This window comes from Schistocerca cancellata, chromosome 5, assembly GCF_023864275.1.
Source record: "Schistocerca cancellata isolate TAMUIC-IGC-003103 chromosome 5, iqSchCanc2.1, whole genome shotgun sequence".
Classification (NCBI taxonomy): domain Eukaryota; kingdom Metazoa; phylum Arthropoda; class Insecta; order Orthoptera; family Acrididae; genus Schistocerca; species Schistocerca cancellata.
The window spans coordinates 546,318,851-546,463,029 of record NC_064630.1 but is presented as its reverse complement, the minus strand read 5'-3'; the positions used below and the strand labels follow the sequence as shown (position 1 = coordinate 546,463,029).

At 38.7% G+C, this 144,179-nt stretch overlaps 1 protein-coding gene and 1 non-coding gene across 2 annotated transcripts; both read right to left on the bottom strand.

Annotated features, from left to right (window-relative positions):
* Positions 1-40,780: 40,780 nt before the first annotated feature.
* On the bottom strand, positions 40,781-140,009 carry LOC126188124 (splicing factor 45). The gene is made up of 10 exons (XM_049929598.1): positions 139,918-140,009; positions 139,596-139,730; positions 129,262-129,381; positions 129,083-129,179; positions 123,167-123,260; positions 111,247-111,517; positions 96,692-96,922; positions 81,662-81,836; positions 62,824-62,933; positions 40,781-41,067 (listed from the first exon to the last, which is right to left on the bottom strand). The coding sequence occupies exons 2-9, from the start codon at positions 139,713-139,715 to the stop codon at positions 62,836-62,838; spliced, it is 1,206 nt and encodes a 401-aa protein (XP_049785555.1). The 5' UTR covers positions 139,716-139,730; positions 139,918-140,009; the 3' UTR covers positions 40,781-41,067; positions 62,824-62,835.
* Trnas-uga (transfer RNA serine (anticodon UGA)) lies at positions 45,441-45,515 on the bottom strand. Its single transcript has one exon. It is a non-coding gene; the product is annotated as a tRNA-Ser (tRNA).
* Positions 140,010-144,179: the final 4,170 nt, after the last annotated feature.

Below are 144,179 nucleotides of genomic sequence, written 5' to 3'. Positions count from 1 at the left end.
CATTTTTTGAGCTGGATGATGTCGTACTTACAGCAGGTCATTTCCAACAAGATGGAGTAATGTGTCACATCTAATGCTTCCATACAACTTGTATCCAGCTTCTTTGGTGACTGAATAATCTCAAAAGATTTGTGTCCTCCCCTGATCACCTGACCTAACACCCCATATTGTTTGTTGTGGGCATACCTTAAAAGCCAAATGTGCAAGAATGGACCATAGACAACTGCAGAACTCCATGAGATCATTACACACAAAATAAGCAATGTTGGCAAGGATGAACTTCAGAGAATGTCATGGAATATGATGAAACTAATAGATTTGTGCATCAACGCTGGTGGAGGATATTTTCAACTTCTGCTGTGAGGACTTTGTACATATGTATGTATGTATGTGTATAATCTCCCAACTGAGTCATCTCACCTCTCAAAACTGCAAATGTTACCATTAATGGTTCAAATGTTATGACTCATTAATGTAATTCAGGTTCATAGGGACCACACTCCACTTCACAGAAAGGCATTTAGGAAGTCATTCTTTGTGGGCTCCATATGCGAATGGAATGAGAAGCAACCCTAATATGTGGTGCAATGGGAAGTACCCTCGGCTGTGCACTTGACAGTGGTTTGTTGAGTACAGGTTTAATGTAGAAAAGGTGAGGCCCTATTACATGGGATCAAATTGTGTAATGAAGCTTCCCAAATATAAGGTGCATTTAAAAAGAAACAAGGTGGAGACTGTAATATGAAAATTGCTGAAGGGAATGTAATGACATTGCCTACAGAAGAAGGTGTGGTCCCTGTAAGAACAATGAGGCCCCAGACTCACCACTAGAGGGACACAGGTGCACTCCCACATGGTGACAGAGCAAGCAAGTGCACCCTTCCGCCATCCACTGCACTCAGCCATGCTGAAAACAGTGGAATGTATGCTTCATATGAAGAACAAAGGTTGTACTGGATTTTATGACAGAGGAAGGAGTGAGAGGAATGAAAATTCATCAAAGAGTGACTCAAGTGCATGAAGAGCACTGCGTGTCCATTGCAAGGGTCAAGGAGTTGCACAGGTGATTCAAGAAGAGATGGATGGCACTGGCCGATGGCACACAATCTTGAATGCCACAACTGATTGCCAATACTATTGTCCAGCAGGTGAATGCAATCATTACTGAAGACCAGTAAGCTGTATTGGCAGCCATAACTCCAAAAGTTGGAGGTTAGCATTAAATTGCAACAGACAGACATGCCTTGTTCTCTGAATATTTGTGCCACTCTTTGATGAATTTCCATTCCCCACACACCTTTCACTGTAAGGAAAAGCACTACACTCATTTTATTTTCTTCTGAAGCCTCCATTACTGTTTTCAGTGCTATTGAATGCAGTGGATGGATGACGCTTCCATATGCTCACTCTGTCGTAATGTGGGTGTGCACCCACACCCCTCTACAGCTAAGTTTGGAGCCTCACCACTCTTATGGTAACCACAACTTTTTCTATAGGCAATAGCATTATTACCCTTCAGTGGTTTTCACTTTACAGTGTCCAGCTCATTTCTTTTTGAATCCATCTTATACTTTTCAAAAAGAAGCTGTTTTGAACTGGCATTGGAAGAGTTTTCTACTGTGCTAGGGAGGAGCAAAAGTGGCAGCTGAGATGTTAGGTCAGCTCTCCCACCATTCTTCTTCCTTCCATTTCTAAGAGACAATGAGAAGCCTTTGCCTAGTCTGGCATGGTCCATGACTCAAGCTCTCACAGTTGCCACAGTGTCATTTCTGCTACAGGTGCCATCTAGGTAGCATCGTAACAAGCAATGACTACAAAACAAATACCTATCGTCAACAGTGTATATCTAGTAATACTGCACTTCATTCATGCTGCTGCTGGCGAGGCTTAGCAACTTCATTGCTAGCCACTATCCAAGCCTTATGTCTTCACTAAATGGAAGTGTACATTACCAAAGAGAGCAGTGTTTTTTATCAGACAGTATTGCTATTTCTGTTTGTGATTTACGATGGCTGAGTTTCTAGACAACACAGCCACACAAAGGGAGTCATACATAAAGTATATGAATTTCTTTGTTACTTTAAAGACAATGTCAGATGAGACAAAATCTTATCAGCACTACAGACTGAACAGCATATGCATGTGGTGCTTCATTACACACCATACACAGAATATTTAAAGAAGCACATTCATGGAAACCTATGGTCACAAAATGAAGTTTCAATCTCCAAGGAAAGAAATTTGTGGAAAAAGAACTGTCACTGATTTCGATGATTTCCAGAAGGACATTGTTCATCAAAATGGACTGGAATTTTATAACTGTGGCAAGTATTCTACAAGGTAAAGGTAGCAGATGTTTTACGGGACAAGAATGCTTTTGCAGGGGCCTCTATCTGAGTGGAAGAATTCTAAAATCTTCAGGGTTCAGGTACAGAAAATGCAGCGATGGAAGATGCATTCTGATGGAAAAATCCGATATTTTAGCAGATTTTTTTTTCTTTTTTTGGGAAAAATTCATAATACCACAAAAAGATAGTCATCATTGCCCTTTTATTTATCTCGATGAGACTTGGTTAAATCAAAATTATGCCAGGAAGCAAATTTGGCAGGTTTCAATAGGTAGTGATGGGTTGAAAGTATCAGCTGACAAAGGAGACAGACTTATTGTGTGTTGTGGAGGATATGGCTTTATCAAATGTGCAAAATTAATATTTAAATCCTGCAAATCCAGTGATTTTCTTGAAGAAATGAATAAAAACGTATTTAAGTTCTACTTTTTAGATTAGAGGAGGGTTATATGACTGAATAATAGCACTTATCATCAAAAAAGTGGAGAAAACTCCTAATTTAAATCCAAAGAATGAAGAAAATGCAAAATGGCTAGAAGAGAAAACTATTTCAATTTCAGGCTTCCAAATGAAAGCAGAGATGTTGGAGGAAGTCAGGTGTCAGAAGTACCTTCACAGTCAATTTGAACCACACAGCTTAGCTGCAGAAATGGACCATGAGGTTGTGAGGCTGCATTCTTATTGCTGCCAATATAACCTCATTAAAAACATACGGGCCCTGGTGAAAAGAAAGGTCACATCGGAAGTTACACATTCAGAATGAAGAGGTGCACAGTTGACTTCCAGAAGCAATTGATGATGTCACAATGCAATACTGGATTAACTGAATATGCCATGCTGAAAATCTGCAATAATTTGACTTTCTGAAGGAAGGCACCTAAGAAAAGTACGTTGAAAGCATTGTCATTGCTTCAAATGACTCCTCAGATAGAAAGTTTTCAGAACAGGACAGATGTAATCTATTTGAAATCTTCCTGCATCTCCAGGTCTCTTTCACATATACAACCATCTTTTATGATCTTGGAACCAAATTTTGGTGAAGATTAAGTTGTAAAATGAGCGAAATTCTACTGGACACCTGCCTCTTTTATTCCTTTCTGGCTGTCCATGTCCCCCAAACATTTTTAATTCTCATCCTTTTGCGACTACCAGATTCCAGACCCCCCATCACAATTAAATTTTTGCCTTCATTAACTATTGTAGTAACTAAGTAATATGCGAAACAAGACAACAGAAACATACAGAACAATTGATGTGAGCGGTACAAACTAAAAGAACATAGCAAGAGTGAGTCAGCACTGTTCCACACATATAGGAGTCCTTAGTACATGGCACAGTGGAGACTGAGCTGTGTGCACACTTCCTACAGGTGGCCTCTAATGGCCAGTTCGCACTGGTAGGGTAGGCGATTGATTTAAGTACACAAGCACAGTGACACTATAATAGGCACACTCACACTCACAACTGCTTAAAGACAGTGAAACTAAAACCACTGTTCAAAAAGGGTAAGAAAGAAGACATAGCCAATTATAGACCTATTGCCTTGCTATCTACATTTTCTAAAATACTAGAAAAAATTTTTCATAAGAGGTTGCTAGATTTTCTAGAAAAGTGCAAAATATTATCCACAACCCAACATGGCTTCCGGAAAGGCCGATCAACAGAAACAGCAATATATGAATTTCTGGGTGAAGTACTTGAAAAAATTGATAGTGGACAAAAAGTAACTGGCATATGCCTCGATCTGTCTAAGGCTTTTGACATCATAGACCACACTCTATTGCTGCAGAAGCTTGAAAGAATTGGTATCAGAGGTATGCCTAACAGCTGGCTTAGATCATATCTTACTGACCGCAAGCAAGTAGTAGAAATACATTTTCACAAAGAAAATAAATCAACAAGACATTATTCTGATTATAAAGCAGTAAAATATGGAGTACCGCAGGGCTCGGTACTTGGCCCCATCCTATTTTTGATATATATAAATGACCTAACATCAGCCAACCAGTACCATAGCACTATCCAGTTTGCAGATGACACAAGCATATTAGTCAGCGGGAAGACTGCAGAGATACTACAGACAAGACTGTCTGAGGCATTAACAAATGTTGTAAACTGGTTCAACCAAAACAAACTAATAATAAATAAAAGCAAAACAGTAGCATTAAATTTTCATAATATCAAGAGAAACATTGAAGAGGATATAAGAATTCAGATGTCAGACACGGATATTGCAAGTGTGCCTAATACAAAATTTCTGGGGATCTGGCTACAGGATAATCTTAGATGGGAAACTCACATTGACAACATATTAAAGAAGCTAAGTACCATGTGTTATTTAATGAGAGTGCTAGAAAACTGCTGTCATAAGGACTGTCTAATGACAGTTTACTATTCTAATATACATTCTGTCCTAAAATATGGGATCACTTTTTGGGGTAACTCGCCATCCTGCCTAAAACTATTCAGGATGCAAAAAAGAATAGTGAGAATCATGGCTGGAATAAAAAGGAACAAACCACGTAGACCATTATTTAAAAGGATGGGGATTCTTCCCCTTCCATGTATTTTCCTATTTGAAAGTGCAATGTTTATAAAGAAATATACAATAACAAATCCTAGTATCCTCCCCAAAAATGAAAATGTCCATCATCATAATACAAGACAGAAAACTGACTTTCATGTACTCCATACAAAAACCAGTTTGTGCCAAAAAGGAACATTACACCATGGAAAAATTATCTACAATAAATTGCCAAGAGAAATTAAAGTAATGACAGATGTAAAAAATTTTAAAGCAGCATTAAAAGAATATCTGTTGACACATTGCTTTTATAGTGTGGAAGAGTTCCTCCAAAATCCTCGAGAGTCTAAGTGATGATTATGCAAATACTGTAACCATTAATATTGGCCTATAAATACATTCAGATGTAATTCTCAAGTTTATAATGGGGTTCAAGTATAAATTGTATAGCGACTTGCCCAGTACATGAAGTAAAATTCTGTGAATGTAATTCTCTAGTGTACATGTCAGTTCATAGTGTAGAAGAGTTCCTCAAAAATCCTTAGAGCTTAAGAAAGGATCATGCAAATACTTTAATAGTTAATATTGGCTTATACATGTATTCAGTTGTAAACTTCAAGTTTCTAATGTGGTTTAATTATAACTTACACATTGACTTGCCCAGTATATGAAGTGCTGTAAAATTTTGTGAACATAATTTTCTAGTTTCTAAAGTGTTTTAATTGTAAGATATACTTTGACCTGTCCAATATCTGATGTGCTGTACTGTACATGTAAGATTTACTGGACCAATAAATACAATACAATACAATACAATACAATACAAACACTAGTAGCTGGATACACCAACCATCTGAATTTCTGTTATCTCAGGATCTAACATTCACCAATGAAACCTGTAGAATGTCAGTTTTGTTTTTCCTGATGATATCCTCCTGAGTAGTCTCTGTCCCACCTGGAGATCCTGTTGGGGACTATTTTAACTCTGGAATATTTTACAAATGACAATGCTATCACTGTTTAGCATACAGTTGAGCTGAAGGTTCTCTAGAAAAATAATGGCTGTAATTTCCCCTTGCTTTCAGCCATTCCCAGTACCACCACAGCAAAGATCTTTCAGACAATAGTCCCTGCAAGTACTGAAAAGTTGCTGCCCTTCTTCAGGAATCACAGGATAGTCAGATGCTCTACAGATATCCCTCCATTGTGGTTGCACCTACTGTAAGTAAGCCATCCCACCTCAGCAAAGCCCAAGAATCATGGGGGAAAACTTATACAAAAACACTGCAAAAAATCATACATCTGTTAAATTCCTGACTTTGTGTCATGTTGACTCTTATACTGATGATTTTATGATGGATAATACAAATGTCATTCTAAAAACATTCAAACTAATTGGAGTTTTGTTTTAAAAACCTTCCAAGGTTCATGAAAATGAAGGTGACGTAGAATTCTTATGTCCACATGGTCCACCTGAATGTAAAGGCATGTTAGTTCATGCTTGTGCAATAAATACTGTTCCACGAGATCTTGTTTTACAATATGTGTTCTGCATGATAATGGACAACTGGAATGGTCTTGTGATTGGTGAAAAGGTACAGTTATTGAAACTGTGTTTTATTCCTAAATTTAATAGTAACACAAGTATATGAAGTGTCCCTCAGTGGACTGATTTATTATAATTAACATTAATGATACATTTGTTCATTATGTCTGTAAATACAACATACTTCAAATGTTCACAGTGTGCAAAGAAGCTAGAAATAGACTGGCACAGTGTACTGGGATGCGTGAATAGCAACAAATCTACAATGTATTTGCTTCACTATAAAGAGCTAACAATGAGCCTAAACCCTCCCCTGACTCAAGTACCTAGAGTGGTTATAAACGGGGTAAGTTGATCAAGTGATAAATATTTGACAGTAATGAAACTGTGTGACATGCACTTATTTCCTTCCTCTCAGTTTATAAATTCTTCTTGTTTTATTTGATACAAGAATAAATATGAGAAGAACAATCTGATTTGATGTTTAATGCTCCCAGAGTCCTGATTTTTCCACAAGAGCTTATGGTTTCTTTTAGTGTTTTTACTTATTTGAGATAAATTACATGTTCTCCAACTGCTAAAATAAACATAACAACTGTCACAGGGGGGGGGGGGGGGGGGTGGAAGGGAATGGGTACAAATGCTACCTGCATAATGAAAATCAAACAACGGAAAATCCAGGATGGAATGTAACAATAATGAAACCTATTCGTGGGCCCTCTGGAGGAATCCTTCCTATACACCCAGAATCCGAAACCCCTCACCTGGCCTGGTTTAGATTCACTGATGACACCTTTGCAATCTGGATTAAGGGTGAGGATATGCTATCCACATTCTTCCAGAACCTCAACAAATTCTCCCCCATTTGCTTCACCTGGTCCTACTCAAACCAACAAGCCACCTTCCTAGATGTTGACCTCCACCTCAAACATGGCTACATCAGTACCTCTGTCCACATTAAACCTACTAACCACCAGCAATACCTCTACTTGGATAGCTGCCACCTGTTCCATACCACGAAGTCCCTTTCATACAGCCAAGCGACCCATGGTCATCACATCTGCAGTGACTAGTGGTCCCTCTCAAAATATACTGAGGGTCTCACTGAAGCCTTCACAGACTGTAATTATCCTCTCAACCTTGTACAAAAACAAATCTCCCATGCCTTATCTTTCCAGTCACCCACCACCTCACAAAGTCCCACAGTCCGCCCACAGAGGAGCATTCCCCTCATAACTCATTACCACCCAGGACTGGGGCAACTGAATTACATTCTCTGCCAGGGTTTCGACCACCTTGGCCAATCTACATTCCCACCTGCCATCACCTGACCACAGTCCCTGTCCCTAACCCTGTCCATACCCACTACTTACATATTCCTGGTGGATCCATTGCCCACTGAGGTATATCAATTATATGAGTCGTGGTGTCTACACCACGAGGAATACACAGCTGTGAAACATATTATGTAAATTGAAGAAGGAGGGTGGAGGGGGGGGGGGGGAGAAATGAAGGAAAGAGAAACAATTATTGACCTCAGCTGCATCAGGATTTTCTGCAGCATCACCAGTGATGAGTGAAAATGTGTGCCGGACCAGGATTGGAACCTGGGATCTCATGCTGAATAAGCAGTTGCGTTAACCACTGCATCACCCAGACACAGTGTTTATGGAACTGCATAGACCATCTTGGCAAGCCTCTCGGCTGACCACGTTCCCACTTAGCACCACCTATCCGCAGTCTCTGTCCATGTCCATGTCCTCCACATTCGCCACTTAGACACCATGCAATCATATAAATGATTCACCATGATAGGTAATGGACCCACCACATTCAGTGCAGATGCACAATTATGTCCAACCTCCTGTGGGAATCTCTAAGCTCTAAGCAGCAAGCATGGAGGATATGTACACGGACTGCGGATAGGTGGGACTAGGTGGGAATGTGGATTGGCTAAGATAGTCGATGCAGTTGCAATAAACACTGTGTCAAGGTAGTGCAGTGGTTGGCAACTGCCTAGTAAGCAGATACCGGGTTCAAATCCTGGTTTAGCAACAGATTTTCACTCCTTGCTGCTGATGCCACACAAAGTCCTGATGCAGCTGATGTCAATAATCCCTTTTCTCTCCTTTCTCCCCCTTCCTCCTTCAATTTACACACGTTTCACAGCTGCAGATTCCTCTTGACATCTGTTCTTTTGGACATGTCCAAAAAAACAGTTACCACACATTCATATCACTGAATATTGACTGATGTCTACCTCTGGTTTGTTCTCCGCAATAATATTCCCAACAACAATAAAAGAATGTAGTTCAACAGTTACTGTTAATTTATTTCTAAATCCTACTGTCTTTCATTAAATAAATGTTAGCCCCACAATACATAGTTTATCTGATCATGGTGGTCAAATGATAGCAACAAAGTATCATCGTCAGTCATGTTTGGTAAGAAAAGAAAAGAACAGTTTCACAAAATTATACTGACTCAGTCATGTTATTCAGAGGTAGTTTAATGTATGAACAGTGAGAAAAAGTTACCAAGGGAACACAGTACATGAGAAATTAAATTCTTTATTAAAAATAATAATGTATGAACAGTGAGAAAAAGTTACCAAGGGAACACAGTACATGAGAAATTAAATTCTTTATTAAAAATAATCTTGCAACAATATGAACCATTCCTTTACAGTGTTGAAGCTGAGAGACTGGGTGGCTAACATATGAAGTCAAATTGGCTTCTGCCAGGAAGAAAGAGGATTATTTGCTGCAGAGGACTTGCTCTAATTAAGAGTCAAAGCTGCAGTACAATCAATATAGCAAAATCTTTCACTGTGTACTCACAAAGGCAAAAAACAATGGGCTTTCTGCAAAATACTTAAAATTCCAAGAAAAAAGCAAAGACAATATGGACTACTATTAGGCAGGAAACAAATGAACTTGGTAATGCAGATGATATGCAACTCCCTGATGACCATCGCAATGAGACATATTATGTATGTTTCAAATCCTTAGCCAACAAAATCAATCAATTATTCTTAACAGCAGCTGAAGAAACATGGCCAATAAAGGGACCATCAAAAACCAGATACATTAGATCTACTTAGATAAGCATTGCATATTCCACCAGAAAAATCAGTTTTACCCAGTCAACGTTCAGAGAGCTCACAAAAATCATTAGGTCACTGAGAATGATATTTCAACAAAAGTATTAAAATCTTGTGTTGACATTGCCCTCTTTGAATTACTTTTGTAATCAGTCAGTGACCAAAGTGTATTTTCAAAAGACTGAAATATGCAGCAACAACGCCCATTTATAACACCAGCTATTCACAGACCCATCTCCTTCTTCCTTGTCCTTCGAAAAAGATTTAATACAGTAGCTTACAACTGCAGTGTTTCCCTTTTTAGATATATGTGTGTGTTCAGAATCAGAGTTGTTGTAACTATGCAATTCGAAATGTAGCACCTGTAAAACAACTTTCTTTGCAGACCATGTCAGTGCAGCTCTACTGACTTCGTCCACCCCTGCAGCTGTTCTTGTGCTGAAATCTTAGAATTTTCAAGCACTTTCGAATTTCTAAGAAGGAACACAACATACTTCTTCTTTTAACAAATGCTTATAATTACATCTCAAGGAACACTCAGCTATCGTATTTCAATATGTATCAATAGGGAAACAACATTCATATAAGGGGTGTTCAAAAAGAAATGAGCTGGAGGCATAATTACAGAAACCAGTACCTGTATGTTAGAAGTATTTACCCTGGCTGTTGAGACAGTTGTCCCACTGTGACACAAGGTGGTGAATGGCTGTCTCATAAAATTCCCGGGGCTGCAATGTTAACCAGTTCTGCATGTACAGATGGACATCGTCGTCTGAGGTGAATCGTTTGCCCCTCAGAGCCTTTTTAAGGGGACCAAAAATAGCATAATCACAGAGAGAGAGGTCCGGACTGTATGGAGGGTGGCCAAGAACCCCCCATTTGAATTTCTGAAGGAGTGTCGTGACTGTGTTGGCCATATGAGGCTTTCAAATTGTCATGGAGCAGAATGACCCCACAGGTGAGATTGCCTGGTCGTTTTGATCTGATCGCTTGGCGAAGGGTGGCCAAGGCTTGGGGGTAACACAAGGCATTCCTGTGCTGCAGGAAATGAATCAGAAGGGGGGCATCTTGGTCAAAGAAGAACATCAGTATAACCTTTCCTGCACTCATGTGGATGGCCTTGGCTTTTTTGGTGGTGGTGACCCTGGGTGCTTCCACTGGAGATTTTGTCATTTTGATTCTAGTTCAAAGTGATGACACCACGACTCATCTCCAGCTACCACTCGTGCCAGGGATGCATTCCCTTCCCAAGCGTAGCACTGCAGATGAGCAAGACAGTGGGCCATTCGACATTCTTCCTGGTGGGGTAGAAGACTGTGGCGCACCCATTGGGCACACAGTTTGCACATGTGCAGTCATTCCTTCATAATGGTGTGCACATTTCCAATCCTCAATCCAACCACGGCTGCTATAGCTTTCCCTGTCACTCAGCAATCCTGGGTAATGAGTGCATCCACCAGCTGGACAATGTCATCGATAATGGAGCGTGATGCTCCAGACCATGCATCATCGGCTATTGACATCCTTCCTTCCCTGAAGCACTTGTGCCATGCCTTGACCCTTGCAAGGGACATGCAATGTTCGCCATACACTTCTGACATTCATCGATGAATTTCTGTTCCTCCTACTCTTTCCGCTGTCAGAAAACGAACATCACCTCTTTGCTCTTCTGTTGATGCCTCCATGTTACTGTTTGCGATGTGACTGGCAGCATTGGGTGATTGATGCATGCTGCTGCTAGTTCTGTATAGTCACATAACATGCATGCTTGCCCTCTAGCGACAGGCTGTGAATTTCCATGGTCTAGTCGGAACCACACCTTGTTACACGTGCCATGATATTACCCTCGAGTCACCGGTTTGTGCATTCCAGACTCCAGCTCATTTCTTTTTTAATGGCCCCTTATACACGCAGTTTAAGCTTGGCTAAATAATGATTTTTTTCCTCCATATCTCTAGACATCTTCATCAGCAGCATCATGGCGTTTTCTTGGCAGTGCACTGTTCTACTCCAAACTTGGATACCAACTCACAGAGGTTCAAAAAACTCCTCACAGGTACCACAAACATTGTGCAGATGATTCATGTCCAAACAACAGAAAACAGACTGCCACTTTAACAAGTAATCTAACAGAAAAAAAACTGAATTTTGAGAGTGGAAATTGCAAATATGGTCTCCCACAAGGTTAAGTGTACGGTCTGCTCCTGTTCTTGATGTACACAAATTATTTTCCACAGTCATTTAGAATTCTTTAAAGACTATGTAGTTTCCTGATGAGACAAATATATTGGCACAGGAACCAAGTGCACCCATCTTGGACACAGTTTGTAGAATAATGGAATGTGTTTACAGAAAATAACTGAGTAGTGTTTTTTCATAAGTCGATAAATGCTCAGTTGATCAATTAGCAAAAACAATCAAGATCATGGAATACCTCATTTATTAAAATTACTAGGTTTGGCATGTTTAATCAGCCATCTTCAGATTATGAGCACTGTAAACATATGCTTGTTAATTTGGAAGTCAGCCTTTACATAATATATTACAAAAAGATGAGAAATACTACAGTGTAATGTTTACCCATTTTTCATGGAGCTGGTGGTGTGGTGAACAGCTAGCTGCATGTGGTCATATCAATAACTAATGCTAGTGGCTTTCTGCCAGGGGTTAAATAGTGTGCAAGTCGTGTGCATTTGCATAATTGTTTCAGCTGCAGCCACTGGGAACTCAACTTACGTGTAAAGCATTATAACTTGTGAATAAAATGTAAATATAATATGACAATATTATGTGTAGTATTATAGAAATATAACTGTTCAAACAAATAATATGAGTCTTTAATAATCTTAGTATAAATTTATGAAAGACTTTAAAATAGAAATGTCAACAGAAACAGTTGGATTGTTGAACGCCAGATGGTGATGCTTCTTGCTACTTCTAGTAATACCGTTTCAATAGGAAACATCGACAGGATGGCTATTGGTAGTCAGAGAGAATTCTGTAAGATGTCATTTCCACAGACATGCTGTATAACGGCAGCAGTCGACCAAAGATGTATGTAGAGGATGCTGTTACTATGGAGACATTTTGGGTGACTGTTAATGGTTAAAGGTGTATTTATTGGATGCTGTTCCCATGGAGATGATGTGGTTATAATAGCTACTGGCCACTGTAGACATTATGTATAGGCTGACTTCCCTAATTAACAAGCACTTTTATATCTTTATAGTCCTCACAATCTGAAGACGGGAGACTAAATGTACCAAAACAGGTCATTTTAATAAATGAGGTATTCTGAAATCCTAACTGTTTTTACTAACTAATCACTATGTACAGATTGCAGTACCTCCTTACCGTGTTGGTTAAAATTATAAATACTCAGTTGTTCAAAATTTAGATTTTTGTAGTTACAAATCATGCTAGTTGCTGAAATAGTTTTGTTGAAAGCCAATGTTTGCTGTTGTTATAGGGTGCTGAAAACTATCAGTTTTTGCAAAACTTGATATTTGCTGTCATGTAGTTAAAGTAAAAGTTGATAAATGCAAACTGTGTGCACATAAACTGAAGGCAAGCACTTGTCATCAGAACCAACAATAAATTAATGATTTATATGGCAGCATTAATTCTAGAGTATTGCCCATTTTGAGCTAGCTTTGTCAGGGAGAAGGAACATCAAGGAAGAAGCAAAAAGGAGGAATACTGTTTCAAAAAAGTACAGAATAAGGAAAAAAGATGGCCAGACAGTACTTGTATGTGCCCAACATTTCATGCAACATTAAGGATGTCCAAAAACAGACTCTCAAAAGGAACAAGATCTGAGGAAGAAATAGTTAATACCAAATCAAAGGTTGCACAAACTTTGTACTAAAAAGTTCTACACAATAATGAAGGAGAAAAATCCAGATATGGTGAAAGTAAGTGTTGATATAAAACAGAATCAGCCAATATCAGAGCTCTCCCCGGGTGAAGAATTCTATTCAAGGCAGGTTTCACTATGCAATTTGTGCATTATGATTTATTCCAGAGCAAAGAAAATGGAAGGGAATGATTTTTATATTTAGCTTGAAACAAAAGGACCAACAGGATGCAACTGAATAGCCTCAGCTCTGTTGGATTTTTTCAGAAACCTTGAGGGGTCCCAGCCAAAAAATGAAATTCATTTATTTTCTGACTCCTGTACCAGCCTGCCTTTGGGGAAGAAAGCAGAAAATTTAAGTAGCTTGTACATTATTTACCTATTCTTGATTGTAGCTTGAATCCTGAAAGAGTGTTTGGTAGAGTGAATAAAGGAAGATATTCTTTCATCAACGGAATACTTTAAAGTGCTGGAACAACATGGCATCATCAAGATTCTAAATAAAGATTTTTATGTCTTTCAAAGAAAATTGTCCAGCGCGTGATGGCTTGTGAAAAGTCTAAGAAGTAGGTATTACTGTCAATGTGGGACACACAATGCAAGTCCTGAAAGGTTGAGATGCAGAAATCCAGCAACAGCAAGAAGAACATGGTCAGCAAGTAAAACAAAAAGTGTGTCTTAAAACTTATGAGACATTTTAACATACCAGAAGTATTGTTGTAGCCAATATTTTGTGTTGTATATTAGAAGCATCTGCTGTCTTGCACTTCTGCTTATCACACATTCATGGAAAAATATGATACTAAAAGCATTTTATTGTAGTATATTATTGTATTTCTAAGCAAAAGAACAATAAAGTAGCTTTGTTTGTAATTAATATTAAAGATAAAAAATAATCAGAAAAAAATTATATTAACAAACTTTGAAACTTCCATCTTTACATTTATCGAATTTTGAAAAAAACTTTGTCCCTCTATTCTGAAACAAAGAATGAAAATTTTAGAAAAGCCAAATCTACAATCAAAATCATGCCTACAGAAGCTGTGTAAATATTAAATTATCTTGTTTATGTAATTAGTATTTCAGTATAATATTTAAAATATTCATTTTCTGAAAAATTTACTTTATTTTGCATTTATTGAGTTTTGAGAAAACATTCATCAATTTTACCCTTAAATTTACATGTATAGCACAATAACAAACAAATAAAAATGATTTGTAGGAACTGGAAGTAAAAATCAACAGGCACACAATGGATGTGACCCCATGTGTGAGGCACCTGGGTATCCACATGAATGACAAACTGAAATGGCATCTGCCTGCTTTGCATATAAACATTTTTGCCTCATTTTTATACTAACATGCCAACGCATTTACTCTCTAATAATGTTTGTAGTTAATGATAGGAGTGAATTTAGAATAAACTGTGAATTTCACAGTCACAATAGTAGAAGTAAAAATTATTTCAATATAGATTTGTATCTCTAGTTACAATTCAGAGTGCTGTTTTATATCTGTGGAAAAAGTCTGTAACAGGTTGCTAGTAGGCTTCAGGTAAGAAATTGAAAATCCCCATACATTGAAAAATTAAATAAAAGAGCACTTATCAGACACCTCTTTTACAATTTATGAGAATATTTGGACCTCGATGTTCATATTAGATGTTCATATTAGATCTTTCACTTTTGTAGTACTCAGACATCTGATACTGGTCTCTGAATCTATAAAGTTACATAAAAGCTTAGTATATGTAGTAGGTAAACTCAACGGGTGAATGGTGTATATGGGGTAGGACCAGCTTTGTTTCGATGTACCTGTTTTTCTTCCAATATACAAATAAATGTATGTCATAATTCCAAACTATCAGTGTGAGCAGATTAACAGTTGCCGTAACTTCTTGTTAGTTTACAAAAGTAGCAAGTAATTTGTAGCTTTGCCAGTACTCTGTGTATCACATTCTTCGTAGTGTGCACTTCACAGCCAAGTTGGCAGATGATTATTGATGAATCACTCTACAATTCTAATGTTTATACAAATCTTTATTAAGAACTTTGGCCATCTTTCTGTGGCTTGAATGACACAATTACTTGCAAGTTTTTATCCATAGTAGTAAATTTCATCCAATTATGAAGACACCAGTTGCAAAAATTTTCTCCATACATTCATTTGGCTTTATGGGCATTACATCTTGTTACAACATACATTAAATATCTGTAAGTTCTCATAACATATAATTCTCTACCACTGACAACAAGTCTTAAACTGTAGACAACTGTAAACTCCAATTTGGATACATCAGATGACTGCGTATCATTTTTCAATGAGAGCTTCTAACATTGCCACCAACATTCATGTAATAGGCAGCTGTTCATTATGACACTTTTATTTAGCTTATAAATACATGCCTCATACATATTGGCAAGATTATGAAAAGGATTGATTGCCACTCATCATGTGGGGGAGATGTTGAATCACAGACAGGAACAACAAAAACACTGCTGAACTTGTGAGCTTTCGGTCACACAACTGATACACACATGACCTCTGTCTCTGGCTTACAAGGCCGGACCAAGTGAAAGTGGTCATGTGCACATGAGTTGTGCTTGCATGAATACATGTATGTTGTCTACTTTAGAGGAAGGTCTTTCAGCCGAAAGCTCATGTAGTCTTTTTGTTGTGCCTGTCTTTGATTCAATATCTTCACTATAAGGTGAGTTGCAATCTATCATTTTTATAATATTGTCATTATTCCATCCTGGATTTTCTATTGTTTGATTTTGCTCATTCGGGACTTCTTAGTGCTTGAAAGACTTCTTAGTAACTGTACTATTAATTTCTGACCATTGTTTCCTGATTTCTGAATATGGTGCTCGGATCAGAGGCCTCTACTACCAGTTTAATTTTGAGCCTGAAGATTTACTATAAGCAGTATTATGTTAAATTGTGTTATACTTGTGGTACCATTTTATTAATATGAAGGTACAAAAAATTATAATGAACAAGACTGTAAAGTTATACGGTATAAAGACAACAATGGATGGTCATGATCTATTATTATTATTTCTTTCTTTCCTTTCTCAGACATTATGTCTGGTTAAAAATGGAAAGTGATGTGGACCTTGATCAAGCGTGACTTCCTTTTAACTGTACGGTATATGTTAAATTGCATTTAGGAACTTTTGGATAATTGAACATGTATCAATAATTACAGATTTCTGTAGTTGTATACATACATTTGGATGTAGCTGTATTGCGTTGATGTACTGGTGGATATTGTGTGGTATGACTCCTGTAGTTGATAGTATAATTGGTATAATGTCAACTTTATACTGATGCCACATGTCCTTGACTTCCTCCGCCAGTTGGATGTATTTTTCAATTTTTTCTCCTGTTTTCCTCTGTATATTTGTTGTATTGGGTATGGATATTTCGATTAGTTGTGTTAATTTCTTCTTTTTATTGGTGAGTATGTTGTCAGGTTTGTTATGTGGTGTTGTTTCATCTGTTATAATGGTTCTGTTCCAGTATAATTTGTATTCATCATTCTCCAGTACATTTTGTGGTGCATACTTGTATGTGGGAATGTGTTGCTTTATTAGTTTATGTTGTATGGCAAGTTGTTGATGAATTATTTTTGCTACATTGTCATGTCTTCTGGTGTATTCTGTATTTGCTAGTATTGTACATCTGCTTGTGAAGTGATCTACTGTTTCTATTTATTGTTTGCAAAGTCTGCATTTATCTGTTGTGGTATTGGGATCTTTAATAATATGCTTGCTGTAATATCTGGTGTTTATTGTTTGATCCTGTATTGCAATCCTGTATTCCATCTCACTGTATATATCGCCTTTCCTTAGCCATGTGTTGGATGCGTCTTGATCGATGTGTGGCTGTGTTATATGATACGGGTGCTTGCCATGTAGTGTTTTCTTTTACCAATTTACTTTCTTCATATCTGTTGATGTTATGTGATCTAAAGGATTATAGAAGTGGTTATGAAATTGCAATGGTGTAGCCAATGTATTTATATGAGTGATTGCTTTGTGTATTTTGCTAGTTTCTGCTCGTTCTATAAAGAATTTTCTTAAATTGTCAACCTGTCCATAATGTAAGTTTTTTATGTCAATAAATCCCTTTCCTCCTTCCTTTCTGCTTAATGTGAATCTTTCTGTTGCTGAATGTATGTGATGTATTCTATATGTGTGGCAGTGTGATCATGTAAGTGTATTGAGTGCTTCTAGGTCTGTGTTACTCCACTTCACTACTCCAAATGAGTAGGTCAATATTGGTATAGCAAGTATTTATAGCTTTTGTCTTGTTTCTTGCTGTCAATTCTGTTTTCAGTATTTGTCTGTATTTACCTTTTAGTTTTTCTTTAATATTTTTATTATCTATTCCTATTTTTTGTCTCTATCCTAGATATTTATAGGCATCTGTTTTTTCCATCGCTTCTATGCAGTCGCAGTGGTTATCCAATATGTAATCTTCTTGTTTAGTGTGTTTTCCCTTGACAATGTTATTTTTCTTACATTTGTCTGTTCCGAAAGCTATATTTATATCATTGCTGAATACTTCTGTTATCTTTAGTAATTGGTTGAGTTGTTGTTTTAGATCATCCATGTATAGCAAATGTGTGATTTTGTGTTGGTATGTTCCAGTAACATTATACCCATAATTTGTATTATTTAGCATGTTGGATAGTGGGTTCAGAGCAAGGCAGAACAAGAAAGGACTTAATGAGTCTCCTTGGTATATTCCACGCTTAATCTGTATTGGCTGTGATGTGATATTATTTGAATTTGTTTGGATATTAAGTGTGGTTTTCCATTTTTTCTTTACCATGTTTAGGAACTGTATCAATTTAGGATCTACTTTGTATATTTCCAATATTTGTAGTAACCATGAGTGGGGTACACTATCAAAAGCTTTTTGGTAATCAATTTATGTGTAGTGTAGCGACCTTTGTTTACTTTTAGCTTGATATGTCACCTCTGCATCTATTATCAGTTGCTCTTTACATCCTCATTCTCCTTTGCAGCAGCCTTTTTGTTCTTCATTTATAATTTTGTTCTGTGTTGTATGTGTCATTAATTTCTGTGTAATGACTGAAGTTAATATTTTGTATATTGTTGGTAGGCATGTTGAGGGGCGATATTTTGCTGGGTTTGCTGTGTCTGCTTGATCTTTAGGTTTCAGATAAGTTATGCCTTGTGTAAGTGTGTCAGGGAATGTGTATGGGTCTGCAATGTAGCTGTTAAATAATTTAGTTAGATGTGAATGTGTTGAGGTGAACTTCTTTAGCCAGAAATTTGCTATTTTATCTTTTCCAGGGGCTTTCCAATTGTGCGTAGAATTAATTGCTTGGGTGACTTCATGTTGCAAAATTATCACTTCAGGCATTTGTGGTATCATCTTGTATTTGTCTGTTTCTGCTTGTATCCACCGTGCATGTCTGTTATGTTGTACCGAGTTTGACCATATGTTGCTCAAGAAGTGTTCCGTATCTATTATGTTTGGTGGAGTGTCTATTTTAATGTGTGTGTTATCTACTGTATGGTAAAATTTCTTTTGGTTTGTGTTGAATGTTTGGTTTTGTTTTCTTATATTTTCAGTTTTTTTGTATCTTCTAAGTCGTTTGGCCAATGCTTGTAATTTCTGTTTCTTTTCATTTAATTGCTCTATCGCTTCTTGTTGTGAGGTTTTACCTAACCTTTTTCATTTTTTGTCTGATATTTCATTTCTTATTAATTGTGTTAGCTGTCCGATGTCTTTTCTCAGTTTTTCTATTCTGATCTGTAGCCTGTGTTGCCATGCTGGTTTTGTGGGTTTCTTCTGTGTGTTAGTTGGTTCTGATCTCTCCCTAGTGTGTATATTTAGTGTAGCGAGTGCTCCTATATAAACCAGTAGTTGTAACTCTTCCATAGTAGTATTTTCATGTATTTTGTTGTGTATGATTGTGTTGATAATTGTTATTGTTGTTTCAACTTGTGGGTTATTTGGTGGTCTATGCAAGAATGGTCTAATGTTTGTATTTGTGTCTTTGTATTCTATATCTGTCAGCTGAAATTTTTCTTCTATATCTAATATGTGTGTCACTTCGTGTTCTATTTGTGCTTGTTCTGGGGCTGTCTTAAGATTTCGTTTTCCGTTGATTGTTTAATTGATGTGTGTTCTTTGTTTGTTTGCTCTGGGTTCTAATTCTGACTGGGGTATCCTGTTATTTTTGATTATTACACGGATCTGATCAGCTAGTCCTTGTTCTGCTAAAAAATTTAATTCTGGGTATCTGGTAATAAGTGTTGTGTATACTTGTGATCTGTATCCAGTTGTGTTGGTTCCTAAGTTTGTTGCTTGGTAATAACAGAACATGAGGTGTCAATTAACTTCATCTGACCATCTCATCCTCTGTCTTTGTTTTCCTTCTAGGGTGGTTGCAGGAAGCATATCCTGCAAAACACCTCCATTTGGGTTTAAATCATTTTCTGTGTGGCTAGCAGTGTTGTTACCATTGTGGACGGGCTTAGGGTTCAAGCGTCGTCCCCGACCATGACAGCGCTTATCCGAGGCTTCATTAGTTCTGTCCTGAACCAACTAATCACACTAAAAGGGGGGTTAGCCCTATTAGTGGTTTGTTCTTTTCGTCGCCTTTTACGACTAGCAGAACATACCGGAGGCCTATTCTTTTCCCAGGCCTCCACGGGTTATTATTATTATTATTATTATTATTACTGAACAAAGATTTAAGAACTATGTACTGAAATTTAATTCTTTGACATCTTAAATTTAGCAGAAATCAATTTATTTGGACAAATAACTTCATAAATCCTGCTGAAGATGCTCTGAGTGGTGTCAAGAGGATAGAGACACATATACACAGTTTTTCAATATCATATATGTGAGCATGGTGTTAAAAATAAATTAAGGAAAGCATACGACTGCCAGAGAAAAAAATTGATGATGACTGTTTTTTGATCTGGATTACATTTCTGATTCATATAAGGTGATCCTTTCATGCAATATCCATACAGCTCTGACTAAATAGAGGGAATATGGAAGAGTTAAAGGAATGTACCACAAAAGGAAATTTGCAAGGAAACAGTAGATGCTGGTTGTACTGAAACATAATGACATAGATGCTCTACACAATTTTTGCCATTTTCACTGCTGATCACCTCTGGATTCTATAAACTTTGTGATAAGTTTTTTCTAAGGATGATAATGACTAAACATCTGAGGCAATAATTATGAACCATAAACATGCATCTGAAAAACTTTACTGGTTTGAAATCCTTTTGCAAAAAATTACTTAATTTTTGAGGGGTAATCTAGAGAGAGAGAGAAAGAGAGAAACAAATTAATGAATTTGTAGTTGAAGTTTCTATAACCATTATATCACTTTGGAGGCAAATTTAGTTACCTCTGAGCATGTGTATGTACACTTTAGTATTCCATTTGCTCTTTCATTCTTAGATGACATCTGTTTCTATTAGGAATCATTCAATGTCATACAGGTCAAGCTTCTCTTTCACAGGTCAAGCATCTCATTCTCCAGTTCACCTCTTAATAACATTAACATAACATAAAATAACATCTATGCTGCTAAGATTTAGTTTTCTCCCATTTTCTATTATAGCAAACAGTGATTTAGCAATGAATGCTACAAAAGTCAAAACGTCGGTCTATAATTTTTGCGAGTATAAATTTCAGGACTGAAACACTGGCACTGCATATGGCACAAGTGGGATACATGATGGCCTATTAAGAAAGAAGATCACACAAATTTCCATGTTAGTCATGTACTGCTAGTGGAATGAAAGTTAGGTTAACCAAACATAAACATTCCTCTAGAAGCAACAGTGTATTAATTGCCAGACATCAAACTATAATATAAAGCTGTTCATCAAAAAAGAAATAAGAAATGGTAATTCAGATTTTATAGGTACAAGCTGTGCACAATCTGCTTAGAACAATAAATCAGAATACATTTATGAAAAATTCTCAGCATTTAAGGTCACAAGTTTAATCCCAAATTTTGATCACATCTGTTCTCATAACTAAAGTCAGTTAACATTGACTGCTGGTACTCCAGTTAATTTCTTCTTATGCATTGAACTGGCTAATGATATCAGTATGATATAGTGGAGAAGACGGAATTTAGAACTACAAACCCATGATCAAACAGCATATAAACCTTGTCTACTTTCCCAAGATCAGAATAGAAGAGGAGTGTTTACAAAAGGTAAATATCACATCAGAAGTACTATTGTGCTATCTGCACAATTTTTCTTTGCCACTGCATTCTCTAGTACTCAACTGACAGAAGTTGGAAGACTTCAACACACTTACCCCCTAAGACATCTGAAGCATTGACCAGTGCTTGATCTTTCCTGCTCCCTGCACCTACACTATCAGTGCCTTTCAACACTACAAAGAAAAAGTTTACTGATTCCACATTATCAGCTTCGAAGCTGAGGGAAAACTACAAGAAGCTATATTGTTATTTATATTTTCTCTTTACTCATTAACAGTAATGTTTGACTCAAAATTTCAAACTAATTTTGATGTACATATTTATGTATATACAGATAACTCAAGATGACATAGTACACCTTGTTTCATAGGTAGATTATCCAGTTGGCTCCACATCTACAAATTTATTTGAAGATCTTTGTAAGATACTGGAGGTATGTACTACTTTATCTTTGTCTAATTTTCCTTGTGGTACTAATATAACGTTCAAGGATATATTTTGAGGCTGAATGTAATATTTTAATGTGACTATGTTTACACACATCAAAATCTGGTCTGTGTTTATCATCATTTGAATTATGAGGGTGTGCTGAATAGTAATGCCTTCAAATTTTTTGTGTAGAATGTCTTTTTTTAAAAAATAAAACAAACATTATCTATATATTTGCAGCCCTCTGCCACTGGAGGGCTCCAAATTGTAGTGTGTAACATGTAAATATGACGATGCTGGAGAAACAGAGTGCTATAATCGAGTTTTGAATTCAAAGAGTTCGTCCATGGCGCACCCCCTCCTTCAGCATGACAATGCCAGACCACAAATGAGCACTGCGACATCTGCAACTATCTGATCCCTGGGGGTTCACTATCATTAAACATCCTCTACACAGGCCAGACCCGATCCCATTCTGTTGTCATCTCTTTCCAAAATTTAAAAACATCTCCGAGGACTCCACTTTGAAAGTGATGAAGTGGTGCAAGCAGAGATGAGATTGTGGCTTCGTCAATGCTGTTAAACAAACCACAGTGATAGTATCAATGAACTGGTCTCTCGTTGGGGGAAATGCATTCATCGCCAGTATGACTGTTGAGAAATAAACACGTAAACATGAAGAACAAAGAGTTAATGTTTGTTTTATTTAAAAAGCTTTAAGAGTTTTCACATAAAAGATTCGACAGCATTTTACAGTACACTCTCATACTTAATAATTAAATTCCTACATGTGTCCTATTGTCACAGGCATTCCTTTATTTATTTACATGATAAATTAACCAATGGAAAATCTGGGATGGAATAGTATAAAGAATTAGTTAAAATTCATGGTGAACATCAGCTGTCCTTTATTTTTCACAATTTTCTAGACAGGTAAATATAAGATTAAATAGGGTATCACTTACTGGCATGAACAGCTGGAAAGTTATACCATAGTAATAGTAATTTGCTCTTTTGAGCCCACCATAGTAGAATTTTTATTTTTTTATTTTTTTTTATAGTAATAGCTGTGTACAATAGTTTTCATGAATTTTATTTTATTTATACAGATCAAGTTCCATAGGACCAAATTAAGAAGAAAATCTCCAAGGTCATGGAACGTGGCAGTACATGAAATTACAACATAAAAGTAATAATAGATAAAAATAAAATGTTTATGAACCCGAAAAAGTCAATCCATAAGTTTAAGTAAAACAGTCAACAATACAACAAGAATCAGCTTAATTTTTTGAGGAACTCCTCAACAGCATAGAAGAAGTGACCCATAAGGAAACTCTTCAGTTTCAATTTGAAAGTGCATGGATTACTATTGAGATTTTTTAATTCGAGTGGTAGCTTGTTGAAAATGGATGCAGCAGTATACTGCACACCTTTCTGCACAGGAGTTAAGGAAATGTGATCCAAATGCAGGTTTGATTTCTGCCAAGTATTAACTGAGTGAAAGCTGCTTATTCTTGGGAATAAGCTAATATTGTTGACAAGAAATGACACTAAGGAATACATATATTGAGAGGCCAATGTCAAAATATCCAGACTCGTGAACAGGGGTCAACAAGAGGTTCGTGAATTTACACCACTTATTGTCCAAACCACCCATCTTCCTCTTAGAATGGGAAGAGTTACCCCAAAATATAATACCACGAGACATAAGCGAATGAATACAAGAAAAGTAGACTAATTTTCGTGTCGAACGATCACTCACTTCAGATACCATTTGAACAGTAAAAATGGCAGCATTAAGTCTTTGAACAAGATCCTGAACGTGGGCCTTCCACAACAGTTTACTATCTATCTTAACACCTAGAAATTTGAACTGTTCAGTTTCACTAATCATATGCCCATTCTATGAAATTAAAATGTCAGGTTTTGTTGAATTGTGTGTTACCAACTATAAAAACTGAGTCTTACTGTGAATTACCATTAGTTTATTTTCTACAAGCCATGAACTTAGGTCATGAACTGCACTATTTGAAATCGAGCCAATGTTGCACACAACATCCTTTACTACCAAGCCAGTGTCATCAACAGAGATATTTTAGAGTTACCCGTAATACTAGAGGGCATATAATTTATATAAATAAGGAACAGGAGTCGCCCCAACACTGATCCCTGGGGCACCGTACCCCACTCAGACCCCACATCACAGCCATTCTCAACATTGTGAATACTGAGCTTTTGCTGTCTGTTGCTAAAGTAAGAGTTGAACCAATTGTGAGCTACTCCCCGTATTCCGTAATGTTCCAACTTCTGGAGCAATATTTTGTGATCAACACAATTAAATGTCTTAGTTAAATAAAAAATTATGCCTTGCTTTCGAAACTCTTTGTTTAACCCATCCAGTACCTAACAGAGAAAAGAGAATATAGCATTTTCGGTTGTAAAACCACTTCTAAAGCCAAACTGTACATTTGATAGCAAATCGTGTGATATAAAAGGATCAATTATCTTTACATACACAGCCTTTTCAATAACTTTAACAAACATTGATGGCTTAGAAATAGGTCTAAAATTATCTACATTATCCCTTTCTCCCTTTTTATAAAGCTTTACTACTGAATACTTTAATCATTCAGGAAACTGACCATTCCTAAAGGAAAAATTACAAATATGGCTAAATACAGGGCAGCACAGTACTTTAAAATTCTGCTAGGCACTCCATCATATTCATGAGAGGCCTTAGTTTTCAGTGATTTAATTATTGACTCAATCTCCCCCTTATCTGTATCACAGAGGAGTATTTCAGACATCAATCTCAGAAAGGCATTTGCCAAGAAAGTTATATGATTCCTGGTAGAAACTAAATTTTTATTTAATTCACCAGTAATGTTCAGAAAATGACTGTTAAATACAGTACATATATCTGATTTATCAGTAACAGAAATATTTTTACTATGAACTGACTTTATATCGTTGACCTTGTGCTGCTGTTCAGACACTGACCATATGGTTTTAATTTTATCCTGTGAATTTGCTATTCTATTTGCATACCACATACTCTTTGCCTTCCTAATAACATTTTTAAGCACCTTACAGTACTGTTTATAATGGGCTACTGTAGCTTGATTGTGACTACTTCTAACATTTTGATATAATTCTCACTTTGTTCTACATGATATCCTTATCCCACTAGTCAGCCACCCGGGCTGCCCATTACTGCTAGTATCCCATTTAAAACGTTCTAATGGAAAACAACTCTCAAAGAGCATGAGAAATGTCTTAAGGAAAGCATTATATTTATCGTCATTATTTTTACTAGCACTATAAACATCCTGCCACTCTTGTTCCTTGACAAGGTTTAAAAAACTCTCTATGCTGTCGGATTAACTTTCCTACATAGTTTGTAATTATATGTGACATTTGTTTGAGTACAAAAGCCTTTTAGTGTTAAAATCCGTGCATCATGGACTGAAAGGCTACTCACCCTTTTACTAACAGAATGCCCACCTAGTAGTGAAGAATGAATAAAAATATTGTCTATGGCTGTGCTACTGTTCCTCTGCACCCTAGTTGGAAAAAACACAATCTCCATCAGATCATACGAATTTAGGAGATCTACCAACATCCTTTTTCTTGCACCACCATATATAAAATTTATATTGAAGTCACCACATATAATAAATTTCTGGTACTTCCTACAAAGTGAATCAAGAAGCCTCTCTAGCTTGAGCAGTAATGCTCTGAAGTCAGAGTTAGGGGACTTGTAAACAACAACAACTAGGAGTTTAGTTTCACTAAATTCAGCTGCCCCTGCACAACATTCAAATATCTGTTCAGCGCAGTGCTGTGATACGTCCATGGACTCAAATGGAATACTGTTTTTTATGTACATAGCCACTCCTCCACCCCACAAGGAACTCCTTGAAAAAAAAAAAACAGCCAGCTGATCTGTATCTCAGTAAAGGAAGCCTCTGAATTGTCAAATTATTTAAGTGGTGCTCCAACATACCAATAATTTCAGAGTCAACATCTATAAGCAGTTCACTAACTTTATATTTAATACCTCTTATATTATGATGAAATATGCTAATTCCTTCTCTACTTGGAAACATGACGTCCTTTAAAGGTTAGAGAGACTTCCTTTAAGCAGGTATACCTATCAGCTGACTTTAATCTAAAAAAGTTGCAGCTCTAACACCAACTACTACAGGAATCTTTCCATGAGTGATCCCACCACCACCCTCTATACCATCACCTATAAGCTTTGCCAGCCTCCCCTTCCCATATCTACTGAGGTGTAGGCCATGCCTAGTGAAACCCGATCTACTGATAGACCCAACTGACTACTGATAGACCCAACTGGCACTACTGAAATGTAACCCATGCCCTCTGCCATCAGCGCCAGCCCCATGTTAACGCCCCTAACAGCCGCATTAAGATGAGGCTGATCAAGACTCTGAAACAGCTGCACGAAATGCACATTAGTGCCACCAGTTTGAGTAGCTATCTTTACCAGGTCACCACCTACATCATATTCCCCATTCCTATCAAGACTGTTTGCTGCTCCACCCACTATCACTACCTGATCCTCCTTCGTAAAATTCCTACATAACTCCCCTATGCTGTCAGTCACCTGAGCCAATCCTACACCAGGCTTCACAATGCTGGTGACCTCCTACTCACTCCCCAACACTTCCTGCGACTGTTGGCCCACACCTCTACCGTGCGAACTACCTATCAGCAGAACCTCCTTCTTTCTGTTAGACTTTGCAACTGACATAGGCCTCCTAACTGCTGAGGACTGCCACATGTTCCCTACATCTACAGCTACAAGAGGCTCCTCTCCACTCAACTCTGACAGTTGGTCCAATCTATTGCATATTCACAAAGTATAACTGTCTGAATACCTCCTCCTCCTAGCTGCCTTCTTGCCAGCTGGCAGTTCCCATTCCCCACCACCCTTCACCATTCTCAACCTATCTAGTTCCTCCTTTGCATGTTGTGAAGAAGCAAAGTTCACAACGACAGTTAGTCACACACTGACACACTTTGGTTCCATATAAACAGTGTACTTCAGTGAGATAGATCGTAAAACTACAAATGTAATACATCAAGAAATGCCACACTTGCAACTTTCGTAAAAAAATGTAAAATACGTCATAACTGCTGAAAAGAAATAAGTCTAAACCATAGAAAGCCATTTATTGACATCAGATGAAGCCACACTGGCGAATTTTGTTTATTACAAAACATCGTAATTGTCGAAAAATAAGTCCACTAGGACATATTACTGGGCTAGGATGTTGCTAAGTTAATGGATAAAAACCAAAATAACATATAACAGCAAGTATATCAGCTCACAAAATGATGCATCGTAAAATTACACTTACAGTGTGAATAACAACGAAGCTAAGCTCACACAGTATCTTGTACCAAAATCGCATTATGGCAGTACCTGCATTCCTCTTTAATGTATTGATAAAAACTTAATCACACATTTAATTCCACATACCCATGTGGGAGGAGGAGGGGGGAGCTTTTGTGATAGTAGATTATTACTATATATAAATAATTTTATTTCCTTCCTTTATTTTTATCAAAGTCCAAAATAAAATATTACATGACACTGGGTACCAAGGGGGGAGGAGGGGAGGGGGGCTGGGAATGGATCTGAGGGCTCATGCCTATCCATCACAAGAACTGAATGTGAAGTAGAAAAAATAAAAAATTACCAGAGGGCTTACACTAATCAGTCATATGTGGGCTATAGATGTGTATTACATATACAATCCTAAAAATACCTAACATTACACATTTTTTGAAGCAGCATACCATAACCAGTATCTGTTACGTTTAAGAAATAAATCCTAAAATATTATTGACAGGAATTCATCATAATGTAGCATTTAACATTAAATATTTGTTACCGGGAAATATTCTGTTTTCAAAAGAGAAGTTAAACAACCTATATTAGAAAACACATATCACAGTAAAAATAAAAAAAATAAAAATAATAAAAAAAAATATAAAAACACACAGTTTGCTCAAAGACTGCAAAGCAAGGCTAGATGAGGACCATGTAAATGCTTAAAACTTATGCTCAATAGTGGGGCCTAATAAGCCAAGCCCCGATCACCAAACATCTCCACAATCGTAATAAAAACTTTCACTCAGTCTGTTATTACAAAACCTTCACCCAGCACACCCCCCTGGAATACTAAGTCATTTAAGATTTTATTTTGGATGGCAGTTGTATATACAAATCTACTGTTTACAAAAGCTTATCCCCCCACCGCACCCCACTTCTTCCATTGGGCATGTAGAATCAAAAGTGTGATAAAGTTTTTGTGTGTATGTTCAAGAGGAACACAGGTATTGTCATAATGTATTTCGGTATAGGATACTATGTGAGAGTAGCTTCGTTGTTATTCACACTGTACATGTAATTTTATGATGCATCATTTTGTGAGCTGATGTTTACATGCTATTATATGTTATTTTGGTTTTTATCTGTTAACTTAGCAACATCCTAGCCCAGTAATATGTTCTAGTGGACTTATTTTTCGGCAATTACGATGTTTTGTAATAAACAAAATTCTTCAATTTGGCTTCATCTGATGTCAATAAATGGCTTTCTATGGTTTACGCAGATTTATTTTTGGAAGTTATGATGTATTTCAGATTACAAAAGTCATCAGTGCAACATTTCTTGATATATTACATTTGTGCATTTGTAGTTCCACGATCTACCTCACTGATATACAGTGTCTACAAGGAACCAAAGTTTCTAATGTACCTCTTGTTAAGTTGATACTTCCATTGCTAGCATGTACTATAGTTTTCGTCTTTGACATGGCATTGTTTTTGACTGTATCATTCAATGCTTAGCCTGATTACACCTGTCAGTGTGAACTTTGCTTCTTCATGCAAACTATTGTACACAGCTACTACTATAAAAATAATTTTCTACTACAGTGGGCTCAAAAGAGAAAATTACTCCTATTATGGTATAACTCTCCAGCCTTTCATGCCAGTAACTGACACACTATTTAGCCTTATATTTACCTGTAAACTGTGTACACTCTATTGATCCGATTTACTTGTTTTAGGCTAATGCTTGATAATGGTTATTTGATCGAAACTAGTAGTGAAGCGAACTGTGCAACATAAAGGACAGCTGAAGGGTCACCATGCATTTTAACAATTAGTTGGCAGTTGAATATCCCCACCTATGAACAAACATAAACAATGAATTAGGACAGGCTGTTACTCACCAGATAGAGGAGATGTTGAGAAGCACATGGGTACAATTGAAAGTAGAATGTTTGATATTATTCAACTATTAGACAAAGTCCTTCACCAGGTGAAATACATTTACATTACCCATTGCTGTACAAGATATAAAGCTTAAAATTTCCATATCAGGACCATGACCATCAGTAATTGGGAAAGTGTCTCAGAAAGACTATTCAAAAATCACAAAGGACATACCTTTTACATGTCCCATTGTAAAAAGAGCTATAATCAATTTATTATAACATGAATTAACACGGAATGCTACTTGCCACATTGAGAAGGCACTGAACAGCAGGTAGGCACATTTAAAACTAGACTGTTGGGGATATTATTTACATATCAGACGAAGTTCTTCATCTGATGTCATTAACATAAATGTTCAAATAGCAATGGATTGGCTGAGACACATCCCCACAAATTTTTTTTATTATTATTACATTTTTTACATGGTTCACCTTGACTTTCACTCCTGTGTCAATATGATAACTTTTTCTTCTCAGAGCAGCACTTACACCCAATGCCCTCAATTATATGTTGGATATATTCCACCTCTGTCTTCCTCTACAGTTTTAGCCTCTACATCTCCCCCTTGTAACATGGAAGTTATTTCCTGATGTCTTAACACATGTCCTATAATTCTGTACCTACTTCTTGCCTATTCCTTTCCACACACGTTCTGCAGAGGACCACCACATTTCTTATTTTACTATCCCATTTTATTTCCATTGTTATTCTATACTATCAAATTTCAGATGCTTTGATTCTGCTCTTTTCTGGTTTCCCTACTGTCCAATTCTGTGCTATACATAGATGCATAAGTGTACTCTCTTTTGTGTGGAAATTCTCAAATTTTTTTACTTAAAATAAGTGCCTTCAATGTGCTCTTTAACCTATTTGCTCCCTCCTCTGAGTTTAACAGTGGAATTTCTTTTGCACTCTTAATGTTGAGCCCTTTGATCTCAATTTCACCAAATACTGTTTCGACATTTTTATATGCTGAATCTAACCTCGTGACGATTTCTTTTTTTTTTTTATTTCTTCACTTTTTCTTGTATCCATTTTGCTTTATATTTCCTGCACTTCCTATTCATTTCATTCTTGAGTCATTTATATTGCTGTATTCCTGTCTTTTCCTACCGTGTGAGGTAGCACAGTGGTTAGCACACTGGATTTGCATTGTGCTCTGTCTCTAATGACATTGGTGTCAATGGGATTGTAAACCCTAATCTTGCTTCATTCTGAACATGTTTGTACCTACTCTTTACATCCATCAATTGAAGAACTACTTCTGTTACCCAAGGCTCCACTGGAGTTCTCTTCTTTGTACCTATGTTTACTGACCAACTTTTTAGACATGTCCATTCAGCTGAACTACCTACTGTGGTATTTATTATTACAGTACATTCAGCCTCAGAGAGCTTTAATGAACATCGTTCCTAAATACTTCAGTATCCCACTTCTTTACACATTTAGCTCAATCTTCTCAATTACTGGATTGTAATGCGAGTCTATATCTGCTCCTGGATATGCCTTACAATCCAATATCTGATTTTGGAATCTCTGTCCCTCCATGACGTAATCCAAATGGTGTCTTCCCATATTTCTAGCCCTTTCTGAACAAGAAATATTTCTTCTCTCTCACTTCTGTTATCAAGACCATATTATGCTGTAACTTTGTTTTCTAGTCCTCCCTCTACTGTAGTGTTCCAATCCCCTATGATTATTAGCTTTTATATCTCCTCTTACATACTGAATTATCTGTTCAATGTTCTCATATACTTTCTCTATCTCTTCATTTCTGCTTGCAACACTGCGCTGTTGATGATGGTGCTGATTTACTGTTGATTCTGATGAGAAGAAACCTATCGTTTAACTGTTCACAATAACTCTCTCTCTCTGCCCTACGTTCCTATTCATAATGAATCCTACTCCCATTACACCATTTTCTGCTGCTGTTGATATTAATTTTAACTTATCTGACCAGAAGTTCTTCTTTCTATTACACTACACACACACACACCCCTCCCCCACTACAAGTAATCTGAATCTTTGAATTTCCCTTTTCGGATTTCTAGGATTTTCTCTACCACATTCATACTACAGAAATTCCCTGCCTCAACTTGTAGAATGTTCCCTTTTGTTGTTATTTCAATGCCTTTCTCATGGTTACTTCTCTTTTGGCATTCCCCTCCCAGGGATCTGAATTGGGAAGTAATCTGTAATCTTTTGACAATGAAGAGATAATCAAGACACTTTCTTTCAATTACAGGTCACATGTCCTTCAAACACACACAAATTTGCACAAGCAAGCACACCTCATACACGCAACCACTATCTCTGGCCAAAGATAGCAGTTGTGTGTGTGTGTGTGAGAGGCGTGCTTGCTTGTGTGGATGTGTGTTTTTTTTTTTTTTTTTTTTTTTTTAAAGAAGGCTTTTGCTGAAAGGTCAATATGTAAGCAGTCTTTCCGTTGTGCTTATCTGCAACTCAATGTGTCTAATTAGTGTTCTCTTTACCTGAATCTTAGTAACTTACACCATTGTTCAAACACTGAAACCTTTTTATGAGATTTTACAGCATTTTCAACCTATTACTTTGCCTATGTGGTTCATATACTTGTCACTGCCTCTGACACAAAAATGCAGTTTCTTGTAACTGTTTATTCTAGCTTTACTGGTAAGACTTACTTCAGCAAAGAGATGGTCATCTTCGACTGAGCCATGTCCAGCACTACCAGATGAGCAATTACTATTAAGCTTTCTATGTTAATTTAATGGTTGGTACCAGGTGTGAATGGACACAAACAGTAAGTTTTAGCATGTTAATACACAAGCTCCAGTTGAAGAGTGTGCAGTGCAACAGAAAATCTTTGACCAAGTGGATTATTTCTTTCACTGAACAACATGTGTACCGTACCTCAGAATTTTACAAGTCATAACTTATTCCCCCAAAATATTTTTGGTTCCACCTGGCCAAATTCTTGTGTCATAAACAATTCTATTTCTTTATAGGCTGCAGTTATATGACAGGACCCTGATTTCAGTGTATTACGATCTTTACTTATGTTATGCAGCTGAAACAGGCCAATGAGTCAGCAAGCAGCTGGCATACATAATTTAGCACTGACTGAATTACAGTCCCTGGTAATATCTACAACATATATCCATACTCCACAAATCACTGTGAAGTGTATGGCACGGGTTATTTCCCACTGTACCATGTATTACATTTATTTCTTATTCCAATCACATATGGGGTACAAGAAGAATGACTGCGTAAATGTCTTTGGGCATGTGATACTTAATCTCATGTTGTCTCTGCAGGTACTAAGAACGAGAGCCATAGGATTCAGTAGTATATTCCTAGAGTCCTAACTTAAACTGGTTCTCATTTCAATTAAGAATTCATTTCACCACTTTAGACAGCTAGAGTATTCTACACTTTCATCTTGAAGATGAAGAGAAAGTTAGAAACAGAAATCTAAAAACAGAAACAATACTGAAGGAATCTGGAGATGGGAAAAAGAAATTTAATAACCTCTGTTTTATCATTTCTTTCCATCTCAGTTATAACTGCTCATAAAGTAATTGCATTTGTTCAAATTAACTAGAGCAGTTGTTACTTAAATGTTTTCCAAAACAATTTTTTAATCGTTTGAGTTACAGCTCTGAAGTGATTCAGTGTAGTTGATGTAACAAAGTATTACATTCCAACAGAATATACACTTCGCAACATTTTGTTTCTTTATGCATTCAGGTAACATCAGTGCAACTTTCGTCTAGTACTGGGTGATTCAAAATGAATATCAAGGTTTTAAGGTACTGTAGCACTTATTACATTCAACTCACAATTATAAATAACACATCAAATGAAAGAGCAGCTCAAACAGTTTTTCTTACAACTGTTCATCAAATGCCACACATTGAGTCAATAGGCGCTAGTACTCCCTAAATCTTGACCAGTGTGTCTGGAGTAATTGTTGCAACAACTGCTTCAATCCTATTTCCTAAGTCAGGCAGCTCGGCTGGTAGTAGAGGCACATACATATGATCCTTCATGAACCCCCAAAGGTAAAAATCAGATGGCATCAGATTGGATGGACATGGAGCCCATGGGAAAAAAACTCTTATCACCCAGCCTCCTGTGGCTAATCTAACAGTTGTGTACAACATTGTTTACACCAATCACTTACTGAGTTATACCAGAGAGGTGGCGCACAATCTCTCTGGCAAATGAAGTTCTATGGTTCAGATCCTTCCAGTTAAGAAAAGAGTCATAGATCTACAGGGTGTATACGCAGACAAGGAAAAAATTCCTGAATTTTTCTTGGATGGCTGGTTAAAAAATACACTTTTTCCGTATTAAGTGACAGTAGATTTTCCCTTGGAACTGTAAAACTTATCAATCCTTTGAATGGTTAACGTTTTGAAAATGGACGTAGAACTTCCTGGCATTTAAGGGGAGGGGGGTGTTCGAAAGACCTTTGATGTGCAGCAACATGTACGCTTTATATTTTGTATTAGGAATATATAAATTCGATTTCCAAAAAACACAGCACGTTAGTTCCCAGAGCATTGAAATCAAGATTGCAATGCCCTTCTGTAAGCCAATCATAGCTTGGGTCACATGATCTCGCCAGCCGATGACAGCAGATATTCAGAGCATAAGACACATGATGTAGTCAGCCGATAGCAACATCACTGTTAAGTAGCGCAAACATACAAAGAGGAAAAGTTAATGGTTTACATTAATGTACATAGTGTAGCTACAAGAAAAGCTATGCTTTCACGCATAATATTGGTCTCGCAGATTAAAATGCTACAAGAGAAGCCAAGCTTTCAGATGTAATATTGGTCTTTTTATTGCCTGTGTTGCACTTTTAAAATACATCACACAAATGTGCCAATAAAATTTAAAATAATGACGTAAATGTCTTGTCTTCTGGGCTCAAAACTCTTAAGTGGCTGGTCCTCAAAGTGTTAAGTTTTAAATGAGAGTCAAACGCTCTATGATTTAGGAAATTCGTCCTACATTCTCAAACATAACATAATTCAGCTTGTGCAAAAGGAAATTTACTTCGAAAGTCACACTTTTCAAACCACCACTCCCAGTATTTTCCCAAGACTGTTAGAAATAGATTGGTTTTAGCAGTTGCCAGAGAGTGCCAGAAAACCGGCATTTTTGGGCGTGCACAGCTGCGATGATGTAGTAAGCCCGTATGTTCGTATATATTAAGCATAAAGAGGTCTTACATTATGTCATAAAAGAGTATACTACAAGAGCATCGGCATTTCGTAAACTATACTAAATGTATAATTCGGCTTGAAGTGCACACTGGTATGTCCAGATTCACAATGAAGTAGGCCCCACCTGATATTAAGATTTTCAGTGTGGTTTTTGGGATGTAAATTTTCTTGGAGTACCATTACTGTACTATCTCACGTTTGGTTCTTTATTATGGCATAATTCCATAACCGCCAGAAGATGAAAACATGCACTTGAAATTCAGTGAACAATTCCAACTAGCCAATACTGTGGGATGAAACAAGTAGTTTCAAATAAATTGACTGACTAGGCGGTAAAGATTAATAAAAGCCAAATGTCTTTAGCAAACTGACAAAAATAACTTAATTGTTCTGCAAAGCAATTAGCTCTTGACTGCCAAAAACGTGGAAATAAAATGAAATCAGAAAATTGAAACTAGTAATATATTTTTGCATTCTGTAGTTATGTGAATGTATTTTAGTTCACATGATAGCTCCTGACTACAGAAATCCATTTTGTTCTCATTTGACGTGGGAGCCGTAAACAAAGAGGAAACAGCAAAATCACTAAAAGTACACGGATCACGTGGAGACTAGGAGACTAACCCCCCCCCCCCTCCTAACCCCCCCCCCCTCCTACAACTCGGACAACTCTACACATGTGCAAATCTGGCAGCTAGGGTGCGCCAGAAAATTTTTTCTTGTTATCATCTGGCTGCTTGCTGCTATTGCCAATACAGGTAACAGCCACGCTTAAAGTATCTGGAAGCGGGAAAAGGCACTACTCATATGGGACTGAACTGTGCATGCGCATGAGCCCTCTGGGAACTTCTCACATGAACCTAATGTAAACAGTTCTGACATCACACTCATAAAAAAAGCAGTTTATTGTTACAAAATACGAGGCGTGTTTTTTAAGTAAGTACCATTTTGAAATTAAAAAAAGACATGCTAAGATATCTCAATAATTTTATTTATACATGAAAGCCTATACCTTATTCTACTTTTCTACGTAATTTCCGTCAATATTGAGGCACTTGTCATAATGTTGTACCAGTTTTTGAATACCCTCCTCATAGAAGTCTGCCGCCTGACTTGTTAACCACTGCATCGCCACTGTTTTGACTTCGTCATCGTCTTGAATATACTGACCGCCCAGGTGTTTCTTCAAGTGCAGGAAGAGACTGTAGTCACTGGGTGCAAGATTGGGGCTGTACGGGGGATGATCTAGAGTTTCCCATCGAAAATATGTGATGAGATCTTTGGTCTCATTCGCCACATGCAGACGGGCATTGTCTTGCAGCAAAACGATGCCCTTGCTCAACTTCCGTGGACTGTTGCTTTGATTCTGGGGTGATGTAGGCCAACCATGTTTCATCGCCCGTAACAATCTGGCTTAAGAAATCATCACAGTCATTGTAGTACCGCTCAAGGAAAGTCAATGCACTATCTAAATGTTTGATTTTGTGCACAACCGTCAACATTTTCAGTACCCAACGTATGCACAATTTTTGGTAATTCAAGCGCTCGGTCACAATGCCATACAAAACACTACGAGAAACATTAGGAAAGTCATCCCGCGAGGAGGAAATTGTAAAGCGTTTGTTTTCTCTCACCTTATTGTCCACTTCCTGCACCAAACTTTCATTAACGACCGAAGGATGCCCACTCCGTTGTTCATCATGCACATTTGTAGGGCGGCCGTCTTTAAATGCTCTCACCCACTTCCTTACCATTCCATCACTCATAATGTTTTCTCCATAAACTGCACAGATCTCACGATGAATATCGATCGCTTTTAGGCCTTTAGCACTAAGAAATCTTATAACAGCCCATACTTCACAGTCGGTGGGACTCACAATTATCGGAGGCATCTTAAACACTCAGTTCACAATGTCAACATGGAAGAATCAAACTGTAATGGCGCCAGTGCACAGATTAAGGTACAGGCTTTCATGTAAAAATAAAATTATTGAGATACCTTAACACGTCTTTTTTAAATTTAAAATCAATACTTACTTAAAAAACACACCTCGTATTGCATAATCTTCCTCTTTTGACACATTTTGCTGTTGCTTGTGTGCGCATGGTGTTTTGTCGTCATAAATGGCACATTTACTTGGCAACTAAAGTTTATTTTGTTTTTTTTTCCATTTGTTTATGTTTTATTGTTGCAGTATTATTTTGCAGTAGTGGGACACAGTAATATTCTTTGTTAGAGTATCAGTTCTTACCCGTCAAAATGACAAAAATTTAACTGAAAACTAAAACAATGAAAAATTCCCGGAATTCCGAAAAATTCCCAGGTTTTTCCCAGTTGTTCTAATGCAACGAGGTAAGAAACACCACTTACAGTTGCTTCACCAAAAACGAAAGGCCCATTAACTTTCTGCCAGGACATGGCACAAAAACCACTCAATTTATGGGTGTTTCATTTGGACTGTACCATCTTGTGGGAATTTTCTGACCCCCTGATGCACATATTAGTGTATTTGCATTCCCACTTATGTGAAATGTCAACCATCCCCAAAGTTGATTTGATCAAGAAAATCTGCATCTTCATGCAGCAACATTTTCTTCGCAAAGTTGGCATGTAAACTGTAGCATGTAGGCTTTACAGCTTATAACAACTGCAAACTATAAGGCATACAAACACAAACGTTTTAGTTGCTCTTTCATTTGCTGTATTATTTATAACCGTAAGTTGAATGTACACACATCACAAAACGTTTTGCATCACCTCGGTTCCAAGAGTTCCAGAACCTATACAGAAAATTGGAATAGACATCATTTCTGCCCTTTTTATTGCTCACGAAAAGCACACACTGCATGTTGTACCACTATACAGGGAGACCTTCAGAGGTGGTCGTCCAGATTGCTGTGTACACTGGTACCTCTAATACCCAGCAGCACATCCTTTTGCATTGATGCATGCCTGTATTCGTCATGGCATACTAGCCACAAGCTCATCAAGGCACCGTTGGTCTAGATTATCCCACTCCTCAACGGCGATTTGGCGTAGATCCCTCAGAGTGGTTGGTGGGTCACGTTATCCATAAACAGGCCTTTTCAGTCTATCCCAGACATGTTCAAAAGAGTTCTTGTCTGGAGAACATGCTGGCCACTCTAGTCGAACGTTGTTGTTATCCTGAAGGAAGTCATTAACAAGATGTGCATGATGGGGACATGAATTGGCGTCCACGAAGACGAATGCCTCGCCAATATGCTGCCGATATGCTTGCACTATCGGTCGGAGGATCGCATTCACGTATCGTACAGCTATTACGGCGCATTCCATGACCACCAACAGCGTACGTCGGCCCCCCATAATGCCACCCCAAAACAACAGGGAACCTCCACTTTGCTGCACTCACTGGACAGTGTGCCTAAGGCATTCACCCTGACCGCGTTGCCTCCAAATATGTCTCCGACTACTGTCTGGTTGAAGGCATATGTGATACTCATCGGTGAAGAGAACGAACATGATGCCAATCCTGAGTGAGTGCTCCATTTGGCATGTTGTTGGGTCCATCTGTACTGCACTGATGGTGCCATGGTTGCAAAGATTGGCCTCACCATGGACGTTGGGAGCAAAGTTGCGCATCATGCAGCCTATTGCAGACAGTTTGAGTCGTAACATGACGTCCTGTGGCTACACGAAAAGCATTATTCAACATGGTGGCGGTGCTGTCGGGGTTGCTCTGAGCCATAATCTGTAGCTAGTGGTCATCCACTACAGTAGTAGCCCTAGGGCGGCCTGAATGAGGCATGTCATCAGCGGTTCCTGTCTCTATTTCTCCTCCATGTCCAAACAACATTGGTTTGGTTCACTCTGACACTTCCCTTGTTGAGAGCCCTTCCTGGCACAAAGTAACAATATGAATGTGACCAAACCACAGTATTGACCATCTAGGCATGGTTTGAGCTACAGACAACACAAGCCGTGTACCTCCTTCCTGGTGGAATGACTGGAACTAACCGGATGTTAGACCACCTCTGTCTGTAGGTACTGCTCATGCATGGTTGTTTACATCTTTGGGAGGGTTTAATGATATCTCTGAACATCAAAGGGACTGTGTCTGTGAAACAGTATCAACAGACAATGTCCAATGTCATTAATTTTGGAACGCACAGTATTTCTTGACATAATTGATAAAAACTGGGAAGTGAAAGAGCAGGGAGATTAAGTAACTTCCATGAACACCAATGAATAATATCAAATTCTTAGCAGACGATCAACATTTAACTACAGTTAAAATTTATAATTTTCATTTCTTGAGATTCTGAATAGGGCTTTTTTTACTTATATGTGATGTAACAGTTTGTTGTCTAAGTTCAAAAATACATTCTGTTCCTGACAGCATTAACTGTGTTTTTCAGAAATATGAACCAATAGAGTGTCAGTGGCTGGAAGAAAATGAAGAATTGTAACTTATGGACGTGATCTTGCTGAACTAAATAAAGGCACAAAATATACAAATAATTACATCACTTTTCTTCACACTTTACATTTAGTCTACTTATGTTTACCCTAAAAGTACTGTTGTGGATAATATTATTATTCGAAATTTTGCTTCTTCCCTGAATAGGCAAAGACTTATGTGCATGTAAAGTTTGTATCTGACATTGCCCATTTAAGGGTTTTGCATGTTAAAGGCACAATGTAGGAAACTTGAAAACTGAGGCATTAAAGGTGACATACTTCTCTCATAAAGAGCAAATTACTCCATGCCTGTGCAGTAATGGTCTTAACAGAAGCCATGTGTGGCTACAGTCTGTGTACTAACATTAACAAACAAAATTTCAACATCTAGCTGTATCCCTCATATTGAAAAGACAAATTCATCCGCTGCAAGAAAAACACAAAAATTGAAAACCCAGAAGACCTCATCACGTCAACTTGTGTACACAAAGATAGTGCCTTTTGAAATTCACAGATCAAGTTTGGTTCTTCTGGGGCATAGGAGAAGAAGGTAGAAAGGAGCAGTGAGTAATGTTACCTTTCTCTATTACACTCCTATTTCCCTCACTCTTTTGTTTTTGACAAAATTATGAAAAGGATAGTGGCCACTCACAATATAGCAGAGATGCTGAGTCACAGAAAGGAACAACAAAAGGAAAGCCAAACAGATTAGCTTTTGGCCAAAAAGGGCTTCATTGGAATTAGACAACATAAACATACACACAAATGAACCTCACACATAAAGGGCCGCAATCTTTGGGGGCTGAGGCCAGTCTGGTCTGGTCTGGTCTGGTCTGGTCTGGTCTGGCTTTGGCAGCCAGAGAAATTAATCTGTTAGATGATCAGTTTGGCTTCAGGGAAAGTAAAGGCACCAGAGAGGCCATTCTGACTTCGTACCTGATAATGAAACCCTGGGGGAAGAAAAATCAAGATAAGCTCATGGACACTGTTGATCTACAGAAAGGGTTCAACAATGTGAAACGATGCAAGATGTTTGAAATTCTAAGAAAAGTAGCACTACACTGCAGGGAAAGATATACACAAGAGCCAAAAGGGAATAATAAGACTGGAAGACCAAGAATAGGGTTCAAGACAGAGGTTCAATCTTTCACCCCTACTGTTCAATGTGTCCATCAAAGCAGCAATGATGGAAATAAAAGAAATGTTCAATAGTGGGATAAAAAATTAAAGGTAACAGGATATCAATGGTACGATTTGCTGATGACATTGCTATCCTCAGTGAAAGTGAAGAAGAATCACAGGACCTGCTGAATGGAATGAACAGTCTGATGAGTACAGACTACGGACTGGGAGTACATTGAAGAACAATAGAAGTAGTGAGGAATAGCAAGAATGAGAACAGCGAGAAGCTTAATATCAAAACTGGGGACAGTTTATCCTTCTCTACTATCCCTGAATGTTTGTAACATCATCACAAAACTGCAATGTATAACACATAGTTGACAGTCCCTGCAAAATATATATGAGGGGGCTATTACATTCAGAGTATTAGTTTACAAATGGAAAAGATCTGTAGTAAATGTGGCCTAGATCAAAATCTTGTGCAATGAGTGAACAGTATTTATAAAAGTGAAATCAGTAGTAATATGTACTCTTCAGTACAAATTTACAGTGAAACCAACACCTTGTAAGAAGATGCTACTGGATTTTTATTTTTTTTATTAAAAAAGCCATAGGGTAACATTAGATTAAAAAAGCCCATTAACTATGAGCACGGTTTATTTTAACATCACAGTATCTCAGGCTATTCAGTGTCACCTGAATAAATTTACACAGTCAACATCCTGTCTTTCACAGAATTGACTAAACAGTCCATTTCTAGCACAAAAGTCATCCACAGTATATACAAGTTTTGTCTATCTGCAATGTTGTCTATCTGCAATGTGCATGGAGTCTGACTGCTACTGGTGATCCAACAGTTGCAGCCATCAGTCTGTATGTCAGATAAAATGCCACTTCTGCTGCAGTCACTGAAAATTAAGATTAGACAAATTAAACAAAAATTGAGACTAAATCTGTAAGGAATGGTACATACAAATTTTTGTAAATAAATATGGTAATGGAAAGTTGTTGCTGGAATATAAATGATTTAAGGAGTAAATGTTAACAAATACAATGATATCCATATGTAATGACAGACGAACTGCCTGATGGCATTTGAGGTATGAAGAAAGGAAAGGCACCTGGAGATGACAGAGTTTCTATAGAAATGGTTTAAACTGTAGGAAAAATGATATACAATAAAACTGCTTTTTAATGAGTTTCTAGGGACTCAGATACTTTCTTGTTAAAGAGGGTTCACCATACTTACACAGAATGGTTGGCTACAATATAAATTTGAACATTTTAGATAATGTAAGAATCGATTAATCACAAACTGTAATGTCTTGAAAACTGTAGTTTAGCATGAACTCAACAGGTTTTTACTTGTAAGTTACACATAAAATCACCAATTTGGATTGCGAGTTAAAGAAAGCAACCAAACTGAATATGATATTGTTTTCTTTGACTAATAATAGAGGGGGGACACAATAAGTGAAGTTAAAGAAAACTGCTTAAATAATGTCATTTGTTCTAAAAAAAAAAAAAATTCTGTTAGTTTAGTTTTATTCTTTCTTCCATTATAATTTACTGGCAAGTGTTGTAACCCATCTGCTGATGCTGTAAGAACTGGCTCAGCTAATGACAAATACAGTAGTTCCTAACAGCATAAATTCTTTGCACAACTACAGCAAATCATCTTCCAGGTCATTTATCCTTTCCATCATCACCCCTCTACTGTCACAACCTCCACCATAATTTATTTTAGTTTGTTCCTAAACGAGAGAATCACACATTTCACTTACATCCATCCTGGATATAAAAGTCATGGCAGTTATGAGAAATCGTCATGAAATGTAAAGTACACCCATGGCAAGATACAATCAATACGTTCACTGTGCAATAACAATAGTGACATTACTGATAACAGCGCCACTAAAGTGGAGTTACTAAACATGGTTTTCCAAAAGTCATTCATGAGATGAAGTAAGTACTCCAGAATTCAAATCAAGAACAACTGCCAACATAAGTAACTTACAAGTAGATATCCTCCATGTAGTGAAAGCAGTTTAAAATACTTAAGTAAGTCAAGGTCTCCAGTTCAGATTGTCCACCGTCAGGTTCCTTTCAGAGTATGCTGACATAATACCTCCATATTCAACAAGCACATACAATCCCTCGCTCATAGAAAGATGCATACTCACAGACTTGAAAGCTTCACAAATCACATCAGTAGCCAAAAAAGAAAATAGGAGTAATATGCTGAATTACAGACTCATACCACTAATATTGATTTTCAGTAGGATTTTGGAACATATACTGTGCTCAAACATGAATCACCTCGAAGAAAAAGATTTATTGACAAATAGCCAATTCTGATTCAGCAAGTATCACTCTTGTGAATAACAACTAGCTCTTTATTTTCACGAAGTAATGAGTTCTATTGACAGGGGATGTCAAATAATTCCATATTCTTTGATTTCCAGGAGGATTTTGACACCGTTCCTCATAAGTGACTTCTAATTAAATTGCATGCCTATGGGGTATGGTCTCAGTTGTGTAAGTAGATTCGTGATTTCCTGTCAGAAAGGTCACAGTCGGTAATAACTGACGCACAGTCATCGAGTAAAAGAGAAGTAATATCTGGCATTCCCCAAGGAAGCATTACAGGCCCTCTGATGATGCACAGCTCATAAGACATCATAAGGCTTTCCAAAACCTGACCCAAAGGGCAAGTAGAGGTCGAGTCCTACAAAACAAGACTGGCACTGAAGTCTCCTAATAGGAAAAATTGATTGTGGGAGTTGTTCTACAGGATCCTCAAAGTCTATTGCCTATTGCGGAGGCAAATGCAGTGAGCAAACAGTGACCCTCCGACACCCATGAATTTCAACTGCAACTGCTTGCAGGTCAGCATCCAGGGGACAGCAGAGGAGTGATGCACATTACTGACAAACATGGTCAACCCTTCCCTTGGCTCTGTCCCTAGTCACGTAATCCTTTCAGTGAAGGGCATGGCCCCATAGTACAGGGATGTCAGTGGCTTTAAAACGTATTTCTTGTAAATATATGCACAGGGGGAATTCCTGCTCTAGCAGTTTCAGTTCTTCTACACGTCTCCTGAACCCATTAATGTTCCACTATAATATGCGAGCTCTCTATGGCAGGGGTTGTACTTTCAATCTGTTTTTCCCTGGGAGGGGAGCCCAAATTGGGTGAGGGCTCAATCTTGGAGCGAGATGATCATCCCTGTCCAACGTCAAGGTCCATTAGCTCTATGGAAGAGTCAAGAGAGACATCAGACAGGACGACGTCGACATTGTCAGACAGTTTCCTTCCCAGCTCCATCAGTGGTGGATGCTTGGCCTTTGATTTTTTGCCATGGGTATGCTTCAGAGCCACAATTGTGGCAGTGGTAGTGGCAGCACTAGACGGCGGACCACGTGAGCCTATGGGGGAGAAGGAACCTCCACAACATTAGTGACCACAGACTTTTATGATGTTTTGGTAGGAAATTTAGGTTGTGAAGTAACTGCAGCAGCACAATTACTCTGACAAACGCTGGTACTAATGCTAGCACTAGTAACCTCCATTTGTGCAGCAGCATCAGTTTTCTGCACTGGCTGTTTAACAACTGAAGCAAAGGAGGTAGTGAAAGTCGAGGGCTGCATTGCCTTAAAATCTTCTTGGCCTCACCATAGGGGATCTGTCTTGTGGTTTTAATCTCCTGTACACCTGTTCTTCAAGGAAGACACGACAATCCCTAGTCCAGACACGGTGAGCCCCAGAGCAATTCACACACATTGGAGGAGATGAGAATCTGACTCCTTCTTGGGCAGCCTTACACATTTTCCACAAGTGGATTTGTTAAACAGCCAGTGCAGAAAACTGGTGCTGCTACACAAACAGAGGTACCTAGTGCTAGCGCTAGTACCAGCATTTGTCAGTGTAATCAAGGCAGGCGTTCAATGTGCTAAATCTTCATTCCTGATTTATAGTGTTATATGTCTCATTTGACTTCTGCCTACACACACACACACACACACACTGACAAACAGAGAGAGAGAGAGAGAGAGAGAGAGAGAGAGAGAGAGAGAGAATGAATTGTATAACAAATTATAATTTCACGAAAAGTGTATGACAAACCTTCTGATGTCAAAAATGAAACCATCGTTTCTAGACATAATAATCATTTTGCTGCGGAAATAATGAAGACAATGTGTGTGTGTTCACGCAATTAAATTTCAAGATAGTGTTTGTAACGACACATAATGTTCAAATGGCTCTGAGCACTATGGGACTTAACCTCTATGGTCATCAGTCCCCTAGAACTTAGAACTACTTAAACCTAACTAACCTAAGGACATCACACAAATCCATGCCTGAGGCAGGATTTGAACCTGCGACCGTAGCAGTCACGCGGTTCCAGACTGTAGCACCTAGAACCGCTCGGCTACTCCGGCTGGCTACCTATGGAATGTGGAATATTTTCATATTTGGGAGGCAATTTCCACTTACATTCTTGCAATCTCAACATGGAGGGAGAAAAAATCATTTATTCCCATTTTTACTCAGCCCTGTCTTTCCCTACTTAAAACTTGGTGTCAACAGAACTTCGGAACTTTTTCTGTCATGTCATCTACATTCCACAAGTAATGCCGTAATTTGATGACACGAATGAGCTACAATATAAACATTTCACATCTTGATGATTATGGTTCTGTTTTACTGAATTCTATGACATCAGAAAGACCATTGATACATCTACAGCCGAACTCACTAGAATGGGGTATGGACATATTGATCACAAAATTATGTAGTCAAAAGGACTGACTGCAAATGACTGCCAATCATTCTATTTCAAGTGTGACACATGGAAAAAATTTCAAATGTATGTTAGGAATTTCATAGAAAATGTGCTTCAATTTACAAACTGCTTCATATTTATTCTTTATAAGCAAACTTTTCATTTAAGAGGGGATTGTCAAATACAAACTGCTTATGTATCTTGGAGACCACATCATTTACAAAGAAAACTGCAAAGAACAGGCACCAACTTGTCCATACAAGCCAGATTCTTCACACATACAATACCACTCAAAAGCTGCAACTGCAAATAAATCATCCTGTAATACAGCACATAGATCCCTTCCAGCTGTTACGTCTTTCTTTCCCTCAAAATTATTATTATTACTATTATTATTATTTTAAATTTCATGGTATCTTCAACACTCCAGAATGAGATTTTCACTCTGCAGCGGATTGTGCGCTGATATGAAACTTCTTGCCAGATTAAAACTGTGTGCCGGACCGAGACTCGAACTCGGGACCTTTGCCTTTCACGGGCAAGTGCTCTACCAACTGAGCTACCCAAGCACGACTCACGCCACGTCCTCACAGCTTTACTTCTGCCAGTACCTCGTCTCCTACCTTCCAAACTTTACAGAAGCTCTCCTAAGAACCTTGCAGAACTAGAGTTTGGAAGGTAGGAGACAAGGTAGTGGCAGAAGTAAAGCTGTGAGGATGGGGCATGAGTCGTGCTTGGGTAGCTCAGTTGGTAGAGCACTTGCCCGCGAAAGGCAAAGATCCCGAGTTCGAGTCTTGGTCGGGCACACAGTTTTAATCTGCCAAGAAGTTTCATATCAGCGCACACTCTGCTGCAGAGTGAAAATCTCATTCTGGAAACATCCCCCAAGCTGTGACTAAGCCATGTCTCCGCAATATCCTTTCTTTCAGGAGTGCTAGTTCTGCAAGGTTTGCAGGAGAGCTTCTGTAAAGTTTGGAAGGTAGGAGACGAGGTACTGGCAGAGGTAAAGCTGTGAGGACGGCGCGTGTGTTGTGTTTGGGTAGCTCAGCTGGTAGAGCACTTGCCCGCGAAAGGCAAAGGTCCCGAGTTTGAGTCTCGGTCCGGCACACAGTTTTAATCTGCCAGGAAGTTTCATCTTCAACACTGTCATTTAGAGGCCATTTTCCTTCTTTTGATTATTTAGAATCCATTAGTATGCTTAACTTGCCTAAAAAACATGGTAATTACAAAACATCATCAGTGATTTCATATTTTTTTGTCATGGTTCATTTGTAAACACAAACCTGACTGCTGACTTCCTAACAGAGTAGACGAAAAAGATATGTTCCCATAGCACTCATCCAGCCAATTCATCCAGCCAATGTTGAAAATATGTTAGCCACATTTGTGTTCATTCAGTTCCAGAGTAATGCGGTTCCTTAATTAAAATATTGTAATCTTGCTGGAGAACACGTCACTGACAATAGCTTATTTTCAACATCCACTTTTCAACCAGATTCAACAGATGCACAGTGCTACTGAGGGCACATTTGTACAGATAACGGCTATGCTACAATCCATGTAGAAAATGAACCAATTGCAAGCACTATTAAAGCTTTACGACAAATTATCTGATCATATTAAAGTAATACAAAATAGTCAAAGCTTCAAAACAGTTCTTAAAAAGTACCACTAAGTGCAATTACAATGCCAATGAATTTTTAATGTCACAGACTAGTTATTGCTAAACTGTTGAACGCAAGCTACTAGTAGCTCGCTGGGACATTTTCAACAGCTCACAGTAATGTCCAGTTGGCTAACCTGGATTGCTCCACTGAGCTCATAGTGTGCTCATGAGATCTGCCTGTTTCTCCAATGCAACTGCAATTGTCAGTCAAGAATACTACATTGTCCGCCTCAGTTGATTGTGGTGAGAATGTTCATGTCATGTTTTGTGTGTGTATCACATGTTTGCTAACATGGGTAGTTTAACTTACACATTAATATTGAGTTAGGTTTGTTTTAATGATGGCATGTTCAAGGAGAAAACCAAACAACTTATCACAGTCATCTGAAATGAGAAACCAATTACTTCTTCACCAAGGTAAAGGACAAATGTGCATGTTTACTGTGCTATGAAAAAGTATCAGCTAGAAGAAAACTTCATCGAAAGGCATTTCAAAACTGTTCACTCAGGGTTTAAAATGAGTTTTCCACTGGATAAAGAAAGGAAAAAGGCTGCTAAAATCCAAACTTAATGCTCTACAATCAACATTTTTAAAACCATCAGACAAGAATAAAGCTTATTTGCTAGTTTCAAAAACAAAACTGAGATAATGTCTGTTATTAAATCTGTACAGCTTTTTGCAAACATAGTAATGAGAGGCACTGATGTTCTAAGTTCTGACATTACTTCACAACTTGAAACTGACCCTGGTCGCTGCAGCTATTTTCTGCTACAATTTGACACTCAAATGGTTTGTTTGATACAGCTCAACTGGCCGTTTTTACAAGAATGGGCTTTGATAATTTCAAAATAAGAGAGCAGCTGGTAAAGATTATACAACTAACAGGACATTTTACAGGACAGGACATATTAAAGATCTTCCTGACTCTGAAAATATTCCTGTAAAGAAATTGGCGGGCTTAGCAACTGATCGAGCTCCTGCAATGGTAGGTGGAGAGAAAGGATTCATAGCTTTGTGTCATAAAGACAACAGCTATCTAAAATTTCTGACTTACGATTATCTAATACACCAGCAGTCATTGGGTGGAAAGTTTTTAAGTCTGACCAATGTAATGAGAACAGTCACAAAAGTATGAACAAAGTTAGAGCATATGCAATTCAGAGATGTTTGTCCAGACCATTGACTAATGAACTAGACTGCCGGAATGGTGGCCTACTGCTTCATATGGAAGTCTGTTTGCTTAATGGATGCAGAGTGTTATAATGTTTCAAAGAACTGACTCCTGCCTTACTAGAATTTTTGAAAGAATTAGGTGAATCCTTCTGTGAACTAGAAGTTGCAGCTTGACTGCAGGGTTCTGCTTTGCTCACAGTCATCACTGTAAAGTTGAATATCTTTATTTGTAGCTTTAAACTAAAGATTAAGATACTGGCAGATCAATTTTTGATGTTGCTTTATTCTCAAAGAATCTGGAACTGAGGAGAAAAATCTCATCCAAGGAGAATATGATGCCTGTTTGAAACAAACTCTTAACAAGCTCTTCAGTGTCTCCAAACAGCAGCAAGTAATATGTTGAAATTCCTTCAGGTTTAAGAATCCAGTTCAACAAATGCTTCCAAGATTTTAAAAGCACTTCAACTGTTACACAGTTTGTCTGATTGCCTTTTATAGAGACTGATACTGAAGAGTTCACTATTTGTGTCATGGAACATTTTGATTTTCAAGAAGACAATGCTGCAATGGAATTGGAACCCTCTGATTTTCAAACTGATTTATCTTTAAAATTGTTTTGTTCATGCTTTGAAAATATTTGGCCTCCCATTCCTAATTAAAAATACCCAATTGTGGTTCTGGTTGGTCTCAAAGTGCAGCCAATGTTCATGTACATTTAATTAAAATTCATTTCACGTTTACTAGAAATTTAAGTTTACAGCCAATAAACTGACATAAGTTTTTTAAAACAAAATGTTCTTATTTTTGTCCTAATAACTTCTGGTAGTTCACAGTATGATTTAAAACTGGTACAGTAGCTCAGAAGCTTCTTACGTTCGGCGAACACTAACACAAAGCACTGTGTGTCCATAACCTTCCAGCTGCTACAGATGCATTTATTGTTTTACTGTTTGCAAGAATATATTTTCCTGTGCTGGGTGCAAAGTGGTAACATCAAAGTTTCTACTCCATTAACAAAATATACTATTAGTACTGAAACTGTTAATGTAATAATGTCTGATATTTGTAGAATTGTTTGATTCTCACTATTCACTAGTGTAAAAATGTATTCAGAAAGTCATCAGGAAACTTACACACATTACATCTTATCACTTGCCTTGACCTATACCTCGCTGTAACTATGCACGTAAAACAATGAAACAGAACCAATAAAATACCATACTATTCAATATTAATTTCAGGACTACTGTTCTTATCGCAGCTGCATTGAGACTGATTGATTGCAGCATGTCTGCAGAAGAAGACAAGTGTCTGAAACTGGAAAATCCTGTAATTAGAATTATATTAATACCTTCAGCTGCTAACGGGCATTCATGTATATCACCGCGGACAGGTGAAAATGTGTGCCCCGACAGGACTCGAACACAGGATCTCCTGCTTACATGGCAGACGCTCTATCCATCTGAGCCGACTGCAGGGACTACCTCGCACATGCCTCCTGCGAGACCCACTTTCTCACCTTGTGTGTCCACACATTACATTCATAGGGTCCCACCTCAACACACTCATTACTCGAGGAAGACATTCTTACCAAGTCACGTAAGAGTTTGGGGAATATGTGTGTATCTGCACAGAAGAAGAAGGTCATGGCCGGTGTTACCAGAACTATACACTTATATGTATATGGTGCCTGTTCTTTCAGACATGTACGCACATGGCTTGCGCGAGGTAGTCCCTGCAGTTGTGCTATCCTCTGTGTCCTCGGTGGCTCAGATGGATAGATCGTCTGCCATGTAAGCAGGAGATCCTGGGCTCAAGTCCCGGTCGGGGCACGCATTTTCACCTGTATCCGTTGATATATACCAATGCCCGTTAGCAGCTGAAGGTATTAATATAACTCTAATTTCGTTCTAGATGGCTGCAAGTCATCAATGGTGTCTGTTCTTTCGGACATGTCCAAAAGAACAGACACCATATCCATGTAAGTATATAATCCTGTAATTATTCTACAGCTATTGACATTAACATCCTTTAACAAAGCAGGTTACTAGCATAAACTAAAGGCTGCAGTACTATTTGTTGAGCTTAAAGACGCATTTGATATGCATGGCGCCATGACTTGCTACTTAAAATTTTCAGAAATCATACTATGCAAAATATTTGTTAATTTAATGGATTGCATGCTTAGCAACACACAATTTCAAGTATTCTTCGGAGAGAAATGTAGTAGATGCAAAGGCTGAATGATGGGCTACCTCTGGATTCTGTGCTACCATCAACCCTTTTTTTTATCTTTATACCAGTGATAAGCCCAACAATAATGCTAAAAAGGAGATCCAATCAAGCAGGAAACCTAGAAGAGTACAAAAGAGCTTTGACTACAAATTGAGACATAAAGGTTTGAATACTTTAAGAACTGTAGATTGAAGCCAAACCCATCTAAAACAGAGATAAATGCTTATAATTTCAATATCCGTGAGGTAAATCGCAAATTAAATGTGACATTTGAGAACATTTCTCTGGAACATAAACTGTACCCAAAATACTTGAAGATCATTTTGAACCAGGTCCTTGCTTTTAAGAACCACTTAGAAAATACAGTGAAAAAAGAGAACACAAGAACTGACATCATTAGCCAACTAGTTTGGGTCAGGGAGGGGTGCAAACGCAGATACTCTTCATGCTGCTACAATGATAGGTTTACTCTATGAGATATTGGAATAAAGTGCAGGTGACTCCTCTATACATGAAGGGAAAAAAGAATGGACCCACAAAATTACAGACCAATATCCTTAACATCAGTTTGTTGCAGAATTCTAGAGCATATTCTCTGAGTTCAAATATAATAAATTTCCTAGAGACCAAAAAACTCATGTCCATTTCAGCACGGCTTTAGAAGGTATCGCTCATGTGAAACTCAGCTTGCACTTTTCTCACGATATACTGCAAACTATGGATGAAGGGCAACAAGCAGATTCCTTACTTCTAGATTTCCAAAAAGCATTTGGCACATTACCCAACTGCAGACTGTTAACAAAGATATGAGCATACAGAATAGGCTCCCAGATATGTGACGACTCTTAAGAGTTCTTAAGTAGTAGAACCAATTACGTTGTCCTTACAGGCGAGCGTTTGTCGGAGACAGGAGTAACATCAGGAGAGCCCCAGGGTAGTGTGTTAGAATCATTGCTTTTTTCTATATACATAAATGATCTGGAGGATAGGTTGGGCAGCAAGCTGCAGTTGTTTGCTGATGATGCTGTGGTGTATGGGAAGGTGTTGACCATCAGTGACTGCCAGATGATACAAGATGACCAAGATAAAATTTCTAGCCAATGTGATGAATGGCAGCTGGCTCTAAATGTAGAAAAATTTAAGTTAATGTGGAAGAGTAGGAAAAACAAACCCATAATGTTTGGATACAAAATTAGTGGTGTCCTACTTGATGGAGTCATGTTGTTTAAATATCCGTGCGTAATGATGCGAAGCAATATGAAATGGAATGAGCATATGATGATTGTGGTACGGAAGGCGTATGGTTGACTTCAGTTTATTGGAGGAGTTTTTGGAAAGTGTTGTTCATCCATAAAGAAGACCACATGTAGAACGCTAGTGCGACCTATTCTTGAGTACTGCTTGAGTGTGTGGGATCTGCACAAGGTCGCATTGAAAGATGACATCAAAGCAGTTCAGAGCCGAGCTGCTTGATTTCTTACTGAGGCATATAGACAGTCATTTTCCCATCACTCTATCTGTGAGTGGAACAGGAAAGGAAATGGCAAATAGTGTTACAGCATACCCCCCACCACACACTTTGCAGTGGCTTGTGGAGTATGTATGTTGATGTAGATGTAGACTAGAGTACTGTGCTCCAGCAGGGTGTATACGTGGACAAGGAAAAATATTCCCGTATTTTTCCCAGATTCCTGGTTAAAAATACACTTTCTCCTGGGTGAAAATACACTTTTTCGTGTTAAGTGGCAGTATACTCTTCCTCGGGACTGCAAAAGTCATCAATCCTTTGAATGTTTATGGTTTTATATACCGACGTAGAATTTCCCGGCACTTTAGAAAACGAAACTCATGGGGAAAAACACGTTTTGAAAGATCTATGATGTGCAGCAACATGTACGCTGCATATTTTCGTATTACGAAGGTATGAATTTGAATTCCACCCAACAAAGCATGTCACTTTCCGAAGCATTGAAATCGAGATTGCAATGCGCTTTTGTAAATGTCATAGCTCTTCGCATGATCTCGCCAGCTGATGACAGCAATAGGACACGTGATGTAGTCAGCCAATAGCAAGATCATTCTTAAGTAGCGTGAATACACAAATAAGAAAAATTAATGGCTTAAATTAATACACATAGCATTCACATATAATATTGGTCTCGAAGATTAATAAGTTGGAAGAGAACCTAAGCTTCCACATATAATGTTGATCTTTTTTGAGCGTGTTACACTTTAAGATACATCACACAAATGCGCCAGTAAAATTTTTAATAACGACACAAATGTCTCATCTTCTGGGCTCGAAATTCTTCTAAATGGTCGTCCTCAAAGAGTTGATTTTAAAATGAAAGTCAAATGCTTTGTGATTTAAGAAATTCATCGTACATTGTCACACATATTTCATGTTGTGTAAAAGGAAATCTGCTTTGAATGTAACGCTTTTCAAACCACCATTCACAATATTTTCCCGCGACCTGTTAGAAATAGGTTCACTTCCGCAGTTGCAAGAAAGTGCCAGATAACTGGCGTCACCACGCTTGTGCAGCTACGATGACGCAGGAAGCCCATATGTTCATACGTGTAAAACATTATGTCATAAACGAAACAAGACATCGAAGGATACTTCAAGAGCGTTGGGATTTCGCGAACCATACTAAAATGCACAATTTGGCTTAAAATGCACATCCGTGTGCAAATTTCTTGGAGTACCAGTACTCATGTTTGGTTCTTTATTATAGCATAATGCCATACATGCACTTGAAATGCAGCGAACAGTTGAAACTAGCCAATAGTGTGAAATTAAACACTTTGCTTCAAATAACTGATTGCCTCAGTAGAAAGGATTAATAAAAGCCAAATCTCTTTAGCAAACCGGCAAAAATAACTTCATTCTTCTGTAAGGCGATTAATGCTTGACTGTCAAAGGTGGAAATAAAATCTGAAATTATTAACATATTTTAGCCTGCCGTAATTATGCGAACGTATTTTATGTTGTGATAGCTCCCAGCCACAAAAATCCGTTTTGTTATCATTTAACGTGAGAGCAATAAACAAAGAGGAAACAACATAATCACTGAACGTAAACACAGGTCATGTGGAGACGACCCACCTCCCCACCACAACTCTGACTGCTCTGTGCATCAGCCCCGGATCTACGATATTTCCGAACAGGGGCAATAGTAAGAAGTGGCGCCCAGCCACACTTCCGTAACCAGAAGCGGGAGAAGGTACTACTCATACGTGACTCAACTGCGCATGCGCAAGAGCCTGCCCGCAACTGCTCAAACGAATCTAATTTAAACAGTTGTCACGTCACACTCATTGGAGGCAATTTGTTGTTACAAAGCATTGCATAGTGTTCCTAAAGCCTTTGACACAGTTTATTGTTGGCAGACACTTGTATGAGCACTATTTTGTTGTTGTATATGGCACATTTCCTTTGCAAGTTAAGTTTTTTTTTTCTCTCCCCCCTCCCGTTTATGTTTTGTTGCTGCAGTATTATTCTGCAGTAGTGGGATACAATAATATCCTTTCTTAGAGTATTGGTTCTTACCAGTCAAAATCACAAAAATTCAACTGTAAACTAAAACAATGAAAAATTCCTGGAATTCTAAACAATTCCCGGGTTTTTCCCGGATCTCCCGGTTGTCCCGGGTCATATACACCCTGTTCAGTATGGAAAAAACAGTGCACACGCATGCAAAGTTGATGTTAAAGCTAAATCAGCAACAAGAATAACTAGTGGCACTACTAAATCAACATCGCTTTCACAACTACATATATTACATGATTTGCACCACCACAGTTAGACGAGAAGCAACAGCTGGAAGAGAGTTCCAAAAATTTGCTACTCACACTTCAGCACAACTACAGAATGTATCTACCAGCAGACTCAAAATCAAGAAAACTAACCTGGCCAAGCAAGATGCACATCTTATATATAATGTGTGTCAAGAGTGGAGAGATGTTTTACAGAAGTTTCCTCCAACAAATTCCCACCTTGTAAGTGATCCTCCAAAACATGTAAATAGGTTTAGTCTTCCCCACAAATTATGAACAGCTGTGAACTGACTGTTTACCGGATATGGAAGACGTGGAGCCCATTTGTTTGACTGGTGTTCCAAGGATGCCCTGACGTGGGACTGTGGGGCTACTGTGGAAACTACACAGCACCATCATGAAGAGTGTTTATCATGAAAATTTCCTGGTACACTCAATGAACTGCATTGGGGTACAGTAAGATCTTTGGCCTGGTTAAGAAACTTATGCATTCATTTACAAAATTTCTAAGTGTTTTTAAATTATGACAATATTAGGAAAAGGATAGCTGCCACTCACCATATAGCAGAGATGTTGAGTTGAGTTAGACAACACACACACACACACACACACACACACACACACACACACGACCACAGTCTCAGCCAAGGCCTCAGCAGACAGAGACTATGATCATGTGTATGTGAGTCGCATTTGTATGCACGTGTGTGTTTTTTGTCTAATTCTGATGAAAGCCAGTTTGGCTGAAAGCTTTGTTTGACATACTTTTTATTGTGCCCAGCTGCAAGTCAGCATCTTCAGTATATGGTGAGTAGCAACTATTCTTTTTACAACATTGTCATTAATCCATCCTGGATTTTCCACTGTTCGTTTTCATACTATGTGTTTATATAAGAATGTAAAATGAGCATGTAAACCATATGAATAGCAATGATGATACTAATAATAACAATAATAATAATAAGAAGAAGAAGAAGAAAGAAGACAAAGCTATAGACCTACCAGCATCCTCTCTATGATGTACAAGATTTTCACCAATATTATCTTCATTTACATAGAAGAAGCACTGGATTTTAATGAGGCATAGGAACAAGCTTGGTTTAGCAGTGAATATAGTGCAACGTACCATTTGCATGTAATGAACAAAATCATACACCAAAGCAATAAGCATGGATTACCAGCAACAGCCATTGAAAAATAAGGCATTGCTTGAATTTATGTTAGTATGCACAAGAATGTATATGTTAGTGCCACAGCTTCCATTAGGTCTCATTGAAATGGTGAGAAAGATGAGGACAATGTATCCACATCTGTTATAGATGCAGTTGACAGTGGGCCAAGACCCATGACCGAAACTAGTAGTGCTGAATAAAGTACAATTTTAGAACACAGCTCAGTGAAATGGCATCTTTCCTCTTACACTATAACACTGAAAAAATGTTTTAAAAAACTGTTGAAGATTAATAATGAAAATCATGTCTCTTAGGCCATCTGAAACACACAAATGAAGAAACAGTTTATCAGACTGTTTTTCTATCTTCCTCAGCCACAAAAAAATTAAGCTTTAATAAAAACCAAAAGCTACATTAAAATTCAGATTCCAAATGGCTTGAATTTTGTTAATAAAGTAAAAGCCTTATCTGGGTAACAATAATAAATAAAGAGTTTTCTAAAAGTCTACCTGCACGTATTATCTATTTTGTGGAAGATAACTACTTAGACATGGCTACCACAAAATTATTTTCTGTTTTAAGACATCCTGTACAAGCAGACAGTTTGGCCACACACTTTCCTTTACATTCCACAATTTTCTAAATAATCATCATGGCCCATTTGGAAAAGAGAATATTCACAGAAAAAGAATTATTTATAGTTACGAAGTGAAGTACTGATTTAAGAAATTAGTGTACTGCAAATGTGAGCTAACAACATGAGAAGACAGAACACACGATTTGATCTCATGTAAGCAAAACTATGAAATTCTATACTTCATTTTACATGATAAAGACCTTATACTCAAGACAGATCACATCCTAAGCTCATTTCTTTTGATATTTGGAGCCTTTACTTTGGGCATCAATTATAACTGAAGCTACTGGACTGGTTGGATATGAACAACTCTAGAGTTTATCACAACATAATTTTTTGCAAGAACATTCTGGGATTAAATTCTCCCAGTTTCCTTACTGGATTAAGTTTAACTGATATCTCTAAGTTATATAAGACTTTCTACATTGCTTTCATTAAATGGGGACTGCTGTAATTTAGGCTGTGCTGATATTTTGCCAAACATTTTGTATAATTTAAAGGTGAAATGGCAAGAAAACTGTGAGAATTTTATACAGCTCTGGAACTAACAGAAATCTGGTTCTTACATTTGTTACAAACAATAAGTTAGTAATGCTGATAGACACATATAAAAGTAAATGAAACTACCTTGCTTTCAAAACTATTACTTCCTTTCAAGCAGAGAAGCAAGGAGTAAGTTTAAAAGGAGGGGCAGGTCACTCAGACTCCAAAATGAAAGGAATCCACATGTAATGAGGATGAGACGAGATGCAGAAGGAGCAGAAAGTGTCAGAGAAAGCATTAGGTCAAAGATAATACACAGATAAGCACTGTGGTAGTCAGTCTATAGATGATGAGACAGAAAGAAAATGAACATGAAACAGTGAAAAACAGTAATGAAAATATTACTTCATATACTGACATACGAAAATCACCACATAAAGGTGGTGTTGAAAGGCGGACACACACATTTAACAAAGACTGCTGATATTAAGTAGTATAAAGAAGCAATCTATCTGTATTGTTACTTTACACACTCATGCGCACGCACCCACCCACGCGCACGTGCACGCACCCACGCACACGTGCACGCGCGCACACACACACACACACACACACACACACACACACACACACAGAGAGAGAGAGAGAGAGAGAGAGAGAGAGAGAGAGAGAGAAAGAGAGAAAGAGAGTCACAGCCTTGGTGTAGTAATGTGTTTAGGCTTCAAGGCCTGGGAAACACTTGGTGACAAAGGGGTCTTCCGAATTTTTTGAAATGGAAGCTGCATTGGTCTGAGAGTGACAGGAGGATACAGCTCAGATTTTTTGTAAATAAGATCTGACAGCTAGTTGAGGAAGACAAAAGCCTAGGAGAGGTTGTTCATATACTTATTATGGGATTCGGTGCGTATTTGTTTGCTGCAGATGCCTTGGATGCATGGAAGGGGTGGCAGCTGAGGTTTGGATGTACGCTCCACTAATGTGCAGTTCAATGGCAAGGAACAGGCTTTTAAATTTGACGATGGACCATGTAAATTCACAGTTTGATTTCCCACACCACTTTATATTTCCTGTACGTTGCTCTCACAAGGGAATGGTCCAATAAGACATGCGGAAATCTACTCTGAAATTTTTTACACAGGAAGGAGAGAACAAAAACATGCACTGCCAAAATTTTAGCTAAGAGACACTGCAAGTATTTCGTAAAAAAATTTTGCGTTACACATTTCTGGCGCACAGAAAACAGCTTATAACAGCAGTTTGTACAGTCCTTGTGCTGTGTCAAAATGCACAGGTTATGTTTGCCTTTACTAGTGCTGAGCATCCTACCCAATAACTTAATAATAACACCTTGTGGTTACTGTAAATATACTTGTACAATGTATTAAGGAGAAAAAAATATGTTGTAGGTGATCCAAGAGCATCAATGAAAAAACAGGTGGTGAGTACGCACAACTTCGGCTATGCAACAACTCGCCATCGCTGGGTCCACAGATGCTGCCTGATCGACGTGCAGCAGCTGGCTGCTGTCGTAGAGAAGCGACGGCAGCAACGAATAATTAATTAATTGTCAAAAGTTGGGATAGCACTGTGTGTTTGTTCATTTTAAATGGTTCCTATGGTATGACATAAAGAGTTAGTGAGTTCCCATGTAGACCTCTCACTGACTAAGTGGATATATCGGTGTGTGTCTAGGCCTGATAGTAGAGCGACCCACTGCATGGTGTAGTGAGGCATCGCAGCTAGCGGTTAAGGCTTGGGAGAGGGAAAGGAGTTTTGATTGGTAGTACCAGTATTTTAATTTCGGTACAGTTTGTGGAGGCAGCATGGCTATTTAGTCTGTTAGGCCCCTGCTCATATATGTGGCTGTGATGGTTGTTTCCTCCCAATGCTAAGCAACGGAATATACAGAGATTCTGTGGGATTTTCTGAATAGTTGTTGGTGATACACTGGTTTTGGTGAATTTAGGTGTTGTTGTTGTTGTTGTGGTTTTCAGTCCTGAGACTGGTTTGATGCAGCTCTTCATGCTACTCTATCCTGTGCAAGCTTCTTCATCTCCCAGTACCTACTGCAGCCTACATCCTTCTGAATCTGCTTAGTGTATTCATCTCTTGGTCTCCCTCTACGATTTTTACCCGCCACACTGCCCTCCAATACTAAATTGGTGATCCCTCGATGTCTCAGAACATGTCCTACCAACCAATCCCTTCTTCTAGTCAAGTTGTGCCACAAGCTCCTCTTCTCCCCAATTCTATTCAATACCTCCTCATTAGTTATGTGGTCTACCCATCTAATCTTCAGCATTCTTCTGTAGCACCACATTTCGAAAGCTTCTATTCTCTTCTTGTCTAAACTATTTATCGTCCACATTTCACTTCCATACAGGGCTACACTCCATACAAATACTTTCAGAAACGACTTCCTGACACTTAAATCTACACTCGACGTTAACAAATTTTTCTTCTTCAGAAACGCTTTCCTTGCCAAGGCCAGTCTACTTTTTATATCCTCTCTACTTCGACCATCATCAGTTATTTTGCTCCCCAAATAGCAAAACTCCTTTACTACTTTAAGTGTCTCATTTCCTAATCTAATACCCTCAGCATCACCCAACTTAATTCGACTACATTCCATTATCCTAGTTTTGCTTTTGTTGATCTTCATCTTATATCCTCCTCTCAAGACACTGTCCATTCCGTTCAATTTAGGTGCATGAGTTATCAATTGATTGTCTTATTGTGGACAGTTTCGGTCGTAAAGTTTGCTGTGGTAAATCCAGTGTGAGCCTGGTTAGAGAGAGAAGTAGATTTTTAGGTGCTGAGTCTTTGGGAATCGGTGGAACCGATATCTTGTCCATGTTGTACGATTAGTGGTCGCGGCTCACCCAGAGGTAATTAGGTTGTTAGTCATATTGTTGAAGTGGTTTGGTAGTGGTTGGTGTGAGTGTCGAGAAGGGAAAGCCTTGAACACGTGTTCACAGTTGTTGTTTAAATACCACTATCTTACAGCGGACCGAGAATTGGCTCAAACAAATACGAACTGTTTCACTATATTGTGATAGAGTGCACCAGTAGTTGAGTGGATAAGTGACGAGAAAATAAAGGAACCATTTTATGAGCAACATGCAGCTAAACAAAAACTTGGTTAGCCAAAGTGATGAGTGGACGAATTCAAGTAGGGAACTTAGCGGGTCAAGTATTGTCAATTCATGAAGAGGTTCAGAATTGTTTTAAATTGTCACTTAAGGTTAGATTTGAAGTGGCGGTGGTACCTGCTTTTTTTTATTTTATTTTTTTTTATTTTTTTATTACTGAATTTCCGTGTTGTGGGGGTGGAGTATTTGATGGCCCTCACACACTTACATGAATAAAAGTGTATTGAAATACCTAGAGACACTAAATTCAAGTTTTCTTGGGTTAACAAAAATCTTAAGTGTACTCAATTAGTATCTGGTGTGTGGATACATACATTATAAGAAAAGCAAAGGGTGAAATTCAGAGATCTTAATATTGCTTTGCAGGACACAAGTATACATGGTATTTGTAAGGTTACCTGATCAAAAGTTCATTGATTGAGTGGATCCACGATAAATATATAGAAGGTAGATATTCTAAACAGTTAAAACAATTTCATACATGGAAAGTGTGTCCTCAGTAAATGCAAGTAGAACTGAAGTTTTAATTTATTACAGAACAGTCAACGATTATACCTATAACAAAGATTGGTAAATCGGTGGAGTACATGACGTTGTGTTCTTTACATAGCAATGATCAGTAAAAGTGTCTTAATACAAACTGGTCATAACACAATGATATATGGAATAGGAATTTTGTAAGTAATTAAAAAGTTACGAGTCTTTTCCAGAGATAATGTATTGTGTTGTGAGAATTTTGTTGTGTGGGAGAACAACTGCAAGCTAGAAGCGACATTTATCTCGACATTATATAAATAGGTACTGTATTTAAACAGATTTGTTGCTTTGATTCGACCACTAGTTTAGATAATGAGAGTTGTTATTTAAATTGACCTATCTCGTAATTACTTCTTGATACTGGTGATCCGTGTCATTACAATGTTTAGATGTGCCTATTCGTAGTGTAATCATGTCATTGTTCGATCACAATGTTGTGTAAAGTAAGGGTGCTGTCTTTCATTATTCGATTTTCGAGCCGGCTGCATAGTTAGTGGTTGAGTTTGCCGAAGTAGTAATTATACTAAGGTTGATCTGTCTTCAATTTGTTCCTTGAGAGTGTGATTATGGTACGAGCTAGACTCCGCAAGTAGTCGCCAGGCACTCCACTATGACTGGAATCTTCTAAAATCAGATAGCGATCTGCAGTCATAATATCGAATGTGAAATTAAAAACTGTACCTAATTAAAGCTGCAGTGGTCAATTGGTTCGCCCAGGTATTTTGCACAGCAGGAAGCCATACATTAACAGCATAGCGACATTGGTACAGTACAGTCCATTGTCATTGTAATTTCGATATTGAGTACCTCCAGTCGGTGTGTTACACTCTGCCCACACAGAACAACGTAGTGGAATCATCCAGAGTTAGAGACACCATTTTCAAGCATCAAAGCCTGGTTTACAATTAAGCGAATGGAAGCAAACACGTACGAAAGAGCATTTGCAGAAAATTTACTACCACTTGCTTGTATATGGGTAGAATCATTTATACTAGAGGAAATGGAAGAGAACATGAGGTAGCAAACATTGCCTATAAACACTGTGTTATTAGTTTTTGTTTTTGGAGCTAATATTCAGCATACAGGATACAACTCTATCTAGTTAGAGCCACAATGTGAAACTTTGTTATTCAGTGAGGACTATTTTGCATGGCATGTGCACTGTCCTAATTTGCATTGCGGTTCTTGATGATAGATATACAGCAGTGGAAACAGTAAACCACTCATACTTATCACTGGCATTATCGTATATGAATGTGTCATTGCATTCGTTGATTGGGCAACTGACTCAGTTGTCCCCCCCCCCCCCCCCCCCCGAAATGGTAAAGTATGGTGTGCATGCAGTTCTTTCACTAAACACCTGACTGATCAGCATTATAAACAGCAGTTGCAGGGATAACAGCAAGTTTTGTCTTTATGTCAGCTATGAATTTCTCTATAGCATTGTCTATCAGTGACAGCTGCTCTACACATTTACACGACATAAACTTGGTAATTCTGCAACTTTCTATTTGGTACAATTTCTTGAACCTGCATAGCCAGGTCGACAAAGCCTAGAAATTAGCAATGTTCATGTCAGATGCAATTCAGAGGGCCCAGTCTCATAGATCTGCATCAGCAACAGTGCATAGCCTCTCATGAGCAGGTCTAAATCTTTCGAACTGTTTTTCATTCAGATGGTTTCGGGTTTCCGTTTGGCGCAAATTTCATGTAATTCATTCTTCCATTTGTACAGTTCATTCTCTGATTTTAAAAAACGAAAACACCTTTGCACACTGCGTAACTTCAAGTGTTTTTTCTCTCCTTCGTTTAACCAATATGTCTTTGCCTTTCCTTTGTCACTGAAAGCTGTTGCAGTACGTGTCTTCTTCTTCTTTTTTTTTTGTGTTAGGCTTGGAATGTATTCTTCTGCAGACCTGTTACCAGGACAACTGATGTCAACTGAACAACAATTCATTGCATTGTCACAGTTATTTCATATTTCTTCTAATGTATCCACAATTTCAAATGAAATGTCAATATCATTTGAATCAATGTCAAGGAAATAAACTAATAAATGACACATATGTACAGCCACAGGAGAAATAGGTGATTTTGGCTGGAAACCATGTTCTTCATATTTCATCATTGCTAAATTGAGAACATTAATTGGATTCCACATTACTGTGAAACTGGAAGAAAAAAAGGTACTATTAACAGGCATGCCTTACAAATGCACAATAAATATTAATTCAGCTTTATCTGTATTGTCAATACTTACCAATACTGCAAAAAGCAACTGATAATTTGTAATAGGTGTTACTTGAGTTGCTAATTCGAGAGAATAGTAACTGTGTACGGTAGTGTCAGGGAAACTATCAACGAACATTAACCTGAAACATCCTTTACAAATTACGATCGGGTTGTGTTATGTTTCCTGTTTACAAATGTACAGTCGACCTCGGTTGTGTGTGTGCCTAGTTGTGCATGCACAGCTGCTACAGTGGCAGTAGGGGTGTATGTCTCTACCACCACCTGAGTGCTAGGAATTTGGCAACTTTCAGCTTTTTTTAAAAAAAACTTGCAATGCCTCTTAACAGCTAAAATTTCGACAGTGCATTTCTTTCGTTGTATTCTTCCAGTGCAAAAAATTTCAGGGTAGGTTTCCCTTGTCAATTCTGATTATAATACCCATACAGTCAAATTTTACTTTTACTACACATGCAAAATGTGGCATTTTCAACACTTGTTATGAAGTTCTCCTGAAAGTTTATGGTGTTAAGCATAAGCTGGCTTGGGGAAGCCCTTGTAAGCCAAATTTCAGCTGTGCTTACATCACCTGATTAGAACATCCACAAAATTTTCTTATTTATTTCTTAATTAATTATGAAACTGTTAATCTGATGTGACATAGATAAATCCATTAAATATGATAATATAACAATGCAACTGATTCATTCATGTAACCATCAAACATGGTACAGTTTCTAATATTCTCAGTACAATCTTTTCACTACTGTGGGTACACAGAAAGAACTATAACACATTTGTGAGAGTACCTACCTTGTAGTCCACTTAATCCAGCAACTGTAAATTGTTGAATTTCTCCCAACTATAGAAACCAGCTTTCACTTGTCGCCCACCGAAGAAACGTCCATTCAAATCCACTACAGCTGAAATTGAAACAACTAATAAGCAATGTGCAACTGAAATCTGCATGTAAGTATAATAAGATAAAAGAAGAATGGCTATCTGAAGTCTACAAAGGCTGAATAATTGGGCAGAAATACAGAACACTGCAACATAAACACACACTATTTTTTGTGATCTACTGGTACTAGTTTTTGTCTGCAATTTTCACTTTTGTGTTTTAATGCATTGTTGCGATCATCCGATAATAGTGCATTATATACCAATACTAAGGTAGAGACTCATCACTTCATTATAGTTTGACAGTGCATTAACTGATAAATGCAGAATAAGATAAAAGGCTAAATAATTATTTTTTAAATTATACTTTATTTAAAATCCTTTTAGTGTAAAATCTTGATTGCTGCCTGTTCATGAGTCCCATGTACATTAGTTCAAGAAGTCATGATACTTACTATCCATGCAGGATTTTCGAATTTAACATAAAGTACTGTCATTCTGTTTTTCAAGACTGTTTCAGTTACAAGATTGTACAAGAGTTCCAAGGGATAGAAAATCAACTGAAATCAATTAACAGAGGAAAGGTAACTGGAAACTGCTATTCTTTTAACAGCTAACTATTGTAAATCATTGGAGGGAAAAAAGCCAGGGATTGAAAAAAATGTGCATGCATTCTTATTTTCGAGAACGGTCACTGGACAGATTAACAAAATTATAGGCTTATACCACTGACACCAATCAACTACAGAATTCTGTAACACTTTCTATGCTTATGTATTATGACCTTTCTGGATTTCCACATGCAGCTAAGTTAATACCAGGCTGGTATCCACATCCCACCTCACACGTGCTACGCAAACATCCAGAAAAACGTTGTCACACCAAACACAGATTTACTCTGCATGCTGAGAGAGGGGGGTATAAAGATTCCATCCCAGGGGAGAGGGGTACATAGATTCCATCCCAGGGGAGAGGGGTGCACAGATTCCATCCCAAAGGAGAGGGGTCACATCGGAAAGGGCATCCAGCCACCAGCTACCACTAGCATTGCCTCAACACTTTTAACAATGCCAACCCCATATGGGAAAAGGCAAAAGAAGAGGAAGGAGATTATGGATTTTCTGGGTATCAAATATTTCCTCTGCATGAATCAGTATGGACTGTGCAAACAACTGTCTTAAGAAATCCAGCGCACTCTATTCATTGAGAGGACCCACAAGGCAGTAGATACTAATGCCAAGTTCACCGCTATGTTCCTCGACTTGAAGGCATTGAATAGTTTCACAATGTCTCACAATTAACAAAATATGAGCAAACTGAATAGCACACCAGTTTTTTTATTGGAATGAAGAATATAGAGCATCGTATTTTGCAAAAACAAAATAGTTTTTAGTGTAATGAAAGACAAACCGCAGAGGATCGAAGCTTTATACAAGATTGGCAGTTGAATCTCAACATTAAGAAATGTAATATACTGAGCAGAAATACGTGGATGGACCCATTATTGTTTGATTACACAGTTTTCAAATAATCATTCAATCAGTCACATCCATCAAACCTACAGGAGTGTACAGTGATTTCAAGTGGAACAACCAAAAGAAAACTAATTGCAGGAAAGGCAGAGGTTAAAAAATGGTTCAAATGGCTCTCAGCACAATGGTACTTAATATCTGAGGTCACCAGTCCCCTAGAACTTAGAACTACTTAAACCTAACTAACCTAAGGACATTACACACATCCATCCCTGAAGCAGGATTCGAACCTGCGACCGTAGCAGTCGCACGGTTCCAGACTGACGCGCCAAAAACCGTTCGGCCACACTGGCTGGCAAAGGCAGAGGTCAAATTGAGATTGATTGGAAGAATCTTCAGGAAGTGTAACACATGAATGAAGCAGGTAACTTACCAAATCCTCGATGGACCAGTACTAGAGTATTACTGTTCAGTCTGGGACCCTTAGCAGGTAATACTGATACAGAAAGTAAAGCAGATACAATGAAGAGTAACGTTTTTTGTCACAGGTTCACGAAAGTGCCATGAAGACACTCATCTAACCCACTGCAGATGCTACAAAAGACGTTTTGTGTATCACAATGTAGTACACTGTTAACATTCCAAGAGTGAATGCTCCTAGAATAATCTGCCAACATGAGGCTTCCTCCAACATAAATCACACAAAAAGATCCGAATAAATAAGAAAGATCTGCGGCTCATATGGATGCTTACTGACAGTTGTTATTCCTGTGCACCATTTGGTACTGGAACAGGAAAGGGGGAAATGACAGAGGTACAAGAAGTATCCTCTGCCACAAGTGGCCGCCTTTTTTCCTCCCCAGAAACAAATACCAGAGAAGTGAATCACCTATCTCCACAGCATATAATATCTCCCACAACACAAAACTAAATTTAATACATAAAATTACACAAAAGGTCATAGCTGTTAGTCCCAAAAATGATACATTGTAAACAAAGTTATATAGTCTTTATTTCAAATATATGATAATAAAATAAAAACGGGAAAGAAAATAAATCTAAAATAACAAATCAGGGTACTGTTGTTGCCTGAGAAATTAGAAAATAAATTTATGAGCCAGCCACCCTGAAAGCACATTGAAGAATGGAATATGTGGAATGAAATAACAACAATATGAAATATGAGAGAAATTCCAAAAACAAGGTCTTCTATTTTTTGTGGACGTAGATGAACTGTTATTACAGTTGTTGGCCACACTGTTGTGAGTGGCACTTTCACTACTCCCAAATAAGCACTCTGACACTCAGACCTGGCATGGCAGCCATTCACAATGGAGTTTCCTTTGAATGCTGCTGCCAACTGCAAAATTCACACAGTTATTGCTCAGCTAACTTCAACAGCAGCTGTTGCAATAAAGGCATTCTGCATCAGAACGTGGTCTACTCTTGAAATTACGATAGTGTATGTTCCTACAGAATCAACCAATATATTGCTGCCTCCTATTTGTATCTCACAAAAAGACCATCAAGACAATATTACAGAAATTCAAGCCCACAAGGAGGGTTACCGGCAATCATTCTTTCGGATGAATGGTGCGTGACTGGAACAGGAAAAGGGAGAAGTGACACTGGTACACAAAGTACCCTCTGCCACACACAATAAGATGCTTGCAGAGTGTAGATGCAGTTTTATTTGATTTTTTAATGCAAAAGGTGTTAAACCAGTTGAAATTCACAACCAACTGACAGAAGTTATGAATAGTCATGCATCACTGTCAAAAACTTTTGCAAGAGGTGTAGAGAGTTTACAGTGAGTTGTACTGAAATTCACAATGCAGAAAGGAGCGGTAGCCCTTCAGTTTCAATGAAAGTCATGAAGGTTGACAAAATTAAGCATGGAGATCAGAGAATCACCCTAGATGCTCCCTGCATTTTGGTTTCTGAAGTTTTCTGAAGCAACATCCACAGGATTTTAATTGAAAAGTTGCAATATCAGAAAATTGTGCAGGATGGGAACTGCATATGCTGACGTAAAGCCACAAAGGGCAATGAGTTGCTTATTTATGTAAGTTTCTTAACATCTATGCAGATGAAAAGGACAACTTCTTGGACTCAATAGTTGCAAGTGATGAAACCTGGACATTCCACTTTGATCCTCAGACAAAGCAATAACCATGTGAGTGGCACCATCTTGTATGGTGACAGATATTCTTAAACACTGTAAAAACTCAGAGGGGCAATTCACAACCAAAGAATAGGAATGATGAGTAAGGGCACAAGAATTCTCCTTAACAACACCTGCCCTTACCTAGTACATCAGACTGTGCATCTTCTGTAAAACTTTGGTTGGAACATCATCACCCAGCCACCACACAGTCCAGACTTGGCACCAAGTGACTACCACTTGTTGCATAAGTTAAAGGAACATTTGTCTGGGTGGCAATTATGCTCCGACAATGAGATGAAAGAAAAGGTTCATAAAGGACATGGCAGTGAGCTGGTATGACATGGACATTGTAAAACTGACACAGCACCTACAAAAATGCATTGACTGAAATGGTGATTATGTGGAAAAATAAACTGTTACAGAATATAAACAGCTGTTTGTAAATCTAAAAATATATGAGACCTTACTTTTGGTATTGCCCTAGTAGAAAATATTGTCGCAGAACGAGTTGAGTAGCATTGTGGTGTAGTGGTTATGAAATGAAACTGTTGCATGGAGGGTCATGAGTTCAAAACTCACCTCGACTGTACAATTTTAATTTCTATATTCGGTTCGAGTACATTCTAGAAATATCCACAAATATCAAGAATCATTGTACTGGAATGTTCTGTAGCTGTATATATACTGTATGTGTTCTGGCCAGAGGCAGTTCAATCCGCACTCTTGTATGTGCAAGTGCTGAATAAACCTTCGTTAAGTGAAGTTAGTGTTTGTCATTCATCTAATTACATTTTCTTCTACGTGACAATATTGCTATTTAGCACATAGAGGAGACACTGAGTGGCAGACAGGCACATTGAAAGTCATCATCGAGGTCATTAGAGAAGAGCATATGCTCAGAACAGTCTGGATGATTGACTTATCTGGCCTTGTAAATTTAACCAAAACGGCCTTGCTGTGCTGGTACTGTGAACGACTGAAAGCAAGAGGAAACTACAGCCGTAATTTTTCCTGAGGCCATGCAGCTTCACTGTATAGTTAAATGATGATGGTGTTCTCTTGGGTAAAATATTCCAGAGTTAAAATAGTCCCCCACTTGGATCTCCAAGTGGGGACTACTCAGGAGGATGTCATTATCAGCAGAAACAAAACTGGTATTCTATGGATCAGAGCATGGAATGTCAGATTTCTTCATCGGGCAGGTAGGTTAGAAAATTTAAAAAGGGAAATGGATAGGTTAAAGTTAGATGTAGTGGGAATTAGTGAAGTATGGTGGCAGAACAAATACGACTTTTGGTCAGGAAAACAGAAAATCAAATAGGGGTAATGCAGGAGTAGGTTTAATAATGAATAAAAAAATAGGCGCACAGGTAAGCTACTATGAACGGTGTAGTGAACACATTATTGCAGCCGAGATAGAGGGTTTGGTTGATTTGGGGGAAGAGACCAAACAGCGAGGTCATCGGTATCATCGGACTAGGGAAGGATGGGGAAGGAAGTTGGCCGTGCCCTATCAAAGGAACCATCCAGGCATTTGCCTGAAGCAATTTAGAGAAATCATGGAAAACCTAAATCAGTATGGCCAGCCATGGGATTGAACTGTTGTCCTCCCAAATGCGAGTAGCCAAGATAGACGCGAAGCCCACACCTACCATAGTAGTACAAGTTTATATGCCAACTAGCTCCACAGATGATGAAAGAGAATGAAGAAATGTATGATGCAATAAAAGAAATTATTCAGATAGTGAAGAGAGATGAAAATTTAGTAGTCATGGGGGAATGTAATTCGATAGTAGGAAAAGGAAGAAAAGGAAAAGTAGTAGGAGAATATGGAATGGAAGTAAGGAATGAAAGAGGAAGCTGCCTGGTACAATTTTGCATACAGTACAACTTCTTCATAGCTAACACTTGGTTTAAGAATCATCAAAGAAGGTTGTATATGTGGAAGAGGCCTGGAGACACTGGAAGGTTTCAAATAGGTTATGTAATGGTAAGACAAAGATTTAGGAACCAGGTTTTAAACTGTAAGACATTTCCAGGGGCACATGTGGACTCTGACCACAATTTATTGGTTATGAACTGTAGATTAAAACTGAAGAAATTGCAAAAAGGTGGGAATTTAAGGAGATGGGACCTGGATAAACTGAAAGTACCAGAAATTGTAGAGTGTTTCAGAGAGAGTGTTAGGGAACAACTGACAAGAACAGGGGAAAGAAATACAGTGGAAGAAGAATGGTAGCTTTGAAAGATGAAATAGGGAAGGCAGCAGAGGATCAAGTAGGTAAAAAGATGAGGGCTAGTAGAAATCCTTGGGTAACAGAAGAGATACTGAATGTAACTGATTAAAGGAGAAAATATAAAAATGCAGTATATAAAGCAGGCAAAAAGAAATACAAACGTTTCAAAAATGAGATCGAAGGAAGGGCAAAATGGCTAAGCAGGGATGGCTAGAGGACGAATGTCAGGATGTAGAGGCATATATCATGTGGGGCAAGATAGATATTGCCTACAGGAAAATTGAAGAGACCTTTGGAGACATGAGAACCAACTGTATGAATATCAAGAACTCGGATGAAAAACCAGTTCTAAGCAAAGAAGGGAAAGCAGAAAGGTGGAAGGAGTACACAGAGGGTCTATGCAAGGGTGATGTACTTGAGGGAAATATTATGGACATGGACGAGATCGTAGACGAAGATGAAATGAGAGATATGATATTGTGTGAAGAATTTGATAGAGCACTGAAAGATCTAAGTTGACACAAGGCCCCAGTAGTAGACAACATTCCATTAGAACTACTGATAATCTTGGGAGAGACTTAGAGAACTAAGTCTACAAATGCTAGAAATGTAGGTTTGCCTTCCCTTAATCTATCTTCTAAGATAAGTCGTAGGGTCATTATTACCTTGCGTGTTCCAACATTTTTTCTGAATCCAAACTGATCTTCCAGAAGGTCGGTTTCTACCAGTTTTTCCTTTCGTCTGTAAAGAATTTGTGTCAATGTTTTACAGCCTTGACATACACACGTGACAATGTTGACTGGAATACCCTCTTTCAAATTCTGAAGAAGGCAAGGATCAAATATAGGGAGCGGAAGGCTATTTACAGTTTGTGCAGATACCAGACGGCAATTATAAGAGTCAAGGAGCATGAAAGTGAAGCAATGGTCGGGAAGGGAGTGAGACAGGGTTATAGCCCATCTCCAATGTTATTCAATCTCTATTTTGAGCAAGCAGTAAAGGAGATGAAAGAAAAATTTGGAGTAGGAATTAAAATCAATGGAGAAGAAATAAAAACTTTGACGTCTTCCAATGACTTAGTAATTCTGACAGAGACAGCAAAGGACCTGGAAGATCAGTTGAGCAGAATGGACAGTTCAAATTAAATCAGGTGATGCTATGGGAATTAGATTAGAAAATGAGACACTCATAGTGGTAGATTAATTTTGCTATTTGGGGAGCACAATAACTGATGATGGTAGAAGTAGAGAGGATATAAATTGTACTCTGGCAATCTCAAGGAAAGCTTATCTGAAGAAGAGAAATCTGTTAACATCAAGTATAGATTTAAGTGTCCGGAAGAGTTTTCTGAAAGTATTTCTATGGAGTGTAGCCATGTAAGGAACTGAAACATGGATGATAAACAGTTTAGACAAGAAGAGAATAGAAGCTTTTGAAATGTGGTGCTACTAAAGAATGCTGAAGATTAGATGGGTATACACACAAGTAATGAGAAGGTACTGAATGGAACTGGGGAGAAAAAAGGAATTTGTGGCACAACTAGACTAGAAGAAGGGATCAGTTGGTAGGACACCTTCTGAGGAATCAAGGGATCACCAATTTAGTATTGGAGGGAAGTGTGGAGCGTAAAAATCACAGAGGGAGACCAAGGGATGAATACGCTAAGCAGATTCAGAAAGATGTAGGTTGCAGTAGTTACTCGGAGATGATGAGGCTGGCACGGGATAGAGTAGCATGGATAGCTGCAGCAAACCAGTCTCTGGACTGAGGACAACGACAACGACAACAACAACAACAACGAACCCCTCTGGAAAACAGCTGGAAAGCTTATAAGGAAATCTTGAGTAAAACAACAACAACAACAACAACAACAACAACAACAATAATAATAATAATAATAATAATAATAACGCAAACTTGTCTCATCCAAGAAGTGGAGGTCGCTCTGCCAGCAGCAACTGAGTGCATTCATTGTAACCAGCTGCAAATTGTAGCTCGTGATGGCATGAATGGTACCTGCCACCTGGATTCAAAGATCATTCTTAACACCTTTAAACAGCTGGTGACAACAGCTAGCCTCACATAGAGGGTGGACATATGACTCACAATTTGCACCATTCTCCAGAATGAAGTGGCCCTCTGGTCTGAAGGTGAGTGGGAGGCTTAAACCAGAGGCTCAAAGGATCCTACAATGATCTCAGATGCAGATTTATGGACTACAGCTATCAGGTGAAGGATTGCAGAAACACACAGCAAAAAGGAAATGATTGCATGGATACCAGAGTAAATAAGATGTATACATGGGAGTAGATTGGACGAAATGCGTTTGATGATGAATTACGTGCCATAACAAGGGAAGGAAGTAGGCCAGACACACCAATTATGGAGGAGCACATTAATCCTTGCAGGTCAGAAAGAGAAAATGTTGATATGGTATTAGTTAACTGCAGAACTTTTCTTTGTGTGGTGCCAGAATTAGTGTCACTTATTAACATCCAGAATTAAGGGTAAAAAGCTGCCTGACCCCAGAAGGTAATGGCAGCAAAATCTTTAAGTCCAATTGGAATATATATTGCAATGATAAGCTGAATACCAATCATGGCAGTTGGATGCTTTTATAGACAATCTGCAACTAACAGGCCCAAAATATTCAATTCTTTACTCTAGAGGAGAGAATCAGAGACTACAAAGATATTCTAGGACCAACAAAAAAGTGTCAAAAAGAATGTTAAGAAAGCCAGAAAAATATTTCTGCTTACCAAATGTGACAGGACACAGGCTGAAGATTATCTGAGCAGTCAATATAAAACATTCTTAGCTAGGGATGAAGATGAGCTAAATCAATGGATAAAACTCAATAGTCCTGGTAGAATGTATATTTATGGAATAAAGCAAACAACTCACTAAACAATATAGGCCTTGAGACTTCAAAAGACACATAATCAACAGCGAAAACTTTGATGGCTTTCACATAAATACTTTTTCAAGCTATAGTACACACACATGCTCACTGCCCCCCCCCCCCCCCCCCACACACACATACACACTTGTGTAGCTACACTGGACAGAGACTGTAGCTTCACTTGACTGTGGGTTGTGTCTGATGGAGTGGGCACGGGAAGAAAAGAAGTGATAAGCAGCAAAGGCTGAGGAAGGGTGGATGGGGGAGAAAGGCAGGATAGGAATGCTGGGAGCAGGTAGTAGGTGCACAGGATATGGATGTGGCAAGGACACTTACTACATTCCACAATGGTACACTCATGCAGTGCATAATAACATGGAGCTGGATTGAGAGGTGCGGTGACTACAGGAAAGAGGGTGTGGGTGCAGGATGAATGAAGTTAGGATACAAGCGATGATTGATACCAGGAGGATTACAGGATTGGAAAACGTGTTACAAGGATAATTCCCATATATGTAATTTATCCAGGATCCAGATGCCACAGGTTGTAAAGCCTTAATTGAAATCGAGCATACTTTGTCCAGCAGCATGTTCAGTGACTGAGTGGTTAACTTCACTCTTGGCCACAATTTGGTGGTGGCCGTTAGTCTGGTTGTCATGTCCACATAAAATTCTGTGCAGAAATTGTATCAGAGGTGGTATATGACATGAATGCTTCTACAGGTAGTCCAGTCTCTGATAAGATAGGATAAGCCTGTGATAGGACTGGGGTGCATGTGCTTGATGGCTATCTTGAACAGGTTTCGCAACTGGATTTTCCACAAGTGTATGATCTATGTGACAAGTGGTTGGATGTGGGTGTGGAGCAATGACAGGCAAGGATATTGCACAGACTAGGTGGGTACAGGAATACCACTTGGGAAGAGGTGGGAGGAAATATGGGTAGAATGTTCCTCACTTTGAGGGAGGATGATAAACAGTCAAAGCCTTCACGAAGGATATGGTTTAGTTATTCCTGTCCAGAATGATAGTGAGTGGAAGTGGAGGTGCTCCTTTGCATCTGATTCTTGATGGTGATTGGAGAATTGGGGGTGTGTGAAGGCACTGTGTGGGAAAACCGCCTGTGGACTAGGTTTGGGGGATAGTTCCTATCTGTGAAGGCAAACTGGAGAAGGGATTTCTGGTCACTGCATATATGATGTGCATGGTTGGTTGCACTATATGGGACTGAGTTTTTGGTGTAGAAGGGATGAAATATGTCAAAATGCAGGTATTGTTGATGGCTGGTAGATTTTATTTGGACAGAGGTATGAATGTATCTATGAGAGAGGTGTTTGTCAATGTCCAGGCAGGTGAAAAATTGGGCTGCGGGGGACCAGGCGAAGCAGGTGGGAGAGAAGGTGTTGAGGCAGAGGAGGAATGCGTGTCATGGCCCTGGGTCCAGATCAAAAAAACATAATTAATGAACCTGAATCAGATTATGGGTTCGGGATTTTACATGGTGTGATCATTCTCTCTAGATAGCCCGTAAATATGTTGGCAAAGGAAGGTGCCATGCATGTCTCTTGCTGGTGATGTGGATCTATTTGTACATCTTCCCTTCAAAGGACAAGACACATTTATGTGTGAGAATGTAACTGGTTAGATGTATAAGGGATAGGATGGAGGATCTGGCGTCAGAAGGTAGTTAGGAGAGGTAGTATTCGACAGTGGCAAGGCTATGTGCATGGGTGATGATGGTGTATAAGGAAGTGGGATGAAAACTGATTAGTAGGGATCCAGGTGGTAATGAGGTGGTAAAGTAAGTGATTCGTGTTTTTAACACTTTGGCAACCAAGCACAACAACAACTTGGGCTATGACACTATTCAAATGACTGTGCCCTATTATATCTAAGGCTGTGATGTTTCATGATGTGCAAGCCATCTTTCACTCAAAAACTTGACAGATTTTGTATGAGAACCATGTAGGAACATCTAGTTACTGCCCCTTTCCATATGCCATCTCTTGTTGTCAGCCTACAGAATTGCTTTGATAGAGGCAGTAGCAAACTGCTATTGCGACAGACTGAGACACTGCGTGCTCACACTGTCATTAGATCTGTGCATATATTCTCTACATTCCAATGCTTTCTGTAGTTCTGCTACTACAAATACATCACTTTCATTGAGTGAGTAATAAATACCGGAAACTCCAGAGGAAGAAATATCTAAGTGGGAACAGTCTGAAGAAATTGGTGAAGAATTTTCTCAAGAAACGTTTCCAGTGCAACTATCAGACAGAGGCTTCCCTAGAAGTTTCCTGGTAAACTTCTGGAGCTGAGACGAAGCAACATCAACATGAATTTGCATGATTCAAAGGATACGTTACAACCTACTGGCACTGTTATTTTCTCTGTTGAGAGGTTTGTGTGTGTGTGTGGGAAGGGACCTTTGAAAGGAGGTGTGACCATGTTGGAGGTAAGTAATCTCAGGGAGGTAACCACAAGGGTGGTTACATAGGAGTGGGGAAGGGTTACCTTTGGATTGTAGTATGAACTGGGAGGGGGCTGAACTTCAAGTTTGTGGCTGAAGGTGAGGTCTTAGGATAGTACTGAAACTTCTGTAGGAATGAGGTTTTTGGTGGTGGTTTTAAACAGTGCCATGGATTAGTTTCGATTCTGGATTTTGTAGGATGGTAGGAGGGAATACTGATGGGGGAAAAGTTGCAACAGCTTCGACTGCAGCGTATGATATGCATCTATACACTAAACCAACAAATCACAGGTCCACAGTATTTTGGTAGCACACCACTGTATTTTACTTCTCAATAAACCCTCTCTCCATCCCTCCTAATTCCATGTCATCGTGCACCCCTCAACCTGACAAACCCCCAACCCAGTCCAGCTGCAGAGCTGTCAGCTGGCATAGTGTAGTCAGCCAAATTTGTGTATGCACTTATGAATGTGAAATCTAGCTTTTTTTAAAAAATAAAAAAATTAAAAAATGCCGAATCAGTTGATAGCTAGTAAAGTTTTCAGTTTTGTTTATGTTCTTTCCAACTCAATGCGTCTACTTCTCAGTAAGTTGTTTCCTTTACTTCTTAAATATTTAAAATTCAGAGGTATAGTACAAGTTAGTTCAGATGTGCTAGTGCCAAGCAAGATTGTTCTGCAGTGTTTAAACCTGCCATGATTCAACAGGCGTGATAGGAAGTTATGGTGAACAGAAACAGAGTATCATCAAAGATTTAAATTGTAGTGACCTCTCACTATCTGCAAGTGCATACTGCTGATCTGCGTTAAGCCACAGCAGCATTAGTACTTCAAAAGTGGCACTGTCATCAGGAAGTGGCCCATAAACATGCAGCTGTTTTTCTGGTAAAGTAGACAGTCAATGGAGCCTATCCACTGGAGTAGTTGCAATTCAAAGAACCAAGTCATTAGGATGACTAGCCAAACCACCACCTTGCTATTTGCTTCAAGCTACCTATAAGAGCAAGTCTCTTGACTCTTGTGATGCCATGACTACAAACGAGATATAATTTTTTCCCTTTCTTTTACTACCTTGTACTTCATACATGTATTTCTGATAACGTAGAACCATTTTCATTTGGTTATATAGTGTAGAACATGAAGCGTGACTATATTTACTTTGCTCTTTCCTATATGAGTTCCTTATGCAAAGACTTAGATTTTTTTCTGATGATCTTTCAAAGTAGTTTTATTAAATGTATTGTGTGAAACGGAATTAGTGGAAGTGTTGTAAGAACTGGGGAGCGAGAGAGGTATCGATAGTTGTTGGGTCGAATAGTGTATGGTAAACAGTCACGGAAGGTGCACGAGCATGGTGGTAAGGAAGCAAGTATTGTGCATAGTAATGGTGTGCATTTAATACAATATTAATACTGGACTTTCAGGTGTTAGACATGGTTTGAAATTTGACTTTATGATGGACTTTCTAAATGGACATTGTATTATGCAAACATTGTTGGTTTTTGCAAAACGATGCTTGTGGCAGTGACAATGCACTCGTGAACAGACAGTATTGTTGTCTGTTTAGAATTGAGCTGCACTACATATACTGTGAATTTAATATTGCTCAGTTTTCTTGGCAACAAAATATGACAAGCTAAAACAGTAACTGCCAGTGGGGAACCTGTGAACTGTGTGGCCACGTAAGTGACTGTTTTTGCAGGAACAGTGTTACCATGAACCACTAATATTAACAACAGATAGACTGTCTAACTTAGCAACTGGCAAATTATAGCAAATGGAATGTTACTTTAAACACGATGTATGGACTGTACCAAACTATCGTGTGTGTGAAAGTTGCATCTGAACTAACAAAACCTTCAAGTGCTGCATAAATGGCCTATGACAGATGGATGCTATGCAACTTATTACCACCGCCAGCCAAAACAGGATGTAAGGAAAGATGATATATTAATTCCAAGGACATGATTGGATGAACTTTCAGGATTCATATCAGCAACTTCAAACTGCTTCTACCGCCGTCACCACATCACGCCGACCCAGAACAGTTAAGACTCAAAACCATTCCTCTCTTCCAGAAACTCACAATTGCAACCAATTTAATTTTTTTCTGCTTTGTAACAGACTATATCTTAATGTTTCTCTCCATAAATAAAAGTATAATAGTGTACAGTAAAGACTGTTCACCTTAAGTGATGGTTGACCCCACCACTAACAGTAGTTACTGTCATAATTTGATTTGTTTTTGATTTTTTGTATATTTATACTAGTCATTGCATGTGTTGTGTGTGTCTTTTGAAGGGGTGTGCTGCAATGTGTACATACAGTCGTTTAGGCTGAGGAATTTGTGTGTTGTACTGTGAAATGTGGCCAAATGTGTAAGTTGAGGCATCCGCCATTTAAGAAGTAGCTTACTCGCCATTGATTCAAGTTAGTGTACATGTTTAGAAGCAAATTTATCTGGGTTTAACTGTTACTGGTAAGCAGAATTACAGTATACTGTGTCCTTATCTATCAAATTAGCTGCAGAGTGTTTTACTGTTTTTACTATCAAAGGATTTTACTGTCAGAATTTTAACAGGATTGGGAAACTGCTCATATAGAGGTTTGCTTCTGAAGTTTCCAGAAGTAAAACAGATTCTTGGGGTTTATACAATATTAATTTACTTCATGCAGTTTTTCTTTAAACATTTTTTGATTTCAAATTCACGGTAATAGTAAATCTTTATGAACAGTTTTCTTCACACACTCTGCCTCCTAATGCTTGTATATCTGTCAATAAACATATTGACTGAATCCGTCTGAAGTTTGCCTGCTGGCTCTGTCCAATGCTGCTATGTCCCAAATAACTACTCTTTTGTTGCTCCAAAATTTAGCTACCATGCACTCCAGGTCTACCCATGTTGGAATACATGTAGTCTGCCTGGTGAGATCAGCTATCTATCCCAACTACATATGAAGTCATATAGGGTGTTTAAAGTCAGGTGTTACACATTCCATCAGGAACTGATTCTGGATCCCAGTGGATATCTGCAGCAGCAGTATTGCCACAAGCTGATGTAGAGCATGTGCTCAAGTATTATATTTCCCTTTGTTCTTCACTACAGTGTAAATATTTAACAGTGTGAATCCTAACACACAGCAGCTGAGAGGCTGGCACCCATGACATGGTCCCACATTTGCTCAATGAAGTAGCACAGTTGCAAAGTACTAATTTAACCTTACAAAATGAGCTAGTAAAGCCGAAAGAGGGAAAGCAGATGTAAGTTCTAGTGAGACTTATTCCACAAGCCTCAAGCTTGAGTGTATAGCCATTAACCTGGTAATCCCATTTTCCGGAAAGTATTGTTTTAACAGGATTTGAAGTAGCAATAACTTTGATAAAATGTAGACAGGAACAGCCAATAAGGATAACGCATCTTAAATTGTTGGTTAAGGCATGTCAACTTATCAAGTGCTATTAGAAATGCATCTGTGACAGACTATGCGCGATGTTACTGGAGTGCTACTAATTCAAGTTGATATTACAATGAACAGTATCACACAGAACAATGGTGAAGGTCTGAGGATTCGACAACAAGAATAAATGGTGAGATCTATGAAAAAGTGCATAATGGAAATGGGATGAAGTCATTATCCAAGAACCAGAGCAGCATGCTCTTGATGGACTTATGAGAGGCCACCAGACCTTTGTATCGGTAATAAGGTTGCTAAGGTCTGGGTTTCATGTTGTGTGTGTGTGTGTGTGTGTGTGTGTGTGTGTGTGTGCGCGTGTAGGTCTGGGATTCACACTGTGAGATATTGGGGGGGGGGGGGGCAGGGGGGGAGGCGTGTTGCAACAAATGTAAGTTCTATTATTTCTTTATGTTAAAGGGTATACTTCCCTGGAATGAAAGGAAATATTTCCTCACGTGGTAATGAATATGATGCCATTCTTGGAGTAGATTTCCTACTATCAAATCAGGGCATAGTCAATTTATTTATTTCTGCTTGTGTCTGTATATGTGTGGATGGATGTGTGTGTTTGTGCGAGTGTATACCCGTCCTTTTTTCCCCCTAAGGTAAGTCTTTCCGCTCCCGGGATTGGAATGACTCCTTACCCTCTCCCTTAAAACCCACATCCTTTCGTCTTTCCCTCTCCTTCCCTCTTTCCTGACGAAGCAGCCGTTGGCTGCGAAAGCTAGAATTTTGTGTGATGTTTGTCTTTGTTTGTGTGTCTATCGACCTGCCAGCGCTTTTGTGTGGTAAGTCTTATCATCTTTGTTTTTAGATATATTTTTCCTATGTGGAATGTTTCCCTCTATTATATTTATTTATACTTATTTACTGCTTTATTTAGCTTGGCTTCAGACACTATCTTATATATATGAAAAATTATTACTAACCATTGGTTTTCAAGCTCTCAGTATCTACGCATACTTATGGCTCAGTTATGTAAACATCGGAGAGTTACCAATAAAAATAATAGTACTGATTAAAAACAACAACAGAAATTCAAAACAATAATAATATTAGTTTAACACTTTGGAAGTCATGTTTAATATCAATTAAAACATGAAGGATAATGACAAGTAGATGATTGATATGGCTGTGATAATCACTTAGTAATTGTTAAGAAAGAGAACACAGACTGTTTCATAGAGAGCTCTGAAAACAAGTGGGAGGGAGGACAGTTGGGGGCAGCGGAGGTTAGACTGGAGCTCGCTGGAAGAAGTATGTGGAAGAGAGAGCTACTGCGATAGATGGCACACCACTATCTGTCTTCTGAAGCAGAAAAGGAGTGCAATTTCCCCTGAGATTTTGAGAAAGGTAGCTCCAGAGTCAGATAAGAAAAAGATTTTGAGAAGCTAGCTGTGTAATGAAATGGTATAGCGAGAATTTTGCTTTGATGAGAAAAGTATTTCTGCTATGTTCTCCAGACAGAAAGTGTTATAGAGTCAAATTAAATAATAAGTAGGTGGTAGAGCAAACAGAGGGTGCATAAGTCTCTGCGTTTATCTGCGTGTAGCCAAGATATTTGTTCATAGGCAGGAGTGATAATATGGTGGGTGGGAACAATAATGTGAATGTCACAAATGTATTGTACTCAGGTGTTCATTGGCAGTTCCATCTAGCATGAGCTCTTATACTGAAAACCTTGAAGAATAGAATCATCATAATCAAGAATTAGGATTACTAGTGATTCCATGAGTTCCTCTTTAGGCTCAAAAGAAGATACTATTTTATACTTTTGTAGTGCAGGAAGAGATGCTGGTACTGTCTTATAGACTGCCGTTGTGTGTTCAGTCACGCAAACACTGATAGTCCACTATTATCCCTCAGTTTTACACCAGAGGATTTGGGGTGCAACTGGTTCTTGAAACTGAGGAGTAGTAATTGTTTTGAAAGTACTTAAAACTGCTTGCATTTTAGATGCACTAAGTGAGAAACTTAAATTTTGAGCCCACAATATTAAGGTAAGTAAGTCAGCATTTACATTCTGTATGGCTGCCTTCAGGTTTGGTGGACTTACAATGAGGTGTAAGAGGACACACACACACACACACACACACACACACACACACACACACACACACACACAAACATTAATTCTGTCTCTGGCAATACAGTCCATATTACCACATTGCTGCAAGGCATTTCCAAATGCCTTGGGAAGCCATTTAAACTGCTTGCCACTTGAATAGTCCCTTAAGGTCAACTCCTTGCATAAGAATCGCAGGGAACAGGGAAAGAACTCCCAGCACTGAAATGCCAAGAAATGCATTATCTGTGGTAAAATTGATATTACAAGATGAGGAACTGAAAAGGAAGAAACTTTGTGTGTGAGAGATATCCTACGCACCAGAAGGGGATTCAGCTTTATACGACGGTAATCCCAAAAGTAAGGTCTCCTATTTTTTTATAAGTACATAGACCTGTTTATTTCTACAATGGTTTACATCAGTTTACAGCTTGAACATTTAGCTATTTTTCGACATAATCACCATTTCTGTCAACGCATTTTTGTAGACGCTGTGGCAGTTTTTGTATGCCCACGTCATACCAGCTCGCTGCCACGCTGTTCAGAAAGTTAGCTGCCACGCTGTTCAGAAAGTTATGAACTGGCGTGATTGTTGCTTGGTCTCAGGTGTAAAGTGATATGCCCAGGTTTCGTCACCCATGACAATTGAGTCCAAAAAGTTGTCCTGTTCGGCTGCAAGGTGGTGAAGAAATGCGTGGGAAGCACAAACTCATTGTCGCATGTGGTCCTCAGTCAGCATGCGTGGCATCCATCTTGCACACGCCTTCCAGTAGTTCAATGTTTCCGTTAAAATTCTGTGAGTGGTGCTTCGGGAAACCTCAGGAACAAACGTGCAGAGACCATCCATGGTGATCCGCCGATCTTCACGCATGCTTTGCTCAACCTTCAACACTGTCTCCTCAGAAATTGACGGTCTCCTGCTCCTTTGTTCATCATGAATTTCGGTCCGACCAGCTACAAACTCTCTACGCCACTTACGAACATTTTTGACATCCATGCACGACTCACCATGCACTTTCGTCAATTGGCGATGGATTTCAATTGGCGCAGTGCCCTTTGCGTTCAAAAATCGAATAACTGTGTGCAATTTGCACTTGGAGGTAACATCCAATGGGAGCTCCATTCTCAACAGCCACCAAGCCAAGACTGAGTGCCTCAGCACGGCGTGCGCATGTTTACACACAGTGCATGAAGCACTCTTCGTAACAGTGTGATCAACTGCCACACAAACAGAGTTCTGTACTTGTAAAAAAATTGGAGACCTTGCTTTTGGGATTACCCTCGAAGTTCCCATCATTGTCGACAATTCTGATGTGGAGGAAGCAAAGCCCTGATGGCCAGTGCAGAAGTAGTAAAGTGCACAAAATAATAGTGGTACATTGTACAAAACATGCCACTGGGGAAACCTGCTCATGATGCTGCTTTGAGAGAAAACTCGCATAGGAAGAGAGAGAGAGAGAGAGAGAGAGAGAGAGAGAGAGAGAGAGAGAGAGAGGCAGACAGAGAGGGAGGGAAGGGGGAAGGGGGGAGGGGGAGAGGGAGATATCTGAGGACTTTTTGACAGAGTATACCAAACTACTGACTGAATATACAACTTATTCCTCAACTAGCTGTTACTGACGGCCTTGCAAGCATGTCAGTAGTTTTGTAATGATTAGTGATAGTGAGTAAGTAAGCTATTGCACCCGCAATATCATCAGCTGTTGATCCCTGTGGGAAAATAACTTCTTATGTTTTTGTGTGCCACCACATACTGTGATACACACACAGAAGAGAAGCAAGAAAATTTTATACTTCTCTTCATGCACCTGCTAGCCAATTTGTTTACAATGTACGTGAAACATATTACGAGATAATGAGCGCGCAACATTTCATATATTAAAGAAAGTCTGAGGTAAGAGTACCAATGGCAGTTTACAATATTTTTTTAACTGTCAACAAATGCACTGTTATGTACAAGTGTAATGGTGCTAGACTTACCTTTAATAGCTGATTCAATCCGTTTAAATTCAACAAATATTCTAACAGCTTCATCATGTGCAGCACTTGGTTGTTCATAAATAAGAACTTTAACAACATCACCATATTTTGTGTTACATTCATCTTTAACCTCAGGCTCCAGGTCTTCATCTACTTCTCCTGGACCAACCATATTCTGTAGAGAAAAGAGGAACATGAAATATTTATGGACATTAAAAAAATACATTTTTTCTCACGCCCCCCCCCCCCTGCTTCCCAAGGAGGAGGGGCGAGGAAGAATTTCAGAGATACAAGCTAAATATAACAATTAAGTTTCTTTCTATCTTCTGTTTTATCAGAAAAAGTGGAAAATATAGAAACATGGTTATGCATATATTAAGTTATATCAAACAATGGTATTATTGATTAGTTATATCAGTTAGTAATAGGATGTCTGCTTGGTTGCAAGTTAAATTGCGTCACCACTTGATTCTCATACTGCTATGAGTAATAGCTGAGATTACAAATTAATTAGAAAATACTTCAAAGAATCTTTTTGAGCCACCCAAAATCCTCAATCTGTGGTCTAGTTTGGATTACTTGATGGTATCTTCATGAAATGGATCACAGCCTCTACCCTGAAAGCTTCTCTCCAGTTTATTTCACTTGCTTCTCTTTAGTTTAGCAAGTCATCTTCCTTGACATTGAATGCCACCTCAATGATGCTTCTAAAAAAGCCTCTTGACACAACAAGCCTATCAATAAATAACAATATCTCTATTTTTGTAGCTGCAAACCTATCCACCTAAAACACACTGAGTCAAACAGTCTCTTGTGTTTGCACACATTACAACCACAGCATTGAGTAACCACTCTCCCCAAAATATTCTGAAGGCTGCTACAGACAGACACTATCCCTTCTCGTGCCTTTTCCCCAAATATGGTCATCTCACCCACAAAGACGTCCAATGCAATAAAATACTCTTGTGCTCCAAAAACGTCAATCAGATCCATTGACAAGCCACAAGGCAACATACTGCACACTACACCCTGAACCAGATTGTCCACCAGGACTTCAACTACATACATACATACATACATACATAAGCCACAAGCCACCATACAGCACATAAAGGAGCATACCTTATAATACTACTACAGTAAAACCTCTACATTTTTGTGTGGTCCAGATTTAAAAGATGCAAAATTGAGGAAAATGCAGAATCAAGGAAAATGTTAAAACCCCCAAAATATGAACAGAAACATATGTAATTGGCTTACATGATTAAAAATTGTAGTGCACTCCAATACACTGCATAAAACCGGTATATGTGGAAGAAATTAAATTTTGAATACAGTGTTTGTACAATAATTTGTGGTAATGAATTTCATTATTTCTTAAGAAAAATAATGGATGTGTAACAGCAAGTAAAAATTTGTCAAAACCCTGAGGTAATCGAGCTTTTACTGACGTGCTATGAACACAAATTACATGTCAAAATATATGATTTTGAGAAGTGTTTCCAGTGTGCTCACCACAAAAAAAAGCAAATATTGACGAACATGTTGAATTAAACTGCAAACTGAAGTACAGTGAAAAGCATCAGCATCTAACTCGAAGGGTGTGTGTTTTCCTTCTCTTGATGAGAGAAACATAGACATGAAAAAATGAGTTTTCATCCCCAATTAAAGTTACAAGCTTATTAGAAGTCAGCTCAGTAAATTTCTGGTGCTACAGTTTTGCTTCTTACCTTCTATTGCTGCAGCCAATCTTTATAATATATACAGTGTGTGGTGCATAGTATATGCTTGAGAAGTATATGTAGATGTTGCAGTTGTATCATGTCAGATTTGACCACAAAAGTCTTTAAAATATGCTACTGCAAAACCCTGTTCTATTTCCATGTGGCATCTCCGCCCTAGCACATGATCTGCAGGAAAAGTATATTTTCAGCAGTGTGCTTTTGCCCCTACCTGCCCTCCTGTTGTTGAAGGGCCACCCCCACTCTCCAAACTTCCAGCAGATGAGCTCATTTTACCTGTGTTAGTGTGGTGTGGTGGCTGCACTGGCTACTGAGTGATGTAACAAGTCGCCAGCCAATAAGAGTTCACTAGCCGGAAATGGTCGCCTTTTCTGGATTCTGACTGAGCATATTCTTCAAGACTCAGAGTTTGAATTTAAAAGGTTTACAATTAATATTGTTGCTCAATACAATATATTGGAAATACAAGCAAAAAGACGGGAGTGAGTTTTAAGTGGCATAAGAAAAGTTGGCGGATGGGACCCTTGGCCACATGTTGTCCGTTTTTCTATTGCTGCCGCAACCTAGCAGTAGTTGTACCATAACTGTGCAGTGAAGCTAAATGTGCAAGTTGTGTTGGCAGCAGCGACTGTGGATTACATCAGAAATTTCTCTCTCACGTCCCTCCCTCTCTGCTACAGCCAAAAATATTTCCTTAATTCCACCACTACCCACGGCGCAAACCATCTGTCTTTTGTACTACTTGTAACTCGTTCAGTCACATCAAATATCAATAGGAAGAAAATGGGAAAAAGTCAAGCAAGACATCGTGTAAGAATGTAGGTTCAAGGTAATCTGGGAATTTTTAGCAGTGATCTTATGGGTTTTTCACAAGGGCTACAAATGTATGACATAGCATCGTAAGAAATGTAGAATTGGACAATGTAAAATCAAAGTTCCACTGCCTCTGAGTGATAGTTGTTTCATCATTTTGTCTGCAGTGTGAAAGTTCTATTCATGAAACAACATCCGGTAACTGTTACTGTTAATATCAACAGAAAGAAATAATAAGTAAAAACAAGTTTAATCATTATTAACGCATGTAGTCTTCAAGGATCAACTGACAGTTCTTTTTTTTATAAACTGTTAATAAACAGGAAGATGTAGAATATCTTTTTACATTCATCACTTCAGTTTAGTTTGTGACCAAATGACAGAATACATCTTCAAGAAAATTCAGGATTTCCATGGAATCAGCTTCTTCTGTGAGATATGTTATTGCATATTTAGGACTTGTAATGAAAGAAACAGAATATTTTGGTATATGAATTTTTTCTCACTAAGGCAGCTTACAACATCCAAGAAAATGTTAATTGTGTGTTTTATTGTCAGTTTCATCTGACTGTCCGTGTTCAGATTACCAAACAGAAGTACTTGAGCGTGCAAAATAGTAACCATAAATAAAGTTATTTGCACAAGATGTCCTTGAGCAATAATATCAGCAGTTGTGACAACAAGTGGACATAGTCAGACTCAGTACTGAAGAAAAGAAACAACTCTGGTTGATAAGCAGTGGTTTGGCAGGAGGGGACCAAGAGTCACACATTGAAAACTGTAAAGTAAGTCGAAGACTATTCATCCCACTGACGGTACTTTATGACTTCTACTTACCACATACAAGTACTTCTGATACAAGGTTTATAAACACACACCCAGTTGGCAAGAGCATGTCTCTGGAAACCAGTAGCTGTGTGGTAATATTGTGTTATTGGGTGTCGTATGCTGAATAATATGACGATTGATTACACATCACAATGTCAGGTTCATTAGATGAGGAATATTAAAAAAAAGGGCAAGCCCTTATCAAACTAAAAGTAGCACATTTCATTTCACATCTGAACAAGCATTTTTACACTTCAAGGAGGCCAAGACATTTCCATTGTGTAATACTAACACTCAACAATACTGACTTTAAACAGCACGAAAAAGGGGAGGACACGACATGGAGCTCAAGAATTTGGCTCAAACTGTGAGAAGAGAAGCATGTTGATACCCCTTTCAAGCTCCTAGAGTATCTCATGTGAGTGAGCTGTTGGCCCATTGCAATTCGCAGATTCTGCCAATTCGCCTACATTTGTAACAGCCTCTAACAGTCGTGAATAGTGTCTCGCTATGCACCTGCAGTAATTTTCCATAAAAACTCCTTAGTTTATTGGAAAATGGAAACCTATCAAGAATTTTCTACCAGTGAAGTGATTGGTGAAACATCAAAACTAAAACTTTTGAAGCAGCTTTGGAAAACAAAATCACCCATTATGCTTTTCCAATTTATACAGAAATGGCATGATTACCAGCAATCCTTCTCTATTTGTGGCACCTGTAGCAACAGCTATGGGCTGCAGAGCAGGTTATTAAAATTATGAATGATAATTTCATAGTAAAGGATGAAGATTTGATACATGCCAAGCCTGACAAACAAAGTCTTTATGATGAGGTGTGTGGATTTTCTCATTCTCTTTCCCTCTCTCTGCTCACACATGCTTTTTTCATATCCAAGCATTATTTGTACAGGTTCCTTCTTGGACTACAGGCATGAACAATGAGGATTATGATTGTAACAAATGTTTGTCTCATATTTTGGTGCCCTTGACTGATATCAATTTTGCTGATGCTCATCCAAATTGTAAGTTCCCATCATTAAAATCATGATTCCCACTCTTTAAAAAATAAATAAATAAATAAATCTTCAAATTTGGAGAAAAGGAGTTGAACAAATGAAAAATTGCAGTCATCAACTCAGAAACATGGGAAAATTATTCATGACGATGATAATGAACAGTGATAATGAGAACATTATAACAATGGACAGACGCAGTCGCATTCCCATATTTGTGAGAAAAATTTAGCTTATTGCTAGTGATGACTGGGCAAAAAGCTAAACGTAAATATTCAATAAGACAGTGAAAAATCACCAAATTCGTTAACAAAAATGCTTTTGTAACTTTGAAGGAAATGGTGAAATTTCCGTACGCTGTGTAAAATGTAATTTAAAAGCAAGTTCAGGTGCTACAGTTTTCCTTCATGCCTTCTATCACTGATGCCAATCTTTACATTCTACAGTGTGTGGTGCAAAGTATATATGTGAGTAGTGTATGTAGTTGTTGCAACTGTATCGTGTCAGACTTGAACACGCAAGTCTTTTACATGTGCTATCGCAAAACCCTTGCTCTATCTCCAAGTGACATCTCTGCCACGGCACATGCTGACTGTCTCGTTTTTCCATTGCTGCCACAACCTAACAGTAGTTGTATCTTGATTGTGAAGTGAAGCTAAACATTGCAAGTTGTGCTGGCAATGCCAATTGTGAATTACATCAGCATTTTCTCTTTTACATCTCCTTTTTCGCAACAGCCTAAAATATTCCCTCACCTCCACCACCACCTGCTGTATGAACAGTCTGTCTTTTGTGCCAGTTATAACTCATTCAGTCATATCAAATACTAATAGGAAGAAAACTGGATGAAGTCAACTGAGACATCGAATAAGAATGCAGAATCGAGGTAAACCTTACTAGGAAGAAACGTAAAATCAGGGAATTTTTAGCATTGATCTTAAGAGTTTTTCACAGGCACTATGAATTTATGGTGTAGAATCACAAAAAACGTAAAATTGGAGAACATAAAATCAAAGACCAACTGCAGTCATATCCTTTCCTGTTATGCTCACAAATGAGGTGAAGGACAAACAACAATCTATATGCCTATGTGAAATGTTATGCCTAGATACAGTATTTAAACGTGTCAGTGTCAAGCAGCACATTACTAATACTGTATTTGAACTTTACAGGATTGGCTTTCTCACTCATTTGCATTAACTAAAGTTTTTTTATTATTTATTTTTATTAACATTGAGAGCAAACTGAATTTCATCACACAAAACATAAATTATGTCTAAGTCATCCCATATCTTTCAACAGTCACTCAACAGCAACACTTTCCCAGATATAACAGTTTCATCAGCAAAGAGTCCGCCCCTGGTAGCTGAGTGGTCAGCGCGACGGAGTGTCATACCTAACGGCCCGGGTTCGATTCCCGGCTGGGTCGGAGATTTTCTCCGCTCAGGAACTGGGTGTTGCATTGTCCTTATCATCATCATTTTATCCCCATCGACATGCAAGTCACCGAAGTGGTGTCAATTCGAAAGACTTGCACCAGGCGACCAGTCTACCCAACAGGAGGTCCTAGCCACACAGTATTTCCATATTCCATATCAGCAAACAGTCACAGATTTCCACTCACACAACCTGTCAGGTTATTTATGTACAAAGAGAACAAGAGCAACATTCTGCCCATAACTCTGTAGTACTCCTCTCAGAGAAGTATTCCACCTCCTGCAACCCCCGCCCCCTTCCCTCCTATCCAATAAACAAAATGTTCTCAACCATTTATATGTTTTTCCAGTATCTAACCCCCTGTCACGAGTGAGATCTATTCCCACAAACACTATTTTTTGGAGCAGCCCTGTTGTTTATCAGCTATGCTGCAGTCATGCACCCAAGCACGAGTAATCACTGCCAAATTACTTTCAACAGCAAGAGCATGCTGCTCAGAGCATCGTCAGTTCTGGTGGCTACCGCTTTCCATTTCTCTTAACTAAGCAAGTGGTCTCTTTTGTTAGAGGTATGTATCTTGTCCAGATTGATTTTTAGGCAGTCTCACTCTATTCTGCTCTGCCAGGAATTCACCCCTTCTTCACCTGGCTACAAGTCCAATACATAATTACCCCCATACACATTTGGCCAAGCATTTTCTGACCTTGTATTACAGTTGATGATTCGAGGCATGCTGCCAGGGATGGTACATCCGCAACTGTTGAGTCCTTAGGAAATAAGATAATTTTTATTTTTTATTTTGTCCGTCTCAGTTGCATTAATTTACTGTATTACAGTGTTATTATCTTGACCACACTCTAATGTTTGCACATTCAACAAGAACTGTTTGTGGTACATTTGATCATACCATCTGGATATGACTTTTCAAGCAAATAGGCACACTCACAATAACCTCATCCATTTCCTGTTAACTGATTCTTCTGTACCTTCTTGGTACAACATTGTCATAATAAATGAAAGCGCTATATTGCATACATTCTACCGGATTAATTTATTCAGGTTAACAGTTTTTTGGGATAGAACACCATCATCAGCCTTTAACTGACTATACGAGGTGGAATCCAAAATTTTCGGGACTGGTGCTGCCATCTGGAAAGTTGGAGTAGTAAATCTTTGCACTGTTGGTGGTGAGAGCTGCTTATCTGATGAGTCGGTGTGCAGAGTAGCATTCAGCTGGGAGGATGTGTTGCGTGTCCACATTTTGCATGTCAACAGTGATTTCCGTAATACTCTGTGTTTGGTGAGTGGCGATTTTACCATGGATCCGCGAACAGAACAGCGCATGTGTATCAAATTCTGTGTGAATCTCTGGAAAAGTGCTACAGAGACCCTATCAATGATTCAACAAGTGTTTGGGGACAGAGTATGAGCCATACGCGTGTGTTTCACAGGCATGCTCGGTTCAGGGCCGGCCATACAGACGTCAAAGATGATGCTCACACTGGAAGGCCTGTTAGCCGCACAATGCCAGACATTGTTGCCAAACTTCAACAATTGTTTCATGTGGATCGACATCAAACCATTCAAGACTTTGCGGATGAAGTGAGTATTGGTTATGGGACATGTCAATGGATGTTGACTGATGAATTGGGCATGCATCGTGTTGCTGCAGAGTTTGTGCCAAGGATCTTGACTGCCGATCGGAAGGCACAGCATGTTGAAGTGTGCACGGACCTTCGTCAGACCGCATCTGATGATCCGACCTTCTTGTCATGGGTTACCACGACGAGAGCTGGATTTACGGTTATGACCCAGAGACAAAGCAACAATCGCCCCCGTGGAAGAGCCTGGGCTCTCCAAGACCCAAAAAGCAAGACAGGTGAAGAGCATGGTCATCGTTTCCTTTGATAACAAGGGAATTATGCACAAAGAATTCGTCCCACCCAACCAAACAGTGAATTGTGCATACTACTGTGATGTTTTGCAATGGCTCCGTGAAAATGTGTGGCGACGACGGCCCGAACTTTGGCATCAAGGGAACTGGCTGCTGCATGATGACAATGTATCCTGTCACACGTCCTTGTTCACCAGGACCTTTTTGGCAAAAAACAACATGGCTGTTGTACCCCACCCACCGTACTCGCCAGATTTGGCACCTTACGACTTCACGCTATTCCCAAAACTGAAACTCAAGTTGATAGGCCGTCAGTTCGACACTCTAGAGAGGATTCAAGAAGCAATGCTGGTGGTGATAAACACCCTCAAAGAACACGACTTCCAGAAAACATTTGACCAGTGGCAGAAGCGCTGGGACTGGTATGTATGTGCGGATGGGAACTACTTCGAGGGTGATGGTGACCATTAGTCCAAAGATGAATGGAATATTCCAGAATTTGAAACACGAACAGCTGCTAGCATGAGTTTCTTAGAAGGAGATACCTTAGGGGTTGCGAAGCAACTCAAATCGCTTGATACGGGCAAGTCTTCAGGTCCAGATTGTATACCGATTAGGTTCCTTTCAGATTACGCTGATACAATAGCCCCCTACTTAGCAATCATATACATCCGCTCGCTCACCGATAGATCTGTACCTACAGATTGGAAAATTGCGCAGGTAGCACCAGTGTTTAAGAAGGGTAGTAGGAGTAATCCATCGAACTACAGACCTATATCACTGACGTCGGTTTGCAGTAGGGTTTTGGAGCATATACTGTATTCAAACATTATCAATCACCTCGAAGGGAATGATCTATTGATACGTAATCAGCATGGCTTCAGAAAACATCGTTCTTGTGCAACGCAGCTAGCTCTTTATTTCGCATGACGTAATGGCCGCTATCGACAGGGGATCTCAAGTTGATTCTGTATTTCTAGATTTCCGGAAAGCTTTTGACACCGTTTCTCACAAGCGACTTCTAATCAAGCTGTGGGCCTATGGGGTATCGTCTCAGCTGTGCAACTGGATTCGTGATTTCCTGTCAGGAAGGTCGCAGTTTGTAGTAATAGACGGCAAATCATTGAGTAAAACTGAAGTGATATCAGGTGTTCCCCAGGGAAGCGTCCTGGGACCTCTGCTGCTCCTGATCTATATAAATGACCTGGGTGCCAATCTGAGCAGTTCTCTTAGGTTGTTCGCAGATGATGCTGTAATTTACCATCTAGTAAGGTCATCTGAAGACCAGTATCAGTTGCAAAGCGATTTAGAAAAGATTGCTGTATGGTGTGGCAGGTGGCAGTTGACGCTAAATAACGAAAAGTGTGAGGTGGTCCACACGAGTTCCAAAAGAAATCCGCTGGAATTCGATTACTCGATAAATAGTACAATTCTCAAGGCTGTCAACTCAACTACGTACCTGGGTGTTAAAATTACGAACAACTGCAGTTGGAGAGACCACATAGATAATATTGTGGGGAAGGCGAGCCAAATGTTGCGATTCATTGGCAGGACACTTAGAAGATGCAACAAGTCCACTAAAGAGACAGCTTACCCTACACTCATTCGTCCTCTGTTAGAATATTGCTGCGCGGTGTGGGATCCTTACCAGGTGGGATTGACGGAGGACATCAAAAGGGTGCAAAAAAGGGCAGCTCATTTTGTATTATCACGTAATAGGGGAGAGAGTGTGGCAGATATGATACGCGAGTTGGGATGGAAGTCATTAAAGCAAAGACGTTTTTCGGCGCGGTGAGATCTATTTACGAAATTTCAGTCACCAGCTTTCTCTTCCGAATGTGAAAATATTTTGTTGAGCCCAACCTACATAGGTAGGAATGATCATCAAAATAAAATAAGAGAAATCAGAGCTCGAACAGAAAGGTTTAGGTGTTCGTTTTTCCTGTGCGCTGTTCGGGAGTGGAATGGTAGAGAGATAGTATGATTGTGGTTCGATGAACCCTCTGCCAAGCACTTAAATGTGAATTGCAGAGTAATCATGCAGATGTAGATGTAGAGGTAAGGTTTTCAACAGATGGCAACACCAGTCCCGAAAATTTTGGATAAAACCTCGTAGTTGTCAAAGAATTTAAAATTTTGTATTGTAGCTTCTTTGATGATGATAGTCAGTTAAAGTCTGAGCATGGGCTTGTAAAATGAAAACCAGTTAATGTGAATAAAGAAATCCATTGCCTTTACTACAAAGATTTCTATTAACAAGCACTCAATATTTGAGAACAGTGGCAATTTACACTGATACATCAATTAAAATATTAATCCTTTTACTTTAACTGCACTTAAGTAACACATTTTCATGAGACACTTCCCTCTAGCTCCTAGAACGTTAACTCATTTCTGCCAAAATCTTTCCACAGATTCCTGACAGAGATAACAAGAATAGGAGATGAAAACTTGTTTAACTGTTCATGCCACAGTTCTACAATATCATACGCACTCCACACACTCATGTAGAAAGCAGCTACATGCAAGAGAGGAAATATAGTCAGTTCAAGGTTTGACGATCACAGTGATTGTCATGAACCATCGTGGAATAAATATTAGTAAATGTGTTTTACAAGAAAATACATACGAGAGTTGGACAAAAAAAAAAAAAAAAAAAAAAGGGAACTCCATGAGAAATTCATGCTTGAAGTTAAATGCAAATGCTAGACATGCCTGTGGTTTGCACTACTGTATTTGACCACAAACAGCGCCTGTGCAATCTCCATGATATGTTGCAAGTGTCAGTTGTGGTCAGAGCAGTGTCAGACAGACCTAAGTGAATTCGAATATGGGAAAATTCTTGGTGCTCATATGATGGGTGGTTTCAAAACCAAATAATCAAAGTGTCAGGTTTTTTAGAGGAATGTTATCAAAGATTTATACTACATACAGGGTAAGCGGAAAAACATCATCTGCTATGTCATAATGTGCATAACAGTGTGTGTTGAGTAGCTGTGATGGACAGTCATTGAAGAGGACTGTTACCAAAAATACAAGGTGCTACCCAAAATTTCCCAGAATAGAGCAATGAATAAAATTATATTTACCAGGGTATCACCATCACTTTCAAAGTAGCCCCCTTGAGGGTGTATACACCACTCCCAGCTGTTTTCCCATGAATTAGGAGCTCCTTGGAATGTATTTTTTTGTGAGCCTATTTATTAGTAGTTGTTGTTGTTGTGGTCTTCAGTCCAGAGACTGGTTTGATGCACCTCTCCATGCTACTCTATCCTGTGCAAGCTTCTTCATCTGTCAGTACCTACTGCAATCTACATACTTCTGAATCTGTTTAGTGTATTCATCTCTTGGTCTCACTCTACGATTTTACCCTCCACGCTGCCCTCCAATACCAAATTGGTGATCCCTTGATGCCTTAGAATATGCCATACCAACCGATCCCTTCTTCTAGTCAAGTTGTGCCACAAATTTCTCTTCTCTCCAATTCTATTCAATACCTCCTCATTAGTTATGTGATCTACCAATCTAATCTTGAGCATTCTTCTGTAGCACCACATTTCGAAAGCTTCTATTCTCTTCTTGTCTAAGCTATTTATCGTCCACGTTTCACTTTCAATTCTGTCTAAATCTCCTCAACTGTGTGAAGTTTGGCTCTTTGAGTTGAGTTTCATTCCGGGAGAGAGAGAGAGAAAAAAAAAAAAAAAAAAAATCAAAATCACTCAGTGCCAGGTTAGGTGAATATCACAGATGAGGAAAAACTGCACAGTGTGTGACCTCGCATTGTTATGATAGAGGAACCAATCACCCATGCGCCACTTTCGTCAGCAAAATCCTCCTGCACACCCGATAAGACAGCACGACAGCACTGCCTACGATCTTGCAGCACCATATTCTGCACGCAGCGATATTTTAGGAGAAATGCCAGTTGACAACTGTCCGGAATGGGGATTATTGTCAAACAATGTTCTGCAATCTTGACAAAGTTTAAAATAGCCATAAGTCTGACTGCAGCCTAAGGTGTCTTCCCCAAATGCTTGCTTCAATATGTCATGTGTTTATGTAGCGGTTTTTCTGAGTCTGAAACAAAAGTTTATGGACACATGTTGTTCTGAGACAGCCGTTATTGTCAGTTCTGCAAGTATACAACACACAAGAGTGGGCAAATGTGTATATAAACTAAATGTGACCACCTAGCACAAAGCCCCTCAAGTCATGAACCTTTACAGCATGTATGAGAGGAAAAGTTTTACATACCTGATTAATTATAACATTTATGCTTAATTATTTGTCATAATTCGGCAGTAGTACGCATCACATGCAAGGATGTTTATGGTGTAAAGTGTTTAAAAGGAAGGAAAATATTTTGTGATACGATGTGCATTGTAGAAACTACAGGGTTTGAGTGTATGTTGATAGTAATCAGATTTTATTGCAATTAAGTTGTTTTATTTAAAAATTTTGTGATCAATATTTCATTACCTTTAGAGATCACAGGTCATATCTATGAAAATTTTGGTATTGCCATGTGGTGTTACAATCTTTTACTTAACCTCGCATTATGCAATTTGTAAATTTTTTCCTTTGCTTGAAAAGGGATTTTGAGTTTTAAGTGTTGTAAACTGATTCTGAGACTTTTTCTTTATCTGTTAAAATACTTCAGGAACTTTCATTAACACACTATATTGAGGATCTTGTTGTTCAAGATAATGAATGTTCACTCACTATTTTACAAGTTTATAAAGTTGTAAAACTTTAAAGATAAAAAAGGGCTTTTTTGAGAAATGGTGCCTGCCCATACCACCCTCATCTTCCACGTATTCAAAGAATTGGCCTTCAGGCGTTGTGTGATGTTTCCCCCAGTATCTATCCCAGCCAACACCTGCAGAGCCATGTCACTGATGAAATTTATAATCATGAATTACTGCATAAACATTGTATTGTACATTTAATTTCCTTCTCTTACACAGATTTTATACAATGTATTGAAGCGGATTATGATTTTTAATCATGTATGTCAATTACATACATTCTTGCTCATATTTTGGGGATTTCAACGTTTTCCTCGATTCTGCATTTTCCTCAATTTTGCGTTTTTTAAGTCTGGGCCATACGAAAATGTAAAATAAGGGTGTCACACTAGTTAGGCCACTGAATATGTCATATCCTTTGTCTGCAACTTTGGGTGCTGAAAACCTCCAGCACATAAAAATCTATTTAGTCTAGTTTGAATATAGATGTTTTTCTGATCTCAACTTTACAACAATTTTGATACTTTACGCACATTTCATATGCCACAATGTATGATCTACAATATATAATCTACTCAGCAACAACGTTTTTCAAACTAAACTATATGAATTAAATGTGACAAATACCGTATTTACTCGAATCTAAGCCGCACCTGAAAAATGAGACTCAAAATCAAGGAAAAAAAAAAAATTTCCCGAATCTAAGCCACACCTGAAATTTGAGACTAAATTCAAGGGGAGAGAAAAGTTTTAGGTCACATCTCCAAATCGAAACAAAGTTGGTCCATGGTAATATGAGACACAATTTAGGTCGAATGAATGACGATACAGCTACAGTAGTTTGGTTCGAGTCTTAACCTTAGCAGTTAAGCTTTACCAGGTAGCCATTGCTATGCGTCAGGTGCTCTGTCCGTATTTGTACGGGTACCCTTCCTTTTTCACTAGCTTCGTCTGGTTTGAATTGATTGCTTACTTTTCTTTGATCTGATAAGCGCCGTTTTCTTTGTTATAGGTGTTTACGTCACTCTAAGCTGAAAATGCATTACTGTACTGTGTCATGCATTGTTTGTCGCATTCTGATAGTGCGTGTTTAAGGCCTGTCGCGGCTTGCGGCATGGCTTGCTTTTGTGCACACTACTGCCACTTACAATAAAAAAAAAAGAGAGGAATCGTCTCATTAGCGAAACAGTGGCAAGAGACTGCAATTTGTTGTTACTTACACTGCTGCTTTCTTTGATAATGATCAACAAGAACCAAATAATACACTGCGTATGATAGAAGATGTTCTGAACGAGAGTTTAGCGAAAATTTTTCTCTGTTTGAAAATCTTTGCAGACACCTCTTTAGTACATTACATTCTGCACAGAAATTAGAGTCATCTTAGATTTAAAAATCTAGTCAATTGCTGTGCTTCATTTCTGACTGTATAAGGCATAAGAATAATACGAATATAAACATGACATGATACGTATATTCTTCCGCGTTTGCTGTTGTCTCACTCTAGTTTCGTAGTTTATTAGGCAGACAGGATTTAAATGAGAGAGCAGCAAACACATAACAATATATGGCAAAATGTTTATATTCTTATTATTCTTATGGTGAAGAGAATACTGCATGTGATTCACAATTCATAGAAGTTCCTATTAGCAACCATCTCTTCTCACAGGTAGGAAAAAATTCATAACGTAGAGTTGGCCATATTGACAAACATCCCAAACAGTCTTGCCAGTCGGATTTTCGTAGTACATTGAAATGCTGCTACATTCGAAGATGAACAATACGGAATTTGTATTTACTTCGTTGGATAATGTATGAAAATGCAGTGGTCGAAACTCGGGGCGGAGAAAAAAAGCTTGTCTTCCACCCTTTTTTTTTAATTTATTTACTGACGCAGAGGATTTAGTGCCAGTATTTATCTTTGTGCCTACAAAGTATGCCTGTGTAGCGCTACATATATTCGACGGCATAAGTTAGTTGTGGCGGCACCCACCAACATTTTTCAGAACTTCTGCTTGCTTTGCACTCGATTCTAAGCCGCAGGCGGTTTTTTGGATCACAAAAACTGGAAAAAAAGTGCGGCTTAGATTTGAGTAAATACGGTAACTAAATTCTGAAGTATCACAATAACTATGAGGAATAATACAAAGATAGTTCGTTTATCATCAAGTAACTTTGAGAAATTCTATTAAATGAAATAATTATCCTCATAATACCTTGGGCAAGAGTTAGTTTCAGCATACAACCTAAATAAATGCACTGTTCAACATAATTCTGTGACTGTGTGGTGAAAAACATGAGCAGTAGTGAACTGGCTGCAAGGTACAAAAAACATTGCATCACTTGGCTATTTTACTTAAATTTAACAATTAATCACACTTCTTTTAAAGAAATGGCCCTAAGACTCAGTGATGCAAACTAATTGAAATCACACAATGTAATAAACAATACTACTGTTGCAGTACAAGAGTTATTGCAACCTGATCAAAACTGCTCATGCGACTTCAAGAAAGACATGATACCTCACTAAGTGGTAACTACAGCATACTGATAGCATACCCTGAGCAGCACAACTTTTGCTGGGCTCTTCATGATTTCTGTAATAGATGGCTCAGGCTTTGGCTGGCCCTGTGGTGCTGACTGAGAAGCAGAAGATGGTGAGCCTGCAGATGGTGGAGGTGGTGGCATTATTTCTTTTTCACTTATTATACGGCCCCCTCGTTTACTAGTTTTCTCAACTTGTAAAGCCATAGAGATGCCTTGTTCTTGTTTTCCAAGGCCTTGACCTTCCTGGAAAAAGAAACAGAAGATGGTAATGTGTCTGTACGAGTAGACTCATGATTATTTATAGAATGGTACTACCACATTCAAAACAGCTTCAAACATTTGATTACTTTACAAATCCATTACTAGGATAAATATTTGACTCCATGTAAAAGAGACAAAGTTTAAGAAAGGTATGAAATTATGCTTAACGTCTGCTGTGAGTCACCAAATGCTGGTTGAATACAGTGTTGGTAATTTGTGCTCCATTCACAGCAAACAGTAGTTTTTCACGCATTTCAATGTTTATGACCTCTTATCTCCTGAACTAAGTGTCCTAGAATGACACAATTTTACATGTACACTCAGTGATATATGTAGATATGTCTGCAAAGTATGTTGCAAATAGAGCTGTTAGTAAATAAGTTACAAATTAAACTATGGAAAATCCGAGATTGAATGTAACAATATTAGCGAAGGAAAGTTGCTACTCACCATATAGCGGAGACGCTGAGTTGCGATAGGCACATCAAAAAGATTCACACAATTATAGCTTTCGGCCATTAAGGCCTTTGTCGACAATACACACACACACACACACACACACACACACACAAAACGCAACTTGCACACACGTCTGCAGTCTCAGATAACTGAAACCACACTGCGAGCAGCAACACCAGTGCATGTTGGGAGTGGCGACTGGATGAGGGTAAGGCGGAGGCTAGTGTGGGAAGGGGGGGGGGGGAAGGGATAGTATGGTGGGGTTGGTGGACAGTGAAGTGCTGCAGTTTACACGGAGGGCAGGAGGGGGGGGGGAGTAAGTAGCGGAAAGGAGAAAAATAAAAAGAAATTTAAAAAATTGGGTGTGGCGGTGAAATGACGGCTGTGTAGTGCTGGAATGGGAACAAGGATGGGGTTGGACGGGTGAGGACAGTGACTAATGAAGGTTGAAACCAGGAAGGTTACGGGAAAGTAGGATGTATTGCAGGAAAAGTTCCCACCAACTCAATCCGAAAAGCTGGTGTTGGTGGGAAGGATCCATGTGGCACAGGCTGTGAAGAAAGTCATTAAGGTGAGGGATATCATGTTTGGCAGCGTGTTCAGCAACAGGGTGGTCCACTTGTTTTTTGTCCACAGTTTGTCGGTGGCCATTCATGTGGACAGACAGCTTGTTGGGTGTCATGCCTACATAGAATGCAGCACAGTGGTTGCAGCTTAGCTTGTAAATCACATGACTGGTTTCACAGGTAGCCTTGCCTTTGATGGGATAGGTGATGTTAGTGACCAGACTGGAGTAGATGATGGTAGGAGGATGTTTGGGTCAGGTCTTGCATCTAGGTCTATTACAGGGATATGAGCCATGAGGTAAGGGGTTGGGAGCAGGGGTTGTGTAGGGATGGACGAGTATATTATGTAGGTTTGGTGGATAGCAGAATACTGCTATTGAACAGGTGGGAAGGATAGGGACAGGACATTCCTCATTTCAGGGCACGGCGAGGGGCAATCGAAACCCTGGCAGAAAAGGTAATTCGGTTGGTCCAGTCTCGGGTGGTACTGAGTTACGAGGGGAATGCTCCTCTGTGGCTGGGCTGTGGGACTTTGGGAGGTGGTGGGAGACTGGAAAGATAAGGCACGGGAGATTTGTTTTTGTACAACGATGGGAGGATAATTAGGCTCAGTGAAGGCTTCAGTGAGACCCTCGGTATATTTTGGGAGGGACTGCTCGTCACTGCTGATGCGACAGCCACTGGTAGCTAGGCTGCATGGAAAGGTCTTCTTGGTATGGAATGGGTGGCAGCTGTCAAAGTGGAGGTATTGCTGGTGGTTAGTAGGTTTGATATGGATGGAGGTACTGATGTAGCCATCTCTCAGGTGGAGGTCAACATCCAGGAAGGTGACTTGTTGGGTTGAGTAGAACCAGGTGAGGCAAATGGGGGAGAAGTTGTTGAGGTTCTGGAGGAATGTGGATAGGGTTTCCTCCATAGAATTTGTTGAGGTTCTGCAGGACACCCTATCCACATTCCACATATACAGACACAGGCAGACATATGATTCCTTACCCTCTCCCTTAAAACCCACATCCTTTCGTCTTTCTCTCTCCTTCCCTCTTTCCTGATGAAGCAACCTTGGGATGCGAAAGCTTGAAAAACACACACACACACACACACACACACACACACACACACACACAACGGCCCTAATGGCCGAAAGCCATAATTGTGTGAATCTTTTATTGTGCCTATCGTGACTCAGCATCTCCGCTACATGGTGAGCAGCAAATCAGCAATTTTCCTTCTCTAATAAGTTACAAATTAAAATGTCATGCCTGATGCTGAGGTTTGGCTGCATGAATAGCGAAAATGCTCACAATAATTTTTTTCCTTTGTTGTTTTGTGAGGGGTGTCAGTGAGAGAAAGATCTGTAGAGTTTTGAAATTACGTGTAAAGTTTATTGGGAGTCTCTCAGAGCTCTCATTCTCAAATACTGGATAAAGCAAGTTGCATACCAGCACACTGTCTTATGCAGCCTCAAGACAAACACACCTCTTCTAACTGCAACAGTTGTTCTTATTGTGTTGAACTTTTAACATAAGATGAGTAGATTATGACAGTATTTTAAATTTTTAAATTTGGTCAATAATTATACAAAATTTTGAAAAATAAATTTTTCTTGCCACCGGAAGCTGTCAGATAATTGAAACTGTTACTGTGCCCCCCTTTCCGGGATAATCACTTAGTTTTACAGGAGGTAGTTCATAACTTCACAGCACTTCATAAATCAACAGACAGTGGACAACATAATGAAATATTTCACACTGGTAGGACAATTATTACCATAACACAAAGTTGCACAAAAACATTTGAGATGAATCCAGAATAGCTAAAAGTAAAATTTATACCATTATTCACTAACTGGTTCACTGATACACTGTACCACCTAGGAGGAGGAAACAACCTTTTTCTCTCTAACACAACACTCACTGCATAAGACAGAGCTTATCTGATTACTCTCACTATGGAAGCTGATGAAGTTTATTATCTATTTCTTCGAATCAAAACAGTTATATCCATGCATAATGCTGGATCAAGACTTTCAAACACACATCCTTTTTAAGAAACAACAGGTGCACCACAGAATGTTCAAGCCCAGGTTTTTTATTTAATAATTGGCAGTGAAGGCAACTTTACGAGTAAGAATAAGAGCAAAATGCAAATATTAGAGCCCAAATCTTTACAGCTATCCCTGTGAGACTGACATAAGAAATCAACAAGTTTATATGTTCTACAGGCCCATAGCTTTATCTACAACACCACATATTTATCTACATTCTTACTCTGCTAACCAGTGTGAAGTGCATGACAGAGGGTACTTCTCAAGAACCATAAACAAGGATTTCTTCCTGTTCCATTCAAGTACAGTGTAAATGAAGAATACTGTTTTAAATGTCTCTATGCATGCTGCAATTATTCTAATATTACCTTCATGTTCCATAAGGGTACAATATGTAGGAGGCTGCAGTACATTGCTCACTTAATACTGGTTCTTGAAATTTGTGAGTAGGCTATCACAAAACATAGTTTGATAGTGTTTATCTTCAACCATTGGTCAGTTTAGATTTTTCAACATATCAATGATACTCTCCCATGGGTCATAAAAACCTGTGATCATGTGGGCTGTCCTCCTTTGCATAATTTCAATATCTCCCTTTAGTTCTATACAATATGGATTCCGTACCCTTGAGCAATATTCTAGGATGGGGTGATGAGTGTTTTATAACAGATTTTTTTGTTGACTGACTGCATTTTCATAATATCCTACCAATGAAATAGACTGCCACCTGCTCTATCACAACTGATCCTATGTGATTGTTCCATTTACTATACCCACAAATAGTTACAGCCAGGTATTTCTAGGAATTGATTCATTCCCACTGCGACTCAATTATATTTCAGATATGGACTACTATGTTTCTGTGTTTTGTGAAGTACCCAGTTTTACATACAGGACATTTAAAGTGATTCTCTTTCCAGCACTTTGAAATCTTACCACTAACTGAGTGAATTTTATGCAGTTTTATTTTTTGTTTTCAGATAGTTTACAAATAAATGCATCAGCTGCGAAGAGTACGAGGTTACTACTGTCTTCTAGTACAACAAGATACAGCATGAAGAGCAAGGGTTCTAATACATTTAACAGGGCATGCCTTCAATTATTTCTACATTCGGTAATGATTCTCCATTCAAGGTAACATGTTAAGTCCAATCTGCCACGAAAGTCACAATTCAATGACAAATTTTGTTTAATACTCCAGACATTTTCATTTGGTTGATGTGGCATCGTGGCAATTGCTTTTTGTAAGTCAAGAAATACCGCATTCATACGACTGCCTTGATTCTTGCTTTACTTCCACCAGTGGACATTGTGATGGAGGCAAATGAGGTCGGATAGCTATTGCCGTGGAATAATGCAGACAGCTGCCATGGGGGCACACAAGACACGTTCTATGGGCAGATCATGTGATGGAAGTGTTTAACTGTCAGTGGTAGTATGCCAGGCAGGGCAGTTCTAATGCTAAGTTCAACTACCGCAGGCTCCGCCTTACGTCTCGTGTCATTTCTGTGCATTCTGTCATCAGCCACCCACACATGCCGCCTGATGTGTTTATCCCTGAGCACGGTTTTGAACTTTCTGCTTCTCGCAGACTGACTCGCACAGCGCACAGCTGGGGGGGGAGGGGGGGGGAGTATTTTTCTCGCATCAACTTGCGTGCTGCATACTTGCAGATACTGTAGGTACAGTTTCTTTAAATTTCTTGGTACTCAACACACCCTTCGTGCTTAACCAGTTCAACTGCTTGCATTTTGAGATCTCCTCTATGCCGGGAATTTATCAATGATATTTGAAACAGTTGATTCAGGACACTCCCTGTCATGTAAACTATTTTGATGACATCTGGGTGACAGGTTCGACACAAGAGAAGCATTTACCAAACCTAAAGTCAGTTATCCAGTGCCTTCTGGAGAATGGCCTCTGTTCCAAGCTGAAAAGTGCAGTTTTTTCCTCCACAAGGATGCATTTTTTGGCACATCTGCTGAGCAAAGGTGGCCTCATCCCTACGGATGACGATGTCAAACCCATCAGCAACATGCCAGTGTCCCGGAACCTGAAGGTGCTCCAGTCTTTTTTATGCAAGAGTTCATATTATGTTAAGTTCATTCCCCAGATCATTCACATCTGCCATCCTCTTAATCGCTTTCTCTAAAAGGGCACGGAGTTTCTCTGGTCTGTGGAGTGTCAACAGACTTTTCAGTCCCTCAAGCAGTATTTGTGCTTTTCTCCCTGTTTGGCTTCTTTCACACTGGGTAAACCTTTAACCCTGGCCTGTTACATCCTAGTATGGCATTGGCGCAACTCTGTCCCTTCAGAAATGAGATGGCACTGAGCAGCACATCACTCACACATCAAAGACTTTTCCACAGACCAGCTTAATTATTCTCAGATGAAAAAGGAGGCATTAGCTATCATTTTTGGAACTAACAAGTTTCACGTTTACCTGTAGGGGGCGAAGTTCCTACTGGTCACCAACCACATGCCACTGATTTCCTTATCAGTTCTTGTTCTGAGCTGCCAGACAGTACTGCCCACCAGTTGCAGAGATAGGCACTTTTTCTCAGTAATTATTCTTATGATATAGGTTACCGATTCATCTCTCAGACCACAAATGCGGATGCGCTTCTGCGGCTTCCGGTGGGGCTTGCTCCAGAGTTCGATCAGCAGGAGGCTCTAGTGTTCATCTTGGATGATAGCTGGTAGCAAACCTTGTTGGATTTTCCATTACAGCAAGAGAGGTTGTGAATCACCACAGCGGATGATCCACTGTTCTGAAAAACCATTACGGCTATCCGGTTGGGTTTCCAGGTCAGGTCTCCTACATGAGTGAGTGCACGATGTCCAGCTGGTCCTTCTGCTTGGCACAGAGGAGCAAAGCTGTTGGGTGGTCATTCCCTCAGCATTGCATCCTTGCATACTCCAGCTACTGCATGCTTCGCACTGCGGTATGAAGGCTTTAGCGTAACATCGTATATACTTGCCAGCAATCAACTGTGACATCAAACATCAAGTGTGGGCTTATAGGGCCTGCGAGCAGAACTAGGCTGCACTACCAAGCCAGATTTCCCCTTGGCCAATCCTGGATCACACATCCATGTCGATTCCGCTGTTTGGTTTTTGGGCAGCATGAGGTTGTTGTTGGTCAATGCCTTGTACAATTCCCAGAACGGCCCCAAGTTGTTCTCCACACTATAGACTGCTATTGTTTGAGTGTTATTGGTCAGTATTGCTACTGAGGGATCTCCCATGACCCTCATGTCTGCTAATGGCTGGCAGTTTGTGTCACAGGAGTCTGAAGAGTTTTGCATTTGAAATTGCATCCAGCATTTGAGGACTGTCCTGTTTCACTCGGCCTCTAACTTGGAGGTGGAGTGCTTAATGTGTACGTTCAAGACCCAAATGAAGAAGTCCATTTCTGCCTCTTCCCACGACAATGTGTTGTGAAGTTTTCTGGCTATGAACTCAATGACACTATTCAAGAGGCGCAATGCAGTGAAACGGTTGCATGGGCACCACCGATGGGGTCTCCTAGATTTGTTGCAACCTGAGTCACATACCTCGGTCCACTGTGGCCCCACTGCATTTTCCTCCTGAGACTGCCATTTGGGCCTGGTCTTTTAGCAGGCAGCAAGGGTGGCTGCTGAAGTCATGATCGGCCATAAAGATAGGCAGTTGTTTGTGGTGGATATCAGTTGGGAGCAGTAACCCATCACGGCTGTTGGGCCGTTACTGCTACACTCTCCCAGTCACCTGGCAGGGGCTCTCGCAACATTGTTCCGAGGGCAGGCTCCCTCCCACTTGCTGTGTCGTGCTTCCACATTGTGGTCCCCCTTCACCCTCGGCAATCCTCCGCTTCACCTGCAACCTTCGACCCTGGTGATGCTTCATCCCTTGTTTACCAATGCGGAGTCCATGGATTCTGACCTGCCCTCCACCACACCCCTTGCCTCCTCTCCCCTCTAGCCGGGAGATGTGGCCTGGCTCCAACCACTGCCAGTGGACAAGCTGCAGCCACAGCCTCTGCACCTTTTCACACCTCTTGTGGAGCCATCATTGTCGGCATTGTTTCCTTCAGAGGTCGGTACGTTACTGGAGTCTCCAACGCTCTCTCCGGTTTAGTGCTTGAATTTATGGCCCAACCTCGGTAATTTTAGGCCTTATGTGGCCTTCTCAAGGAAAGGGATTTAGTATCCCTGCCAGCAGACATAGCAATAAGAGGCAGATGAGCTGACATGGGGGACACGTGACGCATCATATGGGAAGACCACCGATCAAATTGTTTACCAGTTAGTGGCAGTAAGCTGGGTGGGGCAGTTCTAACACCAAGTTCAACTGTCGTGGACATCGTGTTACGCATTGTGCCATTTCTGTGTATTCAGTCATCAGCCACCCATGCCTGCCACATGCTATTCTTATGCCTGAATACAGCTCTAAGCAGTTTCAGACTTTCTGCTTCCCATAGATTGACTCGCGTGCAGATTTTATTCCTCTGGTGGGGTGCTGGTCCCTAGCTTGTTATCAACCCACCGTGTGCCTGTACCGTACCTTGTGTGAACACTGTTGTTTAGCAGTGTTGTCATGCCTGTGAAGATACTGAACTTGGCTTTCAAGATGTCATGTCAGAAAAGTGTGTTGCAAGACCAGTGTTCACAGAATCTCACTTGATTGGAATACAGGAGACCGTTCTGATCAAAATACCTCATTATGATTGTGCTTAGAATGTGTTCTAAGATTCTACAATAAATGAATGTCAATATTAGTCTTATGGATCACATCTGCTAACCTTCTTGTAGACGGGTGTGACCTGTGTTTTTTTCCAAATACAGGACGCAGTTTTTGTTAGATGGACCAATCGCATATTATAGTTATAAGAGGGTTTAACTTAGCTGCAAATTCTGTATAAAATGAAATAAGGATTCCACCAGGAATTGAGTCTTTTTCAACTTTATTAACTTCTGCTGTTATCTCAATGCCACTGACAGTAATATCTATATCTCTCATCTTTACTGCCCTCAATTTTAGTTCCTGTATCCTTCACACGTGTCTGGACACTAATTTTGGTACCACTGACAGATTTTAAATAGTTCAGAATTTCGTAGGGTTTGGTACGGTCTTCCATTAAGATCCTGGTACAATGGTCAACCTTTTGACAGGAATACATATTTCATTTAACATATTTCTATCTGCAGCTCTGTGCCTTGTTTTCCATTTACTGTGCAGAATTGTTTTGACCACAGAAGCTTTTCTGGTATAGCAGCTTCTTGCATGTTTGTCAGGCTTGCAGCCAGACCCTAAAAAAAGAAATTGACATACTATTTTGGCATTCAACTGGGCAGTCAACCTCAGATGCAATGCTGAACTGCTGAAAAGCAGAGTGCACATGCAGTGCCACTTGTGATGAATGATGGGAGGGGAGATATATAACAATTGAGACAACTGCCAGATCTGCTTTTGATGTAATACCTGTTAAATGGGGTGGTTCCACTTTTGCTTAAAGGAAACTCATGGTCTCAGTTAATGAGATTACCTCTTAATGTAATCCCTATTGTTTCCTTAAGGACACTACTCCAATACCACTGATGCAACAGCAGCTACTAATGTGTCAGCACATTTCCTACAGTGACCCTCAACTGAACAGTGCGCAAGTAGTATAGGTTTCCTGTTTTGTTGAAATCTTGTGTGGCAACAGTGTTCTGTGCATCTATCATGGACCATACGAACTGCATGGCCTACATCAAGCTTTTCTCCCAGAACGTGGAATTTTGTATCCGACAGGCTTCCTTTGTCCAAAGTCATCCAGCCATCCAGTGCTCTGGTCTTGACAAGTAGATGGAATGAAGTACTGATGTTAGGTCTCTTCAAAATTCTCCAAATTTTAGAGGACACACTCCAAGCACAAGGAAGGAAATTAACTGTTTTACATCCATCTTCCTGTGCTTTTCAGAATAATCCGAACTTCACAGGTGTCTCACTGCCATCTTCAATGCTGACAACTTGCCAGAAGATATTCCTTGTATCACTGCTGAAAACAGAAAACATAAATATGAAACTAGCTCCAGAGACGGATCACAACAACGAAGAGGGCATCACCAAAGCAGGTGTACAGTCAGCAGGCATAAACACAGAGCTGATTACAAAAGTTGCTGATGACAATATGAAGGGTGACTCCAAGCTGGCAATAGTTGCTGTACTATCAGAACACAGCCGATATTCACATGCCATGCTAGTGACACCATATGATCTGAGCAGTTTGGCTAGTACAGGGCTGTATACAACGCTTGCCAGAATCAGCTACAGGCACTCCATGTTTGGTACTCACCATGCTCCATCTTTCTCAAGTTTCCTGCACACTCATTTACTTCTTTGTGATGTGGACTCTGCTTGCACATTAATCTACGAGAAATTGCTTACAGATTAATCTTTGGGCTAATGAACAACTGCTGTGCATTGGACTCTGCTTATGGACAAACTGTCTAACTTACAAGTGAATGCTGCCTATTGACTCTGCTCCGGCTCACTGCCAGACACTGTATACAGTTGTACTGTGTACCATGGCCAGTGTGCAACACATACTCGCTGAAATAGAGAAAAACTGAACACCTAAAGTCTATCTTCAAACATAATGCCTACTCTGATTAGTGGATTTGCACATTATGGCATTCGGACCATCACTAAAAGTACAGGAAAATGGATGTAGAACAGTTGCTTTCTTTAAACAATGGAATATCCAGGATGGAATGTAAGAATATTATGGAAACGACAGTTGCTACTCACCATATAGCAGAGATGGTGAGTCGCAGATAGGCATGGCAGCCTCGCTTCAGCTGCCACAGACTATGATCATGTAGTGTGAATTGCATTTCCGTGAGAGAGAGAGAGAGAGAGAGAGAGAGAGAGAGAGAGAGAGAGAGAGAGAGTCTTTTTGACAAAGGCCTTGTTCACCGAAAGATTATTGCATGATGATTTTCTTTTCTTTTCTTTTTTTTTTTTTTTTTCTTTTTTTCTTTTTTCCCCTGCGATTCAGCATCTTTGCTGTATGGTGAGTAGCAACTATCCTTTTCATTATATAGTTGCCTTCCTTACTTAAACTGAGTGTGTGTGTCCCCCAAAAGTGAGAGAATTTTAAGATGACTTTGTTTTGTCAACTACCCAAGATCAGTGAGATATTAGGCTCTGTTAAGGATGATTTGGGACTAAATGAGCCTGGCATGGACAGATTTCTTTTTCAAGTGAGAAAGCTTATAGCCTAGGATAGGTGTACAGAACACTGTCGCCACAGAAAACCTCAACAACAAGAAAATTCTGTATACAGCACTGTTTCACAAAGGAGCACAGTACGAATGCTAAAACATTATATCAGTTTGATTTTTAGGATCTTGCTGCAAACCTGAAAAACATATCAGTCACTGTTTCATTAGATTTTTTTGTTTTCCAGAGACTGTATGCCATGGAGAGCTCTACCACCACAAACTGTTCCACCAGGTGCACATCTATCCAGTGCTTGGTCAGCTATCCTAAATTTGAACCAAAGTTCCTCAACAGATTCCTAGCCCTAGCCTTGCTTTTGTGTCCATTTGCACTACAACTACCATAGAAATTTTTGTGCCTGCTGTTCCAGGCCTTTTTAAGTTATGTTCAATTCCCAGTTTCATGCAACATACTTTAACATGTATACAGGGATGTGCAACACACTTCATATAGATACACAGCTGAAATATGCTTTATGACCACTTGTTTATACTGGGTGTGTATGGAGAAAAAAAGATTTCCCCCAGAATGTCTGGTTACAAATACACTTTTTTCCCAGGTGAAAATACACCATACATTTTTTCTGCGCTAAGTGACAATATACTTTCCCTCAAAGCTGTAAAACTTGTCAATCCCTCAAATGGTGAAGGTTTTATATACCCGCATGGAACTTCCCGGTGCTATAGAAATGAAACTCAACAAAAAAACAATGTGTTTTGGAAAGATCTTTGATGCATGGCAACATCTACATTGCACGTTTTTGAATTGTGGAAGTATATACAGGAACCCTACCAAATACAGCGACAGGACTTCCACAAAATACAGCATGGCCCTTCTGAAGCAATGAAATCAAGATTGTGATGCACTTTTGTCAGCAAGTCATAGTTCAAGTCGCGTTATCTTGCCAGCCAATGACAGCAGATATTCAGAGCATAAGACACATGATGCAGTAAGTCAATAGCAACATCACTCTCAAGTAGCACAAACACACAAATAGGAGAAGTTAATAATTTAAATTAATATATATCGACCATAGCTACAAGAAAAGCTACCGTATTTACTCGAATCTAAGCCGCACTTTTTTTTTCGGTTTTTGTAATCCAAAAAACCGCCTGCGGCTTAGAATCGAGTGCAAAGCAAGCGGAAGTTCTGAAAAATGTTGGTAGGTGCCGCCACAACTAACTTCTGCCGTCGAATATATGTAGCGCTACAAGGGGATGCTTTGTAGGCACAGAGATAAATACTGGCGCCAAAATCTCTGCGTCAGTAAATAAATTTAAAAAAAAAAAAAAAAGTGGAAGACGAGCCTTTTTCTCCGCCCCGAGTTTCGACCACTGCATTTTCGTACATTATCCAACGAAGTAAATACAAATTCCGTATTGTTCATCTTCGAATGTAGCAGAATTTCAATGTACTACGAAAATCCGGCTGGCCAGACTGTTTGGGATGTTTGTCAATATGGCCAACTCTATGTGTTGAATTTTTTACTACCTGTGAGAAGAGGTGGTTGCTAATAGGAACCTGACGAAATGTGAATCACATGCAGTATTCTCTTCACCATAAGAATAATATGAATGTAAACATTATGCCACGTATTCTTTCGTGTTTGCTGCTATTTCATTTAAATCCTATCTGCCTAATAAACTACGAAACTAGAGTGAGACAACAGCAAACGCGGAAGAATATACGTATCCTGTCATGTTTACATTCGTATTTTTCTTATGCCTAATAGTGATACAGTCAGAAATTAAGCACGGCAACTGATTAGATTTTTAAATCTAAGACGACTAATTCCTGTGCAGAATTTGACGTACTAGAGAAGCGGCCGCAAAGATTTTCAAACGGAGAAAAATTTTCGCCTAACTCTCGTTCAGAACATATTCTATCATATGCAGTCTATTATTTGGTTCTTGTTGATCATTATCAAAGAAAGCAGTGTAAGTAACAACAAATAGCAGACTCTTGTCATTGTTTCGCTAGTGAGACGATACCTCTCTTTTCTTTTTTTTTAATTGTAAACGGCGGTAGCGCGCACAAAAGCAAGCCATGCCGCGCGCGGCGACAGGCCGTAAACACGCACTATCAGAATGAGACAAACAATGCATGACACAGTACAGTAATGCATTTTCAGCTCAGAGTGACGTTAACACCTATAACAAAGAAAACGGCACTTATCAGATCAAAGCAAAATAAGCAATCGATTCAAACCAGACGAAGCACGTGAAAAGGAAGGGTACCCGTATAAATACGGACGGAGCGCCTGACGTATAGCAATGGCTACCTGGTAAAACTTAACTGTTAAGCTTACGACTCGAACCAAACTCCTGTAGCTGTATCGTCATTCATTCGACCTAAATTGTGTCTCGTATTACAATGGACCAACTTTGTTTTGATTTGGAGGTGCGGCCTAAAACTTTTCTCTCCCCTTGAATTTCGAGTCTCAAATTTCAGGTGCGGCTTAGATTCGGGAATTTTTTTTCCTCGATTCCGAGTCTCATTTTTCGGGTGCGGCTTAGATTCGAGTGCGTCTTAGATTCGAGTAAATACGGTATGCTTTTCGCATGCAATATTGGTCGTCAAAAATTTTTCCCCCTGAGGGTGCATTTAGGCAGGGTCCTAAGAACACAGCTTAAATTGTAGCAGCTGAATATTTCTGACAAGCACAATTATAAATTTCATTGTTGTGCACTGAACATTTCATGGGTTACTTGGATGAACGCATGTTCCACCAAGCACTTCGACTTTTCCATAGAGAAATAAATTAATGTGCAATTTCTCAAGAAGTCACGTCTCACTTTTTTTTTTTTAAGAATAATTATATTTTTGCCATTACCATAGCAAAATTTGTAATCCATGAAAGAACTAAAATAAATATGAAAAACTAATCTTGAAACACGGTCCTTTTTAGCGTGTTTTACTTTTTAAGATATATCAAACACAAATGTGCCAGTAAAATATTAAACAATGACATAAACGATTGCTCTTCTGGAACGAACACTTTTCTAGTGACTGGCCCTCAGCATTAAGTTTTGAATGAGAGTCTAACACTCTGTGATTTCAGAAATTCACTGCACATTCTCACATGTAAATAATTCATCTTGCATAAAAGGAAAGTTAATTTGAAAGTAACATTTCTCAAACCACGATTAACAGTATTTTACCGTGACCTGTTAGAATACAAACTGTTGTGACATTACGCTCATTGAAACGAGGTCCACGAAAAAAACACAGTGAAAGTAGTTTGTTGCCATGAAGTACTGCACAATCTTTGAAACATTTTGCTGCTGGTAGATGCTTGTGTGTGCACTGTTTTGTTATTGTAAATGGCACATTTTCTTTGCAGCTGAAATTTTATTTAGGTGTTATTCTCTCATTTATGTTTAATTGCTGCAGTATTATTCTGCAGTAGCAGGCAAAAGTAGAATTCTTTGTTAGAGTTATTCTGTTCTTACCAGTCAAAATTAAAAAAAAATCTGACTGAAAATTAAAATAATGAAAAATTCACAGGTTTTTCCTGAGTTTATCCTGGATGAAAAAATTCTTGGTTTTTCCCAGACTTCCCAGGGACTATACACCCTGTTATATCCAGCAAGGGAAAACACCACTTATCTTTTTCAATCTGGTTTGTGGCAGGGTTGTGGTGGGTACAAATTGGACTGCACCCAGAGTTCTTTCTACTGTAGTACAGAGATTGGCATTTACAGCTGATTCAACATTAACATAATTGCAATAAGGCATTCCAATGGCATCACAAGATCATTATGATTCTTATGTGTGACTTCGCGCATGTGCTATTGTGTGTGTGTGTGTGTGTGTGTGTGTGTGTGTGTGTGTGTGTGCGGTGTGGGGACTGTATACACAAAATGCAAAATGGAAAGGGCTGTATACTTATGCAGCATCTATTGCCTACGATCCTCATTTTGAGAGTTTCAAACAGTAACCAGAGTATAACACAATATATCTCAAACTAATTTTACATGACTGCTTACTTTGAAACCATATTTGGCCATAATTTTGGCTGCAACGGAACCTCCAAATGACAATCCATATTTTTCACCAGAAACTTGTGGTAGCTTCTGTCCATCTGCCCCAGGAGGTGCAGCAGGAGCTGGGCTTGGTTCCTGAAGAGAGGGAGGAGGAGCAATGGCAACACCTCCTACGCGTGGTGTGGTTGGCTTCTCCTCTTCTTCTTCATCACTGTCTCTGCGTCCAGCAAAACCAGTCGTCTGCTTTGATCTTCTCTCATCAGAATTATCATACCTGTAAAAAATGAACAGAACTCAGTTTCAAACACATGCATTGTCAAACATTTTCCTTAATCTGGTGAATAATTTAATAGCTGCCATCCATAAACACATAAAATGGCAAGAGGTAGGTTAAGTTTAATAAGTAAAGAACAACAGAAATTTAGGCCATCTTCTCCTACACCCCATATCTTTATCTGAAAGAACCCCTGCCCCCAATGTAAATATGTGCTACCAAAACTTGTAATTCTTTGCTAAGCAATCCTTTTCAATTCTTCAAAATTTGATGGCAAATTGCCATAAAGTTTAACAAGATCACTGATTTCATAGAATGAGTTTTCTAGAGTGTCAGGCTGAATATCCATCACATTAATTTGTACATTATTCAGTATGTCCTCAATATCACATGAGTTAAGTGTTTGCAAAAACCTACAGTTTACCAGAAACCATCATGAAGTCACAAACATCTCTCACTGAACTGGTTTTATAGCAGCATTAAAATGCATTTCATTTTATCATTTTTCTAATGAAAATTTACCCAGCTTCCTAGACAGTTTTTCACAATTTGAGAAATGGTCCAATGTTTTCTCATCAATATGTTTCACGAAGAGCTTGTTTTCTGTTTGGAAGGCCTTTACATCTGTGTGCATGTAAGATATTAATTTGTTTTTCCTTTAACCCTCATAGTCAGCATATTTAACTCATTAGTTAAATCTGTCAAAAATCCAAGTTCTATCAACCACTGAAGATCTTTAAGCTCTGGAACACATTTGCCTTTTTCTATCACAAATATGACGACTCCAAATGATTAGCCCTTTATTTATAAAATAGTCATGGGCCATAAGGAGAAGACACGTGGGTCTGCGGCTTGCTGTCTGCAGCTCTAGAGACTTTCTTAATACGTCATATGTTAGCATTAGAGAACATAAAGTTTGACTGACTGGGAAGCACTTCAATACAAACCACTCTCTCTGCACAGGCACACACCATCAGTTCACTCACAGAAGGCACAACATGTGGTAGAATGAAGAAAGCACCACATTAGGGAAATAGATATGTCCATGTGTAAGCCAAATGTCAATGTCAGTGAGTAACATAGTCCAACTCAGTGTCCAAAAAACAGCCAAATATTGCAAGTGTTCCATGGCAGTCCTTAAAACTGCCAAAGTTGTTTACCAACATGAACTGGTGCTGATAGATGTATGACTCCACACTGCACCTAGCAACCTTACTGGATATATGCATAATTGTATTGACTGATCCATGGATCTGTCTGGCAGGATTACAACAGTAAATGCATAAAACTACTTGTAGAAAATGTAGATGACAGACAGAGAGTTGCTAGGAAAATCCTAAGGAAATGAAATAAAATATGAATTTGTAACTGTTGCTCATCAGTCTGGTGCCATTACCAGACAGGATAGACTTGGTCATATGAATAAGAGTTTGTTTAGTTGCAGAGTCAATTAGTAAGAGCGAGAACATAATGAACACTGGTGCTACAAGAGAGGCATTTTGTTCCACACAGAGGTTTGTTTACAGATAAAATATCAAGAACTCATATTTCAAGAAACGTCCAGCAACTTCCCTTCCACACACATGCAAAATGACGATGCTGGTAAATCACAGCAATTCTCATATGTAGCAGTATCAGTCGTCGTTCTTCCTTCATATGTAGCAGCTGTTATTCTTTGATAAACATCAACATGGTTATGCATATATTAAAATAGCAACAGGAGACTAATAGCAGCTATTTAATGAAACTGGAGCAGTAATTCAAAAACAGAAGTATTTTATTAATCATTTATTTAATTTTTTGTTGTTTACAGAAATTTGAGGAATGACTGAACTGTAATGCCTCTGCCTTCATTAATTGGGTTTGGATGGGAATATTTTAATAAATCAAATGCAGAAATAATTCTTAGGATGCGATCTTTAATTACCAATAATCATTTTTCCACATAATCATCAGCCAATTGGATACATTTCTGCCAACGATGAACAACTTTTTTGAAGCCGTCATGGAAGAAGTCGACACTCTGTTTCCGCAAGCACAGTCTCACTGTTCTCTCAATGTCTTAATCAGAAGTATAATGATGTTCCAGCAAATCGTCTTCCATTATCAGGAACAGATGGCAGTCAGACGGTTCTAAATCTGGACTGTATGGAGGAAGCCGTGTGGTGGTAAGGTTCAGTCTCTGAAGTTCTGCTGTGGTGGCATGCGAAGTGTGTGGTTTGGCATTGTCATGCTGCAGGAAAACGTTTCCCTTTCCCTTTTGGACCCTTGTTAGCCATCATTTCAGAGTTCGCAGTGTTGTGATGTAACGCTCTGAATTTATTGTTGTTACACGATCAAGGAAATCAACATGGATAACAACATCTGCATTCCAGAACACTGTGGCCATGATTTTTCCAGCTGAGGGCTACGTCTTGAATTTCTTTTTCTGGGGCAAGTCTTTGTGTCGATATCCCATAGACTGACATTTCATCTCTGGGTCATAATGGTGTACCCACGTATCGTCTCCTGTCACAACTGAATGGAGAAAGGCGTCATCTTCATTCTTGTAATGCGAGAGGAGTTCCTGGCAAATTTCAAGTCTAAGTGCTTTCATATCAGGGGTCAGCATCCGGGGTACCCATCATGCACAGGTCTTCCGATAGCCAAGCAAAGCAATAATGTGATCCACACGTTCTTGTGAAATGCTGACTGTGTTTTCAGTTTCTTTCTGAGTGATATGACGATCGTCCTGAATCGATCTGTCAACATTTTGCTTGTGAAACTCAGTGGTTACTGTCACAGGACGTCCAACTCCTTGTTTGTCACACAGGTCAGATGTTCCCGTCTCAACATCTTTAAACTTACTGGATTTGTGCTAAGGGGGAGGGGAGAGGGGGGGGGGGTGGAGAATTCTCCATATTGAAGAATGCCTCTTCCATGCAACACATGAAAAGGGGGTCTTATGACAGGAACCTGCTGACCCAAAAGAAGTCTTCCCGGTTTGTTTGTAGGTCTGGCCCTCAAAGAAGAAGTGGTTATGGGGAAGGGGGAAGCTGGTTAGGGTGACAATAAATGAGGTTTTCAAAAGATTTTCAGGAAGCAGTTGGGAGGGGTAGCGTTCTAGGACTGTGAGGATAAGGGATGTTAGTGCAAAGCAAGGTCACAAAGATTGTCCAGGTGGGAAGGGGGAAGGGGATGAATTTGATACATTCCAAGAAGTGGTTGGTATCTTTTATGTAATATGGGAAGCTCTGTATGATGAGTTGGAGATGAAGATCAACCAGGCCTGAGATCTGTTCTGTGGGAGCTTTACAGTCATCTACTATGGGGTGGCTGGATATTGTATTTTGTGACGTATTTATAGACAATTTGGATGCATAGATCAGAAAGGATAAGGAGTTCTAGTGAAGCAGCTGTGAATCCTTGTTAGAAGCCAACGTTTTACAGACTTTCTGTATTGCAGTCTGGTTGGAGGGAATGGAGTCATGAGGAACACTTTTATATGTCGAAGTGCCCAAGGGCTGACGATACAACTCTGTAACATATATCTCATGGTCAAGTATAAAAGTAGCGGAGACTTTATCTGCAGGAAAAACGATGATAGTGTGTCTGCTTTCAGTTCATGGGTAGTTCGAGACACAGTTTGCGTAAGATTTGGTGTTCTGGTCCCCCCCCCCCCCCCCCCCCTCAAGGAAGAACTGAGAAGCAGTGCTAGAAGTGAGGAATTCCTGAAATATTTGGATAGGATGTTTTGGGGGAGAGAAGGAGGGTCCCTTTGGGATTTGGGTTAGATCTGTTCTGGACAGGGTTCAATGGGCACTACATTGATTGTGGGTTAGGATTGTGTGGTGAAATGTCTTCCAGTTGATGTTACGGGTGGATGAGAGGAAATCTTTATCTAGGACACTGTGACTGAAATTGAATGTGGAACAGAAGGTTAGCCCTTCGGCTCAAGATCAGCGATGGGTCTGAATGAGAAGTTAAGGAATGAATGAGGGCTGTAGCTGTGAGATGTTGGAGTTTCATTAAGGTTATGATTGTGCTTAGGGATGTGGGGGAGAGGGGGGGGGGGGGGCAGATATGCCAGGATTGGGTCGGCATGTAAGGAGCCAGGCACATCTTGCTGGCTAGGAAGATGGTGAGCAGTTGGTGCAGTGCTAATGATGGAAGATGTGAGAGAGGAAAATATGTGTGTGTGTGTGTGTGTGTGTGTAGGCGGGGGACACCATTTTTGAGATATTCAACAGACTGCACAGTTTCTTTAGGTGGTATGAGGCATACTGTTCAAGTTTGTGGCTCATTTCATGGACCTTATATTGAGTGTGCTGGCACATCCAGGGGTTGGGGATTCTAGACAGCTGTTGAGAGTGGTGGTTAGCAAAGACAGTGCACAAGTGTTGGTCAAGGACAAGGTGCTTACAGGCTTAGGAATGCTTAGTCTTGAATTTAAGGAGGGACTGGTGGAAGGGTGTTTTGCAAATAGAGAAGGGTACATTTAACATGAGGCCTTTGGGAGCAAAACCAAAGGTTACGTAAGACTGGAGGAAAGATATGAAGAATGGTTCTTTGGCTACGGCAAGAGCAAGTTTGCAGGAGGAATGTAGGTATTGAAGTATAGGGTTAATGAATATGATGAGAATGAGGAAAAGATGACTCAGGAAGAAATAAATATATTGTAACAAAAGGATACTTGCGCTACATCGTCATTGATGTTGCCTGCCTGCACTAATGAACGCCAGTAACATGTATTTGGTACATGTATTTTGGAATGTAGTAGAAATCCGGATTTTTTTTCATTGTTCCCTCGTTTCTTATCGTTTCTTTGGTGTGCCCTTAAGGGGACCACACCCTGCCTATCTAATCCATGTTAATTTAGGCAAGTATTTGACCCATTTCTGAAAAAAACTATTTGATGCAGGACCTTGATATTTTTACTGTATGTTACATGATGATAATAGAGTCAACTGCACTAAAATCTACTTCATCCATTTTATAGTTTTTAAGAAATACTTTTTTAAATTTATTAACAAAAAATATTAATTTTTTCCAGCAGAAAATATTTTTTGTGAACTTCCTAATGAGGGAATATTAATGAATGTAGTACCAGAGACGGCTTTTTATGTTATGCAGAGCCTCTGAAAATTTCATTCGTTCATCTATGATAGTTTCTGATATAATGGGGCATATGTACTGAAAATTTTAGTTTGCAGGAAATTGACTTAAAGAAAAAATCTTTCGAAATTTGTTACTTACAGTTAATTAAAACTGTCCTGCTGCCCTTCTTTGGCCTCTAGCAGGTCTTCCAGCTTCTTTTTCACCTTCCTGGATGTTTGTCTTGCTTTCTTGGCCATATTAGATGCAGACCTGTCTGCATCGGCTATCTTCATTTTATCGCAATGTTGCAGCTCAGTGATCATATTTTCACCAGGATTAATTTCCAGCTTTTTCAGTACCTAACACTTTCCAATATTACCACAAATGAATGTAATAACAGCACCATGAACTCCTAGTTTCATTGTATGCATGCCTATAAATACAGTTTTAGGAAGCGGTTCCACATTATGCTGTTGAAACATTCATTTGGGTTCTGTGTCTGCCCATGCAGACATTTCCTTAAAAGGTCAGGATGAGCCAAGTCTCTGAAAATAGCTTTAATTGCTGTAATAACAGCAGGAAGAGAATGCTGGTGAGAATAAGATTCTCCAGTTGCCTGAGCTCTATTGTATTTGCACCACGAATTTTTCTTCTGATGGACACAATCCATGACATGGCTTATCATCAGTAGAGGACTCGTGGAAGAATATGGCTTAAACATCTCTCTTCATTGCCTCCAGATTTTCTTTATTTCTCCTAATTTCCTGCCCAAAGTATACCTGCAAGTTTTCTATTTCAGTTTTAGTTAACCAACCCTGTCCGGTCAACAATTTTCCATCTTCTAATTTTTTTTACTCTCATATCAGGAATTAATTTTTCGCAGCCTTGTTTCCAAACGTTTTTGAACATGGCTTACACATTCTATTTTGATAATAATGGCATCTCCATATGGCTTAGAGTTCCCCACATTGTTGTATGCCTTACTGTCACCATCACCCAAATATTTGGTGTACCGTACGCCCCTTGTTTCTACGGAGCGATGAAATATTTGTTGTACTCCATGAACTTCCATATCACCACCTGTTCCTCTAAAATTAGCCACACAGTTGTGATCTTTATGTTCATTGACTTTACAACATTTGCAATATTTAGACATTATCTCCACATCTAACACTTTACCAGTGTCTACACTTGTGACAGTCACTACTCCATTCAGAGAAGTATGTCCTCTTTTCTGCCAACTTCTATCAAGTGCAACTGCAATATTTGAACATCCATCATTTTCTTCCACTGCTTCCCTAGCAGCCAGTTTCATGCTTTCCTCACTGACCTCATACACAGCTTTGTCTAATATTGCAGTCAGTTTTTCAAATTTATTTGGTGGTTGATGTAAGTTCATCACTGACCAAAATGTCCTCCCTGCAGCCATGCCCTTGCCAATGGACCGTAAGGCATAAACTAATCTAGTATTGATTTCATAAGGGCCACTAGCATCTGGTTTTGAAGAACTCATAAATGAAATCACAGCTAAGCATTTAGTGCAAATTAAATCCAGAAATCACAGCTGAGCATTTAGTGCAAATTAAATCCAGAGCTATTGCTAGGCCTTTTCTCCGACTGGCACTCTCACAAATTTTCACACACTGTGACTCACCACACTCTCTAAATTGTACAAATTTAGAAATTACATCTGATAATATTCTCAAATTTATAATAATGTTACTGCACCCCTTGTCACTTACAGTTAATTCATTGTAACTCTCTTGAAATGGTGAGAGCTTCTTTGATGATGCATTTGTTGAATAATTACAATTAGAAACATTGTTGCCAGGCGATATAACATCTTGTACAGAAAGCCTTCTAACCTTGTTTCCTCTAAATTGTCATTTCTTTAAAATGCCTTATGTTTCTTCATCTTCAATAAACACAACAAAACACACATAAACAAGCACTGCAAATGTAAGTATAACAATTACTCGAAATACTTGAACAAAACTAACCGCGTGTTTGAAAGTGTGTTGTTTACAAACAGCACAAACAAAAGAATACCGACTGTTGCATTCCAATGATAGCCAACACACTCGGGAGAAAAAAAAAAGATCCCTAACGTGCAATGTAGGGGATATAAAGATCTAAGATACATGCAGAAAAGTGGGTGACAGAAAAGTGGGCGTGGTACATAAGCACACATGGTAGAAAAATGCTCTTTAAATGCTCAAAAATATTTTTTTTCAGCAAAATCCTTTTCAGAGTACTTAGATAGAATCTTAATCTATTGAAATATGATGAAAACCAAAAATCGATTTTTTTCAACCCGAACCACAGTGTGGTCCCCTTAAGCTTAAGACCCTGACGTTAATTTTTCAGCCTGAGGTTTCCTCTTTAACCTTACATTTGCTCTTGTTTGTGTGGGAGTACATAAGCCAATCTTCATTGTGGCTTATTGTCTTGCTCAACTGTACTGATTTTATCTGCATAGATGGCTATTGTTCTGTTTACTCCTGTTACCTATCCACTCAGTATGTTGAACCATGTCATGTGGGACATTCTAAATTTCTTACCATTTACAAATTGTTGAGGCTTTTTGTCTCTGCTCCTGAGCATCTGTGAACCAATGATTGTACTCGTCAGTTGTGTTCAATGATCAACATACTTCCTGAATTTATTCTTTGTTTTGCACCTGTTAACACATGTTGAATGTGTATGGGGAAATTGTTGACCATTGCTCCACCTCATTTGGCATCTGTCATAGACATAACTAAGTGATCCATCAATGTAGCAAACATTGTCAAATAATATAGACATGAGCTGAAGCAACTGTGTTTGATAATAGCTGTTAAAATTTTTAATGTTGATTACTGCTTGCACTGTGAAGGACCAGCAAGCATCAAGAATTTGCACTTGAACTTCTCACAAGTTATTGCACTTTGGGTTTCTGCTTCGATTTATACCAGTCACTCAGCAGCAGCACATGTCGCCCATCAACCCATTCTGTTCTTGGCTTGTCTACAGCTGAGGTTACTCAGAAAATACTGTATTTAAGACCACAGTTTGTCAGCAAACATGAGGTATTTGCCGAGACTTTCTGGCTGAAGCAACATAAAAAACAGAGAGCAGAACAGAAGAATTACACTGAATAAAATAATTCAGATTGCAGCAATAGACATAATTCTCATAGCACGGTGTTCTTAGAAGCTCACTCTAACCCCTATCCTCTATATTCGCAGCAGAAGCAATGTAACTGCAATTCTCACTATTGCCGGTACCCCATCCTCCTCACCCACAATGACAGATTTTAATATGTTGCTCTTTCACTTATTGTTCATTGTACTTTCCTTCACATGTTCAGTCTTTGATGCTTTCTGTGAAGTATCAACATAGGTGGAAACATGTCTTAACTTTTCATCATGTGCAGCACATATGAACAACTCTGTGGTCATTCACAGGGACTATCCAGGAAGCAGTCTCCATTTTCATGCAGTGTGGGAAGTAGGTCATTGTGCTTAGTGCTGCAATAGAGAGAAAGCCACATTGTTTCTTGTTTGTCTGTACATCCATCGAACATAAGTGTTCCAATTGAAAATCCCACCAAATAAGAAATCCTTTCTTTAATGTCGTATTTAGTGGCAAAAAATCTCAATTAATTGTCAGATATGTCCTGTGTAAATGAACTATGTGATCAGGGAATGTGGTGTTGTCAATGGTATAATTTGTTTAAGAATGTAAGGACAAATGTTCATGATGATGACAAGAGTGGCTGTCCATCTGTACTGAGCAACAAACTGATATAGAAAAATTCATAAAAAGCTGAAGTTTCAGTTGTCAGATAACTTTCTGCAGATTTCTGTGTGTGTTTTGCATGTTACTAAGCAATTAAGATACCACAAGTTCAGCACTCAATGGGTTCCAGTACTGTTCAGAGAACCACAAAACTTAACTAATGACCACTTCTCTGAACATTCTTTCCCGTTAGACTGCAGAATGAGAAGGCCTACTAAACAGAACTGAGACCAGTGACAAGACATGGGGTTTCGATGCTAATGCAAAGGAAAGCTGCATTCAATGGTCTGGGGTATTACCACCTCACCCAACAAACTAAAAAAAGAGCACATTTTCTTTACACCCTGTAAGTGTCCAATTTGCAAGTGTACAGAAACCTTTTGTCTTGCTCTGCTCTTGTTTTCTCTTTCAAATGCTATCATCAGCAGGAATTGTGCTACAACCAGCTATCTCTTAACACAATACTGTAAGACTTTCTCCAAATATTTTAGCTATAAAACTTTAGGAGCAACAAGTTTAAAATAAAATAACTCTACAAAAACAGAAGATGCCAAATCACAAGAGAAGGAAGGTGTTATGATATTCATACCTCAATATGTGCACTTAATTGCTTAATGTGTTGTATGAAGAGGAAAATTCACTGGAAAAAATTATCAAATTACACAGAAACAGAATGGCTTGGCAGTACTTACCTTTAGGGGATGAGATTCTAAGTACTGTCAGTTAAACGTTCCACTGATCATCTGAATGACATAAAGATCATTTTTCCCCTCTAGTGTTGCAGATATGATACTCAATGTTCTTCTCAATTTCTGATGGATTATTTACACCAAATTTCTTCAGCAAATACATGTACTGAGATGGTGTCCTTAAAATGCCTACCTCCTTGAAGAGGTAGCAACATGATGTCCATGGATGAACACCACATATTATTTACTGCTTACTTTTGTGCAATCAATACTTCCTTTCTAAGAGGTGAGTTACCCCAGAAAATTACTCCATAAGCCATTGTTGCGTGAAAGTATGCAAAATATATCACGAGATTAATTTGATTGTTTCCAAGATTAACAATTGTATGAAGAGCAAAAGTAACTGAACTTAATTATTTGAAAAGCTCATTACTATTCTTCTTCCAGTTCAAGTTTTCACTGACATGTGCACCCAAAAATTTGCAGCATTCTACCCTACTCACTGAATCCTGCACATGTGCTACATCAGTTGTTGGCATGGCTCTATTTTTTGCACAGAAAGATACATAATTATAAAAGCACAAACAGTCTGAGTTACCCGCCCCTTGTTCGTAACCCCCCCCCCCCCCCCCAAATCTGCTCCCTCCTAATCTGTCCCTGTTTTCCTGCCTAAGGAAGGAAACAACAGTTCCAAAAGATAAGGTATTTTTACATGTAGCTATCTACAGTACTTATAACAATGAAAACAATCAATTACTGATAAAATTATTTAATTGGATAGATAAAACATCTACTCACCAAGTGGCAGCAGAAGATACACATAAAAGATTACGTGATTGGCAAGCTTTCGGAGCCAGTGCCTCCTTCTTCAGGCACAAGGATTGAAGAGGAAGTAAGAAGGGTGAAGTAAAGGGACTGGAGAGGTCTAGGAAAAGGGGTAGGTTTCAGGAAAGTCACCCAGAACTGCGGGCCAGGGGAGACTTACTGTATGGAATGAGAAGGAAATACTCCTGTATGGTAAAGTCTCCCCTGATCCGAGGTTCTGGCTGACTTTTCTGAAATCTATCCCTTTTCCTAGACCTCTCCAGTCCTTTTCCTTCACCCTCCTTCCTCCCCCTTCAACCCTTCTGCCTGAAGGAGGAGCCACTGGCTCCGAAAGCTTGCCAATCACAACAGTCTTTTATCTTCTGCTGCTGCTTGGTGAGTAGATTTTTTATCTATCCAATAAAATAATTTACCAAATGGGAAAGCGCTGGTAGATAGGCACAATAAAAAAATACACAAACACACACACAAAATTTCAAGCTTTCGCAACCCACGGTTGCTTCGTCAGGAAAGAGGGAAAGAGAGGGAAAGATGAAAGGATGTGTGTTTTAAGGGAGAGGGTAAGGAGTCATTCCTCCCGGGAGCGGAAAGACTTACCTTAGGGGGAAAAAAGGACAGGTATACACTCGCACACACACACATATCCATCCACACATATACAGACACAAGTAGACTAGTGTCTGCTTGTGTCTGTATGTGTGTGGATGGATATGTGTGTGTAAGTCTTTCCGCTCCCGGGAGGAATGACTCCTTACCCTCTCCCTTAAAACCCACATCCTTTCATCTTTCCCTCTCCTTCCTCTCCTTCCCTCTTTCCTGACGAAGCAACCATGGGTTGCGAAAGCTTGAAATTTTGTGTGTGTGTTTGTGTGTTTTTTTATTGTGCCTATCTACCAGCGCTTTCCCATTTGGTAAGTCATGGAATCTTTGTTTTTAATATATTTTTCCCATGTGGAATGTTTCTTTCTATTTTATTTATATCAATAAAATAATTTTATCTACAGTACTTGGAATCTCACCTTCTGGACAATTAGAACACACACACACACACACACACATTTAAGCAGTCACTATTCCAACACTCCAAACACAAATAAAAAAACTGCAACTACACCAACAGATATACTAAACTTATGAACAAACCCAATAACCTCAAAAACACTGAACCTCGACAAAATACAGAGAAGAGACTGTACTGGAAGTGGGAAAATTAAAAGACTAAATCATTCTTTTCTAATAATAATAATAATAAAATTCATAACGTTGTTGAATACTTTACCTGTCTCTTCCTCGTTTATCTCTGTCATCTCTATTTTTTCTTCTCTTTTCCTCCTCTTCCTTTTCTTTCTCCCTCTCTCTTATTTCTCGCAAATCTGCAACAATGTCAGCATTTATCAGCATAAGTTACAAGACAGATATTTCACAGTGGACACTTCACTTACCCCTTATCCATGACTTACATAATCCTCAGGCTAAATAATAGGTAAACAGTTACAAAAATTAATAAATATAAATAAAAAAGTAAGTTTATCTCCAGCTAAAATTTAATTACAGACATTTTTCAAGTCTTGTTCTTATCACAATGAAATTTTTAGCCTACTGTATCACACATTAAAGCTTTGTGGTGAAGCAGACCCCTAATCCAACCATTTGTTTTCTGTGGATAATGCTCTACCAACTGGGCCAGCTGAGTATGTCTCATAGCCTAAAACAAAGATTAATTTGCATGTCCTTCACTTCCAGTCTTTCAAATTCATATATGCTCTTTCATATCTTGTTGGAGTAGTGAAGAATATATATGAAGATGGTATCTGTTCTTTCGGACATGTGTAATGGGCAGGGGCACTACGAATATAGTGCGGGACAATAAGTTGGGAATGTGGGTCTCACGGGAGGTGTGCCAGAGATAAGTCCCTGCAATTGCACTACCCTCTGTGTCCTCAGTGGCTCAGATGGATAGAGCGTCTGCCATTTAAGAAGGAGATCCAGGGTTTGAGTCCCAGCCGGGGCACACATTTTCAACTGCTCCCGTTGGCGTGTATCAATGTCTGTATGCAGCTAAGGGTATTCATTTCACTGTATTGATTTAATTGTAATTTCATTCGTAGTGAAGAATAACGACATAGGTATTTGTCCGAGGCATGGCCCAACAAATGGGTTCACTATTTTTGATTCTCAGTGTGGCTTCAGCTGCCAGAATCTGCAGTCTTGTGTGTTTGGGGGGGGGGGGGGGGGGGGGGGGGGCTATCTGCAACTCAGTATCTCTGCTATATAGTGAGTGGCAACTTTCCTTCTCATAATATTGTTTGATTCTCATTTGCACTTCAGCCTGAAAACCACCCACAGCACCTTAGATCAACAGGCTGCTGCTTCTGGAATAATTGCTACTGTTGTCTGTCAACACTCACATCTCAATATATCAGCAATTTCCTCTCTTTCCATTTTAAACTAACCCCGAGTAACAAGTTCATTTCCATGGCCATTATCTGCAGCAAGCACAGAAATATTAGTTTTGTAAATAAAACAGGGAGAGACATAAAGTGAACACAAAGTTGTTACGACTTTAAATAACATTTTTCAGTAAAATATCTACAACTAGTGAGAGAAGACTAACAATGGTCTCCAGCAATTAGTGCAAACAATATGAAAATTTTGAAGAAAAAATTCGTAACCTGAAAACTAGCTTATGTTTCAAAAATGGAGTTGTAGTGTTGCCTCCAGCATGTGACAAGATGAGATGAAATGCAGATACCAACTAAAAACACAAACAAAACTGCATCATTCAAGATTCCACTGAAGATGCCTTAAAGGAAAAGGGAAAATGCATCTGGAAAAAATTAAAATACACTTCAGCAAAAAAAGGTGGTTATTATTTACAAAACAAATATAACATCGAGCAGCTAATAAGTCCCAGCTATCCAGGAAATTATCAAACTTCTGTCCCTTATATTAACTTAACTGCATCAATTATATTCACGCAACATGATATACAACAAATCTGTTAATATGGTTGGTTCAATAATTTGATTCCTCTTGATCCCAACATTAGGAAAGTCTTTTGATTCAACTTCTGGTGTACTAACCAAGCACAAGCAAATGTTCAGGAACAAATTCAAGATCAGTCTTGCAACTAGGAATGTTTGCAGACAGCAGGTAAGCTGCAGTCAAATCATATTGAACGATAATATCTGAAAATCCTGAGAAAGCTCTCATTTCATCGGCTCTACTAAATGTACTGTATTAATGGTTGCATACTAAAGGCTGCATAAATAAAAATCTCTCATTGTACAAACTGGGGCCCCCATTTTGGGAAAAATTACCATTACCAGATTATCTGTACAATGTCAAATCAACTTCGCACTTCTCTTTCTCCCACTTTTATACTTTATAAGTCATTCAGTTTAAACTGCCTGAAATTTATTTGGAATCTCCTCCAATTATACAGGATGTAACAAATGATATTCACAAACTTCAGCAACTTGTAGAGGATATGTTGAGGAACAAATTTTAGGTACAAATCACTCTCTGTAAACATCATACAATGGTGTCATAGACTGTTGAAGTTTTAGGGGCCAATATCTGTCTCTACGTCACCCTAATTAGGCAGCACCATGTACACTGACAAACTGTGAGCACACCTTCCGACAATAGATCTGACAGCATTCAGAAAATAAGATGCTGACCAACAAGTCCACTCCTGTCACAACAACAGTATGCACACAAATTTTCATTTCCTGTTGATTGGGTGGTCTAGTGGCAGGTGTGGGCTCTTATACTTCTGACTATCTGTAGCATGGGAGGATAATGTTTCCAGACAGGGATTTCTAGCCTCATTTTCTCCTCAAGACACCTCGTAAAATACTTCAATGTTGTTGGTTACCATTTTGTTACACCCTGTACATCTTACAGTTCACTTCCTCTATAAATACAGACTGTATTCTCTAAACTTTTTTTTCTGTGGCACTTTCTGTGCAAACTTCTGTCCTTAATGACCCATACTAACTTTCAAAACATACTGCAACACTTCACTCTTGTCCTTCTTCCTTTCCCCATATACTCTGGTACTTTGCCTCACATTCTCTCCAACATTCTGCAAAGAGTGATCACAGAATACAATATCATTAACTGATAACATGAACAAGGGACAAATGGCTTTTGGGATGATTCTGTATATGCAGCCCTGTAGCATCTAACGATTGCACAACATAGTTGGTCATAAGTTGACAAAGACAGGAAACGGATTTTTCAGTGTTTGATAAAGGACACATTACAAGGGCCTCTTCTTTATGTTTAGATGTGTGGAATGTATGCAAGTTGCTACAGTTAGGAGTTAACCAGTATTAGTATCAACTAAGGCTCTAACGAGCAACTGATATCCAAGGTGAAAGCTAGATATGGCAACTCGTATGTGCAAACACACTGCTGTGGATGAATACAGCACAGATCAAGCCCACAACATTCACAAAAAGCATGTTCTATACACCCAAGTGGCATTCATAATGGGCTATGGCAGAAATAGCCAGAGCATCATCTGGGCTTCAGTGTACATTCAGCAGTACATTCATTCCAACAATCAATTTGGAAAACCACAGTTTTGTTAGTGGCGTGTATCATTAGATATCCTGTGAAACATTATTAAATGCCTTCTCTGAAAATTGCCTAGAACAGATAGTTCGGAACTCCACTAATAATGGAAATGTATTGGACCTAATGGCAACAAACAGATCTGGCCTCTTTGAGGATGTCCACATCGAAACTGGTATCAGCAATCATAATGTAGCTGTGGTAACAATGATTACCAAAGTACAAAGGGCAACTAAAACAAACAGAAAGATATATATGTTCAGTAAATGAGATAAAAAATCAACAGAGATATGCCTCAATGAGGAACTTGAAATTTTCTGCACAGGGAAGGAGCACATGGAGCATCTATAGCTCAAGTTTAAAAGAATAGTTGACTATGCACTGGACAGATATGTACCCACTACAACAGTTCATAACCAGAGGCAACTCCATTGCATACAGTCAGCGTAAAGGAACTTATAAAGATACAGAGACTACTGCATAATAGGTGTAAAATGAAGCACAGGACTATAGATAGAGAGATACTGAATGAAACACATTTGGCAGTCATGCCTTAAATGTTCAGGAATGTAAACTGTGCACTTCACAGAATGAAAAAAAAAAAAAAAAAAAAAAAAAAAAAAAAAAAAAAAAAAAAAAAAAAAACCTTAGTATCCTATGACTACAATATCAATGAGCCATAGTTAGAATTGGCCAACTTGTACAAATACCTGAAAGGCTCTATTGTGGGTAAAGCAGGTAGTAGCGTTATTGGTAAATACTGGGGAAGTGCAATCAACCTACAAAGGAGACTGCTGACAAACCACTTGTGGGACTTGTTCTAGAATAATGGGGAAGTATGTGGGACCCATAGCAAATAGGACTAATAGGGGATACTGAATGTATACAGAGAAGGACACCAAGTATGATCACAGGTAGGTTTGACAACTGGGAAGGTGTTACAGTGATGCTGAAAAAACTGAACTGGCAGACTCTTGAAAATAGATGTAGACTAAAAATGAAGACTCTAGGAATATACAACTCCCTATGTATTGCTCACACAGGGATCGTGAGGAAAGAGGAAAATAATTACAGCAGGCACAGAGGCATTCAAACAATCATTATTCCCTTGCTCCATACGTGAATGATATAGGAAGAAACTCTAACAACAGGTACAAGAGGATGTACCCTCTGCCATGCACTTTGCAGTTGTTTGCGAAGTATGGGTGTAGGTTTAAATGTAGTAAAATCTAACTGGAAGTGACCACGAGGCTAGGGGTCCCTCTTTCATGTAGTCCAAGATACAGGTCATTTGTGGCAGATGTATTGCGTAGTACAAATTTACATAGTTTGAATCTGGACCTCTCATGTTTATGCATTAACTAAATGTAACTGATATTGTTCCAAATACAACCATAAGGATTTTATTTTTCAAAGATAGCAATGCACTTAATCATCATGCACATACCGTGAAAGAATGGTTTAAAGAACACAATATGGACTTCATTTCTGATCTGCCTATTGCTCCTGCAAAAATTGGAGTCATTAGGTATTGGAGGCACTTGTAATAAGTGATTTTAGTTTGTTTGTTTTTTTTCCTCACAAATAGGATGCATGTGGCTGTAATTTCTAGTAAAGATGCTAATAAAGTTCTGTCTAATGAAATTGTAGTTAGGTATGGTGTCCCTCCACTCATTTCCGGGGCCCCTGCTTTTCCTTTTGTTCATCAATGTTCTGTCTCTGAATATGCCTAAAGTCTTACCTGAACTGTTCACAGATGACACAGGTCTCCTTTTCCAAATCCCACTGACAATCTCTTATGGCTGCCTGTTCTGGAGGTCAGTACATTGGAAAAATTTTCTGATGTAAAAGAGACTCAAAAAGATAATGAAATAGGTGTCTCTTCGAATATTCCCTAAGCTAATTTCTGGGGAATTAAAAATACTGACTTCTCTCTGTATTCATATATTGGAACACACATTCCAGTGCAAACATCTTCAGAGCCAAATACAACCAGGAAGCTTTATGTAGTATGAAATATGGGCAATGTGGTCTACAATATTTATCCTTATAAGTTTATGGAAACAGGTATACATTTAGGGATGAAGTTAAGAACTTTTTACCTAACGATAAAGTTAAGAACATTTTACTTACACACTATTTTTATTCAGTTGATGGACATCTAAAGGACAATTTGTATAAACTCTACTTGGATCTTTATTGCACTTTTGGTAGTATTATAATTCTTATTATTTTCAATGTTACAGTCTTACTTATGTGTTGTATATAAATGTGAAACGTAAGTTACATAATTTTTGTTGGGCTGTGCTATATAATTTACTATTATAGCTTATTATTGTACCTTAAAACATTTTTGAATTTATGTGGACATGACTTGTCCTACATTCTTTGTACGTTAAACAACATAGGTATCTTAAGATCAAATAAACAAATAAATAAGTACTTATGTTCTCTTCCTCAGCAATTACTGTACAAGCAAAAACAGGTGTCTTGATACTAGATCATGCTCTCTTTGAAATAAGTTTTATCTCTATCAACTAAAAAATGAGATTAAATAAGTCAGCGGACACAATATAAAAGCAACAAAATTACGCATTATTCTCAGACATACCTTTCACCACCTTTTCATAATCATTTGGCCACATTGGATCATATTCACCTTCCACATTCCAATCCAAGTCTCTTGATGAGTTATTGCCTTTTCCTTCCTAAAACAATAATGAGTAACACATATACAAATAAATGCATTAGATTTTGGGGTTATTGTGTAACAGGTGATTATCTGTTTACCTTTCCTGAATAGCTACCAAAACTGGAATTAGAATTTGAATCTTCATCATCCTTTTTAGATTTCAAATCAATGACAGGTGCAAGTATCTGTCCTGATTTGCGGAGAGCATCTCTTCTTGGCTGCAAGGGAAACACACATTGCTTAATTCAAATAAACCACAAACATATTAATGAAAACTTAAACAGAGACTCTCCACTCCTCTTTTCTTAAGGTTTACATATAAGACTAGCGAACGCAGCAATGCTTAAAAATGGCTGAATATGTATGGGAATTGGATAGAAGTCCTAATCTCCTTCTCCACCCTCCTTCTGTCCATCTACTTCTACCCCTCCTCTCTCTTCCTCCTTCCTTCATCCCCCCCCCCTTCAACCATGTTTATTGTTATTGCTAATGAAACCTTGAATGGAAACTGAAGTTGCTTAAAATGAACATGTAAATCGGCTGGGATCATTAGGACATGGGTATGAGAGAAATCTGTCCAGCTGCTGGATCTGTGAGGATAATAGCTACAATGACACTATTTCACATAGTTTAAATCTGCAAATGAGTGGGATTTTGAAGTTTCAGATGATTCAGATTCCGTAGTAGTATTCTAATCATATGTCATAAATACAGCTTTCCTGTTTTCTGTTAAGACCAACTGTGAGGTAGGAAGCAAAACAGCATATTTTTGTAAGTACAAAACTTGTTGAAAATTATATACTGGGAGAAAGAATATATATGGCAAAAACAATTTGTCTAGTGGTTTAAATGTCCTGCTAACCTAATTAAAACTGCTGTGAGAAGGTAAATGACCTGCACATTTTCACAGCACAGGATTTCTTTATCACAGTTGCTTTTAGCAGAAAATCTGTAAATTGTTGTTTTAAGTAACACATGGCTTATGTCTGTTCGAATTTTTATTAGAGTCACAATCTGAAGTAAATTGGTCAAGAGCTTTTGGAGATTTTTGGAAACAATGTTTACCGCTCCTCTCTTTGTCCATCTCCTACTCCCCCCACCCCCACCATTTCCTCCTTCTGCCTCTCTATGTCCATCCTCCCTCCTCTCACTTGAATGTTTATTAGAACATGGTGTAATAACTTGAATTAAATCAATGAAGACCTTTATCAAGATTTTTGGAAACAATGTCTTGTCTTTATATAGCAGTTTACATATAGATCTTGTAAAACTCCTTTTGTCATTGACGGGATGTTACATCTTAATCTTCCTGCCTTTCTGTAAGACTCCAAACTTGTTTAGGATCAAAAGTGTCTGCCAGGCTAATAACATTTTAGCCTACATTCAGGACACCAGGCGATACATGGTGTTAACACAATGAAACTCTCACAACTACATACTGTTGAAGAAGAAATGCAGAGCACTTCTGCGATGTACATTTTCAGCGGGTTCCACAAAAGCTGAAGGTACTGACAAACAGTGCATTTTCAAACTGAAGCTGAAGGTGGTTGTTCTGGCAATCATCATCTATTTCCTGTAGGAATATTTCAGGTCCAGGTGCCTATTGATGACTCAATGCACCTGCTTTTCGGTGAGTGGTCTCCTTTAACCAGAACTTAGCCACATTTAGAGCCTCTTAGTGTGTTACAACATTGTGATTAACTGGAATGAATGGAACAGTAGACAATACAGTTTATAATCCCTGTTGATCCATCACGGACGGGGGACATCGGCTGGTCAAGTAATTATCAATATCAATGACATTCGCCAACAAACATGTAACTGAGATGTTATTTTATTTTGACTATCAGTTTTGGCATTCCACCATGCCATCTTCAGGCCCCATATGCATCTCTCAAAATAAATGATATTGTCATACAGTGCCATGTTTTCCTGGATGTCATTGCTATCAAGTCTTCAAATGAAGCACTCGTGAAACGGTTTGAATTCAGGACATCCAGGAATATATTGCATTGTATGACAATATTGCTTATTTTCAGAGATGCATATGGGGCCTGAAGACGGCATAAAGGAACGCCTAAACTGGTAGTCAAAATAGAATAACATCTCAGTTACATGGCTGTTGGCGAATTTCATTGATATTGACAAATACAGTTTATTTGTTATCACTTTAGGTTTATCCACCTGATATTTCGTCTTATTATTATTATTATTTTTCTTCCACAGACTATCATTTAGCATCTCTTCTCATGGCAGCCCTCTTCAGTTCACATCATCCTTCACCTGGTCTCTCCATCTTGTTTAAGGTCTACCAATTGGTGTTCGTCTGTATTGTGTCCATTCTACGGCTCTTCTTGAAAGTCTTTCTGCTCCCATTCTTTTAACGTGGCCAAACGATTTAAGCCTATTACTCTCCCTAGTTTCTTTTAGGGGCTTGATCATTAGTTATTCTGTCCCTTTTCATACTACCTAGGAGGGGCCATTTCTCGTACAGCTTTCTCTGATTCTAACATCTGCTGAACTTCTCATTCTACTTCCTCTGTGATGGTGCTGTTTCTTTCGTCTCTCTCTATCTCATCATGTGTGTGTGGTTTTATGTTTATTTTTAATCACGCCCTTCATATGGTTCTTGGAAGTGTTCTTTCCATACTTTCAAAATTTCTTCCTCCCACATGGGTTTTCCTTCTTTGTTGACGACTTTTGAAGTATTTTCTTTTAGCTGCCTTCTGCTACCTAATATGTTAAATAATATTTTCTTGTCATCATTAAAATTCGCTTCTATTTCTTTTGTGAATTTTTCCCAAGACACCTTCTTAGCTAATGTTATCATTTTCCTTGCTCCTCTGATCAGTTATTTCCATTTGTTTCTGTTATTATCCGTTCTGGTTTTGAACCACTCTCTCCACGTGTAAATTATTTGTCCCTCACAGAAAGCACATTTCTATTTCTTGTATTCTGTTCAGATCTTCCAACATTTTGAATGACTTGCAGATCATGATCTTTGTTTTGGCAGGTATTTTCTAATTTCTAATTATGGCCAATACACAGTAATTAAATTTCAAATAATTTTCTATCCTCTCTGAAATTTCATCCTTGATGTTTATTTCTTGGTTGATTTAATTCCTAGATACCTCAAAGCATCTACCTTCTTTAATAATTTTTCCACTGCAAGTTAAACCATTTATTTTTCCTGCTGATTTTTATTATTTCACTTTCAACTATCTTTTCATAAATCTTCATGCAGTGGCACAATAGTGCTATCCCTCTGTTAATTCTCGCACAGCCCCTTGTTACCCTTCTTAAATGTAGGTACAATAATTGCCTTTGTCCAATCATCAGGAATCTTTTCATATGTCTACACTATCCTCATTATTCTACACAGGCATGAATTCCAATAGGTCCTGTGGTTTTGATCATTTCCACTATGACGTCATCTGCTCCAGGAACTTCACCATTTTTCATTTCTCATACAACTTTCTCTAGATACAACATCTGCTGATACTTTCTTTCCATTTCCTTTGTGATGCTAGTATTTCTTTCGTCTCCCTCTGTTTCATCATGTGTATTTGTTATAACGTGACCTTCATACAGCACCTGGAAGTATTCTTTCTGCACTTTCAAAACTTCTTCTTCCTCCCACATGGGTTTTTCCTCTTTTTGGATGCCTTTTTAAGTTTTCTTTCTGCTTCCTTCTGTTGCCTGATATGTGGTATAATATCTTCTTGTCATCATTAAAATTCTCTTCTATTTCTTTTGTGAATTTTTCCCAAAACATCTTAACTAATGCTACCATTTTCCTTGCTGCTCTGCTTAGTTGTTTTCATTTGTCTCTATTATGTTCCATACTGCATCTGCAATTCCCTCATTCCAACATGGAGCTTCTTTGTGTCTGATTTTTGTTGATGTACTTCCAAATGTTTCTTCTGCTGCCTTGACTAGGGCATGTTTGAACCTCCTCCATTTTTACTCCACAAGTACCCTCTCATCATAAGGAAGTTGTGTCTTATACTTCTCCCTCAATATCCCTGGGTTTCTCTATTTTTGCCGGTCTTTTTTTCCTTCACATGTACATTTTCTGAATTTCTTCAGTGTACCTACCAAAAGTCTGCGTCTCAGTTGAAATTAATGCGTGGAATCACTTTCACTTCTGTGAGGCATCTTCCAAATTCTTCAATTATTATTATACAGTCTATGGTAGATTTCTGTCCCAAATTCAAACTGTATCAGATAAACTTGTGATTATGTCTTATCTTATTCATCCATTAGAAATTATCCATTTCTTTCTCAGACATGTGTCTCGTAATATCTCAACTTCCACATTTTTGTGATTTTCTCCATGGCTTCCTATGACTGAAGTCTGTACAGGAGGTTCAAGTTTTTAAGCTCTTTCCTTTTGAATGCAAGTTCAGTTTCTTAAACACTGTATCATCTTGCTTGCTGGCTGATTTCTAAGACGAGTTAGTTACACATCTATTATTTTCATTGTTCTCTTCATTCATGTTCTTTCTGAGCAACGCTGGTTCACTTTAAGAGAGAATGTCTGACATGTTACTTCAGATCTCTCAAATTACAGTCAGTTCCTGAGTAATCTAAATGCCATCCAATAAATTTTTGTATCATTATCTAATCTCTGCAGATTTGTGGTACATTACCATACATTATCAGCCATGTGCCACTGGTAAGAATTGAGATACATTTCATACTAAGATGGTCTGCTTCATACCAATGATAAGCAAGACCTATTTTATGGATCATGTAGTAACTTGTAAAATCTCTCATCACATACGCAACATGCAGAAGCAGTGATGTGAGAGGAAAGAAAAGTGTAATGTTTAAGTATATGTATGTGATATGTATATGTTACAGCACTGCACATAATGTATAAATACATGTAAAAGCAGATAGTTAAATAATAATGGGTATGTTATTATGAATTAATTAACTAGTAATAAAATTTTCTCTTTGTCTCCTCTGAGAAAACAGATCGTGCCTATATGTATAAGTAAAACAACCAAAAACTGAACTAGTTCTACAGCATAAATATCTTGGAGAAATTATCAAAAGTAAATTAAGTGAGACGGAAACATGGAGAAATAGAAGCAACAAAATGAAAGCAGCTCAGTTTCTAACCTGGTCAATGAATAAGAAGAGATGCTTGTCGACAGACACTACAATTTAACAGCATAAAATTGTACTCTCCCACGAGCTACTTAAGCTTATGAAACTCTCTTCTAAATTAAAAATGAAAGAAGAACTGATCAGCTTCTCAAAACTCTCATTAGAACTAGCATAAATAAATAAAAATACAGAGTCAAGGGCGTCTGGAGAATCCTCCTCAATGAAACTGTCTTTCAAGAGATTGATCCACTCACCAGCATAATGAAGAAGACAAGAATCTCTTATTTCTTTTGCGTCTAGTGAATGCAAGGGAACAAGATTTTACAACAACATGTACTGACGAATCTTAGAAATAAGTCAGGAGGACAATGGATCCGTGATATTCATCAAGAGCTTAAAACTAGTTGGACTCCAGGTACCAGATGTGTAGGACAAAGATAAAATTAACACCCTTCTTGAGAACAACGAATTTTCAGTAGAAATGACACACAGAAGGGGTATACAGATATCAGATGGAAAGCCGTGTGCTGATACCATTACCTGATTTCTTATTACTCTGTACATATTCTACCACACTGGAATTTACATGCTGTTTGTTGCATGCCACTACTGAATATCAATTCCAATCTGTGTAATAAAGATATCTCTTAACTTAAGATTCAATTATAACCTCTCTGTACTGCAACACTCTTTTTCTCACATGTCATCCATTCAACAATAAATTCAGTAAATTGGGTTTGCAAGCTCCAAATTCTATATTTTTCTATTTTTGTTTAGTTGCTGTTCAGTCCAATGCCACATGTTAAGCTACTTCAAATGGAGGTGTGAGTTCAAGCTTCATAGTTAAGTGAATGTTCAAACAACTCATGGAAATGTTGCCAGGTAATGCTCCTGACAACTGCTGATATTTCAACAGGTGAGACCTGTGTCATTTTCAAGGCACAAATAAGAGATATCACCATGCATGGCAACTTAAACCTTTGATGGGTGGAGCCACCAAGGCTTTGAGCTGCCATGTACAGTGCTCTCTTGTATCATTTGTGCCTTGAAAATCTATGGTGTGATCATATGCTGAATTATTAGCTGTCGTTAAGGAAGTTAGTCAGTTGCGTCCCCCTGATATATTTGAATGCTTTACATAATCGCTTTCTCAAATGAGGAACTCAAAGCTCTGCAGATATATGCTTGTTAAATCAAATGGAGATACTCAAATCTGTATCTAACAGATGTTTGGAATTGATGTGTTTTACATATAGAATTCTACAATTACAACTTACGCTGTAACTAATACAATTTGCAGTTATGTAATGTAAGATACATACCAACTGATACCAGAGATCAGTTGATACTGAAAATCTGCCTGAAATGGAAAACAAGGAAAACTGTTACTCCAAGGGCAAATTACTACAGTAATTACTACAGTATGCTATGATTCACCGGCAGATAGCTGTTTATGTTCCATAAATCCTAGCACACACGAGGAATGAGACAAACATTAATAGGCAGATAAACCATGGCACACAGCATCCATAAGGTAGGTATAACAAAAAGTTAGAACTAGGCCTAACACTGATCATACTGATCGTTATAGGCATACAGATTTTACAGGACCTAACAAATAAATCTATCACAAAGTTACTACCCTATAATTAACAATAAACAACAATGAGAGGTTATTCTCCCCCCTATGAACCATGGACCTTGCCGTTGGTGGGGAGGCTTGCGTGCCTCAGTGATACAGATGGCCGTACCGTAGGTGCAACCACAACGGAGGGGTATCTGTTGAGAGGCCAGACAAACATGTGGTTCCTGAGGAGGGGCAGCAGCCTTTTCAGTAGTTGCAGGGGCAACAGTCTGGATGACTGACTGATCTGGCCTTGTAACAATATCCAAAACGGCCTTGCTGTTGTGGTACTGCGAACGGCTGAAAGCAAGGGGAAACTACAGCCGTAATTTTTCCCGAGGGCATGCAGCTTTACTGTATGGTTAAATGATGATGGCGTCCTCTTGGGTAAAATATTCCGGAGGTAAAATAGTCCCCCATTCGGATCTTCGGGAGGGGACTACTCAAGAGGATGTCGTTATCAGGAGAAAGAAAACTGGCGTTCTACGGATCGGAGCGTGGAATGTCAGATCCCTTAATCGGGCAGGTAGGTTACAAAATTTAAAAAGGGAAATGGATAGGTTAAAGTTAGATATAGTGGGAATTAGTGAAGTTCGGTGGAAGGAGGAGCAAGGCTTCTGGTCAAGTGACTACAGGGTTATAAACACAAAATCAAATAGGGGTAATGCAGGAGTAGGTTTAATAATGAATAAAAAAAATAGGCATGTGGGTAAGCTACTACAAACAGCATAGTGAACGCATTATTGTGGCCAAGATAGACACGAGGCCCACGCCTACTACAGTAGTACAAGTTTATATGCCAACTAGCTCTGCAGATGATGAAGAAATTGATGAAATGTATGATGAGATAAAAGAAATTATTCAGATAGTGAAGGGAGACGAAAATTTAATAGTCATGGGTGACTGGAATTCGAGTGTAGGAAAAGGGAGAGAAGGAAACATAGTAGGTGAATATGGATTGGGGCTAAGAAATGAAAGAGGAAGCCGTCTGGTAGAATTTTGCACAGAGCATAACTTAATCATAGCTAACACTTGGTTCAAGAATCATAAAAGAAGGTTGTATACATGGAAGAATCCCGGAGATACTAAAAGGTATCAGATAGATTATATAATGGTAAGACAGAGATTTAGGAACCAGGTTTTGAATTGTAAGACATTTCCAGGGGCAGATGTGGACTCTGACCATAATCTATGTTTATGAACTGCAGATTAAAATTGAAGAAACTGCAAAAAGGTGGGAATTTAAGATGGGACCTGGATAAACTGACTAAACCACAGGTTGTACACAGTTTCAGGGAGATCATTAGGGAACAATTAGCAGCAGTGGGGGAAAGAAGTACAGTAGAAGAAGAATGGGTAGCTCTGAGGGATGAAGTAGTGAAGGCAGCAGAGGATCAAGTAGGTAAAAAGACGAGGGCTAATAGAAATCCTTGGGTAACAGAAGAAATATTGAATTTAATTGATGAAAGGAGAAAATATAAAAATGCAGTAAATGAAGCAGGCAAAAAGGAATACAAACGTCTCAAAAATGAGATCGACAGGAAGTGCAAAATGGCTAAGCAGCCATGGCTAGAGGACAAATGTAAGGATGTAGAGGCTTATCTCACTAGGGGTAAGAGAGATACTGCCTATAGGAAAATTAAAGAGACCATTGGAGAAAAGAGAACCACTTGTATGAATATCAAGAGCTCAGATGGAAACCCAGTTCTAACCAAAGAAGGGAAAGCAGAAAGATGGAAGGAGTATATAGAGGGTCTATACAAGGGTGATGTACTTGAGGACAATATTATAGAAATGGAAGAGAATGTAGATGAAGATGAAATGGGAGATACGATACTGCATGAAGAGTTTGACAGAGCGCTGAAAGACCTGAGCCGAAACAAGGCCCCGGGAGTAGACAACATTCCATTAGAACTACTGACGGCCTTGGGAGAGCCAGTCCTCTACCATCTGGTGAGCAAGATGTATGAGACAGGCAAAGTACCCTCAGACTTCAAGAAGTATACAATAATTCCAATCCCAAAGAAAGCAGTTGTTGACAGATGTGAAAATTACTGAACTATCAGTTTAATAAGTCACAGTTGCAAAATACTAACACGAATTCTTTACAGACGAATGGAAAAACTAGTAGAAGCCGACATCGGGGAAGATCAGTTTGGATTCCGTAGAAATATTGGAACACGTGAGGCAATACTGACCTTACAACTTATCTTAGAAGAAAGATTAAGGAAAGGTAAACCTACATTTCTAGCATCTGTAGACTTAGAGAAAGCTTTTGCCAATGTTGACTGGAATACTCTCTTCCAAATTCTAAAGGTGGCAGGGGTAAAATACAGGGAGCGAAAGGCTATTTACAATTTGTACAGAAACCAGATGGCAGTTATAGGAGTAGAGGGACATGAAAGGGAAGCAGTGGTTGGGAAGGGAGTGAGATAGGGTTGTAGCCTCTCCCCAATGTTATTCAATCTGTATATTGAGCAAGCAGTAAAGGAAACAAAAGAAAAATTCGGAGTAGGTATTAAAATCCAGTGAGAAGAAATAAAAACTTTGAGGTTCGCCGATGGCATTGTAATTCTGTCAGAGACAGCAAAGGACTTGGAAGAGCAGTTGAACGGAATGGACATTGTCTTGAAAGGAGGATATAAGATGAACATCGACAAAAGCCAAACGAGGATAATGGAATGTAGTCGAATTAAGTCGGGTGATGCTGAGGGAATTAGATTAGGAAGTGAGACACTTAAAGTAGTAAAGGAGTTTTGCTATTTGGGGAGCAAAATAACTGGTGATGGTCGTAGTAGAGATGACATAAAATGTAGACTGGCAATGGGAAGGAAAGCGTTTTTGAAGAAGAGAAATTTGTTAACATCGAGTATAGATTTAAGTGTCAGAAAGTCGTTTCTGAAAGTATTCTTGTGGAGTGTAGCCATGTATGGAAGTGAAACATGGACGATAAATAGTTTGGACAAGAAGAGAATAGAAGCTTTCGAAATGTGGTGCTACAGAAGAATGCTGGAGATTAGATGGGTAGACTACATAACTAATGAAGAGGTATTGAATAGAATTGGGGAGAAGAGGAGTTTGTGGCACAACTTGACGAGAAGAAGGGACCGGTTAGTAGGACATGTTCTGAGGCATCAACGGATCACAAATTTAGCACTGGAGTGCAGCGTGGAGGGTAAAATTCATAGAGGGAGACCAAGAGATGAATACACTAAGCAGATTCAGAAGGATGTAGGTTGCAGTAGGTACTGGGAGATGAAGAAACTTGCACAGGATAGGGTAGCATGGAGAGCTGCATCAAACCAGTCTCGGGACTGAAGACCACAACAACAACAACAACAACAACAACGAGGTTATTCTAAAATACTTATTGATGTGACTAAACCATCTAATGAGAAAAGGTGTATCTCGGCTTCTTAAAACCAATAAGTTCATTCAGTAAGTAACAGGTTATGGTTTGGATTTTTTTTGTGTGTGTAAGTGAGCGGGGGGATTCGACATGTTAAATTAATTTAATGTATTTTTTCGCATTTGGTGTAGTACTGAGAAGGGTTACTGAAAATATCAGTTTCGATTACGTCTCATTATAAATTACCTTACGAATAGCAAACGCAAACACAGGATAACGCGTACCGCAGTTTTCTGTGTTGCAGCAGGCTATTCCGGAATACCACGATTCCTCGTTCTTACCTGCGTTTGGACAGCCTTCTTCAACTGCAGTTGGGACTGCAGTAACTTTATGCCAGACGACCAGCCGGCAACTTGTTCCGACTTCTGTTTGATTGCATCCATATCATCGTAAAGCGACATTCTTATTTTTGCAACCTGAGATTAATATAAACAACACAATGCAGAACTGTGATACAGCAGGTTATGTCAGTCGGCATTAATTATATATTTATCCCAGATATCTTCAGTAACAACTGTTATTATGCCGGTAAAATGACAAACACGTTCCACAACAACGCTACAAGAAAAATATTTCACATTTTCTTTAGGTTACAATAACTACCTGACTTGTTGACAAATAAAAAATTCACAGAACTTTACCGTTGTCGCCAGAGATATGCAACACAACCATATTGAACATGCGGATGCCACGCTGGTTTCTAAACTTTGGAAACAGGAATAGAATTTCGTTTGTTTTAGCTTATTCGCGTCAACATATCTGAAAGGTGCTTAATTTATGCGGATTGTATTACTGGTCTTTTACCTTTTTTGTTGAAAACAAATACACCACAGTAATGGCATTATAATGAAAAAATTTATCTTCTAAGTTAGAAAATAGAAACCAAAACACAAATATTATAAAGATCCATCTCAAGGCGAGAAGATGAATCTACAATATGTCTCGTACCGTAAGGAACTTCACTACAGACATTCTTCGAGCTTTTCCTCGAGCACATGGAGCTGAGTCATATGCTGTGGCATTCTACGGCATCATCACGAACTACCCGAACGTCCTCCATAAATAAATTTAAAAAAATTGCCTTTTAAATAATAACTAGGGGTACAATAAACAGCCACAGTTGGAATCAGTCAACTCATAAAAATACTTGAGTATAACAAGTTGTAGAATTTTTAAATGATAATGGTACAGCAGGAGATACGATTTGTTACACTGGTAGCATACTTGAGAGACGCACTCAATGTACAAACGAGAATTCTTTCAAAACAGTTGTGAGTCCCAACCTACAATATGAAGGATCCGCACCACATAGAGACAAGAGGATATTGAACATCTAGCATGAACGTTCGCAAATTCGCTTGACACCCGGAAATTCCGAAAAAAGACTGGCTGATGTTTGAAGATAGCCAACTTTCCCGCGAAACCCTACTTACAAAATTTCAAGAACCAGTATTGTGCGAAGAATTTAGAAACATACTAAGTAGGGACCCTGAAGAAAATCACGGCTCGCAACGGGTCATTTAAACAGTCGTTCTTTCCACACTCAAACGAAACTAGAAGATATACTATATTTATACAGTCTATACACTATATTTGAGCAGTCATTGTTTCCGCACTCCATACTCAAACGAAACGAGAGAAACGCTAATATTTTGTATAACTGGAGGTATCCAGTATAATATACTTCACAGCTGTTTTCACGATATAGATGCAGATTTGAGGACATGCAATCTTATAGGGCGTTGTGTCACGATTCAGTATCACACTAAACACATTTGTGCTACGAAGCCTTGCAATGCAGATACTCACTGCCAATGACGAACACTCATATTTCTGTATTGTATGAAGAAGCAGTGTGCTCTTGCAACTAGTTGCGGACGCTATACAGTGATGCTAGCTTCAAGCTAACGAGAGACGCATTGTTTCAAATGACAATGGGCCGTTTCTTGACCACTGACTTCTGTCAGCAGCAATTTTTACCGTTTGAAAGTGTAAACCGTGGTATAAAATAGTGAAGATGTTACGAAATTCGCATAGAATATGCTAAAGCGCTCCTGGTCAGCAGATAAATAAAGCATAAATATATGATTCAAATGTGGAGGTGAACCTGTCAAAAAAAAAAAGAAAAGAAATAGAAGATGGCAAGTCTACTTTCATTCATACGGAAATTATTTTTGCAATTAATTTTGAAGCATGCAATTTTTGAAACGTTTGTTGGTTTTGTTGTTTTATTTGTAAATATCTGTTTCCCAGATTAAAGCAATGAAATGAAGTTCAGACAAGACTTAGGACGTAAACATGCTTCAAGACTACTTTTTGAGAACATATTCATTTCAGGAAACATTAAAGATATTGAATATTAATACAGTGTGTGCTGTATTGTTTCATGTGTTGTTGACTTATGTGTAGATTACGAAGAGATGCCTTTACTGAAGTAAACACAAGGATGTTCGCTTTTATAGTGATGTTACCTAGTTACCATTTTTCAGAACCCCTGTGTCTGTAACCAGCAGGCAAATACCGATGTGCAAAATGACACTATGGTCTCAAAGTCACCCAGTGAAAATGCTGTAACTGACACAGAGTAAAAAGTCATGAAATGTTTGAACTGTAAAGATTTTACATACTGCGAACTCGTACTGAGTTGCTTTATGGGATATAGTATGGGATATTGTATGTAAATGTTATGTATGTCTCTAATAGATGGGCATATATTTTAATATTTACTGAGAAAGCTAAATGAAGTAAATACATATCAGTCATGTATAAATATTAAAATTTGCCATTGTTTATAATGTAATAATGATATGTTCAATGAGTTCGGCTACAAAACCAATATTTTAGAGGGATGGAAAACATGGTATGCTGACAGAAATAATTCAAACGATTGATTTCTGCAGTTGTAAGAAGCAGTATGCTGTCCTGCGCACCTCACTCTATCTTAATAATTTTCTGTTCAGATACATGCTTTTGATTATTATTGTTTCAAAATGTATCCTTTATTTCCCTGATTCCATTATACATTTATTTTCAATATGACTGGTTTCATTTAATATTCGATCATCTGCAGAGTATCCATATGGAACAACACATCAGAGTACTGTAGTTCATAGAACTGTATATTACAGTTTAGATATGACAGGCTGCCCACATACTTACATAGTTCTGAAGCCGACTAAATACTGATCGAAACTAGCTGATTTGGTTAGTTGATCTCTAACTGTTGGAGCGGGCTGGGCACCGCAGCGTCAAGGGCTACCCCAGCCAACAATCTAATGCGATTTTGTTAACTCTGCAAAGCCTCATCGTTATCACAGCTCTATGGATGGTTACTGGTTTCGTCTGCAGCCCTTAGCGCTTCACACACAACTTTTACATACGACACATCTTCCGAAAGACGAAAACCAAACTTCGATTTACATGTTAAGGTCTGAAGCACATTTGCTAGCCCAGTTAAATATGGCGCCTGGGAAACAACTGTTACAGTTTCTGATTTAGTCAGCACAATCCCTACTTCTTTTCAATCAGACAGGGTGTAATAAACAGCTTCAGTCTAACATTTCTACTTATCCTTCACTGTCAGAAAAGCCATGCCGTCCATATTAGACGATTTTTTTTTAAAAAAACAAGACGAACATGACAGCCCAAACACGTATAAAAACCTGCTTCGTTTAAATGTGAGAGAAAAGCGATTGCGGAATTGGAAAACCGGCAACTAGGAACAGATTTCCAGAATCGGTTTTGAAGTGTTAACATGACCACTCAGATGCGGTATTGAGAAATCGTTTTACGAAATCCGGTGTTGGGAACCCCATGTAAATGGACTGACAGTCGAATGTTGACAATAGCATGCGAGCTGTCAGGGATCTTCTTACGCTGTCTTGATAACAAGTATCATGAAAATAAAGGTGCAACTGAGATGATGAAATATTGGATAAATTTCAAATTTCAACACAGTTGCAGAATCAGTTGTGACGAAATTGTCAGCAATAGTGTGCATATTTATTTTATTAGGAGATCAGTTGTTGTTGTTGTGGTCTTCAGTCCTGAGACTAGTTTGATGCAGCTCTCCATGCAAATCTATGCTGTGCAAGCTCCTTCATCTCCCAGTACCTACTGCAACCTACATCCTTCTGAATCTGCTTAGTGTATTCATCTCATGGTCTCCCTCTACGATTTTTATCCTCCACACTGCCCTCCAATGCTAAATTTGTGATCCCTTGATGCCTCAGGACATGTCCTACCAACCGATCCCTTCTTCTAGTCAAGTAGTGCCACAAACTTCTCTTCTCCCCAATCCTATTCAATACCTCCTCATTAGTTACTTGATCTACCCACTTAATCTTCAACATTCTTCTGTAGCATCACATTCCGACATCTTCTATTCTCTACTTATCCAAACTATTTATTGTCCATGTTTCACTTCCATACATGGCTACACTCCATACAAATACTTTCAGAAACGACTTCCTGACACTTAAATCTATACTCGATGTTAACAAATTTATCTTCTTCACAAATGCTTTTCTTGCCATTGCCAGTCTACATTTTATATCCTCTCTACTTCGACCATCATCACTTATTTTGCTCCCCAAATAGCAAAACTCCTTTACTACTTTAAGTGTCTCATTTCCTAATCTAATTCCCTCAGCATCACCCGACGTAATTCGACTACATTCCATTATCCTCGTTTTGCTTTTGTTGATGTACATCTTATATCCTTTCATCAATTAAATTCAATATTTCTTCTGTTACCCAAGGATTTCTACTAGCCCTCGGCTTTTTACCTACTTGATCCTCTGCTGCCTTCACTACTTCATCCATCAGAGCTACCCATTTGTCTTCTATTGTATTTCTTTCCCCCA

Bases quoted from the DNA above. Each gene is read 5' to 3' on its own strand.
- LOC126188124 (XM_049929598.1), bottom strand. From the start codon at position 139,715: ATGTCGCTTTACGATGATATGGATGCAATCAAACAGAAGTCGGAACAA. The intron at 129,382-139,595 runs GTAAGAACGAGG...TTTCCCTTGCAG, and splicing joins AGAAGGCTGTCCAAACGCAG to CCAAGAAGAGATGCTCTCCG. The intron at 129,180-129,261 runs GTAAACAGATAA...TTATTGTTTTAG, and splicing joins TTGGTAGCTATTCAGGAAAG to GAAGGAAAAGGCAATAACTC.